This window comes from Cryptomeria japonica, chromosome 7, assembly GCF_030272615.1.
Source record: "Cryptomeria japonica chromosome 7, Sugi_1.0, whole genome shotgun sequence".
In the NCBI taxonomy this organism is placed as follows: Eukaryota; Viridiplantae; Streptophyta; class Pinopsida; order Cupressales; family Cupressaceae; genus Cryptomeria; species Cryptomeria japonica.
Genome location: NC_081411.1, coordinates 844,770,773 through 844,914,951, shown reverse-complemented (window position 1 = coordinate 844,914,951; position 144,179 = coordinate 844,770,773). Strand labels below are relative to the sequence as shown.

Genomic DNA, 144,179 nt, shown 5'->3' with positions numbered 1-144,179 from the left:
TTTTCAGTCATTTTGCTTTCTATTTTTAATCAGTTATTAAAAAACACCTAAAAGGATAAATTCTTCTAAAAAAAAAATAGTTAACTTGTTGTATTCGGTTTTTTATTTTTGCTAACGTTGCTTTAGCGCAAGCGCTCTGCCAATAGCGTGAGCACCTTAGAAAATCTCCCACTTCTTTTTAAAATTTGAATTTTCAAAATCCGTTGTTAACTGCTAACATTTTTTGTCTCTAGCGCGAGCGCAAGCATTTCGACGCGACCGACTGTAAAACAATGCGTTTGCTGGTATTACTCCTTGCCTGTTGTTTCCGAGTTTAAATTTTTTTATTTTCGTTTGTTGTCTGTCTATTTTTCCAGTATCTATGCTTTAGCGCTAGCGCTTTTGGTTTGGCGCTAGCGTCTACAGAATAGCGCGTGTTGTATCTGCAGAATTTTGTGTTACTGATCAGATTTTTGAGTCTTGCAAATTTTATCTGAGTGGTCCAAGGCTTGATTTAAGACTACTGTTATGTTTTTTTTTGCAGGACGTTGTATAAAAGACCATATTCCCACTAGATTAGTTCTTGTGTGCATTTTTCTTGTTAGATAACATTTGGATTTTGGGCTTAAAATTCACATTTGCTTGCTTTAGACTAGTTGCACACTTGGTTTTGTTTAAGGGAATTAACCACTTGTCTTTTGTGTCTTATTTTCCTCTTGTCTGCATGTTTTTTACCTTTTAGGGCCTGCCCTCCTGATTTCCTTGGCACGCTAGCACAAGCATTGGTGAGAGGGGATCGACCCAAGTGAGTATGAGTGAACCTAAGCATTCCAACTCACTATAATCAAATCGCCTTTTGAGATGAAAATCTTGGAGGACGGAGCTATTTGAGTTTACTCTCATATTGAGCACTTTGTAGGGCCCTTGAGGTCTAAATAATGCTTGCATGACTACTATTGTGTTTGGTACTTTGTTGGGCTATAGGCCTCAATTGCGCTTGCGCGACTACAAAGGATAGTCTTCAAATGAAAACCCTTACTAAGAACTCTAGGAATAAAAGCTGCCTAGTTCACCTCTGAAAGGTGGATAATCTTTATGAAAGGGAGATAGTAACTCCCCCAATAGACTTGCCATATCGTGCCCCCATTAGCATTTAGAGTTGGCTGATATGACGTTGAGGATCCATTGCGTGAGACTCAGCGACTGTATTCTGAATAGCTATTCAGTGTGTACCTGAGTCAACAAGAAAAGATTTTCCTCCTCAGCCGACTTCCCAGGATAACATGTTATGCTTGAAGTCTCTATTTGCATCAATGGCTAATGTGTTTTCTATATCTTCTTGCCAATAGTAGAATTAGTATAAAACACTACCCCTTCATATTTCACTTTGTCATTATCAAACCCTTATTTCTCTCATCTTCATCCATATCAAATCCATAATCCATTTTCATCCATGTAAACAATCATCAATCCTCAACCAATATCTCTATTCTATCATTAATCCAATCTGGGGTAACCTTCCCCTTCCTCTTCATACCATCAATCAATTATTCCATAATCATTTTCATTCCATCCTCAAGGACTTAGCACATCAACCTAATCAAATCTCAAAAAATCCCAATCAATCAATCAATATTCCTTTAATCTAGTCATCAATCATCAATCCTAATCCAAAGTTAACACTTTGTGAAAGTTTGATTTAGACCTTTATCTTTAATCAATCAATCAATTAGCATTTGTGCTTGGGAAATAATCTCCCCCAAGTACCTTTGCTTAATCATTTTGAGTTGATCAAAATCCTAATCCTTTTACCCTCTTTTGATTAGGCACGCAAGTCCACCCTAAGTAGAAGAAGGCTTAATCATTTGGATCCTTTGCCCTATTTTGCTTAGGCACGTAAGTCCACCCTAAGTAGAAGAAGGCTTAATCATTTGGATCCTTTGCCCTATTTTGCTTAGGCACGCAAGTCCACCCTAAGTAGAAGAAGGTTTGATCATTTGGATCCTTTCACGCCTCACTTAATACCTAATCCAAGGGCTAAGGTTTCATTTTAATCCAAATCAATCTTATCCTAACCTAAGGACCAATCCAATCTAATCAAATTCAACCCAATCCAAGCAAATCAAATCAAATCAATCCATTAATCCAATCTAAAGTTTCTAAGTCCCAGTCCTCATCTTCATCTAACATCATCTCATTACTTTTTTTCGATCAAGTCTATCCAATCCTAACTTATCCCCCCATTCTCGGCATTTTGAGGTCACATGGCTACCCAAAATCCACATCCAAGCTTCAAATCTTGGTATGAGAAAATGCTCATGGAAGTTCATGGATCACCCTATCAATCATCCACATCTAGCTCATACATCCCTCAAAATTATCCAATTTTTACCTATCCATGTCTCTCATCCCAGCCCATTTACCAAGTCAATCCCAGTTCATTTCGCATCTCTTATCCTTCTCGCTCTATTATAGCATATACACTATCCACAAAACTAGATGCCCGAAACAAGCATCATGTGTAGTCCCCCCATATTCTTGCACTCTACACTTGGGGGCAAGCTTCATCCATTCTATCCTACCATCTGCATTATCCATATCCATTATCCTCTACCTGCATCCTATCTAAGTCCATCCTCATTTCCTATCTTTGGTCTTGACTATCCTATCCATATCCTCCATCCCATATCCCTCATCTTATCCAAATCCATCCCTCATTCCTACCTTTGGTCTTGATATTGTCATTGGTCCCCCTCCATTTATCCTATATCCACAAACCAATCCCATCACATCATATGATATTCCCCATCTCATCCAATCCTATTCAATCATTTATCCCCCTCCCATTTTATCCAATCTATTTATGACCCCCGTCACATTGAGATTTTCCCATCTATCTGAGCTTATGTTGACTCACATGTAATCCAAACACCCACCCATACCATGTTAATCAAATCCAAGCAGCAATCCTCTCACATAGAGATCTTGCACATCATCTTGTCTCTTGCATCTATCAATCTATCTGTACCCTACCCATCGGGATGCATCCTTCCCATGTCTGGCAGTTTATCCAAATCCATCTTCCTACCCATCGGGATGTATCCTTTCAATGTCTAGCAGCTTAACCAAATCCATGTCCTACTCTTGGCAAGAGATATCAGTTGGTCATGTGCATGTTGTTTACATGATTGATCTTTTTGCTTTGATTTTTATCTTGTGTCCCAAGACTATACCTGTTTAGGGCTGCTCTGATCATCCTATATCTTGGCATGTCTTGGTTGGTGTATAATGGAGCATTGTTTTTGTGGTGTGGTGTGCTTGATGGTTTCTCTTGTATGATCCTATAGTCTTGCATTTACATTATCATTGATGTTTGCGAACCTGTGTACGTAGAGATACCTATTGTTTGAGAGTCTAGTCCACACCTCAGATATTCAAAACATCTTCATTCCTATAATCAATGGTGTAGATAATCTATGGCAATATCAAACACTAGGTTTTCTCTCCATATCTGCACAACAAGAAATCCTATCCACTTCATTTCGTTCATCCATCTTAGAGGCTCCAATTCATTTATTCCCTCTTTCATCATCTTCATTCTTTCATTATCTAGTCTTCTAATCCATTTCAAGAGCACACATGTGTTCTTTGAGCTCGCATGTCCTCTCAAGGGGGCATACCACTACTTCCTCATCATCCTTCCTCCTCGTCATTTTCCTCATCTTATGACTGGGGCATCATGCTACTGGTCCTTATCCTCATCATCCACTATGTTTTACTCTTCTTTGATATAACATCACTTCATGACGCTATATCAAAGAGGGGCAAAATGTAGACACCTAAAATTAATGTTTAATTAATTTAAGCTTGTCATCATAATTAACCAATTTAATTATGTTAATTCCCTTCTTCTTAAGGTTAATTAAATCAAATTTAATCAATCTTGTCACTATAGTCCAATAGTTAATTTATAAAATAAATTAATTATTTCCCTATTTTTCTAAAGTCAATCAAATCATTAAGTCTTCTAAATTCCTCTTAGTTAATTAATTCTAATTAATTAACTTAAATCATGTGATTCCTACAAATCACTTTTCCTAATCCCCACTCAGCCTAATTAATTCTTCTAGAAGCATGCTTATCATTACTTCCCCATTTTATAGTCCTCCACTTACGTAACATCAACATTGAGACTTTCAAGGAAATTCAAATTTCTTTGAATCCCCCCATGCATCCTTTATTTTGGAATTTTAAAATTTCTCTTTCCTCTCCCCAAGGAATTTTATATTCCTTTTTATTCTCCCCATGCACCTTGATCCATGTCTTCCCTCTCAAATCAATCTCAACCCTTCTTTCCAAAGTCAATATTGGCCCTCCATTGGCCTCCTCCAATCTATAAATTGGAGGATTATTTCCTTACAAAAGGGGGGGGATCTACTCCCTTGATAGAATTCTCATGTTGCTCATTTCTCCCTCTATCTTCCTCTATCATATCCTTATCATGTCTTCATGATCCTTCATCAAATCCAACTCTATTCATTTCCATCTAATCCAAATCCAAATCCTATCAAATCATTCAAAGCTTGTTGTGTGTGGAGAGAAATCCACATGCCAAAGAAGGAGCCAATCTAATCAAGTGAGGAAGGGGCGCATTCCTCATTTCATCCAAGGCTCAATCGGAGGAATAAGATAGACTCCTCTCTTGCAAGGTATAATCTAGTTAGCTTGTTGTTTTCATTTAGCTTTTATGCTTATTTGGATTTAACTAACCTGCTAACCTTGCATGAAAAGTTTCCCTTGGTTCAGTATACTCCAATTATCAATCCCCTAGAATTTGGTTTTTTTCTATTCTATTTTAATTATGCTATTGAAATCTTTTTCACGGTCCATGGTTCGTTGGGCACTCAGGCATATTTGTTGTTAGAGTAAAGTAATTAATTAACTTTACTCTCCTCTTAAGATTTCTCTTTATGCATACATTAGTCATTTAATAATTAATATTTAATTATTAAATGCTCTCACCTTAGGGTTAGGTTTTCCTTTCGGTGTTGATCTCCTTTATAAGGATTGATCTCTTGTATTATTGTCATTATTCTTGATTCATTTTTCTCTGATAATAAATCTTTCACTTTGTCAGAGCCAAAACCCTTGTATTCGTTCTCTCTCTTTCTCTATGACAGGTTTCTTGCATGCAGGTTTCTTTGGGTTCTGTGCATTTTTATTTCTCAAATCCTACATGGTATCAGAGCCATATCTGCTGCAGCTTGTTCAGACTTTTGAAAGATATTGAGATCTAGGTTTTGGTTGCATCAGATCTGTGTTTGTCTTCTTTTTTTTATTTTGGAATAGGGGGTATTTTTTTTCAGTGCACTTTGAGCCCAAACGGACCTCACCGTTGAGCTTGTAGCACCCAAAAACCCCTATTTTCATATAAAATTTGTCTGATTTGGACACAGTTGCTCCAGAAGGCAAAAAAAAAAATTGCCCCAAGGCCGTACGGCCCCAGGGCACGCAGTTCGAGGCATGAAAAATAAAAAAACATAAATAAATTTTTTTTAAAAACAACGTTTTTTTTACCAAAAAGGGCACAGCCTGTTTTAAACCTATGCGCCGCCGGTGTGCAGCCCGACGGTAACCACCGGCCGCGGCCAGGTAGCCACCGCCACGCCACCGGCGAAACCTGCCTCCCCCGAGTTGCCCGTGCGCCTCCTGCTCTCCACCAGAACTAGCGGCGCTGCCCCTACACCGCCCCCGCACCACCAGCCCCCTGCACCAACTCCTGGTCTCTCAGAGGACCAGGGGCCTATTTTTTTAAGCCCTTGAGGGCTCTAAGGGCCCATTTGGGTCTTTTTGGAGCTATTTTACAAAATCGGGCATAAATCGGGCGTCCGATCTCCGTTTTTTGAAAACGAATAGGTGTTGGAAAGATGACTCTGAGCCTGTTCTAATGGTGTATGATTTTTTTCATATTTCTCTAGTTTGATTACAATTTTTCATAGTCAATGTCTGATGAGCCTTTTTGCACTCCTAGGGGCATAACTTGCTCGTTTTTTGTTCCATTTTTCGAAAGCGAATAGGCATCGGAAAGGTGGTTCTGTGCTCTTTCTAGATCTGCAGTCTATTTCATCAGTAAATTCTTCAGGTGCTCATAATTTTGTCTCAACCCGTTACTGCTTTCTATCATTTTCAGGTTTTCAGTTTGTACTGGGGATTACTTTTTTGCATTGTGGGGGGGGCTGTTTTTTCTTGCTTTATGTTATTTACATCAGAAAACCAGAATCTACAAATACCAAAACAAAACAATCAAACCCCTTCTGCATCTTTTGTCTAGTTCTGAAAGACCACTTAATAATAATTCAAAAAAATTCAGAGTAGTTGAGGCACAGTTCACAAGATGGCAGACAGACCTATTGAATCTCTCACACCACATAATTACCACACTTGGAAGGGTCGCATGATGACTCTTCTCTAGTCTCGAGGGTTATGGTCCTATTTGGATGAGATTCAACCTCAGTTGACACGTCCCTTTAAGGTTATGCAGCACAGGAACAATATGGATCAGGCTATGGGATTGATGGCTTTACACATTTCCGACAGTCTCCAGTTTCATCTTGAGGGTTGTCTCACTCCTCGAGCCATTTGGACCAAGTTTGAAGGACTTTTTGGTACTATCAACGAGTTCAGAGCTTTGCAGCTTGAGGCAGAGTTAACTTCCTTGGTACCTGATTCGTTTCCCTCTATTGAGGACTTTCTGATGAAGTTCAAACAGCAAAGATCTATCTTGCAGGGTTGTGGTAAGACTAAGACTGATACAGAGTGCATTTTCCTGATCCTCTCCAAGCTTCGGGGTCCATTTCAGATCTTCTCTTCGACCTTCTATTCCACCATGGATGCCTTGGGTGCTCGACATGTCATGCCTTCTTTTGAGGTCTTTTGTGATCATCTGACTCGTGAGCAAGCTAATCTTAAGCAGTTGGATTCACTTTCAGGTTCACAGAACCAAGCATTGGTAGCCTAGTCCTCCAAAGGAAAATAGAAGCAGAAACTGAAGCCTAAGAAAGATTCAAAGGCTAGTGAGAATTCCTCCAAGCCACCACCTAAGTTTGATTCAAAACCACAGTCCAATTCTAAACAGGGCAAATCTTCAAAGTCTGGTGAGTCTTCCTCCAAGACTAAGAAGAAATCAGGTGATCCTTGCAGTTTTTGTGGCAAGGAAGGACATCCCGTTTCTAGGTGTTGGAAACGTTTAGAGGCTTTGGAGGAAGCCATGCAACAACATAATATCAATGCACCACAGCCTCCTTCACAGCCCACAGGGAAAGGTCATGCTCTTTTTGCATGAGCATTGTCCTCCGCATCCACTTGGATTCTAGATTCTGGTGCCTCTCACCATATGACACACACAGAAGATTTGGTCACTGCTCTTGCCCCTACAGGCACTAGACATATTGCAGTTGGTGACTCAGCACAACTTTCCGTTCAGGGTTCCGATACTGTTTCATTGGATGGTGGTTGTCTACAGGATGTACTTTTGGTTCTTGACATTTCGACAAACCTTCTATCCTTTTATCAGATTTGCCACTCTGGCTCTGGTAAGACAGTTGAGTTCTCACCTCATGATGTGGTTATTCGAGATCTTCATGATCCTGACTTGGTTGTGGCTACTGGGAGTGTGGATTCTGCATCTCACTTACATAGTTTTGATGGCTTTGAGAGTTCAGACACTGTTGGTTCCTCTCTCACAGCTCATGCAGATTCAGTGAGCAGGCTTTGGCATGAGCGTTTTGGCCATGTCAATTATAGATATCTATAGCAGATGAGTACACAGGCACTTGTGATTGGGCTTCCACAAATTTCTTGTACAGATGGTGTATGTCGTGGTTGTGTTCTTGGCAAACATCATCGAGATCCTTTTCCTAAGGGTCGAGTCTCTCGTGCTAGGGCAGCCCTAAAGTTGGTACACAGTGATCTTATGTCCTTTCCGACTCCTTCCTTTTCAGGGGCCCGTTATGTGCTCACTTTTATTGATGACTTCTCCAGACGTACACGAGTGTACTTTCTTAAGTACAAGTCTGATGTCTTTGACTCATTCAGAATTGTTAAGACATTTGTGGAGAAGCAATCTGGACTTTCTATCAGGAGGATACGCATAGATAATGGGGGGGAGTATGTAAATCAGGTTTTCATAGATTTTTGCACTGAGCATGGTTTACAACATCAGTTTACAGTTCCTTACACCCCTCAGCAGAATGGTGTTACTGAGCGAAAGAACAGAACCTTACGGGAGATGGCAAATTGTATGATACAGTCTCGAGCTATGAGTTCTTCATTTTGGGCTAAGGCAGTCAATTGTGCCAATTATATTCAGAATCAGATGCCTCATAAGGCATTGCGATATATGACTCCTGAGGAGGCTTGGACCCATGTCAAGCCTGATGTTTCTACATTTTGAGTTTTTGGTAGTGAGGCTTGGGCATTTATTCTTAATGCTCAGCGGAAATCCATGGAGAGGAAGAGCCGACCACTCATATTTGTTGGCTACTATGAGGATGTTAAGGCATACAGGTTGTTTGATCCTGATTCCAGAGAGGTCCTGTTTCAGCGGGATGTCCAGTTTGATGAGCTCTATCCTCAGATGGATTCTCCATCACCAACTTCTCCCTCATTGCCTACTCCTTCCTCTTCATCTCTTGAGGATTACTTATCTCTCGAGGATGATGTAGATGATGATCCACCATCTCCACCACCACCAGTTACTCCGTCTTTGCCGAGGTGGGCCCGTGATACTATTGAGGCAGCTGGTTCTTTGGCAGGTGATCCTTCCGATACTCGTCGCACTCGTGCTCAGAGATCTGGTTCTAGTCTTTTGAGTCATGCCATTTCAGATGATCCTCAAAAGTTTTCAGAGGCGACAGGACACCTTGAGTGGGATCGAGCCATGGATGAGGAGTATTCTTCTTTGATGAAGAATCATACTTGGGATCTTTGTCCTCTTCCTAAGGGAAGAAAGTTGGTTCGGTGCAAGTGGGTATATCGTACCAAGTATGCTGCAGATGGTTCTATTGATAAGTATAAGGCCTGTCTTGTTGCGAAGGGGTTCTCTCAGGTAGAGGGTATTGACTACTCTGAGACCTTTGCTCCTGTCACCAAGATGAATTCTATACGCCTGGTACTTTCACTTGTAGCTTCACAGGGATGGACAGTGTTTCAGATTGATGTGAAGAGTGCCTTCTTGCATGGAGACCTACATGAGGAGATCTATATGGAGTAGCCTCAGGGATTTGTGTAGGACACTTCTTTGGTTTGCAGACTTCGTCATTCATTGTATGGTCTCAAACAAGCCCCTAGGGCTTGGTATGAGAAGATGGACTCTTTCCTACTTTCCTCTCACTTCACACGCTGTCATTCTGATCACACAGTGTATATTCAGCGTCAAGAGGGTGATCTTTTGATTCTTGTGCTATATGTAGATGATCTCATCCTTACAGGTAGCTCATCCTCCATGATTCAGAATGTTCAAAGAGCTTTGATGGAGCAGTTTGAGATGACAGATCTTGGTCTCTTGCACTTCTTTCTGGGTCTACAGGTTATTTAGTCTTCGGATGGGATTTCCATATTTCAGGGAAAGTATGCTCTCGATATGCTTCAGCGATTTGGCATGCTTGATTGCAAGTCTGCCCCCACTCCATTTCAGTCAGGTGTTGTTTTGTCTTCCACTTGCTCTACTCCTTTAGTAGACCCCACTTTATACAGGCAGTTGGTTGGCAGTTTGTTGTACCTGACACATTCTCGTCCTGATCTTTCCTTTGCGGTTGGCCTTGTCTCTCGGTTCTCCCATGATCCTCATGAGAGCCATTGGCAAGCTGCCAAATGTATTTTGAGGTACATTCGGGGCACCACACATTATGGCATTCACTACACTTCAGGATCCCCTCACATCATTGGCTTCACTGACTCCGATTGGGCTGGTGATGTCAATGATCAGAAGTCTACTTCTGGCTTCGTTTTTTGCCTTAGTTATGGTCCTATTACATGGTCTTGCAAGAAGCAGTCTACTCTTGCCTTATCATCTATAGAGGCTGAGTACCGTGCAACAGTGTTAGCCAGTTAGGAGGTTTTATGGCTTCGGCAGTTGATGACAGAGTTTGGGTTTCCTTTAGATTGTCCCACTATTCTTTGGTGCGACAATCAGAGTGCCATTCACATTTCTCGCAACCCAGTGGAGCATCAGCGGACAAAGCACATTGAAATCCACATGCACTTCATCAGGTAGTTGATTCAGGATGGTTCTCTCATCTTGGAGTACATACCTACAAAGGAGCAGGTTGCAGACATCTTCAATAAACCTTTGGCATCTCCATGCTATCTTCAGTTGCGCTCCATGCTTGGGGTGAAGGAAGTTGTCCTTGGGGGGTCTCAGTGAGGCCTTCCTTCCTTCATGTTTTCTTTTCAGCATGTTTCTGTATCTCTTTTTTGGAGAGGAGTTTTTTCCCACTGGGTTTTCTCCTTTACTCCGCTTTATAGAGATTTTCTTGTATTCGGGTACCTGATCAGGCCTTGTTGCCGGGACCCTCTTTTGCATTGTAGTTCATTTGCTTTCTTCTGCATTATTTGTAGCTGCATTGTAGCTCATCTTAAGGGGGGGTGTTAGAGTAAAGTAATTAATTAACTTTACTCTCCTCTTAAGATTTCTCTTTATGCATACATTAGTCATTTAATAATTAATATTTAATTATTAAATGCTCTCACCTTAGGGTTAGGTTTTCCTTTCGGTGTTGATCTCCTTTATAAGGATTGATCTCTTGTATTATTGTCATTATTCTTGATTCATTTTTCTCTGATAATAAATCTTTCACTTTGTCAGAGCCAAAACCCTTGTATTCATTCTCTCTCTTTTTCTGTGACAGGTTTCTTGCATGCAGGTTTCTTTGGGTTCTGTGGATTTGTATTTCTCAAATCCTACATTTGTTGCTCCATGGACACTTTTTTTTATCTTGCCACAACCAAAATCACAAATATTCCAATCTAGATAAGACTCTATAATCTTCCCTTGATTTTTTTTCAATGAGGGTCTTATCAAAAATTTGATCAATCAAATGGGCTCCTTTGTCAAGTTTGATGCTGGGGAGGAGGTTTGAGCACACAGGTATCTCAAAGTTTGTGTTGCAGTTGACATCTCCAATTTTTTTTGTTCGTTCTATTTGAATAGATTCTCCCTTCAATTCCTAGAATTAATTTTTAAGCTATGAAGGGCTTCCATTTAGATGCTTTCGTTGTAGTAATTTGGGGCACAAAATTGAGGTGTGCACTGAACAATGTGCAACTGGTAATAGGGATGTCAGTCTAAAAAAATGGATCAAAAGGCCTAGTTTTCTAGATGTTGATTTCATTTGGAGAAAGCATGACAAGTTTATGGAACCTCGATCTATTTATGAGCCCGCTTCCGTTTTACCTCCAATTTATTCCTCTCTTGTGCTTCCTTTGGGGTCTTTCTTACCTCCTATTGCTCCCATACCTGATAAATTTTCAAATTCTCCATTAGAGGCAAAAGAGGATGGTTTTGAGTTTGAGGGCACTTTTCCCTTTATGGAGGATCTAGATGATATGAATTGAGATTTCTTTGATCATGATATTGTGGTAGCTCCTCCACAAAAACTTGTGATTTCTCATACCATGACCAATAAATCTAAACCATATTTTGGTGTCCCTGAGAGGTGAGGTAGGAAGTTAGAGGATGAAAAAAATTGTATTGAAGGCAAGGAAGTTGTCAAGGAGGGCTCTTAGTGGACTATGGATGCACTCCTTTCTCGCAAGAATAGAGTTTAGAATGGTCATGCTTATGAGTTGTTGTTGTTAGTTTTTGTTGTAGTTGTTTGTTCTGGTGGACATGCTTTCTTCTTTCATTCTTGGTAGTTATTCTGACCCTTTCTTTCTCTCTCTATCTTCTTCTTCTTTGTCTTCATCTCTGTCTTTGGCAGGCTTGATGTAATATTATTTTGTTATGTTTTAATAAAATGGATGTGGGCCCAAATCCCATTTGTAGCCTTCATTGCACTTTACCGAGAAAATAAAATAAAAATACATTAGTATTTAAAATAAAATTATGCAATTTTACACTTATTTAGTATTGACTGTATTCATGAAAATGACTAATCTATGAGTTTAAGCTATTTTCTTTATTGATTGTTAATTTTGTTATTTTTTCGTTTGGACATATTTTATCATTGATAAAGTTTTGACACTTTTTTTATGGAAACAAGTCGAAGTACATGGATGTCGACATTTGTGCCTTTATATAGTTTATTATATTAATCAATTATGCATATATCTAATCCACTAATAATAAAATATTATATATAATATACACATATTTATAATATATTGTGTTGCACCTTTTTCATGTGACAATATATTATACAATAAACACATTAGTATTTGGATAAAATTATGCAATTTTACACTTATTTAGTATTGATTGTGTTCATGATAATGACTAATCTATAAGTTTATGCATTTTTCTTTATTGATTGTTAACTTTGTTATTTTTCATTTCAAACTGTTTTATCAATAGTAAAATTTTGTCATTTTTTGATGGAAACAAATCAAAATACATTGATGTTGACATCTGTGTTGGAGTAAACATGCATTCAATCCATGAGTCGCCTTTGACTGAGCAACGATCCATCAAAATCACCCAAGGATCAATCTTGGCCCAAATGCACCTCAAAAGGTTTGAACCTTGGTGGGTGGTCTTGTATCGCATAGCATTATCCTCACCAATTGTGCTCAACCAATTGAACTATAACCCTTTGACATTTTCCAATAAATGATTTTTTCTTAAAAAACATTACTTTTACTAACTAAATGGACAAGAATGTGACACAATGAATCTCTTGTATTATATAGGGCAACTTTTCATAACTACTATAACCAATTGAAGGAAAATAAAAAATATACTCGAGTTTCATCCAAGCCTCTAAAAAAAGAGGTAATTGTAGGTTTTGAGGGAATTTGAGGGTGGAATCTTGTGAGGAGTTTGAGGGTAAAATTTTGTAGTGCGAGTGCTCTTGGGTAGTGATGAGGTTTCTTGGGATATCAAGATAGTATAATGATAGTTTCATCATATCAAGTAGTAGGGTTCTTTTTGGGGGGAGTCATTTTTTAGTGGGACTAGCATAGTGAGGAAAAGAGGGATGTATGGGTCCAAGCCTTCCTCTATTTCATGGGTCTAGATTAGTTCTCCTTTTCCTTTTCTTCCTATCTATGGTTCATTTTCATTTTAGTTTTGTCTATCCTATTTCAAAATTAAAAATCTAGACATAATAATCATGTTTAAAAGGTGCAAAGTTGTGATAAACATAAAAAAAAATCTCAAAATAGTTTAGATTTGGAAACATAGAGTTTTATGGCAAAAAATAGTGGTCTCAAAGGAAAGCATGCATCTTATTGTTTTAGGGTCAATGAAACTGGCATCAAGATGTTTTGAGCCCATAAATGGTTCCCAATTCTACTATTCAATTCTTTGTTAAAGAGGATTTATTGAGAGGGTTAGAGAATTACGAGGAATCATAATATTCAGTTAGAAAAGGGGAATATAAACACATACCCTAACTCTCAAATGGGGAGTGAAATTGAGCCTTGGAGTCTTGTCTTGCTAGGGTACCATCAAGTTAATGTGGTTGACACAAATTGAAAACTTGTTTATTGTGAATGCAAAGCAATATAGGGGGATTTTAAGGCATAAACGAATCCGAAATTTGAGATAGTTAAATAAAAAAACAACTTGCCATGATCTAACCTAAAAACACTAAAAACAATGTAGCCATCACTTTTTAAATGCTTCATCTAGTAGGCGGGTAAGCAAAGCAAGGTGATGATAAAGAGAAAAGGAAACAATTTTTTTCATTTCAAGAGGCTCCCAAGGAAAAACAAAGCAAAACCAAAACCATTGTAGCAGACAAAGTGGAAAGAGAGGAAGGGTCACTCTGTTGTTATGGTCATCATAGATTAATGTAAATGAGCTCATGAGCATGAAAGAGAAGATTAGATATTAGAAGCAAAGGGACAACATGAAGATGTCAAGCTAAATAAAATTGTTGAAGCTAGTGGGAACCTTGAAAGAGAAAACAAGTCACTCAAAAATCAAATAAGAAGCTTACAAAATAGCATGGAAAGAGGATAAGAGGATCTGAATAATATAAAGTATGAATTAGAACAAACAAAAGCAACAAAAAAAGAGAGAATAAACATTGAAAGAAAGTGACATAACATAGCTCAAAGATATCCAAATTTAAGCAGTTGCAAGCATGGAGAAAATAAAAAATAAACTAAGATATCAAATAGAAGAGGCCAACAAGTTGTAAGCGAGCCATCAATTGAGAAAAAAGAAATAATAGAGAAACAAATCAAGAGAAAAATAAAAGAAGAAAAAAGAAAGCAAGAAAAAGATATAAATATCATCATTAGAGGTTTGAATATTTGTCAAGGATAATTTGAACCAAACAAAGTGTTGGTTAACAGATTTGTCACTTCAATTTTATACTATTTTGCCCATGTCAATGATAATCTGATCAACAATTGAGTCACTTGCAATGGTATTTGCAAATGCTCTTTGCTTATTTTACAAGGTGCAACTACCTTGGAATGATATGCAGTGAATGAAAACACAAGGTATGCTTTTCACCAGAAAGCAGAAAAGGCAAACTAACACCTACCCATAACCATGAAAGTAGATGTAAAAAAATAATTTTAGAATGAAGTGAATGTAGACAAACAACACAAAGCTTACTTATCTCAAACTCACAAATGATATCCAGGGAAAGAAAGAACATCAGACCCTTTTCAATAGATGATTTAATCTAAATTTGAAGCTTCATATTTAAATACATACACAGTCTGAATAACAGAATGACATTGAAAGTAATTACAAAGAACCACAGTTCATTGCATTTAAAAGAAAAAATTAATAAATTCAAAGACTCAAAAATATCCTCTTTATTCCTTCAATGTCAAAATGTGAGTTCATAGACTCAACATCCATGTACAATAAAACTATGCAGAAAAGAAAACTATATTGCCCTTCCCCCTCTTTCTCCTTTCCATAATTTTGTTAATTACATATTTAAAGACTCTACAATCACCTTCTTAGTTTCTTTAACTGCTTCTTTTTAAAAGAATGAAATAACCCTTTCACATTCCCATGAAATTGCTTCTCTCAAAATGATTTAAAACATCTTAAAATATTTTAAATTATCATATATAAACTATAGAGAATTTGAGAAATTTTTTAATTTCTCTTGCAACTACTTTTGAGTAAATTCACTGCGGGTTAACCGGGCATCCTAGGGCCATGAAAGTTTGTGAGTAGTTATGATAATTAAAATAAAACGTGTATTTTTAACCATTTTTTAACAACTCACAAAATTGAGGTACTTCCTTTGTAAAATGGCCCTGCCAACTATATCGCTCCATAGAAAAAATATTAAAATAACATATCATGTGAGCTTGTATGACCATAAAATTAAAACTGGGGGCATTTGAGACCAAAATATTAGGTGGGTTTCTTTTAAATTTGAGAAATTTATTAAAAAAAATCAGATGCATTTTTAGACTTATGAATCAGTGATGTCAGGAAATCGAGAATTTTTGGAAGTTTGGAACTAGTTGGCAACCAAAATGAAGGAAAACTAAGAGGGGGAGGCCGGGGGGGGGGGGGGGTTGGGGGGGGTGAATCAATTTTCACCGGATTAAACAATTTAAGCACAATCTCAAATCTGATCAACTGCAGTAAGGACAAAGATAAACACAATAACGACAACACACATAACACCAAGATTTTTGATGTGGAAAACCTGGTTAAGGGAAAAACCACGGTGGGAACCTACCCACAATAAGATGATACTTTGCAGTAGTATGTGTAAATATTACAATGGGCAATGCACGTGCATTCAGGCACACTGCCTAGAGCTCACTTCTCAAAATATGATAACCTAGAAGGCTATAACCCTCTGGGAAGGTTCACTACCTTACAATAATATTTAGACTACAATCCAGTTAAGATGAATTGAAAAAATAGCATCTCCTAATGCCAGATGATAGTTCTGGTTAAGCATAATTATCTGCCCTACAAAACTCTCTGCTCAATACATCACACTAAAAGATGAATTCTCTTATTCACACATACACCACTCTTTGATAATGTAGACACAACCAACATCACTAAATTACATGAATATAACACCTGTTTATACAAATCATCAACCTTGACTACAAGGTCGGCTCAACCCTTAGCACTAATTACAAAATTACATCACATGATACATAAATCAACCATTGGACCAATACAATGTCATAGATGACATAGCATGGACCCAAATCAAATCCTCGAACACGCGAGGCCACCAGAAATCTTGCCAAGGTCAACCACAACACACTACACCACTGAAAATGTTTCATAACACAAAAAACGTCACTAGACCCATAAGATCTTCAATAACATGCACAATGATCAATGCGGACCAACAAAACAAATTGGACATGATTAGGAAACACCAACAAGCATGCTAGAACCATCCATAATAGCTGCACCAACACCACTTAATCAAATCTCCAACAAGCATGTTAGAACCATCTGTAATAGTTGCACCAACACCACTTAATCAAATCTTCATTGGTCAACATGCTAACCCTCAATAACACTCAACAACAACAACTGGGATAAGAAAGATAACTTGTGGAGCATCAAATCATGAACCATTTAAATTGAAGATACACACGAGCATCCCAAACACTTACCCAAAACCGCAACCAAAGATATGATCATACCGGAGCACAACAGATCAAACACCAACTTAACTCTCTGAGCACAACCAACTCAACTCATTGCAATCACTAGAACGCAAGAATATGTTGACATCAATGACAACAACATATCCTAGCAACAACAATATGGTCTTTTGCAGCTGTTTTGTCTTGTTTCTTTATTGCCTATCTTTCGTAATGTAAGCGGGTTTCGGGTCCCTTAAAACCTATTTTTTCTTAATCAAAAACATATCCTAGCAACAACAATATCCAACAATCTCCCTCTTTGACATTTATAGAAACATATGAATGTGAAAACATAATCAATGCAAATAAAGGAATCAACACCAACAATCTCCCCCTAAGATCATGCACACAAAGCTCCAAAGATAAGGCAATTCTTCACATGCTTCTCCCCCCCCTTTGACAACAATGTCAAAGAGATATACAAATCATCATTCTCTCTCCCTTAGAATAATCTCACCACAAACACAATCCTCTGAACCACACACTGACTACTTCGGCCGAGTAGCAACACCAACTCATCAATCCAGATAAGAAGATAAGACTGTGAAGTCCATCGGATTGATGCATCTCAATGCATCTAGTTCTCATCAGGAGGGGCAGAGACCCCTAACTTGTCTCTCAAATATACAAATGTATTTGCAGACAAAGGCTTAGTAAATATATTTGCAATCTGATCCTTTGTAGATACATACTCCAATTTGACTTCTTCATCACTAACTTTCTCCCTCAAGAAATGATATTTAATTGATATATGCTTTGTTTTAGAATGTAGTACCAGATTCTTGGAAATATTAATAGCACTTGAATTGTCACAATATATAACAATAGGCTCATCATAAACAACTCTAATGTCCTTCAACATCTGCTTCATCCAAACTACTTGGCTACAGTTTCTAGCAACAACAATGTATTCAACTTTTGTAGTAGATAGAGATATAGAATCTTGTTTCTTACTCACCCATGAAACCAACTTCTTCCCCAAAAAGAAATCTCCACCGATAGTGCTCTTTTGGTCATCATCACCTTCCCAATCAGCATCAGTATAAGCACATAACATGAAATCATCATTCTTCAGATACCACAAACCATAATCAACAGTCCCCTTCAAGTATTTGAATATCCTCTTCACAACAATAACATGACTTTCTTTAGGATCAACTTGAAATCTTGCACAAAGACAAACAACATGCATAATATCCAGTTTCGTTTGAGTCAAATACAACAATCCACCAACCATAGATCTGTACAAGGTTTGATTAACTTTCTGAGATTCATCATGCTTAGACAACTTGCATCCAATCACCATAGGAGTTCAACGTGTTTAGAATCATCTAACCCCCACTTCTTCAACAGTTCCTTCACATACTTCAATTGAGAAATGAAAATGCTTTTATCAGTCTGTGTAATATGCAATCCTAAGAAGAATTTCATCTTACCCAACATAGACATCTCAAACTCTTTTTGCATATCATCAGCAAAATTCATACTCAGATCATCGTCTCCTCCAAAAATAATGTCATCAACAAAAACTTCAACAATCAAAATGTCATCATTATCAATCTTAAAGTATAAATTACTGTCAACAGTACCTTTCCAAAATCCCAACTTCATCAAATACTTGTCCAATCTAGCATACCAGGCTCCAGGGGCTTGTTTAAGTCCATACAATGCTTTCTTCAATATGCATACCATGTCTCCTTCATTTGATAATGAAAATCCATCCGATTGCTCAATTAGACTTCCTCTTCCAAATCACCATTCAAAAAGGTTGACTTCACATCCATCTGATATACCTCGAAATTCTTGTAAGCATCATATATGCAAGCAGTAATCTAACAACATCAATTCTAGCTACCGGAGAAAAAGTCTCCTCATAATCAATTCGTTCCATCTAAGAACATCCCTTACATACCAATATTGCTTTGTTCCTAACCACTTCACCAGCTTCATTCAATTTATTCTGGAACACCCATTTAGTGCCAATCACGTTCTTATCTTTAGGTCTCGGAACAAGCTCCTATGTGTTATTCTTCTCAATTTGATTCAATTCTTCTTCTATAGCTCTTATCCAATTCTCATCTTTACACGCTTCAACAACATCTTTAGGTTCAATCTTGGAAATCAAACATATTTCTTTAACAACAATCCTTATCCTAGTCATCACACCTTTATTTTTATCACCAATAATCTGATTCTCTAAGTGATTCAATTTTACATACCTCAGAGTTTTCTGATTATTTTGATTCTCAAGCTCTTGAACTTCTTCACGAGTAGTAGCAATATTTGGATTAACTGTCTCTACGAGAGCATTCTGCTTTAAGATCTTAGTCTGCACAAGCTTTGAAACAACATCTTGATCATCAAACTCATATCCACATGCTTTGTTTTGTTTTCCATTACATTCATCAACCTTCACATTTGCACTTTCCACTATCTTCTTCAACCTCTTATTGTAACACCGGTAGGCCTTGTTCTTTGTAGAATAACCCAAGAAGATTTATTCATCACATCTTGCATCAAAATTTCCTATATATATCCTCATCTCTTTTGATATAACATTTGCTTCCAAAAATTCTGAAATATCTAACTGTAGGAACATGACCAAACCATAACTCATAAGGAGTCTTACCAGAATCACCTTTTATATGCACCCGATTGAATGTGTAAACAACAATTCTAACAACTTCTCTCCAAAAGGTCTGTGCAACATTTTCTTCAATCAACATAGTCCTAGTAGCATCCAAAATAGTTATGTTCTTCCTTTCAACAACTCCATTATGTTGTGGGGTTTTAGGAGAAGATAATTGTCTTCCAATTCCATTCCTCTCACAAAATGAATCAAACTCACCTGATGTGAATTATCCTCCTTTACCAGATCTTAGGCACTTCAACTTCAACCTTATTTCTGTCTCCACCTTAGCTTTGAATATCTTGAATTTCTCCAGTGCTTCTGATTTCTCCCTTAGAAAAGTAACCCACATCATTCTAGAGTAGTCATCAATCAATTACATGAAATATTTGTCACCCTGCATGCTTCACACTCTTGTAGGACCACACAAGTCAGTATGCACGAGATCCAACACTCCATTAGATGTATAGAACTTACTTTTGAATGAAATCCTTGTTTTCTTACCCATTTGACATTCTTTACACATCGGATTAGGAGGTTTTACAATTTTAGGCAAATCTCTAACAACTTGAGTAGAACTTATCTTGATCATGCAGTCAAAATTAACATGACACATCCTTCTATGCCACAACCAACTTTCATCTATTTGAGAAATCAAACAACTTTTCTCACCAGCATTCAAGTGAAAGATATTACCTTTAGTCTTTGTTCCTGATGCAATCTCTATACTAGAGGCATTCAAAATCTTGCATTTACCATTCTTGAATTTTAAATCATATCCCTTATCAACCATCTGTCCAACACTCAAAAGATTATGCTTCAAACCTTCAACATATAGGACATCATTAGTATTATGCTTACCATCAAAAGATCTACCACGAATCACACAAGCTTTATCATCTCCAAATCTTATTATACCACCATCATACCTCTCCATATTCACAAATTTATTTTTATCACCTGTCATATGATGTGAACAACCATTGTCAATTACCCATTCATCTTTCTCTTTAATCTTAGCACCCAAAGCTTTCTCCTCAATAATGAAGCTTGTAGAATTCATTGGTATCATATCATCTTCCTTGATAGCAATAAATACAAGTTCATCTTCTGAATTCCCATTCTCAGACTCTTCATCTGTCACACCTTCATCAGCAACATAATATCATCTCTTCTGATATCTGTACTTCCAGATAGGCTTATAGGCTTATCATACTTATCATGCTTCTCATATCTATCATACTTATCAAATCTATCATGTCTTTCATGCTTATCATATCTTGACATTCTTTCAAGACACCTAGAAGCAAAATGTCCTATCTTATTACAAGAGAAACATTTCAAAGGTAACTTTCCACCATACTTACTGGCTCCCTTAGGCAATCTCTGAGCAATAAGTGCTTCAAGCTCATCCAACTCCCTTTCATGTTCTTCCAACTCTCTCATATCTAGGAACCCTAGATGAGCTCTCTCCCAGATCATACTTTTGCTTCTTAGATACAGAGGCTTTAAATGCAGACTCAGATTTACCATGTGATTCTCCAAATTCCCTCAACTTAAATGCAACAAGCTTACAACCAACATATCTCTTGTTATAGTAGTCACAATGCATATCTCATCAATAGTAGCAACTTTAGACTTGTAAGTAGGGGGCAGAGATCTGAGCACCTTTGCAATAATCTCATCTTCCTCAAGAGTTCCACCGACACACCTGATGTTCATACCAAGTTCATTCACTTTAGCTATAAAGGTTGATATGTTCTCATCATCTCCCATCTTCAACGTCTCATACTTCCCTTTCAAACTTTCTCCAACTTTTCCCAGATCTCATGTGCAGTCTGTCTAGACCCATCACATTAGTCATCTCTAAATTGGTCAAGGCACCCAACAATGCTTCCTTAGCTCTTATGTTATGTTCTACATCCTTGATATCAACAACAGTAACTGGACCATTCAGAGGAACAGTGTAGGCATTCTTTGTAATCTTCCAATAATCATCTCCAAGACACTTCAAATGACACTCCATCTAATCCTTCCATATAGTGTAATTGTTTCTATAAAATCTCAGACTCTCTTTCTTGAAAACATAGGTTGTCATCCCGGATCTCCTCAAGTGGTCAAGCTTCTTTCGGAGGATCTAGCTCTAATACCAATTGTTGGCAACAATAATGAAGGAAAACTGAGAGGGGGGGTGAATCAATTTTCACCGGATTAAACAATTTAAGCACAATCTCAAATCTGATCAACTGTAGTAAGAACAAAGATGACACAATAACAACAACACACATAACACCAAGATTTTTGACATGGAAAACCTGGTTAAAAGAAAAACCACGGTGGGAACCTACCCACAATAAGATGATACTCTGTAGGAGTATGTGTAAATATTACAATGGGGAACGCACATGCATTTAGGCACACTACCTAGAGCTCACTGCTCAAAATATGATAACTCGAAAGGCTACAAACCTCAGGGAACGTTCACTACCTTACAATAATATTTGGACTACAATCTAATTAAGATGAACTAAAAGAATAACATCTCCTAATGCCAGATGACGGTTCCGGTTAAGGACAATTGTCTGCCCTACAACACTCTCTGCTCAATACACCACACCAAAAGATGAATTTTATTATTCACACATACACCACTCTCTGATAATGCAAACACAACCACCATCACCAAATTACATGAATATAACACCTATTTATACAAATCATCAACCTTGACTACAAGGTCAACTCAACCCTTAACACCTAATTACCAAATTACAAAATTACATCACACGATACATAAATCAACCACCAGACCAATACAATGTCATGGACAACATAACATGGACCCAAATCGAATCCTCGAACACTCAACACCACCAAAAATCTCGCCAATATCAACCGCAACATGCTACGCCACCAAAAATGTCGCATAACATGAAAAACATCACTAGACCCATAAGATCTTCAATAACGTGTACAATAATCAATGCAGACCACCAAAATAAATAGGACACAGTTAGGAAGCACCAACAAGCACGTTAGAACCATCCATAATAACTGCACCAACACCACTTAATCAAATCTTCATCGGTCAACATGCTAACACTCAAGAACACTCAACAACAACAACTAGGATAAGAAAGATAATTTGGAGAGCATCAAATCACGAACCATCTAAATTGTAGATACACATGAGCATCCCAAACACTCTCCCAAAACCGCAACCAAAGATATGATCGTAGCAGAGCACAACAGATCAAACACTAACTTAACTCTTTGCAACATAGCCAGCTCAACTCACTGCAATCACGAGAACACAAGAATATGTTGACATCAATGACAACAACATATCCTAGTAGCAACAATATCCAACAACTTTTTTCAGATACATTTTTAGACTTGTGAATTAGTGATGTCGGGAAATCGAGAATTTTTGGAAGTTTGGAACTTGTTGGCAATAACAATGAAGGAAAATTGAGAGCGGGGGGTGAATTACTTTTCACCGAATTAAACAACTATATCGCTCCATAGAGAAAATATTAAAATAACATATCATATGAGCTTGTATGACCATAAAATTAGATCTGGGGGCATTTGAGATCAAAATATTAGGTGGGTTACTTTTAGATTTGAGAAATTTACAACTTTTTTCGAATGCATTTTTAGACTTGTGAATTAGTGATGGCAGGAAATCAGGAATTTTTGGAAGTTTGGAACTATTGAGAAGTCGACCATTTTTGGAACTTTGGAAGTATCGAGAAGTCAATTTTTTTTGGAAGTTTGGAACTATCGGGAAGTTGGCCATTTTTGGAACTTTGGAAGTCAGGAAATCAAGAATTTTTGGAAGACTGGAACTAAAAAACTTGAAAAAAGGCCAACTATGAACTAGGACTTAAAAGTTAAAATTTGGCCAGGTTAAAAAATGGGCCAACACAAAGAAAGAAAAATAAAATATGAGAAATTGATAAAATTAAAAAAGAAAACTATGTGATGACAATAAGGAAAGAGTTAATATCTTTGGGTAAGCACAACCTCAAAGGCTTTTGGAGGGAGATACAACAAGGGAGAAAGCAAATAGAAAACAATGTCATGAATGCACATTGGTTAGAATATGAGAAGTTCCTTTATGAGAAAGTGCATGAGAAAGATAACCCTCCTATTATTAGTGCTTCGAAATAACTCTTTTAAGAGGAAGATATCAAGCAGGGTATAAGAAAATTGGTAAGTGGTAAAGATCAAGATGATGATGGGCTACAAGTTGAATTTATAAAGTGGGGAGTGAAGTTGTATGCTCCCCACATCGATAATTTTAAAAAAAAGTCACAAAAAGTGGTTTTTTGATAGAATGGACAACAAGTGAAGTGATTCCTTTACACAAAAGAGGACACACTAATAATCCATCTATTTATCATACTATTGTGATCAATCTTCTTTGTAGAAAGCTTTTTGGGAGCATGATAAAATGCAACATAAATAGTTGGGTATAAAGAGAGAGAAAAGAGTGAAAGGGAAATGGATTTAGACCAAAGCACTCCACCATTGACCATCCCATCACTCTTAGACACTTCATTGAGAAAATTTGGGACACACAAGGGAAATAAGCTTTTGGTTACTTCTTTGACTTCAAAAAAGCCTTTGACATGGTTCCTAGGGATAAAATTTGGAGCAAAATATTGGGATTCCTAATGAACTTAGAGCTACAGGTTAAAGCTAAAATCAAAACTAAGGAGGGGATGTCTAAATGTTATGGTAGTGATATTGGAGTTAAACAAGGGTGTCCTCTTTCCCTACTCTGTTTGGGTTACATATTAATAAGCTTGAAAAATGGCTAAACAAGACTAATGGGAAAGGTATTTATCTTGCAAGGTATGTAGTGAAGCTACTTTTATATGTGAACAATCCTATCCTAATTAAAAAAACTACACATGATTTGAGAGAACATTTGAAGGCATTAAAAACATTTTGTCAAGAGGTTGGGATGGAAATAAAGACCAATAAGACTAAAGTCATGATTTACTCATTGAAAAGAACAAAGCAATGAATTGATTTCATATTTGAAGGTTGCTCATTGGAGATAGTAGAAGAATACAAGTACTTGGGAATTGATTTTCACAATAGGCTCAGTTGGAAGACATGTAGATCAAAAAGGATTCAAGGAGGGTGGGGAACTTCTTAGCTCTTACAAAACAAGTGTAGGAAAATATATTATGGGATTGGAAAACCAAGAAAACCTTCTTCGATTTGTTGGTTACATGGATTGTCATTCATGGTTGTGAGATTTGGGGGAGTAGCATATCAAACCACAAGCAGCGGCAATTAAAAATGATTCAAAAGCATCTAATAATTAGTAGTCTCAAGGTGAAGCCAACAGTCCCTCATGAGATTCTTTTGGTAGAAATGAGAACATTTTCGATGGAGGCCTCAACAATATTCGTTTCCTAAGTTATTTAAAAATATTAAAACACGGATAAGCAACATTGGCTCAAAATTGTTGTTGAGGAGGAATTAAATCGTAGGAAGAAGACTTGGATGAAGTAGAACAACAAGTGGATGAACACATGAAACATTGGTTTGCAATATTTCCCCAACATTAATGAAGAGATAAAAAAGTTTGTGTTAGAAAACAATAGGACTGCCATGTGGACAAAATAGGGTGGTAAAAAACACATTATATCAAAGAGTTCAACCCCTTGGGGGAGCATGATGAAAAAGACTACACAAGGGCTACAATTAAGGGAAAGGCTAGACTTCTCATCATCTTAGATGTGAGATGGGTAGTCCCAAGAAAGAGTGGCAAGAAAGAACTTGTCTAAATTGTAGTAAAGGGGTGGTTGAAACTGAATGACACTTCATCATTAATTGTGCAACATACGAGGATATTCATATATAGTATGAAAACAATTTGCAAGTGAGAGATTTCAATGAACTATTTAAGGAGGCAAGAGATCCACAACAAAAAAGCCAACATTGAAAAGAATTTGGAAATTATCAAATATGCAACTCTTGATCCCCATAAATTGACAATCTCATGAACGCCATTAAAAATCATTCATTCAATTCAAATAAACAAACATGATACGTAGTGGCTATAGACTTTCTTATTTTAATGTAGAACCCTAATCTCAAAAGTATCAGAATGCTTGTGTTAATTTTATTATTTTTCCTTGTGCATAAAAGCTTCAAAACACATATTGCGTTTCGTGACATCTCTTGAACTCAAAGATTGCACAACTTTGAATTTTCTTGAATATAAACCCTCAAAAGCTAATCGTAGCTTTTGCAACATCTTTTGAATTCATGGACTGTACAACTTTGAGTGCCAAACAAGCCAATGTCTAAGCATGACAAAGTTGGTGTGTTCAAATTTCATTTCTCATGAATTAAGTGCAATTTTGAGTATTTGACTGCACACTAGAATTGAAAACCTAAGAAATTGTACCATTTGGAAGTGTCTTAGAGTAAAATATGAACAATTACAATCTATTTATTTTGAGCTTCCATTATCAATGATATTAGAATAAAAATTGTAAGAAAAGATTGTGTAACTTTTTTTAAATCGACACATATTTTTCTAAACATTAATTTAATTTTTTTTTCAATTTTCCTTACTATATATTCCAATTTACTTTAATTTATTTCTAAATGAGTGTAATTGTAGATGAACATTGTAGATTTATTCCATAAATAAATTGTACTAATTAGTTAAACACATCGGGAGTGTAGAGATGAGGTTAATGGAAGAACAATCCATTTGGAATTTAGGAGTGTAGAGATGAGGTTAATGGAAAAACACTCTTTTGGTGGACCCTTTTTTTTAGGGTGCCATTTACACCAAATTAGTTTTTTAAATATTAAAATATAATCTAAATTTAGAATGTGTACATCGCTTTTCCCTGCCTAGATTGCATTCGACATAGGTATGGGTTTATGGTTTTAGAGGTTGAAGTTGCTGTTTTTTTCTTTTTTGGTATTGCAGGTTGCATTTTTGATCTCCTCTAAATACTTAGTTCGATTTGTGTACAGACATGGAATTGATGTGAGGCAAAACTCTCCAATCTAGATTGGGAAAGAAGGCTACGAGGTCAACAGCACCCACTGGGCGAAAGGGTGCAATCGTTTGACTCAGTACGTGCAAGTCTGAAACAATGTCATTCTTGGATGCATTGGATGATTCTCTAGAATCTACAGCAGGTAGTTCTTCTGCCCCTCTAATATTTATTGCAGTCTATTTTTTTTTTTTAAACCATGTAATAATGTTTCAGATTGACTATAGATTAAGTATTCTTATTCATTTGTACACATTTTTATATGGCAGTTCCAACAATTGGTGCATTTCAACCCAAGGTGAAGCCTAGGGGCAAGAAACCTAATGTTGCAGCCAAATCCAAAGTCGCTGCCGTGGGCCAAAAAACTGCTGAACAACAGTCTGTCAAGGTTGCCCTACCTGAAACCAACTCTTCTGTGAAGGAAAACCATTTTAGTCCCGCTCAAGAAATTGATGCAAGTCACGATGTGGGTGCCTCTTCAATCTGTACAGAAGAGGACCCAGTCGAGGAAAAACCTATTTCAGATACATCAGTGCCTATCAACAATTTAAATGGAAAGATAAATGACCAACGGAAAGGCTGGAGGCAGAAATTAAAAGAAAAGAAAGCAGTTGACAACTCAAAAATGGTATCGGCATCAGTGGAACTTGCCACAGGAAATGATCAGGATGACCAACACAATGATAAATCAAAACAACAGAGACCGAAAATGAGGGGCAAAAAGACTTCTTGTGGCTCAAAAAAATCAATCGAGGAAAGCCCTACAGAAATACTTGATCCCTCAAATGTGGAGACAGGAGAAAACTGCATTGATTCAAATGTGGGAGTTGAATTAAATGATCTATCTGAAAAGAACAACGGTCGATCCAGGCGTCAGAAGCGGAAATCAACCCCTTTGACAAACTATTCGGACAATAACAATTTAAATACAGGCTCAGCCAATATTAGACAATCCTCAGAGGATCAGGAACTAACTGAAGATGTTACAGAAAAACAGACACGGAAAAAGAGGAAATCTTCCACAAATGGAAAGTCTTTAGAATCCACAAAAGTCAAATTTTCTCACAGCACTGTAAGACGGAGAAGGCGTGGTGAGCATATTTATTATTTGGCGGGCAATTGTTATATTTCTAAAATTCTTCTTTTAACCTGTGCCTCAGAGCAGTAGTATACTCTTTTTGAGTTATTGCTTAAACAGAAGTTCACTGAGCAAAATATGTTGATTTTTTACAGTGGAACAGCATCTGCTTGACACTCCTGAAGCTGATCTTGACACATCAAAAATGACCTTAACGGACTTAATCCGACTTGCAGAAGCTAAAGAAAGGAAACAGGTTCTATTTTCAAGCCTTACTAAGTTTTCTTTTTTGATGGCATCAATAACTATATAACAAATGAATTGCTTGTTTGTTTTCTCTCTTTCTTTATTTCCTTTTGAAACAACTCTGCTTCATTGAATATCTGAAGGTACATCATATTTGATTAAACCTGTCAGCATTCACTGTTAGAAACAAGTAGACCGGGCAGTTTATAATGGTTAGATTGTTATTATTTGATTTAACATCTGGTCAGATTTATTGTTTTATTAACCATCCGTTTTTGTTATACAGAAGAAGGAAGAATTGACAAAGAACAAGTTACAGTCAGTTGAAGCGGCTTCAAATTCCAATGCAAATGAACCTACTAAAGAACCAGAGGAAGACCAAGGGTGATGGAAATTATTTTCTGATATGTTTGATTTAGTTTTTTCTTTGTTTCATTGTTTTCCCCTGATGTCTATTCTACTTTGTTCAATATTGAAAAAAGGCAGCGAGATAATTTCTTCACTGTTTTTAATTTTCTCAGTCGTATGGCAAGAAATTCGTCAGATAATGAATGTTTTGGTATTAGATGACAAATCAAGGATGAAGAAAGTGGAGTAATTGCAAAAATGATCTCACGGAGTGGTCATTATTTTAAAGGCAAGCAGTGGGTCAAATCAAAGTTTTAAAACTCGGACTCGCCACGGACTCGGCAAACCAAAAATCTGGATTCGGACTCGGACTCATGAAAGACTCGCGAAAGACTCGGCAAAAAAAAAAACTGTAGTTTTACAAAAAAAACATAAAGAAATTAATGCATTTAGAGAACATAAGAGCGATAATTGAAACATTACACATGTCATATGATCTACAAACACGCATTTGAAATTTCATCATTCATACTCATAGTTTCAACTCTAAAATGTATAATAGCAGCATAAGTTTATAAATGTTTACAAAATTACATATAATGATATGTTGAACTCCAAATGTGAAAAACAACAATGAACAAACTAAAGAGAAGACTACATCTTCCTCTTTGTATTTCTCCTAATATAGCTCAATTTTTCTGATTTTATCTTCTTTCCTCTCCTCCTTCAAACCCTAAAAATCTGTTATAACCAAGCAAAAATGCCAAATGAGGGAAAAAAAAAACAAAACTGAGTTTTATTGCTTGAATGTTGTGTTTTCTGGGCTATGCGAGTCCATATGAAAGACTCGCGAGTCCGAGCAAAAGATGCGCGAGTCCGAGCAAAAGACTCGCGAGTCTTTCATATGGACTCGCCAAGACTCACCTCGCAAGTCGACTCGTGGCTCCCATGGACTTGCGAGTCCATGGTGAGTCCACGAGTCTTAAAACTATGGGTCAAATGTTAAAAAACATACGTAAACATGAAAAATAAACAAACGTTTTGAGTGGATGGGGCCTTTATAGACATATGGGATGACCAAATTATGAATATTGGCATGCAGCTCAATATCCACTAAACAGTGCATGCAAGTGGATTATAATAGATGCTTTTCATGCATAGAAGATATGCATGTGTAAAATGAACTGCTTGGCGCAGACAGGTGAAATGATATCATGGAAGGAAGAAAGGCACAACAGTTAACATCTTTAGTATCGGGAAGGACCACAGAACATTATGTAAGATACTGCGTAAAACATGAATAATTTGTAAGTGTGATTGTATCTGGTTACATATCACAACATTGTGCCAAAACTGTACTAAATCAAGGATGTTTTTCCAAATATTGTTAGTTCAACTTTAAACTTTTGTTGGGAAGATGTTCATTATACTGAACCATCCCTGGAAAAGGAGTTACAAATACTGATCAATGACTAGACAGGGTTATTATTGGGAAAAGAAAGAGAGAGAATGACAATGACAGGGTCTTATGATTATCACAAGAAGAATGCTGAAATGAAAACAATGATTTGAAACATGAAGATTGTGAGCAAATTGGTATTTATAAATACACAAAGTCTTCTAGGCTAGCGTGAAGACCATTATAAATACACCAACTTTGATGCCAAGTGGTTCAACCTTCAGTATCCCATTATAAGCTAGCTTCCTTCTAGGTTCTATAGGGTAGCCAATTCCTTCTATGATGATAGCTACCCCAGCAATCAACTCTTAGTCCTTATGATTGGTCCTATTATTTTGGAGATATTCTTATTTAGTAGTGGATTGAAGCCCTTTTTGTTGAAATGGTTGAATGGATCGGAATACTGAGAGGGGGGGTGAATCAATATTCCCACAATCACTAAAACTTTCTCACAATTTCTAAATCTTTTACTGATATACCAATTTCATCAATTAAGCTCATCAACATGAAATAGCAAATGCAAAATAAACAAATAACACAGCCACAAATGGAACACTGTATTTTATACGTGGAAAACCCAAATGGGAAAAAACCACAGAGAGTGTTAGCTCCTAAGATGATATAACTAGTTATATGGTGTTTACAAAGGGGTGGCTCGCTGCCAGATTACAAAAAGCGGCTCGCTGTCGGAATTCTCACTGCAATAGAAAATAGCGAACTGAGGAAAATTGCATCTCCTAATGCATGGGTCAATTCCAGATTAAGCTCAAATAACAATTCACAAAACTCACAGCAGATCCGGTAAAGGATTACTATTACACTATCCACAATCACTAGCAACAAATCCGGTAAGGGATTACTACACTACTCTGCTGAACCAATCACTTGCAGCACATCCGGTAAGGGATTATTGCAACACTGTCTGCATTCTAACTCTTATATACTCTTCCGCTCATACAACTGTTTTTCTTATTGCAACTGCTTCATTGTCCACAACTTTGTCATATGCATACTTCTTACTCTGCTATACACACTCTGCTTTCTATATCATACTCTTCACACACAATAATATGTTGCTCAGATCAACACGTTATCCAATAAATCCTTAACTGAAAACATGATAACAAAGTTGGCCTCCACATGATCTCCTACATGCTTGCTTCACTCATTTCATTTACCAATGCATACACCCGAAGCAGAACAGGGGTCTATTGGACCCATAAGCATAAAACTCCAAGCACAACAACTCCTAACTCCAAAACACAGATACCACAAATGCCAGAACAAAGTTCATGATAGATACAATAGATACACAGCTGATATGACTGATGCCACTGATATCGAACCTCACACAGTTGATACCGGAACATGATACAAACCAAAAATAAGCACAACTCAGGATTCCGGAGATGAGGATCTTCTGGAAATAACTCCAGTAGATCAACTATGCCTTATTGCTTCATATCTCATACGTTTTCCATTGATGCTCGACCAACAATACCAAAATTGCTTCAACAGCATACACCATCCAGTCCTAGCTAGATAACCAGGTTTGACATCAATGACAACAATGACAGTATTCACATAAGTCTAACACTTTTCATGAGTTTTGAACTTTGATAACAGTGGCTACTGTGCCTTTATCGATTTTTACTAAGCGGGAAGAGCAAAAGTGGATAGATCATGAAATATGTGCTCCCATATATCAAGGATAAGAAATTGGCTAAATGCCTAGATGGTTTGCTGGCCTTATTGACAATTTTAGAATGAAAAATGTGGTCTTCATTAGTATCACTATTTTATAAAATTAGAATTGAAGAAATATTGGGCTCTTTTCTAAAGACTGGGTATGTTTTTGAACAGACTAAAGAATGGACAAGACCATTGAACTTTACTATTTTCTACTTTTTAGAAAGCTAATTAAAATACTTAATATTGGATTTTTTAGAGTTGTATAAAATCCCTTAAAACACAGGTTTCATATGATTTTTTGCATGCCATAAATATTGATGTAAGACTTGTTCAGATTGAATTATTGACTTAAAGAAAACAACTATTGAAATGATAAACCTAAAAGCACCCAAGTAATGAAACATAGTGTTTGATGACTGTATTGTCAGAAGTTGAAATCTTTATATTTGGTAAAAATGGATTCCTGACGTACAATTTACCAGATACTAAAGGTAACAGAGGGAAGCTACCCATGAGACAACTATGAGGTACAATATTGCAGATTAGCATTCAACACATTATTTCAAACAGCATGGCATCGTATAAGTTCAACTTCTTAGACATTCATTTAATATCATTCTAATTGCTAACAAAACACAAGCAAAAAAGTGCATACTAGACTAGACAACCATGAATACCATTTTTTTTAATATTCTTTTAGCAGGATGGCAATACATCTCTAAATGAACATTCCTGATGTCATTATTATAATTATAATTGCAGAATGTTATTAAAACACTTCTAAATACAGAGGAGACGAGCACTTATTATATACTGAGGTTATGCCCTATTGACATGCTGAATGAAGCATTTAACTATATTCGATTTTCTAGGTCAATAGATAGCAATCTGCTTGGAAGGTAGGAAAACCATAAATCTTCTGATCTAAACAAGAAGCTTGAAGTGAGAAAATGTCATTCCATATGTTGAAAGAAAAGAGTTTCTGGAAAAGAAAAACAATGTAACTAGAGATAAGTAATTGGTGTTTCTTCTAATGAGACATTCTTCTAAATGGAAAAGTATTCTAAATGATTTAGTTTGTCGAAATGAGTTTTGTCTCTTCTGATGACCTTTTTTTTCTTTTACCACGATTATTGGCAATACAAATGTGCTTTCTTAGTTTTGTTTGCCATATTCCTGAAATCACTTTCATTACATAATTATGATTCGTTAATTCTTTAGCAATGCTGCAACAGTTTGTATCACATTAGCAAACTCTGGTTCTCTTTTTTATTTTCCAGGGCTATGCTTGCTCCTCAAGTTAAAGTTGTAAATGGTCAGATTGTTATCAATGAAGAGAGCCTTGTAGTTTCCCATCGTGATCTGAACGCAGATGATTTTCGTACATATCGAAGAGTGGAAGAAAGCACTTCCAAACTGAACTATCATACCTATATGAATCGAACACCTGCAGAAAGATGGTCCAAGTCTGACACTGAACTATTTTACAAGGTAGAAGGCATTATGGTTGGATCTGGGTATTACTTTCTTGTCCTTGTGATTAAAACTTTTTAGTTCATCACTCCTGTATGGAGTCTGAGCACAGAGAGAAAAAAAACCTGATGGGACTTAAATTCATGTATTTGCTTTTCTGGGTATTAAAAATATTTGCTCATTGTTGTCCTTAAACTGCCTCTGGTTCAGGCTATGCAACAATTTGGGACAGACTTTGGAATGATTAGGCAACTATTTCCTGGAAGAACACGCCGTCAAGTAAAAGCAAAATTTAAAACAGAAGAGAGGAAAAACCCATTACAGCTTGCTGACACATTACTTCATAGGACACAAGGTAAGTGTTGTAATTCACATATGATGATATAAGCTGTCATATGCCCAAGTGATGTATCTTCTTGTTATTGTGATTTTTTTCTCATCTTTTCTCCCTCGCTAAAACTCTTTTTTAAAATGTAGGGTGCTTGTGTTAATTTAAATGAAAGAGTTGTATGGATAATCTGTAGTTCTCTGTTATTCTTACCATTAAAATAATTTTTAACTGACCAGAAAACTAGCCAAGCTATTTATGCTTCAGCTATCTATATGTCATTGTGTTAAGAGACCTGCAGTCTCACACATTTACAAAGCAAACCAAAAGGACATGCTAGCGATGGGTATAATGATGTACCCTATGTTTGTTTCCTTGGTGTTTAGGAAAACCTGTCACAGATAGATAATATCCATCTAGGTCCTGAGTGGAATCATTACAATTGTATTTGCATTGGTTCATGAGAGAGAACATACTTTGCTTCAGATTTTTGATTTAAATCAAATCTAGGCCATGGTTAACCATCATAACTTTAACTGGGTCCTTTGGCAGATTTGTTCCTCCAGTTTTATTTAAGTTGGGATTTTAATATTAGCTTTTCATTTTCACTTGATATATGGTCTAACAAATCACACCAAAATTCCATTAAAACTGTGAAGAAAATAAATATTCAATAGACTGGCTATGTAGTCTATGTTTTTAACCAGTAAATCTAGTAAGATTAAATGCTTTTTCCTTAAAATTCGGCCTGGTGATTTCATGAATGCTACATTTGATTTTCTAATCTCTAGCCTGGGACATTCAACTTATTGTGATTACCTTTTCCATACTGCTCACAGAATGCTATTTTTATTAGATTGTGGGACTATTGTATGAGGCAAATTCAGGTTGCTGTGACTTTTGTTTATCTCTGTGTGGAATGTTTCTAAAACTTTGTGGGACCTATTGACTCAGCACGCATTCTTATATATTTTTTTCTGTGGGATGGACTGATTTCCATTCCCCATGGGTTTGGTGATTTGGTTATGAAATTTGCAGTCTATTACAAGCCCATGCAATATAATAACACTGAATATAATTGGCCAGGTCAGGAGCTTTTTTTACCTTTACATAATCCAAATGTTAAGAAATGACAAACTAAGCAGCAACTGACAATAATTGTAAGTAAACGAGATGGTAAACATGTTCACAGATTTAGAAGTAATAGATGGTCTTCAAATAAGTTCCTTGCTTGTAGGCATATCCCATAGGAAACCACAAGGATACGTTGATTGCAAAGGACATGTTTGTGTTAAATATTTTAACATAATTAGATCTTTTTTTGGTCAGTCCAAAGATTTTCTATATCACATAATAACATCATGATGTATCAATGACCAACATCAAAACATTATCCATCCTTACACATAAACCAGGATATAAGGCACATATTCTTAAGAAATGCCCAAATGAGTTCCACGCATAATGCCTATTCACAAAGATTGATCCGTGGCAATTGAGCACATAATTATAAGATTGGAAAGCTGAGCCATGTGGAATGAGTGAGGGACCTGTTGATGTGTTTTTTATGCACATGCGAACACAAAATAAAATACCAAGGTATCTTATCCTCTCTTGAATAAAGTCTTTCAAATGCTATGCTTTGCGATCAACTGAGATAACTCCAAGGTTCCTATTGTCGGTTCTCGACTTGTGGATAAGCTCAATTGGTTGATGTGATTGCTGTTACTCCAAGGGGCCTTACATCAAATATTTGAATGCTTGAATTTAGACTCTAATTACTTGCGTGGACAATAAAAAATGGGCAAAAGGGATAGGGTTCAAAGAGTCTAAATCTAATCCTAGGAATGCAAGAGACAATGAATGATTGAGTGAAATTCAACCAAGCTTTGCTTCGCCATCAATGAACAACTCTACAAAGCTAGTGCGATCTCCTAAGGTAGGTACATGATGTTCAAATTATTATCAACAACAAAGACATCATCAAGGCAATGCATATTCAAGTGTGAATAGCAATTGAAGTTAAGCTCATTGAGAATTCCAGTTGACCACACAAGGCAAACTTACAATCAGCAAATTGCTAGTGGTGTGGATAAACGAATTTCATCATTAATCATTCACAACTCCTTTCATTCATCTAATTATTCATCATCTAACATGAAGATCCAACAAGAAACCCTGCAGTTGTAAAGAAACAACACATTCCACCATAACTTCAATGAAAATGAAGTTTATTTACAACCTAGGCAACAATTTCTGCCTTCTCCTCATACTCTACTCTAGCTGCTATCTGCTATTAAACTATTCTTGAGCTACTAACTATTAATCTACTAATCGCTGTTAATTATTAGTATTAACCTTTACAAATGAGAAGTTTGAGCCTTATATAGAGAGCTCAACACAATTCAAAGGCTTAGATCGATTTGAGATCAATGACCGAGATTACAAGATGAAAACCCTAATTAGGGTTTGTTACAACAAACTTTTCTTAGCCAATGAAATAATTACAATAGTTGGACACATGTTTTCTTTAGAATGTTTGACCAATAGATAGTGAGGGTAGGTACATTGGAGTTTGTGCCTCCATGGATGAGTCAGGTAGATTGCATCTGGACATGCTGATGTGGAACCTTCTGATTGATGGAATGGTGACCAGGATGCCACCTCAACTTGCACTTGTGGACTGGATTCATCATCATGAATGAGTATTGAATAATATCTCTTGATACTCAACATTATCAAGCTTCAGCAGTGATGATGATGAAGGCGCGTTTCCAAATTATATCATGTTGTTCAAGATGATCTTCTAACTTTGATTAACTCTTCTGAAACTATCCTATTGAATGTTTCAATGCTGAAAGCCATGAAGGTGCAAGGTGTAGATGTTGACTTCCTCTTAGTTTTGAATCTTGATATTGCCTTGGAATGAACCTTTGATGTCACAGCTGCTTCTTCACTCCTTTGGAATTCTTTCTTTGTGATTCCCTTCATGCTGTTGATTCTTTCATCCACATCCTTGGATGTGTGGATCATGTTCTTGTCTAAGTGAATCCTTCCCACTCCCTTGAAGTGTCCCTTGTGAAGTTCTCTTTTAGCATCAAACATCAGGTCTGATAAATTTGTATTAGGTCTGATTTTAATGACCTAACTCAGGTCTGGCTGTAGGCAAACTTTCTGTCTGATCTGCCTCCTTAAATTGCTGTGAAATAATTTTGCTGATGTTGAAATGATCCTTCTCTTATACATGCTTAATCGCACCTTTTCACCTCCTTGGTATAGCTGACTTGCTTTTGAAATTTATTTTAAAGTTTCCATGGTTTTGAATTTTCAAAATACAATGCTACACGTTAGCCTTCATCTCCTTTTAGCTGGCATCAAATGTGATTAATCTTATTTTTAGATCAAACATTTCCTTTTGGTGTGTGGGCCCCTTTCATCCTAGGTGGCATTAAGACTTCTTTGATATTGAACCTCCTTTTATCCTTTATGCGTGGGTTTTGGAGTCAAAATAAGGTTTTTGGCCCCGATTTCCTCCTTGCTGGCGCTAAAGACTTACGTCTTCTTGTTTTGTATTTTAGTGGGCATTGATAGGAAGTTCGTTCCAAAGAGGGAGCACAGGAAGTGCACTTCACTCCAAAGAGGGAGCAAAGGAAGTGCAATTCGCTCCTAAGATGGGGCAATGGAAGTCATCTTCGCTCCAATTGAGGAGCAATGGAAATGCAGTTCAAATCACCATCCAGCCTGCTCTTAGCCACCTTTTCATCAACTTGCCACTCAATTCATACCTTAAGTTTCTTGTTCTTCATGCATGGAAGTGCATCAAATTACCTTCAAAGAATGCCTTGGAAGCTATGTTGCTCTCATGAGGGGACAATGGAAGTCAAATTCGCTCCAATCGAGGAGCAAAGAAAGTGCATTTCACTCTCTTGAAGGAGCAAAGGAAGTGTGCCAAAATCGTCATCTCTAGCAAATTTCATCAACTCCTCCATCCATTCGCTTGTTTATGCCATGCCAATGAGCAAGGTCAGCAAATTAGGAAGTTCACTCCTATCAAGGGGCAATGGAAATGAATTGAAATCGCCCTCTAGCAACATTCCATCAATTTCTCCATCAATTCTTCATCATTTAATCCTGGCTCCAAATCTCATGCCAATCATCCTTGTTAATGAGCAAAGGAAGGCAGGTCGGGGTTATGCATGGGCAAAGGAAGTTAGGCCGCTCCTGCCATGGGGCAATGGAAGGAAGTTCGCTCCTCCAAAGGAGCAATGGAAGTTTGCTCCTAGGAGAGAGCAATGGAAGTGCATCAAACTCTCCATCTCCAGCTTGCTCTTAGCCTTCCAACCACTAAGAAACCTCAAAAAGCACTTCTTCCATTCAAATTCTGCTTTCATGTGTATTGTCACATCTGTATTTGCAAACTCGATCAGCTTTTCTTCTCTCATTTGTACTATATGCCGGTGGTACTTTGGATTTCATTTGCAGAAGCAAGTCTATTTGATCAATATTGCTCACCTTATTTCACTCAGGTAGATCCGTGTTCTGTGCTTTATTGGCACAAAGTGGCATCTTTCACCTTTGTTTTGAACAAAACCTCTCTTTGCTTGTGAATTTCCACTTCCTTATTGTATTGTTGATTAATCCTTGTGATTGTATCAGTATATTAGTGAGGTCTTATTCTGCTTCATGTAAAGTAATCCTTGAATGCTACCTCAAACTTGATGTTGTCTTGAATGTGAGTTGCTTATCTTGAATTTGATCTTCTTGACTTCTCCACGTGACTGGTCCTCCATGCTTCCTTGAATGCTCATCTTTCCCAGCCTTCCATTTTCATACCAAACCTGAAAGACCAAGAAACGCCTTAGTTTAAAATTGTGAACAAAAACACTAGGTTAAGGAAATGTGAGATGATTCATTGGATTCGTTTCATGAAACTCTTTAACATCTGGAAATAGCACCAAGGGGTTCTGCACATGATAATTCAAATCTGCAAATGCACTTTCAGACCTACAAATGACATATCAGTTCTGGACCTGCACAAAATTAGGGAGGAAAACACCCAAATTTGAATATGAACAACCTGTTCGTCCTCATGAATTGCTTCCCTTCTTCCCTGATTTGGGCTAAATTTGATCTTCTTGAAGATTGCATTAATTTCTGCTTGAATTCATATGAGGACTGCATAAACTTGTTCCCAAAATCTGATGTAGGTTATAATTCATGTCTGCCAGATTATTCACTTAGATCTGCACCTCCTGAATTCTCCTTAGTATCTGATTACCTCAATTAAAATATGAATTCGCACCTTTATCTTGTCATTTACTTATGCTCATTTTATGATCTGATTTTGAATTTAAATCCCCCCAATGTTTTGTTTATGTGACACATCTTTTACTTCAAAGGCCAGCTTGTTTATTTGATTATTTCCTTAGTGCCACACCTTGCCTTTATATTTTATCGTGGATTTAAGGGGCTTGAGCATGTGCTGGGGATGGTGAGTTGGATGCTTTTAAAAAAAAAACCCTTAAAACTTTTTCTCCATCTCAGAATTTGCTGGGGCCCAAGCATGCTACGTGGTAGAGGGGGATGCAATTCTTTAAAAAAAAAGGTTTTAAAATCTTCACATTGAGGTTTGTGGTGGGGCCCAATAATATGTGGCGTGGTAGAAAGGGATTAAAGGCAATGAAGTGGATGGAAAGAAGTGGTAAGAAATAGCCACGAGGGTGGGATGGAAGGAATGTAAAGGGGGAGGATAAGAGGAGTGAGATGTAGGGAAATGAGGGGTGAGTGAAGGTAGATACGGGGGTTAGGTGGCAGGTTAGAAAATGTAGGAAATGGAAGGTGGGTTAGGATAGGATAGAGGTAGGGGTAGGGTGGAAAGGGAGTGTGTGTAATGTAGGAGATGGGGTAGGATAGAAGGTAATCTTAGGGGAATAGGGGGTAAAGGGTAAGGTAGTGTTGTGACGTATTCACAAATCACCCCATTGCAAATGGGGACCCCTCCTTTTTTGCTTTTTTTTGCTTTCTAGGTTAGTCTTCTTGGCTTAGTTGTTTAGGCTTTGTGCTATTGATCTTTGCATTGGAGAGTTTGTAGAGAGCTCATTGGGATAGGATGGTCTCTTTGGGCTAAAGTGAGTAAAATGAGTAGCAAGTGAATTTGGATTTCTTTTTTGAAACCCTCCCCCTGGTTAGGCCTAAGACTTGTTTCTAGGGTTGAGTCTTGATTGAGTTTGAGGAAGTCATTGTATCATGCTAGGAGTCTTGCCTTTTGAAACCTATGCCATTGAGTCTGGTCGAGGATGTGAATGAAGGTGTGAATCATTTGAGTCAGAGTGTTGTCAGGACCTCTCTTTTGCCTTTCAATCAAGCTAAACTCCCGCTTCAAAGCATCAACTAAGGAGAAATGAACTTAGATTTGACCTTCGACACTAATTCGAGCAAATTTTGATCAGACCATGAGAGCTAAACTCGAAAATTTGTCAAAGAGCCGAGAATTTGAACTTAATTGTCAAATTCTCTCCTGACCCTTCCAAGGGTACAGGAGCAAATTCTTCCTAAGCTCCCTTTTGCTCTCCTAATTTGGACAAAATCTCACTTTTAGGCTCGGATTAGAGGAAAATCAACTTGAATTCACCTTTGAAAGTGAATTTGAACACGCTTGAACTTGAAGATTTGATGAGGAAGAGGGGAATTTGAACCAAAAGATCAAATTTGCTCCTGACCCTTCCAAAGGTACAGGAGGGAATTTCCTTAGACCTACCTTCTTCCCTCTAATTTGGATCAATTTGGTGTTTTTAAGCTTTGATTTGAGGAGAGGGTGATCTTTCTAGGCCTTGTGAATGAGTTGAAACAAGTTTGAATATTAAAACATGAAGAATTTGAGCTCAAGAAGCAAAATTCACTCCTGACCCTTCAAAAGGTACATGAAAGGCTAATAGCTAAAGACTCTACCACTATCCTAGAAAGCAGGAAAAAGTGGGGGTCCCCATTTGAAATGGGGTGATGTGTGAAAACGTCACAACAGGACCATTAGCAACAAAATATTATTGTTAATTTGAGTTGTATTTTCCTTTTAGGATTGTAGATAATCTTTTGTAACTTGTGCTTTGTTTGCCATTACTTGCTATGGTTGTTTGTGGACATTGATATAATCTCTTTCCTTTCAGGTATGTAGAATCAAGGAGCTTGTTGTAAGTACCGTGGATAGTATTTATTGATTTTAAAGATGTAACCCCTAAGCAAATGAGCCTTCTAGCATTGGGTATGGTGCTTTATATTTATATTATTCAATAGATAAAGATTACCTCACTGATTCAAAATGGATGTCTTGTGTACAGGAAGTCTTTATTTATTTCTTGTCTTCTAAATATGTAAAAGAGATTATTTGGTAGGGCATTGTTTGGATCATAGTTCTTGGACACGCCAGGGCTCGGCGAGTCCAGAGCTAGGTGACCTTGGGCGAGTCCCAGGGGCCCAAACTCGGACTCGTCCGAGTCCTAGGCGAGTCTTGGCGAGCCTAGCGTTGTGACGTATTCACACATCGCCCCATTACAAATGGGGACCCCTACCTTTTGCTTTCTGGGGTTTGTTTTTCTAGGTCTTTTAGGGTTTTGTCTATTAGCCTTTGCATGCTGAGTGTTGCCAGAGGGATCACTAAGATAGCAGGCTCTGTTTTAGCTAAAGGTGAGTCAGTGGATGCTCCAGGTTAAGGTAATCTTTGAAAGTCTTCCTTAGGCCTAGTTTTGCTCTTGTTGCTAATAGTGTCTTGTTTGAGTTTCAGGAGGTCAATAAGCTTGGTGAGTGAATATCCTCTTTGAAGGTTTGAGTTAGGTCAAATTGGTGAGTGATGAAGTCTAGAATGTCATCTTGATCTTCAAATGTCCTGAAATTTGGCTAAGTTTGGAATGTCATCCTAATCCTGAAATTTGACTAAGTCTGGAAAATTGAAGAATCCTCCAAAAACTTGATTTTGCATTATAACTCCTGGAGGTCTGAAACCACTCTCAAACATCTTGACAGTATATATGGAATATAACTTAAAGCATAAGAAAGAAGAAAGACCAAAATGAATCTTGACAGAGAGACCAAAATGCCAAATTTTGCTCCTGACCCTTCCAAAGGGTCCAAAGCGAATTTCAATTTCACTCCTGACCCTTCCAAAGGGTCCAGAGCGAAATTCTCCATAAGACATTCTACTTTGACCCAAACTTAGAACTAACTCATTCCCAGGCATTATTGAGGGCAAAACACTTGTTTGGATGAAGAAATGTGGGAAATGAAGTCAAGATTTGAGCCTAAATGTAAATTTCGCTCCTGACCCTTCCAAAGGGTCCAGAGCGAAATTCTTGTAAGACCCTATTTTTCACAAAATCTTGAGCAAGATGTCAACTTGAAGAGAAAAGTCACATGATCATGATGGAAGGAAGCCTAACAAAGTATGTCCAAGGCATGAGAAGGAGAAAAGAAGTGTGAAATCAACCCAAAACTAGAATTTCGCTCCTGACCCTTCCAAAGGGTTCAGAGCGAAATTCTCCCCTAGACACTATTTTCTCCCTTTTTTGGACCAACATCCTTGTTCCTTGGACATGGTGGGGGTAGATTGATATGTTCTTGCCTCAGGAAGTGATTGAAAGCATTGAGAAATGAAGATTTTGACCTAAGACATGGATTTCGCTCCTGACCCTTCCAAAGGGTCCAGAGCGAAATCCACTTTTCCTCCACTTTGCTCTTTGATATGACCAAGTTTGTTGACTTCTAAGGTGTGATGGGAAGGCTTTGATGCATATTTGTCTTTGAGAGGAGGTTTGAGGTGATGAAGTGGTGGAAATCAACCTAGAAGGAGAATTTCGCTCCTGACCCTTCCAAAGGGTCCAGAGCGAAATCCTCAGTTTGACTCCCTATCTTGCCTAAAATGATGAAAACGACCTTGTCTTGAGCTAGTTTGATGGTGGATTCACTTAAATGTGGAGGAAGGAGCTTGAATTTGATTAAGTTTGAAGGCGAATTGGATGAAGGAAGTGGAAAACCAACCAAGAATGTGGATTTTGCTCCTGACCCTTCCAAAGGGTCCAGAGCGAAAATTCCCACAGACCTCATTTTCTTCCTTGTTTTGGCCAAGTTCTTAGTTTCTAAGGCATGTTGGAAGGTGGATTGACATGTTTTTGCCTTAGGGAGTGACTAAAAGTGAAAACGTGAAGGAATTGAGCTAAGACTAGAATTTCGCTCCTGACCCTTCCAAAGGGTCCAAAGCGAAATTCTTGAAGGACACCTATTTTCCCTTGGAGATGGTCAAATCCTTGGTTTTTATGGCATAGATAGGTGTGGAGTGACGTGTCCTTGCCTTTTGAGGTGGTTTGGAGTTGAAAGAATAAAGAAATGTGCTCAAAACTAGTATTTCGCTCCTGACCCTTCCAAAGGGTCCAGAGCGAAATTCCCTATAGGTCCTGTCCTTGGCCTAGGTCCAGAGCAAAATCCTTAGTTTGACCCCCTATCTTGCCTAAAATGATGAAAACGACCTTGTTTCGAGCTAAAAGGATGGCAGATGGATTTGATTATTGTGAGGAGAATTGAGTTTGATCAAGCTTGAAGGCAAAGAGAAGCAATGGAGTGTGAAATCAACCTTAGTCAAGAAGTTCGCTCTTGACCCTTCCAAAGGGTCAAGAGCGAAATCCTCAGTTTGACCCCCTATCTTGCCTAAAATGATGAAAACGACCTTGTCTTGAGCTAGTTTGATGGTGGACTCACTTAAATGTGGAGAAAGGAGCTTGAATTTGATCAAGCTTGAAGGAGAATTGGATGAAGGAAGTGGAAAACCAACCAAGAATGTGGATTTTGCTCTTGACCCTTCCAAAGGGTCCAGAGCGAAAATCCCCATAGACCTCATTTTCTTCCTTGTTTTGGCCAAGTTCTTAGTTTCTAAGGCATGTTGGAAGGTGGATTGACATGTTTTTGCCTTAGGGAGTGACTAAAAGTGCAAACGTGAAGGAATTGAGCTAAGACTAGAATTTCGCTCTTGACTTTTCCAAAGGGTCCAGAGCGAAATTCTTGAAGGACACCTATTTTCCCTTGGAGATGGTCAAATCCTTGGTTTTTATGGCATAGATAGGTGTGGAGTGACGTGTCCTTGCCTTTTGAGGTGGTTTGGAGTTGAAAGAATAAAGAAATGTGCTCAAAACTAGAATTTCGCTCCTGACCCTTCCAAAGGGTCCAGAGTGAAATTCCCTATAGGTCCTATCCTTGGCCTAGGTCCAGAGGAAAATCCTCAGTTTGACCCCCTATCTTGCCTAAAATGATGAAAACGACCTTGTTTTGAGCTAAAAGGATGGTAGATGGATTTGATTATTGTGAGGAGAATTGAGTTTGATCAAGCTTGAAGGCAAAGAGAAGCAATGGAGTGTGAAATCAACCTTAGTCAAGAAGTTCGCTCTTGACCCTTCCAAAGGCTCTAGAGCGAAATGCTTGGGAGACCTTATTTCCTCACTAAACCATGAAATAAACACCACTTTGAGAGCAAGTTGGCTTGATGGTGATAGAAGAAGGTTTGAGAAGTTAGATTCAAGGCAAAGAAAGGAGAAAGGAGGTGTGAAATGAGCTCAAAGACAAATTTCGCTCCTGACCCTTCCAAAGGGTCCAGAGCAAAATTCTTCAAACCACCTATTTTCTCCTTGAGTGAATCCAAAACTTTGATCCCTATGGCATGGTTGAAAGTGGAGTGGTGTATTTGCCTTGCAAGGAAGATTGGAGTTGAAAAGATGAAGAGTCAAGCCTAGAGGGTGGATTTTGCTCCTGACCCTTCCAAAGGGTCCAGAGTGAAATTCCCCAAAACCTCCCTTTTCTCTCAATTTTGTGCCAAGCCAAGTGTGGGTCAGGGTGAATTAGGATTGGAGATGTCCTTAAGCATGGCTTTGAGTTGCTAGTGATCACCAAATGTGAAGGATTTTGGCCTAGAAGGAGAATTTCGCTCTTGACCCTTCCAAAGGGTCTAGAACGAAATTCCTAAGATCACTTATTTCCCCTTCAAAACAAATCAAACGTTTGGTTCTTATGGCTAAGATAGGAATGGAGTAATGTTTTCTTGGCCTTTGAGGTGAATTGAAATGGAAGAATGAAGGAATAAGCTCAAGAGCAAGGATTTTGCTCCTGACCCTTCCAAAGGGTCCAAAGCGAAAATCCTAAAACCTATTCTATCTTCCAAAATTTGTGCCAAGCCAAGCCTAGACCAAGGTGAGAGAAGTTGGGAGATGCCCCTAGGATTGCCCTTGGATGGATTTTGACTACCAAAAGCAAAGATTTGAGCCAAGAATGCAAATTTCGCTCTTGACCCTTCCAAAGGGTCTAGAGCGAAATTCTAAATAGGTCTTGTCCCTGGCCATGGTTTTTTAGCGAAATTCTCCTTTCTAATCATTTTGAGGCCAAGCAAGTGTAGTCATGTTGAGAGATGAATCCAAAGATGATAGTCCAGGTATGGAAAGTGAAAGGGATAGACCTAGGTGAAGGAAAACAAGCAAGTCAGGAATTTCGCTCCTGACCCTTCCAAAGGGTCCAGAGCGAAATTCTCAATTTCACCTAATTTGCTCATGATGAAGGTCAAGTTGTGGATTCCTAGGCTTTGGTGAAGAGAAGGATAGCGTATGCTTGCCTTGGAAAGCATTTTGGAGTAGAGACATGATGGAATTTGTCCAAAAATGTAAATTTTGCTCCTAACCCTTTCAAAGGGTCCAGAGCGAAATTCCTAAGTGGTCTACTATTTTGCCTAGGTCCTTGAGCAAAACCTTATCCTTGGCAATTTGGAGGTGAATGACTTGATCTTGGTGAAATAATGTTGAAAATGAGGTCTGATTGAGCAACTTTGTCAAAATTCACTCTTGACCCTTCCAAAGGGTCTAGAGCGAAAATCTAATAGGGCCTTGTTGACGTGTATTTTGTACACTATCAAACACAGAATAAAATACCCAAGGGTACCTTATCCTCTCTTGAATAAAGCCTCTGATTGCTGAAGATATCGCAAAAAAGGATCAATCAGGATGACTCCAAGGTTCTTCGTTGTAGGATCTCTACGTGTGGATAAGCTCTCTGTGGTATGATGTGATTTACTGGAATCACAAGGGGACTTACATTTGATGATTGAACTTCTGATCTGCTTTGAATATTGCTGGAACACAGGATCTTACTAGCTTTGATTTGAAAAAAAAAAAAAAAGATGAGGGCGAGGAAAGGATCTAATCCTAACACTAAGAATGTAGGAACAATGAATGATCTTTGATGAAATTCTAACTAAGTCTTGTTTTGACATCACAGGAACATCTCCACAAGGTTAGTGCGATCTTCGAAGGAAAGCTTTATGATGTTCAAATCATCACTGCAGGCATAGACACCATCAGGTTGATGCATATCAATGAAGAAGCGACAATTGAAGTTAAGCTTAAGCTAAATGATTCCAGTTGACTACACAAGGCAAGTCTGCAATCAACAAACTGCTAGTAGTATGGATATACGAATTTCACCATCAATCAAGCACATTTCTTCCACTCATCTAATAACATGAAATCAAATATGAGAAGTATAAAGACCATGCAAATTGTCGAATCGACCCATAAATTTCACCATTTCTTCAATGAAGTTACAAGTCTTTTACAACATCTTGGCAACAATTTTCTTTGCCTTCTCTCTCTACTCTACTCTAATTGCTATTCTATCAACTAGCTAATCACCTTCTAACTACTCTCTATCTGTCTTCTAACTGCTTCCAACTATATCTCTCTTTACAAAATGAAGAGTCGGGGTTTATATAGTGCCCATAATACAATTCGATGGCTAAGATCAATTCGAGATCAATGGCCAAGATTCAATAATGAAAACCCTAATTAGGGTTTGTTACAACCATTACATAACATTTAATGCTTGACTAATGAAATAATTGTATTGCTTGGACACTGTCCTCTCTGGAAAATTCGACCAATGGATAGCTAGGGTAGGTACATTGAAGTTTGTGCTACCTTCTATGAGTTAGGTACATTGAATCTGGACATGGTGAGGTGGACCAATCCGACTGGAGAAGTGATGACTAGGAGGCCACCTCGTCTGACACTTGTAGCTTGGTAGATATTCAATTTGATGTTGTTGAGAAGCTGTCTTTAATTAACTCTTCTGAAATTATCTGCTTCTTCAATGAACCCTTGTTCTAACTCCTTTTGTCCTTGATGTGCAGGATGATTGATGTACCTCGCCTTGGAATGCTGGATTGGAAGAGGTTGCCCTTGTCGATGCTAGGCTGGATCGAAGAAGGTTGTCCTTGTCCTTGCTTGATCGTCCTTGATGAGAACCTGCTGACTTGTAGATCCTCCGGGCTTTGGAGTCGCCATCTTGATACCTACACAACATTTCAAAATTAGTAATATATCTTGAAATCTAAAAATTAAACTTTAAAAGGAAGATTCAAGATTTTAATTAGGAAACTTCATGATAAATCTTGAGTTATCATTTCCTAATTAACCATGGAATACTTAGACTTTTCTAAAAAATGTCTAAAAAAATCAAACCTTGAAGTTCAAAATTCAAAACTTCAACATTGGGACTAGGATGATCTCGCCATACCTCCACTTGAGAATTAATTCTAAAAACCGATGCAAAAATAAGGTGAATTTTGGCTAGGCGAAATGTAGATTGAAGTCCTTCCTTTAGCAAAATGCGCCTCCTTTAGTCTTCAACACTTGAGGAAAATTCGCTCCAAATAGGCCAGCTTTCGCACTTCTTCTTTGCTTCTCCAAATCGCACTTGAAACAATGAGTGAATGATTTGAATAATGAAAACATGCCCCAAATATATAGAGCGCTCACCTTTTCACCTCCCCTTAGGCCGACTTGATGAAAATAATAAAAATGATACCTCAAGCGCTCCCTTTTTTAATTTTAATTTAATAAATATTAATTTTAAATGCCTTAATAATAATAATAAAAAAAAAATCGATCTTCCAAGGCTTAAAATTAATTATTAAATGCTATGCGCTTTTATTAAATGCCAATTTAATTAATTCTTTTTTCAAATATTTCGAAATTGATGATTTTGGCATTTCATGCGATTTGGAGGATGTTAACGTTGGGACATTGCAAAAATAAAGAATGCACATGCTAAGCGCTTTGGTCCTTTGGTGAGGGACGGGAGCACTTTTGAAAAAGTGGCATGGTCCTTCAGTGAGGGACGGGAGCACTTTTTCATTTTTAGGCTAGGATTCTCAACTTTGAAGTCAAACCTTTGTTCACCACGCCTTAGAAGATTCTTCCCATCTCATACAATGTTGCCTTAGCATAATCTCGGAGGGAATTTGTTGCTTTTAAAAAAAAAGTGGGACGGTCCTTCAATGAGGGACGGGAGCACTTTTGAGTCCATTGCATGAATTCTTGATCATGTTAATCTTCAATTTACCCTCAAGGCGTAGAATATCACATTTCACTCCATCTTGAGCCTTGGTAATAAAAATATCATTTCAAAATGCAAGGTAAATGGTCATATTTGGAAAAAGTGGCACAGTCCTTCAGTGAGGGATGGGAGCACTTTTGCCAGTTGTCGTCAAAATTTGCAGCTCTCGCATCTCAATTCAACTTCAAGGCATTTTAAACACTTTTTCAAACTTGCGCCTTGGTCTCAATTCATCCAAAATTGGTGAGAAAGGCAAGATAACATGTTAAGTGCTCTGGTCCTTTGGTGAGGGACGGGAGCACTTTTAAAAAAGTGGGACGGTCCTTCAGTGAGGGACGGGAGCACTTTTGCAATTACAAGCCAATTCATCCTTTGCTAGTCTTCCAAATTATCTTCAATGGATGAATCTTGCCCTCCTTCATTCATTTCAATCACGCAACTTGCCTTGCCTTTGCTAGAAATCTGTATTTTTAGAAAAAGTGGGATGGTCCTTTAGTGAGGGACGGGAGCACTTTTAAAAAAGTGGGATGGTCCTTCGGTGAGGGACGGGAGCACTTTTCTCATCTTGGCGTACCCTTTTGTTCTTTAAATCTCTCAATTGTGTCCAAGGCATAAAACATCCTTCGTCCTTCCCATCCAAGTCAAGTTTTGCCATAAAATATCAAACAAATAGGAGAAACTTGAAAAAGTGGCACGGTCCTTCAGTGAGGGACGGGAGCACTTTTTGTCATTTGGGTTGATTTACTCTTTTGAGATCCGCTTAAGTTATATTCAATGGACAAAACATGCTTCCCTTAACCTCTTCAAATCATAAAATCACCTTAACCTTGCAAAGATAGTGCAAATTTGAAAAAAGTGGCACGGTCCTTCAGTGAGGGACGGGAGCACTTTTTGAAAAAGTGGGATGGTCCTTCGGTGAGGGACGGGAGCACTTTTTTCTTCTATCTTCAAAGTTCACCAATTTTGTGCCTTCAAAATCTTCAAAAGTATCAAGTCATGTCCAATTATCATTCCGGAAGACCCTGCACAAAACAAAATAGAAAAGTCAGTGACAAATATGCATAAAATAACTTTTGTGCTCTGGTCCCTTGGAGAGGGACAGGAGCACTTTCGTCCTTTCTGGCTAAAATATTCAAAATTTAGGTCTCCAATCATTTCACAAGGCAGAGTTAGGTCATCTTCAAGGCCAGGAATCAGTTAGCAAGCCCTCGCAAAACAAGAAATTGCACTTAGAATGAAATTCGCCCTGGGCCTCCAGTGAAGGGCAGGAGCACTTTCTTTGTTTCAGGCATCATCTTGCCTCCGAAATTTGATCAAAACTTACCTAGGCAAGAATATTACAATTTCATCTTCAAAATGCTAACACTTAAACAAAATTTGAAATTTCCCTAAAAAATTCCCGAATCTAGACCTAACCTGGGACATATCTAACTTCCTGACAGACTCACCTTATCGACTCAATCTCAATTCTCGGGAGGACGCTTAATAACTTTCAAAATTTGACTGGACTCAGCTTGAAAAATATCCAAAAGAAACCCCTAAGGTTTAGCCCTAGCCCAGACAGACAACTCACTCATTCAAAACCTTAAAAGCAGAGAGAAGAACAGGCAAAACAAAAGCGAAAAGAGGGGTTCCCCATTTGCAATGGGGCGATGTGTGAAAACGTCACAACATCTGTCCCTGGAGAGGATATTGAGCGAAACTTCATTTTAATGTCTTCTTGTTGATGATTTAAGGTAGGAAATGCTATGTTAGAATGAATTCATTATGTGTCCTTAATCACCTTTTGGTTGGTTTTGCAGATGGAAGAAGACCAGGCCAGGGCAAGGACGACCTCTTCCAGTCCATCATCATCAAGGACGTTCCACATGCAAAAAGGGAGGACTCAAGGTGCTTTGAAGCATTGGAAGACTAGGGGTGTTCAAGGAGTTCAAGTTAGCCTCAAGACCTCATTCTACCACAAGATGACAAAGAAAGGCTTTGCCAGCACTTCAGGGCGAGATATGCTATTGGAGAAGGAAGACTTGACAATAAGGAAGCCTTGTCAAGCAAAGGAAGTACATCATTCATCATATCAAAGATAGAGGATGATCAACCAAGTCACAAGCGTTAGATGAGGTGGCATCCCAGTCATCATTCCTTCGGTCGGATTGGTCCACCTCAGCATGTCCAGATTCAATGTATCTGACTCATCAGAGGCGGCACAAATTTCGGTGTACCTACCCCTGCTTCCTATTGATCCTCACTCCTGGAATGTAATTTTCCTATTGGCTAGAGAAGTTTGTTGCAACAAACCCTAATTAGGGTTCTTATCTTGTAATCCTAGCCATTGATTCTCAGTCCATCAGAGTTGTCAATCTGTAAAGGGCTGTCTATATAAAGCCCTGGCTCTTCATTTGTAAAGGTTAATAGTTAATAGCTAGTTAATAGTGAATAGTCAGAGAGTAGGAAATAGTTAGAGTAGAGTAGAAAGAGAAGGCAAAGATTGTTGCCAAGATATTGATGCAAAAGACTTGTAAACTTCATTGAAGAAATGGTGAATTCTATGGGTCGATTCAACAATTTGCATGGTCTCTATACTTCTCAAATTTGATTTCATGTTATTAGGTGAGTGGAAGAAATTTGTATTATCAACGGTGAAATTCGTATATCCATACTACTAGGGGTTTGTTGATTGCAGACTTGCCTTGCGTAGTCAACTGGAATCATTCAGCTTAAGCTTAACTTCAATTATCGCTCCTTCATTGATATGCATCAACCTGACGGTGTCCATGCTTGTAGCGGTGATCTAAACATCATAAAGCTTTCCTCAGAAGATCGCACTAATCTTGTGGAGATGATCCTAGGATGTCAAAGCAAGACTTAGTTAGAATTTCATCAAAGGTCATTCATTGCTCTTACGTTCTTAGTGTTAGAAATAGATCCCGTTCCAACCCTTATCCTTTTTTCCTTTATTCAAAATCAAGGGTTGGTGAAATTCCATGTTCCAGTAATATCCAAAGCAAATTAGACGTTCAGGTCGTCGAAAGTAAGTCCCCTTGTGATTCCAGCAAAATCACATCGTACCGCAAAGAGCTTATCCACACGTAGAGAACCTACATATCAGAACCTTGGAGTTACTCTGACTGATCCTTCGGTGAGATCTTCAACAGTCGGGAAGCTTTGTTCAAGAGAGGATAAGATACCTTGGTATTTTATTCTGTGTTCGCATGTGCACGAAAAACACATCAACACCTAGGAACTTGTGAACTCGGATAGGACCCGATGAGTCCGTATGCTTGGACTCGGCCAAACTCAATTTTTTTTTCCCTCACATCTAACACCTTGTGTGGATCACTAAGGCTATGGATCATGTCTTTAGTGACAAGGACCTTGATTGGGTTGACCAAGCAAATAGAGAGCCTGAGGTTGTAGCCATGGCCAAGGAGGAGGTTAGAGCAAGAGTAGACACATGCACAAATGATGTTGGTGAGGGTGGCATGGAGTCATGGACAAAGACTATTGCTGCTGAATCATCTAGGACCTACCTTAGATGCCTTTGTAGGAGGGATGCAGGCTCCTTTGAGCCATAGACTTGTAGTTATTGTTTTGATATTTGTGTGGAACATTTAATGTCATGGATTTTATATTCCATGAGTTTTGTATACATTTGACAATATTGATAAATATCTAAGTTTGCTATTTCTTTCAGCTACAATTTGCATTTATACTTATGTGATCAATGTATACTTGTGTATGTCATAGATGGAAGACTCGTGGGACTCGCCACGGATTCACGAATCCATTGGCAGGCCGAGTTGACTCGCCAAGGAGTCGCAAGCCGAGTCCTGGCGAGTCTTAACAAAAGACTTGCGAGTTTTTCACAAGGACTCGCGCGAGTCCTAAGTTGGGACTGGGGAGTCTAACTTAAAGACTCACGATGTAGAAAAACACGCCAAAAAATTATCTAATATTTTTTTCAGTCTCTTTCTCTTCATCAGAATATATACATGAAATATAACATTTAAGTACAAGTCACATTTCAATATGTCTTTTTCCTTTTTTATGCTTTAAGTTATATTTCATGTATATATTGGCAAGATGTTTGAGAGTGGTTTCAAATCTCTAGGAGTTATAATGCAAATTCTAGGTTTTAGAAGATCTTTTAAATTTTCAAACTCCTATTAGCATTCTCTCACTCTCTCTATCCCACTCACTTTATCTACCTCGAATTTTAGACCTTTCTATCTCCCTATCACTCTTCCTTTATCCCCTCTCTCTACCACTCTCTATCTCACTCTCTCCTCTCTCCCCCAAGATCTAGACCTATCTCTCTACCCCCCTCTCTCTCACCCTCAAACCCCAGCAAGTGGTGCTACCCTCAACCTAATTTTGGTGAGCTGGAGAAGCCAAATTGGACTCCTAGAACTAGACCCTCTAGTTCTATCTCTCCCTTTGTTTTCACTAGAGCTGGGAAGAGGAAGATTTAGTCTTCTCTTTAGTTTGCTCATTGTTGTTTTTCACATTTGGACATATCATTATATGTAATTTTGTAAACATTTTTTAAACTTATGCTGCTGTTATACATTTTAAAGTTTGAAACTATGAGTATGAATGATGAAATTTCTAATATTGAGTGTTTGGAGATCCTATGACATGTTTAATGTTTCAATTATAGCTCTTATGTTCTCTAAATGCATTAATTTCTTTCTTTTTTTTTTTTTTTGTAAAACTACGGTTTTTTTTTTCTGAGTCCTTGCCAAGTCCTTTTGTGAGTCCGTGGCGAGTCGGAGTCCGAGTCCAATTTTTGGGCTGCTGAGTCCATGGCGAGTCTGAGTTTTCCAACTTTGGTGTATGTGATCAAATTAGCATCTATTTGATGATGTTATTGTGCCTTTAAGGTTTATTAAATAAAGGGTGCATGAAACAAGTTTTAAATCCTTAAAAATCTCTAAATTTGTTGGGTTTTTCACTTTGCCGAGTCTCGAGTCCTAAGTCGAGTCAACCTTGCCGAGTCCGAGTCTTGTTTCTATGGTTTGGATTAACTAGACTCAATAGCTTGGTTACTTTATCTTAATTGCAAACTCAAGTAGGCAAAGGCAATAGGGTATTATAAAGAAAAATAGAAAATCACTTTGAAAAATTATGGAGGAATGTAATTTCACAATTCAAAGATTGAACGCATTAGAGATTCCTTTGGAAAAGTCCACAGAGAGGACAGTTTTTGAATAAACCATCATATCAAGGAATAATAGTGATCTGGATCCAAAGAAATATCTAGTGGACAATTCTTTAAGTTTAAATGCTAAAATTCACTTGTGATATGTAGAAGCAAATACTGAACAGCTATTGACTATGTAATAACGTTTAGAAATGAAACATGAGCAAGATGTAGAACTACAATCGATTATCTATTATACTGAACATTCTGTACATATCATTCTTTCAAAAGAGATGAATGCCTGTCTAGTCTCCTCTCTTGTTCCTATCTTGCTATATATGCATGTACACAGAAGTCTACATTGCTGCAGAAGTAAAATAACCATTATGGTGGATTAAAATGTTTTTCTTCCAGAGGTGACTTTTCACCTTCTATTGATTATAGTCAAGCTGTGTTAGGATGTAATTGACAAACCTGGACCTCAGGGCAATGTCTTGCACCCACAGGGGGTTTGCACCAGAACATGCAAGGGGAAACTCTCAGATCATATAGGGGCTTACACACCGCAGTGGATTGGTGCATGAATGTGAACAAGATTACTTACCATCCAGAGCCACTTGAATTGTTGTGGGATATATGGTGGATCACTGAGTAGGCCTTGACTTAGTAGAATATCAGTCTAGGTGGTACATGAGATCATCAAGCTTGGTTTGATGTTACTGCAAACCTTAAAATTGGGTTTGGCAAATACTGACAGTTAGATTCCAAGGTACTACTTGGGATCATCATCAAACAAACCTGTGATAGTGATTTATAGTTTTCTAATTCTAGATGAAACTATACGAGATGGTAATATCATCAACAGCTCATCATAGTTGCAACTTGCAATTGTAATGATTTGATGCAGTTGTAATCATATGATTAAACTAAATGTTAGGGCTATGTTCCTGGAGTAGCTTAAAATGGTAAATTTTCAAAAAAGTAGAAGTGATAGCATATAATTTGGTATGTATAGGGTGCATTAATTGTTGGTATGTGAAGTCAGTTTTCTAATCCAGCATTGATTAAGCAGTTGACAATTAGCACCATGGTAGTGAGTCATATGCACTGGCGTGGCAAATTTTTTTTTGGACTTACTATTTTTGGCCATACAACATGGCTCACACTTTCTATTTTTGGAAAGCCTTCTTTGAAGAGGATTCAACAACTTAGATGTTTTATGGTTCAATCAGTCTTGTTTTTTGATATAATTTTTTTCTGTACTGTCAATTTTTTCAATAGCCAGGTGACCCTAGTGATCCAAGGACCAAACCTGAGTGAAGGAGGTATCAGGTATATTCCACATTCCTCTAGCTAGCATAAGCCAGGGAAACTAGCAAAGCACTGAGTTGCTTGTTCACAGGTCCACATTTTTGCAGCCCTTTATGCATTACACTGCATTAGTATGTGTAGTTGACTCCTTCACTAGGCTCACACAAACCTATCAAAGAGTTTCCAGATTACAAACTCATCTATACTGTTTTGCCACAGTAGCTACTTTCTCTGTATTCAGGATTTTATATAATTTATATCAGTGTTCCACGGGCATTGGGGACGCGGGGATGGGTTTCCGGGACGGGGAGACAAAGGGCCTAAGTTTGGGGACGGCGGCGGGGTGGTGGTGCTGATATAGTTATACATATACTTATAGTACTTCAAAAACTAGCTTTGAAAAGATGTATAACAGTATAAGAATTACATTTCAAATGACATTTTAATTTTAATTATAACAGTATAAGAATTATGCTAGTTTTTAAATTTTAATTTTTTCATGGCATTCAATGTGGGGGCAATGGGAGACGTCTAGACATCTCCCCGCCCCTCGAGAAACTCCTAGGCATCTCCCAAGGAGGCGTGGAGACTTGGAGACGTCTCCACATCTCCTTGGGAGACGCGAAGATGTTTCCTTGTCTCCGGCGGAGCACTGGTGGCAGTGTTGGGTTTGTGGGAGACGTCATGTGTCCGTTTCCCTGTCTGGAAATGTCCCCATTTCCCTGTCTGGAAACATCCCCGTCTCCGAAACGCGGCCAAAATGGGGGGGAAACGGGTTTCCGTGGAACGCTGATTTATATACAGAAGCATTTCCTATAAGAATCTGTCATTGAATACTGATAATGAAAACCTGATCTGTAAAGAAAAGCATAAAAAATTGGGAGAAATTTAGATACTGATTGAGTTTTGTAAAGCTTGACTTTCTGCAGGGCATAACTCTTTTCCTCCAAAATCTTACCACAGCCATCTACACAACATTCCTCTTTCTCTGGCAATATTGATGACCTCCCGTATCAACTCCCCTAAACACTTATGTAAAGTACATTGAATTCTTCATTCATGGCCAAGTAAAAATCTTTTGCTGCCAAATTGTCAGAAATATCCCGCTCCTTCAAATAAACTGATTTTGCCTCAGGAAGAGGAGTGTTGTTTAGATCATAGCAGCAAAAGTCATTTGGGGAAAATTTGGCAAACCAAAAGTATATGTTTTTTGAAAAAATTGGATTAAAAAAAAACAAAAAATTGTAGAAAAAGAGAAAAAAACTACCTTTTTTTGAAATTTAAGGGCATTTTCATAGCATAGAGATATATATAGCAAATTAAATAGAGAGTTTAACCCATGAATTGTGGAAAACAGATTTTTGTTGTTTATATTTTCATATTACTGATTACACTACATTGCACAAAGCATACTTCATAGTGCTTAAATAATAAGTAGATGGTTACAATTGACAAAATGTCAATTACAATATAGTTTGTAGCTTTGTACAAATTCAACTTATATGTCAATTACTATATAGTTTATAGCTTTGTACAAATTCAACCTATAAACTAAGTACTAAGTTCCAAATAATCAAACATACTCAATGATTCTTGCTACTACAAATAGAGCTATGCTAGAGGGCTCCAACTCATGATGATGAAGTTTCGGGGTTAGAGATTCCCCTAAGTCCTTCAATCTCATGAGTATCCAAGTTGGCCTCCATTAGGATCTTAAAATCTTTAGGCTCAAGCAAGTCATTGTCAACAACAATCCACTTCGACTTTGTACCAATCTCATCAATGTCAATTGGCTAATCATCCTCATTACATGATTTTGTCCGTGTAGAAATTACTCTTGGCCTTACAAGTGAAAAACATAATGGAAACAATTTCAACTAACTGCAAGTATATTAAAAATCTAAGCTCGAGCTTTCTTTAGCCTCAAGTAGAGGTTGTGGTGAAGTTTGAACAAACACCAAGTCATTCAGCTGTTGTTGTGTTAGACGGTTGTGTTTCTTGGAATGCATGTGTTCAAAAACACTCACAAGTGATGACCTCCATGGATGACTCAAAAGGCATCTCACTATTAATCTAATATATTTGGTTTCGTGACCAAAAAATCCTACCATTATGTTGAAAAACACATTATATGGAGATGATATCATGGAAGAATATTTTAAAATTACATGTCCAAAAAATAGAGATACGGTCAAAAGTTTATAGAGTCTACCTGGTTTGAAGGTCTTCCTTCCTTCATTGCAGCCTTAGATAAAAGGAAACCCCTTGCTTGCTTGTACATTGGCAACATTGCCATAGCTGCCTGCATGTTCTTGAGGTAGGAAACATTTTCTCCATGCATATGAAGAAGGCCTACATGATCTTAGCATCATGATGTTTGAATGAAGAGTTATAAAACAACATTAAATTGAGATAGTATCCTGCAACATAGAGACAAAAGTGCATCTGTTGATCCCATCTTCTACAATTATAACATCATATACCTATCTTTGTTATTTTCCATCATACCCCTCATCACCTCCTTGGCCCTATCCATGGTCTCAACAAATATCCCATGGGGGATTTATCCCCATCCACTAGTCCCAAGACTTTTAATAGAGGCTCTAAAAATTCTAAAACTTGTTCAACTACATCCCAAAATCTAGTAGAATAAATGTAATTTGGCACTGCTATGCCATTTGCTTGATTTGTGAAGCCATTCTGTATCCACTTGTTTGAAAAAAACTTATGTTTCAAATTCATTTTTTGTTGGCAAAGAGTTTGTAGTGCAAGGAAGTGTGTTGCAAATCTTGTCACCCTTGGTCGAATTGACTACTTGCCCTTTGTGAAAGAGTGCATCATACACAAAACCTTTGTGTGATTATAGATAAATTTGGTAATTGTGCAAGCCTTTTGCAATACCTCCTTAACCTATTCAAGTTTTTTAATGTCCTCTAGGATTAGAACAAGGCAATGTATTGCGCATGGGGTTAAAAACATAGAGGGATATTTCTTTGTCAAAAACTCCCCAACAACAACACAAGCAACAACTTTGTTTGTAATAATTTCAACCACATTTTCCAGTGTTACATTTTTTAGCGTTACATGTTTTACCACTAGGTCATTCATCTCAAGCAATATAGTTGTAGATTTGATTGTATTTGATGCATCCACAAATTTTAAAAATATTGTGCCAATACCACGAGATGAGGAAGTTGATGAGGGTTCAGTTCCTTATATTTGTCCATCAATTTGACATTATGGTGCAACCACTATTTACCCACTCTAGTTGATGCTCATTAACAACATCATTAACATCCTACACTATATCATTGAGCATACCAACCTTCAATGTCTAATAAGATGGGGCTTGAAACCTAGGGCTTGCAATCGCAATAACATCCACCAGACTTTGCCAATATGGAGACCTAGCAACATGGAATGGCATGCTAGAATAGTACCAGAATTTTGCAATCGCCTTCTTTGCTTGTTCATGGATATTCTTCCTCCCTCTTGTACTCTTTAAAGTGGTTTGTGATCTTAGTGTAGTACAAGGTGCAAAGAAAGCATTAATGTTTCCTCCACCTGTGTTTGGGCCACGTGCGGTAGAAGAAGGTGTTGACTTGGATTCCCCAAAAAATTCCCAGGCTGATTCCTCCTAGCATATGTAGAATTAAAACCTATTTCAATCTGGTTCTTGCCTTTTTTGTCTTACCCTCAGGAATCGCTTGAAGAGCTTGTTTTGTCTTATATGTGACATTTGCAGGGCATCTTGGACAAGGAGTGGTGCTATTTCTCGGCTCCTTTTCCAAATGCCATTTGAAGCGACAAATACCACTAGTGATATCATTTTGACGTTAGTTGCATCTAATCTTTGTTGTACCCAAGATTGATGTGCAATGTGTCCACACAAAGTCTTTTTGACATGGCATTATGATCAAATCTGCAAAAGCATTTTAATTCAGTCTAGTTTGGCATCAAAGGCCACAAAAAAGTTTGGAGGCTTGAATACTTTTTTTCGGGAAAAATTGCAAATTTAATTTTAGTTCTCTTCCACATGGCATTTTGTTGTTGTGAGACAACCTATGTAGTTCAATCGTAACTAAATCAAAGCATATGGAGAATCATATTAGAGACACATCAACATACTTATAGTTTCTTTTCAAAGTATAAGAGTATTTAGAAGTGTTAAACCTGAAAATTTGATCTCTTTGAGTCATGAGAAGGTTGAGGATGGTGAAAGGCCTTCTAAGGAATGACCAAGAAAATTTGAAACTTGATGTGAAAATAATCTCTAAGAAGACATTTGTTTATGATTTGATAACTAAGAAATCACTATTGATACAATTGTTTGTAAGGATTTAAGTGAACTAGAGTAGTAATTAATAAACTCTAAGATGACTTTGTTTATGGTTTGATAACTAAGAAAGCGTGTTGATACAACCAACTATTAGATGTGACTAATTTATAAAAACTGACTGCAGCAAGAACAATGGAAACGACTTTTGACACCAAAAGTACTATGACACTAAAATAAACTGTGTGCAGAAGGAATGCCTCAATTCAACAGTTGTATAAGCATGGTTTCCAGGTTCTAATTTGAAGAGAGACAGATCATGGTTATATGTTTGCAAGTCACAAAATCAAATTATATTGAATGGGAGGTGAAGAAATGGAGACTCATCAAATATTACAAGATAAAAGGTGAAATGTTTGTGAAGTATTGTTTCAGTATCATTTTTCTCCAACTGTAAATAGCCCAAGTGGTTGATCGCATAGAAGCAATAGTCTGTGAAAAATCCTGATTATACCCGATTAATCCTGAATCCTGGAGCCAACCGATTTATTCCCTGAAAAAATCTTGATTATACCCAATTAATCCTGAATCCTGGAGCCAGTCGATTTATTCCCTGAAAAAATCCCGATTAAAAAATAAATCGTTGACCCAATTTTCAATGATTTTTTGCATTTAAATCATGGTAAAATTATGTTAAAAACCCCCAAAAATGGCAAAAAAAGTGAAAAAAATCGTTGTAAAAACTTGCAAAACCCTAGAAAACCTCATGAAATTACTGAATTGCTTAGAAATAGGGTTGATCCAAGATGAAATCAGAGTCAATGTGGAATCAATGTTGAAAAAGTTTGTCATTTTTTCCATTTTCAGGGGCTTCATCATTCCCCACACTTCACTTGTTCAAACCCATGAGCTCAACGACCCAACAAAGGCAAAAAATCCACGAGCTCAATGGCCCAGCAGGGGTTTGAACCTTGGTGGCTGCCTCACCAGTGGAGTGTTTCTACCATAACACTAAACGTCTGAAGACATATATAATATATATAGATATAGATATATGATTTATAATTTATAGTTGATATAGTTAATTTTTGCTCACACAAAGACATACAGTTCATTATGTGAGCAATATATCCAAAGTGCTCCACGATATAAATCTGAATGACAACAAACAAGCTTATATAGTTGTAATAAAAGAGCCTCCAACACACAATCATTAAAATTTGTCTCTAACTAAAATAGTAGTTGCAAGCTAGGTATTGCCAAAACCAATGGCTTGCTAATCTTTTACTTCAGCTAAACAAATTACCTTTTGTTGAATTCTACCCCATATAAAAGACTTACCAATTGCCATCAGGGAATATAAAGCATTGCAACTGTGGAATATGATTTGATAAGCTTTCTCAAATATTGAACTACCCCTAGAAAACTCCTTGCTTCAATCACAATGGAAGTCTTGGATCACTTCAAAATGGCTTCCACTTTTACTAAATTCCTAACAAGAGCTGGATCTATATCTGATAAATTTTGATCTCAGCTACTTCATAGACTTAGCTAATCTTTGATCTCAGACTTGGACAACTATTTGGTGTATTTGGTGACTGCCCTTTTAAAAAGTTAAATGAATATTTGCCTATGTAATCAGCAATGTGAATATAAACAACAAAAATCTATTTTCTGCAATTCATGGGTTAAAATCTATTTTATTTACTTCCTATATCTCTATGCTATGGAAATGCACTTAAGTTTTATAAAAAAGTAGTTTGTGTCTATTTTTCTACAATATTTTACGATTTTTTAAAATCCAATTTTTTACCCATTTAAAAAAAAATCCTTATACTTTTGGTTTATCAATTTTTTCCCCAAACAATTTTTGTTGCTATGATATAAAGCATTGCAATTGTGGAATATGATTTGATAAGCTTTCTAAAATATTGAATTAATCCTACAAAACTCCGGCGTCGTCTATGAGAGGGATTATTTGCACCTGCCCCATAGTGTAATTATAAGTCAACACTTATAATTACATTATGGGGTGAGTGCAAATAATCATCCCCATAACTAGAACCCAAAACTTCTTGCCTCAATCATAATGAAATTCTTGGATCACTTCAAAATGCCTTCCACTTATACTACTTGTCTGTTATTTTTTGATCTCAGTTACTTCATAGAGCTAGTTAATATTTGATCTCAGATTTAGACAACTGTTTGGTGTATTTGGTGACCGTCCTCTTAAAAATTTAATTGAATATTTTCCTATGTAATCAGCAATATGAATATAAACAACAAAAAATTATTTTCTACAATTCATGGGTTAAACTCTATTTTATTTTCTCTTTATATCTCTATGCTATGGAAATGCCCTTAAGTTATTTAAAAAAATAGTTTGTCTTTTTTTCTACAATTTTTAATGTTTTTTTAAATCTGATTTTTTCAAAAATCTTATACTTTTGATTTGCCTATTTTTTCCCTAAACGATTTTTGCTACTATGGTTGATCATAGTGGGGCAATTAATCTAATTTCAGTTGTCAATAGAATTAATGTGACAACTTGCTGGGGCTGCAATTGACTTGCTTAAAAGATTTGAATTTTTATCACACTACAAAAAGTGGACTAGATAATTAACATGAAAGTGTCAATTGATTTTATGAGTCCCCGTTGATGATAAACAGAGTTGGTGCTTTCAACTCTGCTTATTTAATAAATGCCTTTGGGTAAATGGAGTCAGAATAGTGTTTGCTAAGTCCATTCCTGTATCAAATATAGCATTCAAAAGGATTATTCACAATCAGTCGTTAAGTCATCAATTCTAGGTTAGATTATTTATAACATCATTTCCTTGGAGTTAAGGAAGAGTTTGAGAAGCAAACGGAGATGCTCAGTAAGCTTAGCCATGAGAGCCTGGTTCTTTTGAGTTCTTGTTACGATACAGACAAGGAAATGTTGTTGGTTTACGAGTACGTGCCTAATGGCTCTTTGACTTACTTCATGGTATGCATATCAGTCCAGTATCTTTTGGCACTTTCTGTAATATTTCAGTCATTTCTCTTACCAATTGGCTTCTTAGATTTATGGGTAAATAAGTATATATGTTCTTAGCTCAAACTCTAAATCATAACTCACTGATTGTTTAAGCTCTTTCTATGTTTTTTCTAAATGTATATTATCAATTATAAAATAATTTTAAATATATTAATAAAAAAGATAGGTGGAAAGAATCACATTTTGAAAGTCTAAATGGAACATCAATCTGGAATAAAAGAACATCACATAAAGCCGCTATATGATGAAAACAAAAGTACTGCAAAGAAGAAATAGATCCCAGTCATCTACCCTCCATTGCTAGGGCTCATAAGTCTAGTCTTGTTATTTCCCACCCTAGACTGCTTGAATGAATATACTAAGTTATCTGAATCAATACTAAGTCATTATACTACACGCTCAACAGATAATATTTTTAATAGCTAAACAAGCCCATACCATACTTTATTATCTAAACATCTTATTAGGCTAGTCTGATTTCCTACCCTAGTCCTTCTGAATCTATACTAGATCATTCGTGTATTCATGTTCTCAAGAAAACTGTTGTTGCTACAAATGCTACAAAAATAATCAGACTAAGAGGAAAAATGAAAATTTCTTCTTAAAAGACCAACTTTTACTAGTAATAGGCAGTCCAACTCTCACCTTTCTTCATGTCCAAACACGTTTCTTTATGTCCCAGCATGCAGTTGTTGTCGAAATATATAAAGAAAATCATGTGACTGCAAATATATAAAAAAAACTGCATTTTTAGGGTTCGTTTTTGGTGGGGGCATGGTGGATGCAATTTTTTGTGTGATGTTTTCACAATAAAATTATGATTTCAACTATTTTTTGGGTCAACACTATTTCGAAAAATCGTGATTTATCCTGGGTTTAAATTGACCTACCCGCTGATTTCTTAAAAATCTCAATTTTGCCATTTTTTGGCAATGTTTGCTTCCATGTTTTACATAGATGGCTGTGTTAAAATATCTGTTTTGTAAGTCATTTTTTATGATGCTAGGACTGTCCTGGGTATGCACAGGTTACATAAGTGGGCCTGTGACATGCCCTGAGCTTACGCAACACCCAACAGAATCTGAACATATGGTTGTAATTGGTAACATAGGAAACAGATAACAAATTACTAAGAGGGAGCAGATGTCCTCAAATCTAGTCTCACACCTATGTCATTTTGCAATAAATTCATCATTAATGGTCATTATCATCTCTGTTGTTCACCATGCATATATCTGTCCCTTCAAACCCAGCTGCTACATTTAGCCACTTTCTTTGCAAATTCAGACATTGTAGATTATAATATCTCAAAATGATTCTCAGTGTTCTTAAAAGACTAGTCAAACCTTCAATATTTGCTATCCAAGACTGAATTATAGTCATCTGAAATAAAACTTATGAATCAATCTCAATTTTAATATGTACAAAGCTTGCTCTACATGATCAAAGAAGAGCAAGTTGAATTACTGTTCCTTCTGCTTAGTATTATTTAAATGGCAATCTTTGTGATCAATGTAAAAAGGCCTCATCTGGGTTTAACTTCAGCATCTTTTGAACATGGATTTAATTTCCTAACATCATCTCAATCATCCATATCATCATCTCCCTTATTCCAATTGAAATTCCTATTTATGTCAACCGAGGCTTTAGTTCTAACATTGTGGAGTCTGTATACAATGAAAATCAAAGACTGGAAATGATAATGAACTTGAAAGCACAAAATGAAATGAAGACAAACCTAGTCTACGGAATGCATTGCAAGCCTCAAAGAGGACTAATGTGTTGCTTTACCTTTGGATGTGGATGCTAAATCTCTGCAGCATAACATTGATAAAATGATATGACTGATTTGAGAAAATGGACTTGCTTGATGTATGATTGATTCCTTGAAATGATGAGGAAAAGATTGAATGTATGAGTCAGGAGATGAGGATGAGAATGATTACCTGAGTTAACTAGAGAATTAGTAGTGTCAACTCAACTAGAAATAGAAATTTTTCAATTTGAAGACTTGAGAGGATGATAGAGAATTATTCATTTATTTGATGGATGAATTTGCACACAAACTTTCTATCTGCAGACCAAGCTGACTGAGGGAAGAGAAAGAAGTTTCTAAATGGAAGGAGAGTTAAATTGATGGAAGAAGATTAAGTTTCTAAACAGAGACCGAAGAGATGAAAATACAAGTTATGAAGTTAACTCATATTTAATTAAATAAGAAAATATTATTTAATTGAATGGATAAACAATAAATGGAAAATGAAAGTGATAATTAAATGATAAATGATAAGTGAATAATTAGGATGAATTAGGGTTATATTTAAAGGAATATTTTCAGTGTCTACTTTTTGTGACTACTTGAAGCAATGTTCGAAGTGGCATTGTTTCAAAGAAATGAAAAAGTAGCCAAGAAGAAAAATTAGAAGAGATGAAGATGATGAAGACATGCCCCAGGCCGATATGAAATGGAAAATTAGAAAAGATGAGATGATTGATGCCCCCTTGAGAGATTATCTTTGCATAATTTGCATGGGCGATCACTCAAAAGAAGAGAATATGAAGAAAATGTTAGATGAAAAAGGGAAAATGGAAGAATGAAAGATGGATGCAAGAAACTTGATTATGGATGAAATGATGATGATGTGTTATGTTGAATTTTTGAGATCAACAACCTTATTTAATATAGCAGTGGATGTTATGCTCTAGGGTATAAAAGACCAAGGTGACAATGTATCCAATCCATGAACTGACTCTCAAGCTAAAAAACAACAATAGGATGCCCCAACACTCACAAGGCATCTAGCACTCTTGATGGGTTTATGATGAGACAACCGGCAAACACAACACAAAAACAAAAGATCTTGCCCCAATGTATACCATTCAAAGCACTCCATGATATGAAATGATTGTGGTGACCTTGTGTAGGCACAATATGGACTAAAAGATAAAGCAAAAGCAAGATCGGAAGATAAACCAACATAAAAGACAAGCAACTATCAATAGACACACAACAATGCTATCTTATGCCAAGGTGTGGATAAGACTAAATAATGGATGTGGATCATGTTTGGTTTCGGGAAGGAAGCATTCCATATAAGACAAATGTTTGGTTAAGGTGAGCAAACATCCCATATAAGACAAGCTAAGGACTAAAAGGTGATTTTCATGATGGCAAATGATTGTTTTGATTGTATGTTATCGAGGTTGATGTACATTTCTAAACTTTTTCTAAAAAACATATATTTCAAGTTTAACAGGTTGAAAGCACATGCCTATGTTTGATGTCTGTTTGTGTTTGATTGATGGATGTGGAAAATACATGTAATGTATCGACTTTGGAAGTTATTCTAGTCACTAAGTGAGCCAAAAGGCATAGACCAAGATTTATTTCCTAAATAGGATTGTACCCACATGCCTCCATTGTATAAAAAGGTGTGGAATGGGATGGATGGAAGAATTAAAAGACATGGAATAAGGATGTGGAAGTTGATGAGGACCTACATGATGGCAGAGTTCGCTTTATTATTCATGGTGCCTGTGAGCATGTTTTCACCATGGTACATGTCCAAGGCGCTACCAAAGGTGGTCTTCGTTAGAGAATAATTTTTATCTTACTATTTTTTCGAATTTTTGCATTGTTCAAAATTTTATGAACGTCAAACATATTAGAATATTTAATTATATTTTAGTCACCTATATTTAGTTCCTTGTTTAATGGTCATTTAGCTTTTTAGTTAATTAACTTTTAAGCTTTATTAAGCATTTACCTTTTCTTTTTAGTTAATTAGCTTTTAAGCTTTATTTAGCGTTTAGCTTAGTAGTTCACTTTAAACGACTTGTTCTTAATTTAGAATGTCATTGTTGTAATCTCTTTATATACGCTTGTATATTGTTGAATAGATTATCCGATTATTGAATCATTAATTCAATTTATTTTTCATTGTATCAGAGCGGGTCGATGGGATTCTTTAAAGTTTGGCGAATTTTTTAATAAAAATTTATGGCCTTCTTTTTGGAATATTTTCCAGATTTTTTTTTATTGTTTTTTTATACAAAAACGATTTTGCTTTTTTGAAGGTTTTTTTGTGGGTTTCAAGGGTTTCTTGTTCGTGGGTGAATTTCTTTGTGTTGGGCAGCAGTTCATGTTTTTTTAAGGGTTCTGGAGATTTTCGGGCCTGCAACCTGGAGATTTTTTTTTTGCAGATTGAAAATTTTCCTAGGGTTTCTGCAATTTTCAACTAGGGTTTTGACCCTTCAGGTCAAGTCGAAATTTTATTCTGGTTACAGATTCTTGGTGGGTTTTTCGAGACCTCAACTGGGTCGTCGTCAGATTTTTTTGGGTGCATTGCTTTTTGTGCCTTGATTTTTGAGCCGTCAGATTTGCATTTTGATTTCAGATTCTTGGTGGTTTTTTCAAGAGATTTTTTGGGTTGGTCTCAAATTTTTCTAGGCGCCTCGTTTTCCATGTCTCAAATTTTGTGCCAACGAATTTGCCTTGGAATTTAAAAATAGTACAATTTCTGCTAATTATGTGGACGTCAGGAATTTTGGTGTCTATTTATGCTATATTAAGTTTGAAGAAATTTTTTAATTTCTGGGTTTCTTCCAAACCTTGAAATTTGCACCTTGGAATTCGTGCCAGAATTCTCCTCCAAAGGTTTCAGTTTTTTCAGCAGCTGCTTCTATTCAGATTTAAAAAAAAAAATCAGATTCTTTTGTCTCTTGCTTTCACTCAGTTGACCTTGATCAACGTCGGTTTCCGTGATGGCATCTTTGACCAGCATCATGTTGGAACACAGACAAAAGTTCAACAGCTGCCACAACACCTAGAAACAGTGCATGTTCACGATATCTGAATATCATTGCCTTGATCAGATTGATTTAGGCCAGACCTCGTCCTACAGGTCCCCAGGGTTTTCACATTTTTTTTCCTCAAAAATTGTTTGTAGGGTTTAGAATTTTTTCCTTAAAAATTGTTATCTGTCATCTGCAAAGCTTACTTCGGTTTTCTGATTTTTCGCCATAAAAAATCATGGGAGGGTTTTGCTTGATTTTTTTCTCAAAAATTAGGGTTTTACCACGTGATGTCTGGTAGTTTACCACGTGATGTTGTTTGGTGTTTTCCTGCATGATGTTTGATGTTTTACCGTGTGATGTTTGGTGTCTTACCACGTGGTGTTTTGGGTCTTTTCATGCGAAGTTTTAGGGTTTTGTTCGATTTTTTCCACAAAAATCGTTTTAAGGGTTTTTACCATTTTTTTCCACAAAAATGATGACTTGTATCTTCAGTTTTGGAGGGTTTGCCAATTTTTCCTCAAAATCATGGTTTCAGGTTTCAGTTTGGTTACCCAACATTAGGTTGGATGGATTTTGGTATTCTTGGTCATTAACACTTTTTAGATCCAGGGAGGGTCTCCATCGCAATAGAGTGTTCTTTTCATTTGTGATCAAAAGACCTGCAGTGTCTTCTGTAGGGTAGTTAGTAGATAGAATGACCATTAAGGGAGGGTATTAGAATATTTAATTATATTTTAGTGACCTATATTTAGTTCCTTGTTTAATGGTCATTTAGCTTTTTAGTTAATTAGCTTTTAAGCTTTATTTAGCATTTAGCTTTTTCTTTTTAGTTAATTAGCTTTTAAGCTTTATTTAGCGTTGAGCTTTTTAGTAGTTCACTTTAAACGACTTGTTCTTAATTTAGAACGTCGTCCTTGTAATCTCTTTATATACGCTTGTATATTGTTGAATAGATTATCCAATTATTGAATCATTCATTCAATTTATTTTTCAAAACATAATGCCTATTTGCCAAGATTTCATCATGTTTGATTTTTTTCATGGGCTTCAAAACATCACCATGATTTTTAGACCAGAAGAATGGCATATTTGAAAACCCTGTGTGTGACCTGCAACAAGGAAAAATCTTGTGTGATTTTTAGCAGATTTGATCACGATTTTCATTCAAACAGATTGCATTGTTTTTGCAAAAGATAAACCACACAAATCCTTGCACCAAAATGGTGCAATTTGCACCTTTTCTGATGACCCGACATGATTTTGCCAAGCATGCTATTTTCCTTAAAAAGTAGGCCATAATTCTTCTTTACAAAGCTACAATTGCCACATGATTTTGTAAATAGGCTGTGACTTTTACCGAGCAACTGGTAAATTTGCTTTGATACCATATTGCAAAAAAAATAAAACACAATATTTAATATTTTATTAATTAACAAGATACGTTTGCAAAGAGGTTCATCTGCTTATATAGAGATAGGAGAAGAAACCACCCAAAGGGATAAATATTACATGACACTAAAAACTAAAAAGCAAATCTAGAAAAAATGGAAATAAAACACTTGCCACTATGGTGGCTTTATTACAACTATAAGCCTTATCTTTTAATAATTTAATATTATTCTAATAATGATTTCAATAGGATAAAATATCCGCTTTAAGCTGCAATTAACACCATCACACCCTAACTGCTGAAGACTACAATAAAATGTTTCTTCAAATGGCCATGATGAGCTTGGGCAATTTTCTTTCTTTTCTCGTTACAGCTGAAGCAGATTACTTTTAAATAAAACAATTTTTCGTTTCCAGAAAATCACGAGTATAAATGCGTCTGAACACAAAATATACAGCGCATGGCAGAGAAAAAAAATCATCCAGATATAAATTCATGTGGATACATGATGATGCCACAATAGAACTATTTAGGAAAAACTATGCAGAGATCATGCGATAGTGTAGGAAATCATGCCCTCTGGCTGCACCCTCAAAACACACCTGTACTCAGTTCAAGGGAAAGCTGTTTCAGACAGGTTTCAAACAAAGAAATTGGGAGCTTTTATCTGCTTTCCATTTCCTTTTCTAGATCGGTTATCACTGTTGTAAGAGGCCAGGTAGACAGAATAACAGATATCACACAGACATCAGATTGGATGCAAACAAAAATAGTAATTTATATAATATGTGCTTATTCAATTGTCATGATCACAAACAGGCGTAAAAAGTCTCAGACCCAGCAGCCACCAGAGCACCCATTACAAGTACCTACCTGTTGGTGTCTGTTTTATCATCTACCAAACATTAGGATAGGATACCCGAAGGTATTCTATCCTCTCTTGAAAAATCACTATTGATTCCAAGGTCTATATGTGCGAACGAGCGACTTTAGTGGAATAGCTTCTTGGGTAGTGTATGCTGAAATTTCAAGGGGGACTTATGTTTGACAAGTATCTTGAACTGCTGAACTTAGATGGATTTGGCAATTTTAGGCTCTTCTTTTTTTTGGATTTTCGGGGATTTAGACGTTTAAAAGAAAGGAGAAAAGAGATAGGGTTAGGAAGGCTAATCTAATCCTACGAACACCGGAGACGGTGTCAATTGTGTGCTCTTGAGAAACCAAACCTTGCTTCGCCACACTAGGGACAACTACACAAAGCTGGTGCAATCTTCAGTGGGTTGTGCTTATGGTCGAGATATTGGGATGCACATGGGATGAGCTCAGATTGACTTTGCACGGTAAAATGGAAATCATCCATTTACCAAAAGTATGAGTGGAGATGCACAATCAATTGATACTTATCAGATCCTTCATTCGAATTAATAACAATGTAAGCAAATCTATATTAACTTTAACTAAGTGTTGAGGAGATTGAAACCATGCAAATCATTCAAACAATAGTGATTACAAAGCAGCGCACATGTAATATATTATCTGGAAATGACCTTAAGCAACAATATATCAAAAACCTCACACTCTCTAAATGAGAGGAGGCAACCTTATATAGTTTTTCGAAAATCAATGAATGGCCGAGATCGAAGAGTGATCAAGGGCCAAGATTGAAAGCTACAAACCCTAATTAGGGTTTCCCAAAACTAACTACCCTCAACCAATGAGAAGATTACATTTGGGGCACTTGTCCTTCTTGCTAAAAATGAACCCTCAATGAAAATAGAAGGTTGTTACATTGCGAAATGTGCCCTTCTAGAAGCTTCTGGATGAGTCAGGTTCATTGAACCTGGACATGCTGATTTGGAGCGATCTGATTGGTTGGAAGATGATGAAGCGCCACCTCAACGTGTTGGATGTTTTCCTTGAATTCTCCAATTTGTGTCAAGAAATCGTTTAAGTATGGAAATTTGATTCCTTCTTGTCGCCATTTGATTCTGCTTGGGAGCTTGTCTTTTTTTAATTTCTTAGGAGATGAAATCCTTCAACAAGCTGGAAATTTATTTAACTTTTCCATATTTTCACCAAGTCTGAGAACTTTTTTTTTTTCTTTCTTGATGCCTTGAGATTCTTTCAAGTGCCTCGAATTTGGAGAAGAAATCTCTTCGCGAAGTATTTCTCATACTTAGCCAAATTTTGGCCCTCTCTATGCTCAGACGAATGTTGCTTGTGGTCCGGTCTTCAATTCTGAATTTGGCTTGAAACTCCATTTGTGTTTTCTGTGACGATCCTGCCTTCAGCTGCCAATTTATGTTGCGTGGGAGGAGGGTAAAAGCTCTAGATAACCTCTTACAAATATGAAATGATGGGATCAAGCTGTTCAGACATTCCCTGTGATCATGTCCTCCTTCTCGATACCCTGACATTTGGAGAAGAATTTCTCCATGCCTTCATCATAATTGAGGAAATTGGAATTTTCTCTGTGAAACATTTCTCATACTTAGCCAAATTTTGGCTATCTTCATGCCCGGATGAACCTTGCCTGTGAACTTGTCCTCAATCTTTCGTTTGGCTCAAAATTGCAGTTGCGATCTCTATGATGATCCCGCTTCTATTTCCTCTTGCAACCTGTAAAACCAAAGGAAAATCAGTTAGAAATCTATCTTGGATTAAAGAAAAATCGAGGCTGCGTTTTGCTGAGTGTTGGAAAATTTTCATTTTTATTCTCATACTTAGCCATAAAAATCGAATTTTCACCTCAAAAACCCTCCATCTTAAGGCTGGTTGTGGTTACCACCAAGTGATCCATAAATCTGCATCATGGATTTGGTTTCACCTTCAAATGGGCAGAAGCAGGGCTAGAAATTCTCTCAAGAACACTCAGAAATTCAGTAAAGATTAAAAAATCTTTCCCGTATTGGTTGCCTTCCAAAAATCTGTGAAACTTTGGTCAAAAGCTTATCCAAATTCCAGAAATGTCAAAAAACTCTCTTCAGAGGATCTTCAAACTGAAATAATTTACTAAGCTCTCCTTAGTAACTTTGAACTTGTTGGTGTAGAAATGGAGTTTGTAATGAGGTATTTGTAAATGAAATTAACTCTTCAATTGGAAACCCTTAAAAATCTCCTACTCATACTTCTAATTCCATCTCTACTCTTTTTGGAAAGTGTTGTCATGTTTCCAAGTTTGAAGAAAATATCTTCCAAAATTTCCAATTTGGTTTATAAGTTGAAATATTTATTAATCTTCCAATATTCTCCTTTCAAAAACTTTCTATTTTGGATTCAGGTTCGAAAATATACACTAATCCTCAAATATTCCATTTAAAAACTTTCCGTTTTGGTTTTAGGCTTGAAATCCTTACTAATCTTCCAGTATTCTTCCTTTTTAAAAACTTTCTATTTTGGTCTTTGAATTCGAAATCTTGGAGGAGTTTTGTGACATCATGTTGATTTCGTTTGACTTTTCATGTGTAGGCGGACTTTTGGAAGCTCATCTTCATCTTCTTCAAGCTTTGGCGGACTTTCCTTACCTCTCCAAGGTATGGCAGAGTTTAGAGGAGGCATCCATATGGCATGGCAGACTTCCTTGAAGGCTCCCCTTGGCATAGGGCGGACTTTGGAGGTGGCACCAAGGATATGGCGGAGTTTAGACTTCCCTTCCCTTGGTCTTCCTAACCTATGGCAGACTTTGAAGGTTCTCCCTACCTTGGGCGGACTTTGGAGGCCTCTCCTCATGGGGGACTTTGGAGACCTCTCTTCATGGGGGACTTTGGAGACCTCTCCCCTTAGTCTTCCTAACCTATGGCGGACCTTGGAGTGTTGGCCACCCAGGTGCTAAGGTAGGGCGGAGTTTAGACTTGGTTCCCACATGGCGGAGTTTGGAGAGTCCCAAGACATGGTGGAGTTTGATGTATGTCTAGGATGGCGGACTTTGGTGGTTGCTCTTTATAGCCTTCCCAACATGTGTGGCGGACTTTAGACAAGGCTCCCACATGGCTATGGCGGACTTTGGTGTTACCTATTTCTAGAGCGGACTTTGGTGAGTCATCTAGCTTGGGCGGACTTCTAAGGACTCTCCTCATGGGCGGACTTTAGACAAGGCTCCTATGCACCCCACACACACATGGCGGACTTCTTGCACCTTTTGGGCGGACTTTAGATAAGGCTCCATGCAAGGCGGAGTTTGAAGGCATGTCTAGGATGGCGGACTTGGAGGGTCTTATCTTCATGGGCAGACTTTTCACTACCTCCTCAAGGTGGGACTTTAGGCATCTCTCAACATAGGGCAGAGTTTAGAGCTCTTTCTTCAAGGCGGACTTTTTGAAGGCTCTCAAGAGGGCGGACTATATATGAAATATAACATTTAAGTATAAGTGGTCTTATACTTTAAGTTATATTTCATATATATTGTCAAGATGTTTGAGAGTGGTTTTAGATCTCTAGGACTAATAATGTAAAATCTAGTTTTTGGAGGATTCTCCAATTTTCCAGACTTAGTCAAATTTCAGGATCAGGATGACATTCCAGACTTAGATGATTTCTTAGAAAAATTCAAAATTTCACAGCTTAATCAAATTTAACCGGATTAACTTGAAATTTGAAATCCATGCCTAGGTGGATCATCTAAGGCATCATGCCCCCTAAAATCTAGGGATTTGGCTTTTTAGGTCAAAACTTGGAATTTTTGAGTTCCGGTCGAAGCTGGTCAGTGGTGCAAGTGTAAACCCTAGGTTCGCATCCCGAAAAAGCAAAAAGAGGACTTTCTAAAAATAGAAAGAAAACTTTCTAAAAATAGCCATACCGGGGATTGGGCTAGAAATGCCAAAAATGAAACTTCCTAAAAAATAGGAAAAAGCAAAAAAGCAAACTTTCTAAAAATAGAAAGTTGTTCAAATTTGTCCAAATTGATTGCAATCTTCGTCCTTTGGCGTCCCTAAGCGCTTTGAAGGTGTTTGTACTTTGGAATCACATGATTTGCAAAAACTAACTTTCAATCGTCAGGGCTTGAACTGTTCAAAACTGAGCAAGGCTTGGTAAAACTGAAGCGAAAGGTCACGGGCGTTAACAAAAACCCTAGAAAGTAGGAAAAGAGAGGGTCCCCATTTGCAATGGGGCGATGTGTGAAAAAGGTCACAACACTACCTAAAAATTTATGCTAAGTTTATTAAACAATTTTAAAAGTTTTGTTAAAACACGCTTTGATGGACTAGCCTTAACAGATGTACTTTCATGATCCTCCTTTGTTTTTAGTTTTTACTATGGCTCCTCTTCCCTCTTTGTCATTTCTAAACCCAACCAACCCAGTAATTTAGCTGGATACTCCATAATCATTTCACTCTATTTGACTGCAACACTACCTTTTTTAAGCTACTAAGCTTCCTAGAGCTTTAAGCCTTCTGGGACTAATTCAACCTTGATTAATCCTAATTAATTTCAAGTTTTGCTTAGTTCATATCAATTGTTTAAAACCTTTATTCATTATTCTATGTTGAAACATTATCAGTGATATTGATAGTTAACTTTTTGCATTAAGTCATTTCCATGTTACTGTTAGATGGGATGCAATACTTGTAATTGCAAAAGTTCAGTTGGGCCGAAACTGGAATTCCCCCCCTTGACTATTAAAAGAGATAACCAGTCATCTCTAGTCATGTTAAAAGATGAACACTAATTTTCAGTCTAGGCAAGTTGGTTGCAAGTCTCACCATTTTTATAACCACTTTTATTTTATCTTTATAAATAATGGCAACAAGTTTTAGTCATGAGTAGGAAATCTGCAACAAGTTTGGCATTTTGCTTTTCTAATTGCACATTTTTTTGGCGGATACAAGTTTTCTATTTTCATTGCATCTGCTTTTGACAAGAATGCAAAGCTTCAAAGCAATTTTACTTTCTGCTTGTAACTTTCATTTGAATTTGTAGACTTGTGTATGATGTCTTGATTCTAATTCCAACCTGGAAGTGTGAAATATCAAGATCATAAAATATGTTTTGTGAACATAAATTTTTAATACATATTTGTCTCTTGGACAGATCACTCTCATTTTGAGATGCTGATTGATCGATTAAAGATATCCAGTGTGCCTGCAGAGAATATCAATCCAGAATGCAAAACATCTCCATCAACTGTCGTGGAAGACATAACATTAGAGGTAATGGAGAAAAGAAATCAGATTGTTTGTGAAGGCCAAAATAACTTCTTTAAGGAATGTAGGATATACCATAGGGATTCTAACGCTTATTTTGCCTGCCAAAATAGCTTTCTTAAATGAGTTTCTTTTTTTGCTTGTAATCCTTTTGATGAATTCATATGAAAAATGCCGCATTGATAAATAGTTACTGGTACTGCAACAATATATGTAAGCATGTTTTCAATGTTCTATGGTCTTTTGGGGATAGGGATGACAGGAGACTGGGGAATGTGTTTCAGGGACAGCAGTCTGGGGGAGCATTTTTTTGGGGATGGCAGGGGACAGTAGTATATATTTCATATAATCTATCAAATTCAATATTCAATCTAACATGTTCATTGGTTCAAGAATAGCAGCAACAGAAAACAGAAATTTCTAATAATGTTGTTCAGTGTTTTTCATTACAACAAAGTTCTAAAGGCTACACAATTATAAATGGAAGTGTAATGATAACATATGTTTCTTACCCTTTTCCTCATTTGAAAACCGTGTGACCACTTGGAACTACTGTATGCTAAGATGTGACATGCACGATTTCACTTTACAAACTGTATGCAATCATGGTTTTGTCCATTCTACAGCGGTATGCTCTCATTTTTTAATTGTCTGCTCTCCTACATATGTATGCAGTCATAGCTTTGCCCATTGATGAAACAATGTAAGGTAGCAACTGTATGTTGCCATTCAACAGGGGTATGTTTATAGTTGTATGCAGTTATTCAGTAACTGTCATTTTTTTTCCATAGTTGCATGGAGCCACACAATTTCGTATTGATGAAGAGGGTGATAAATGTGTGTTGTCATTATTGATTACACCTTCATTCTATAGTTGTATGTAGTCTTGCAACATGTGTATACTTTCATTCTATGCCATTATTTAGACATTCAAAAGTTGTACACTTGTGTTTTGTTAAAAAAATTGCAAACCACCTGAGGGATGTTTGTCCTTGGGACAAATGGAGGGTGTCTCAGAAATCCTCATTCGGCCCCTGTGGACGCTGTTCCAGCTATTTGTCCTAGGTTTCCCCAGTGATGAGATGGCTGTTAGTTTTTTTCATCTCCTGCTTGGCGGTTGTTCCCTTCAGCAATTTGTTTTCCGTCATCAGTTTCAGTGCAGCAATAAGTTTTTTTTTTTTTCTTATTTTCAGTGGAGTGTAGTTCTTCTATCTTTTAGGATGATAAAACTTGCTCTGTATTAAGGCTGGATTCTAAACTCTGTGAAAATTTGCTAATCTTATTTGAGAACAAGACATTTTTCTGCTTTAGTTTATTTCCTAGCCTAGGCTGTCCATTGAGATGGGGCTTTTTCATTGCAAACCATAGAGTACTCTTGTTCTATAAAAGAGACCTAGGGCACACCATTCAAAAACATAGAAAGTTTATATGGGGCTTTTTCATTGCAAACCATAGAGTACTCTTGTTCTATAAAAGAGACCTAGGGCACACCATTCAAAAACATAGAAAGTTTATATGGATATTCAGCTGTTGTAGTGTAATTCTTTTGAAGTTTTAATAGAAGACGGATATATCCAGGGTTCAGATTTGTGAGTATTTGGTGTTTAAGTTTTCGGTAGTATGTTTTTGCAGATTAGCATACTCAGATATGCTGTTCTAATCGGAGTTTTTCATTTTAAGCTACTATGTAGTTAGGGTTAATTTTGTGGGTGCAGAATCTGATTTTCTTGGTCTGAAAATTTAACATGGTATCAGAGAACACACTCTCAAATCATCCAGGTCCGTGTGTAGAGTGCTCTGTTACATTTTGAAAGGGAGTTGTTGAAGGATTTCAATGGATGTGACACCCTTGCTTCAACGATTGAAGCAATCTGGACTTATGATAGGTTGTAGGGTTGGACACCCTGAATTTTAGTGATTGGAGTGTCAATCTGCACTTGTGATAAAGTTGTAGATTTTAGTTTTTCCTTATCGGTCTGTTTGGCTTTAGTGTGTTTCAAAAGTTGCAAATATGAGTAGTCTTTGTCTTAGAGAGTGACTGTTTAGAGGGTGCTTCCAACTTTGCACCTTCGAAGTGCAGATTGTAGATGCTACTAGAGGAGGTTGATTTTTTGAGTTTTGTGGAGATGAAGGTTGCACCTCCTATCGACCTTGTTTAGTTAGCCGAAAATAACAAAAAGTTGGCAAAGGAAAAGTGAATCATCCTAGATTTAGTGAAGGACCATTTGATCCCTCACATTGCAGAGAAAAAGATAAGAAAAATGTATGATGCTTTGACAACACTGTAGTAGAATGTGAACATTTCTCACAAGATGATGCTAAAGAACAAGCTTAGTGCTGCACATGTGCATGGTACATACACAGTAACCAATTCGCCAAAGGTGGATGATGATGAGTTGGTACCAATAGCTTTAAATGGGTTTCCTCCATTTTAGGACCTGTTTATTTAGGGTGTTTGTGCTTGTGAAAAGCTTCCCACATTTGAGAAGCTTTGGGATGATTTTAACTAGGAGGAAACCAGCCTAGAAACTAATTTAGCTAGAGTGGAAGAGAGTTAGAGCTAGTCTTCATTGCGAAGATGAGGGAAGGTTGTAACAAAGGAGGACTTTGGATGAATTAGAAGGGGGAGAACCCAGGGGAAGAAATACTTGAGCCTTATCAGGTGTATAAAATGCCATGAGAATGGCCACTATGCTTCTCAGTGTCATTAGCAGAAGGCAAAGGTCAAGTAGCAGCAGTAATAAAAGCAATTTGCGAGGATTATATAAGCTTTAGTAGCAGATGGACTTTGATCCAAGCTTGAGACAACCTTCTCCATAGTGTTGTGCCTTTCCACTAACACCAATAAGAAGACTTTTGGTATACTTTAGGAGTAGAAGGCAAGTATGTAGATGGAGGTTGGTGATGATGCCACATATCTAGTTATAGGGATATCATTTGCTTTCATTTGCACGCCTTAAAGCAATATTCTTGAACTTCGTGATGTCTTATATGTTCTTGGTTTAACTAAGAACTTTGTTTTAGTATTGGCTGAGAGATTATAGGTGTGGTTGTGTTTGATGATAAATAAGTCATTATTAGTGATCATGACCATGATCTTGGTCAAGTTTTAGCTAGAGGTATGAGAGGGGGGTGGCCTTTATAGCTTGCTTGTTGATCCAATCAATCATGGAGCCCTAGTGCATGGTAGTGACCAATTGTGAAAGTTACAATACCAGCATACCTATATTTTAAAAAATCTAAGTAAAATACGCCAAGAGATATGCAATTATTAAAAACAACTAAGAAAAATATAAATAAAGAAAAAATAAGATTTATCAATTAGAAATGTGTATAAGAATACTTTTTAAAAATAGGAAATTAAAAATTAGAGAATTATTGAATTTATCATCATTCCCAGCTAATCATGTTGTTTGTTCTCAAGCAATCTAAACTTAAAGACTTTGATTGTAATGAGTTTGAAGCCAATAGATCCTTCACACTACTTCAAGGAAAATTAAAAAATGTAACACGCAACACGGATGAATGGAATCCATAAATCAGTGGTCCTTCATTTCAATATTTTAAATAATTCCTATATGAAACAATGCTTTAAAATATGTAGATAAACTATGAGGTGCAGATAAATCCAATGATAGATGATGTTTTTAACTGGATTTTTATTTTGGTTTAATGATTTGGAAGAAAAGAATTCCTGTGGACTGTCAAAACCTCATGCTCATAAGTCATTGAAAAAAGATAATTTGTTTTGGCATACTGGAAGTAGATTATCTAAATTCTCGCTAAATTTCACAATGAAAGTGAATACTTGTCACTAGCAATTTTTGGCTGAATTTCACAACATTAAAGGTAAATGTCAATCGACCTTTACAACACTAAAAGCAAAAATCAAGCTATACGCTATAACAAATGAAACAAATTTTGGACAATAGCTAAATATGAATGCAAACTTCAATGACATATCACAGCATTGAAAGCAAACTTCAGCCAAGTTTCAACTACATTTGATAACATTGAAGGCAAACTCTAGCCAAATTTTAAAATATTGAAAGTAAAATCCAAGTAATTTTACATCATTGAATACAAAATCCATTCAAAATTCACATCATCGAAAGAAAACTTCTGCCAAATGTCACATCATTGAAAGCATAATCCAACTAAATATCACAACACTCAAACCAAATTTATCTATAGATGGCTTCAAGCGAAATCCTTGCAATTTCACAACCAAACCTCCAACTTAATCAAGTTTACATATAAATGTGCATTTATAGTGAATTAAGAATCAAAATCTGTGAGCTTTAAAAGAAAAAAGAAAGTTTATTTTTACAACCAAACCTCCAACTTAATCAAGTTTACATATAAATGTGCATTCATAGTGAATCTATTATCCAAATCTGTGAGCAAAGTTTCTTTTGTTGATCGACATTGCATTGAACAAACAAAGATTGCTTTAAAATAGTTTTAAAGGAAAAAAACAAAGACCATTCTTATTTTCATGCATTTATAATACTAATATATTATTTTATAATATTTATTATAAAAATATTTATTTAAAATTTTAATAAATGTATTTTTTAAAGCATTTTTTTTAGTATGAATACAAAAACTTACTTTAACTATGTTGGATGTACATAAAATCCATTTTTAGAAAGGATATCATTATCCATTGAATGATGATTTATTATTTAATATTTTAAATATTTTTTATTTTTTTGGAAGGATATCTTTATCCATATCATACTTTTTAATAATAACATAGTTTATTTAATATTGACCAATATTTACAATTTAAAAATAAAAAAAATAATTTAAAATAAATAGACGACTAAAAGTAAAATTATTTATATATAAAAAGTAGACAGGCGTCAATTTAAATTGCATTTATCGGCAAAGGCTCTTCAATTTATTATGCGAGTGTAATACACCTCTCAATGTAACAAGAGACTTGGCCACTCATTATGGAGCATTACCTATCTTGAAGGACATGCTATAAGGATTGTCAAACTTAAAGATACAAAAGGTAGGACTTAAAGATATAGAAGATAGGAGTGTGCAAGGGTTGCACACTTGACAAGAATACCAAGATGGCTTTCCCTAGTAGTGAACACTGCAAGGACACTTGACCCAATAAATTCAATTGTGTGTGGACTTGTCTATGTAGCTTCATGGATAGTTGACATTTACCATATTCCATTTATTGATGATTCCTCTTTGAAAACCAATATTTACTTGATGAAGAACAAATATAAGGTCATTGTGAAGTTCCATGAGTTCAAAGCTCTTGTGATAAACTAGAGAAGTAGCAAGATTAATATTTTGAGGTCTAAAAATGGAGGTGAGTATACCTCCAAGGACTTTGATGCCATTTGTAGAGATGCGAGGATAAAGAGGGATCTGACTATGCCTTACAACCCTCAATGGAATTGGGTCGTAGAGAGAAAGAATACATTCATGATAGAGATCTCAAAGGCTATGATCCATGACCTAGATTTTCCCATGTCTTTTTTGGGCAGAGGCATGCAATTGTGCTATTTATATTATGAATAGGTGTAAAGGATAAGACTGCAAAGAAAGCTTTCACAAGAACGAAAATTGATGTATCTGATTTTTGGGTGTTTCAGAGAACTGTCGACATTCATGTGCTAGAGGAGAAGAAGATGAAGCTTGAATGATGTATTTGTGGGATGCAATGATTCCTTCAAGCCTTACAAGGTCTATGTTTCATCACAAGTGAAGACAGTAGTGGGCCATGATATGAAATTTGATAAGAATGCTTGCTTTTTCAAGTCTCAAGGGCCTCCCATTGCTATTGAGGAGGTTGAATAGATTGTTGTCCTGGGTGCTGATCTGCAGAATGCAACAATACCAAATTTAGTTTAGCCAAGTTCGAGTGCAAGAGCAAATACCTCATCGCCTTATAGTACAAACAAGAAGCCTAGATGCTTCATTTAAACTTTGCAAGAGGCATAGGAACAAGTAGAAGAATTGAAGACTTCTTTCTAGGTGAGTCATCCTCCTAAGAAGCTTCCAAGTTATGTTGCATTGGTGTCTTCCATGATTGAAGCAAAGACTACTAGTTTTGAGGAGTCAAATTTAGAGCAGGTGTGGTGAGATACCACGACAAATGATAATCGTTCTTATAGAAAATGATGTTAGGGAAGTTGTGCCAAACTCAATACTAATTTTCTTATTTTTAAAAAGATAAAGGGACAACTTAGTTGATGATTAGTTTTGTAGAGTTACTTTACATGTATAGATATTAGTTTTAATGTAACAAATTTATAAACTATTAAATTATATTTAAAAAAATGGTGTCTCCATGGACCCCCATCTCCGATTTTTCAAAAAGACATAATTGGTACTGGTACCAATCTCCTATACCAACACCAGTACTAGTCTCATGGCAACCTTGACTACTATTAATAGAATAATAAAACCAGGGTGCCTGAATGGAGGGGACATGGCATTGTTTTCCACTTCTACCTCCCATTTTTTTAGCCTCTCTCTCCAAATAAGCTATATCATTAGTACTAAACAATGGGCCTACATCCTCAATAATATAATCTAAAATGGAGATCAAAGTTATCAAGGTCAAACACCTCATGTTTTCTGCCTCTTTAGGTTCTTTGCATGTAATTGAAGGTTGTATTGCACAGAGTTTGTAAGGAAGCTAGGTGTGCGGAAACAAATTCCTATGCCAATCTTAAGGAGAATGATTGTAAGTAGAGAAACACATTCATAAACAGATAAATAATAATACCATAGCATAGTGATTTATGTGAGGAAACCCCTCTCGAGAGAAAAACCCCACACTCCAAAACTTTTTTAATGCATTACCAAAGTTGTGAATGATAATTCGATGTTGTAATTAATTAAGGAGAGGAATACTCCTTATATAGAAAATTAAAAGTTGATCTTTCCATAATGTTAATGATCGAGAATAGAAATGTGAAAGATAGAAGGGGAACTTCCTAAAACTAACTAAAGACGAAATACAAACAATCTTTTTTGAATACTAACTAAATGACTAAGATGACCATTATATCAATATTACAATATTATTTTAATACCCTCCCTTAATGGTCTTCCTACTAACTACCCTATAGGAGATGTGACATAATCTGTAGGTCATTTGGCTACAAATGCATAGAAGGCTGCCCCCTCTTCTCCTTAGAATGCTCTATGACATGAGCCTACTGTTGAGACCCTCCCCGGTTCTATAGAAATTTTGGATATGACCAAGTTTACCACAATCCTTATAACATGATGTTGGATTACAAAGCTATCCCTCCCACTATTAAGAGATTAGCTGCTCAAAACTTCACAAGTTTGAAAGAACATGATTTTGCCAGAAATTGTCAAAAGAAGCAGCACCCATGATTTTGTAAAAAAAAACAATTAAAACACTTTTGCAGAAGAACACCGTTTGTCCTAGAAACCCTAGGTGCGACCCAAAAATAAGCTGAAAGAAACCACGATTTTGTGGAAAAAATTGGCAAAACCTTCACTTTACGTAAAACCCCATGACTATGATTTTTAGGAAAAAATCATGCAAAACACTCCTTGATTTTTATGGAAAAAATCATGCAAAACCCTTCCATGATTTTTTTTGGAAAAAAATCAGAAAACCCTTTGGCAAAAGAAGAACCCACGAACAAAAAGACAACCGAGAAACCCTTCGTCACACGATAAAACACAAACATGTCATGTAGAAAAAAACCTATCGCGATCAAAAACCACACGGAAAAAACACAACCTGACGTAGAAAAAACAAAAGATTTGACATGGAAAACTTAGAACCCATGCAGAATCATAACTAGACGGAGATCCATTGGCAGTGAAAAAACTAGAAAAATGGGTTGTCGCGAGCTAGAAACCACAAAGGTTTGTAGATACATTGCGGCCTGTTTTGGAATAAAATAGAGACGTTGCAAAACACAGGATAAAACCCTTGCGTAAACAAGATAGAAACGTCTCGGTGCAAGCTCCACAATTTTGCAACTTAAAGAATACTAGTTGTGACCCTTGCAAACAAAATCACTTGGGTTTTTACTCACAAAAACCCTTTAGGAAATGCCCTAAAAAATCTTCAATAAATCTCGATTGATCAAAAACCCCTTTTGGAAATTTCTCACGAAAAATTTAGGAAAGAACCATGATTTTATTTAAAAAATTGTCAACTTCTGAAAAAACTTTTAGGTAACACCACCATATAAAAAAATCATAAAAAGCTTCTGGAAATAAGTTCCAGGTAAATACACACGATTTTTTTTTTTAAATTCATCAAAAAGACTTAACCCACTATAATATTATGAAATGATAATTCAATGTTGTAATTAATTAAGGAGAGGAATACTCCTCATAGAGAAAATTATAGGACGATTTTTCCATAACAGAAATGATTGAGAATAGAAACACAAAAAACATAAAGGAAACTTCCTAAAACTAATTAAAGATGCAAGCCATAAACAAAATTTTACTAAGATGAGCATTATATCAATATTGCAATATTCTTTTTGTAAGTTTTCAAAGGCAACAACGCATTTGCAATGCAAGAATGCAAATCTTTACAAGGGTATCCTTCCGACAGTTAAACTTGGAAGAATTTCGGTAGCATTCCAACAACACCTATGTACTTACAAATTCTCATACGTAATCAACTTTCTCAAATTCCAATTTATAGAGTTTTTAACAACTTGGAAACCATTTTTGCTTTACAAAACCATGAGCAAATATCCTTATTAAAAGCAATGGCACCCAATTTGGCCCAATTTCTAGTGCCCCCAGGAGAATTTCCCATATTGGCTAAAAATAGCCTATTCTCTTCAACTTTATAGCTATCATAATTGACCAATTTTATCCACCCAACATTTTTGTTTGTCTTTGGGATGATTCGAGTCTCAAAATAGGCACTCTATGACAAATAATATAGCCTTTCATAAGCTGCTTATGATTCCAAAGTAACTCCCCTTATTTTTGGCTTCTTATGCATCATAAGAATTCGTCATAAATTGTTATAGGATCTCCCAAAGGTAGTAACCCAAAATAGCCAAAATAAATTATCTTACATCACTCTACAAAGCGTCAACATATGGAATTAATTTGCTGGAAATTTCAAATAATTAAAATGAATAGAACACAAAATTGTATTCCTCTATTAGATATTAGGATAAAACATTACAAATACGTTCACTTCCTTCAATAAGATTTGGAGTGAAGATAAAACCCTAAAAATAATCTAAAATCATAAATAAACTAATCGAATTGTCTTAATTATCTCTAATACTCCCTCTTAAGACTTACCATACTAAAACAAACCAAACTAACATAGAGCACATCAAACTAAAAACACCTTGAACCATGAATTTGCCATTCTTCAAAGGCTTTACTTTGAAAACAGATCATACACCAAGTAGAATTCAATCAAGCTGCCTTGAACCATCATAAAGGTGTAGCTCCTGAGCTGAACTGCCAAGTTCTTGGATTACCACCTCCCTGAACTCTCGAATCACTAATGTCCCAAACTAATGGACAACGATCCATGCTGAGCTACAGTCACGGAGCTCCATCAATTTGTCTCATTACCCTCATAAGAGTATGATTCCCAAGATCCACAGATTCCCAAGCTAACTGGACAACCATCCATTTTGAGCTTTGTCTACGTTGGCTTTCTACCTATGTTCAAAGAACTAGATTCCTTTAAAATGCATAAAAAGAAATTTCTTTACCATTGTCAACATTAGGAGGGTCTTCAAAAATGGCTATATTAGCTCCTTTGAGCTTTCCTTTGAGAATATCATTTGCTCAAAGTCTACTATTCCAAGCTATATGCGCTATTTTCTTGCAATAATAGCATTTTGTCCCTCTTTTGTCCTTATCAGATCTTTTATTATTTGAGTATAATGCTACCTTAGTTTGAGGATCATCTTCTGTATCTCATGCAATAGTTCTCTTTCCATTAATCTTATCCAAATGTTTAGGAAATGAACAAATTACACAGCAAATCTGCAAATACACTGCATGGCAACAAATTACACAGCATATCTGCAAATACATTGCATGGCACCCTTATACCCCAAAATCAGATATAAAATTGATAAAATCAGTCACAATAACTATAAGAATTCAGCTAGGATAGCTGAAATCATACCTTCTAGACTTTTAGAAGAAAGTTGACGAAGAGTAAAGATGACATTGCTGAATTTTGAAGATTATTTGTTTAGTGAAATGGCTTTAGCGTCCTCATCATCAACTACAACATTGCCTTCTAGTTGTCAAAGAAGAGATCTCAGATTGTTCACAGGGCTTGACATAGTGACTTCAGTAGTCATATCAAACTTGAAAAGTTGAAGCTTTAAAGAAAATTTTGCATTGACTGCTATGGCTCCAAATAGTGTAATCAAATTCTCCCAAATTTCCTTAGATGGTTTTGTCCAATCTATATGATATAACTAGGAATAAGAGTGTAAGACAAATAATAGCTTTGGCTTTGTCATCTTTGCTCTCTCTTTCCAATATTTATTAGCATCTGTAGGGAGTTTTTCATTTCCATTTACTATTCCCCACAAGTTCTTGTGCATCAATTGTATCAGGATTTTTATTTTCCAGGTGTGAAAGTTGAAACCAAAATATTTATCCATAGGAATTTCCATTTTCAGAAAGCTTTAAAGGGCAAATAATAAAACTGAAAATTTTGAAAGAAATTATAAAAGGCCAAATAATAAAATTGGAAATTTTCAAACCCTAATATCTCCTTGCCAAAATTTTGAAATTTTTTAGGATTTTGGTTTGTATAAAAACGACACAGAAAATCCTTACCTCAGTTTTGAACTAGTGAACTACAAACCCTCGTATATATTTCCAGCTAACTTTGAAATCAATACCTGCAAAATATGTGAAAACCCTAGCCATTGTAGAATAATATGCAAAAACCCTCTTTTTCTAGTTGTTGCTGAAAACCCTAGCCATTGTGGAGTAATATGCAAAAACCCTATCCATTGTTGAAAACCTTGGTTGCTAGTTTTAGAAACCCTATGATTTCATTCTTAAATAAACTATGCCCTAGCCACTGCATGATTTTGAGGAAAATCAGTGTAATTTTTTGATGAAAAATGTAGTCACAGATTTTAAAAACCCTTACTTGTTGAACCTATACTTTTCGTGGAAAAATCAAGCAGCTAAAAAATACTTGTGTTTTTTAAAAGATTGCACAAAACAAGAAAATTGTCAGCTGCAAAATTATGTCTGCACATAAAGAAAACTTAACCATCCGCGCAACTTGCAAAAACAATTTCTCACGATTTTCTTGGACATGATTTTAACAAAAAATAATTGTGCGATTCAAAGGAAAAAAAACTCATGATTCCTAGCCATGAAAATTCAGAATTTAATAATTTATCCTTGCATGACTCATAAAACTTTGTGAAACTTGCTCAGATACCATGTTTCCAAAAACGAATAAAACACAAAATTGTATTTTTCTATTAGATATCATGATAAAACATTACAAATGCATTCACCTCCTTTTATAAGATTTGGAGTGAAGATAAAACCTTAAAACTAACCTAAAATTATAAATAAATTAATCTAATTTTACAAGTCGTAATTATCTTACAACACTTTACAAAGCATTGACACATGGGAAATGATGCAACAACAAAATCCCATGTTCCATTTCCAATTGAGGCTAATTTAAATAATAATAAATAGAAAATATGGAATTAATTTGCAGGAAACGTCAAATTATAAATAAAAAATCTAAGAACTTGCAAAGGTTGACACCTTAGTTCCCAAACATTCTCCCACTTGTTGAATTGTTTGCAAGAGCAAAGGATTAATATACCATCTGGAATCAATTTCAGGGGCTCAAAGATTCATAGACTCCAAACATCATTTGAAATTCTCTACATTCACTAGTTTGGTTAATGCATCAACAAAATTCATCAAAGTCTCTACCTTTTCCAGCTCTACCCTACTATCCTTGGCCAAATCTTTCACAAAATAATATTGAACACCTATACGCTTAGTCCTAGCATGAAAAATTGGGTTTAGATTGCACTCTAACATTCATAATGAACTATAACTACTCCCTCATTCAATTCAAGTTTTGAACATAATCTCTTAAGACGAATGGCTTCTTTATAGGTATGAGTTACTGCAATTTACTTTACCTTTGTAGTGGAAAAAGTGACTACATCATTTCACTTATTCAACTATTGCACCACAATTTAAATTAAACAAATAAGCACGAGTGGATCCTTTGCTATCAACATCTTCAGTCCAATCTGAGTCCATATAACCACAAATATCCAAGGAATGCCTCTCTTGTAACATGAAAACACAAGGAATATTCTGAGGCAGCCCACAAATATTTGAACTCTTTTAATTGCATCCCAATGAATATGTTTAGGATTAAACATAAGCTGGTTGAGAACTCCTAGTGTTTGGATAATTTATAGTTTAATATAGACCATAGCATACATTAAGCTTCCAATTACACTTTGGTAAGGCACTTTGCTCATGTTTTCCATCTCTAAAGGGGATTTAGGATATTGTGTAATAAATAACTTTGTTCCCATCGTTACAAAAACACACAATGGTCACTGATCTTGTATGTTAAACCTTTGTAAAATTGAAGTGACATACTCTAGCCAAGCCATAGATTTTTGTTTTCTCCATCTTTTTTGATCTCCATCCCAAGAATGTGTTTAGTAACACCTAGATCTTTCATTTCAAACTTTGTTGAGAGCTGAGATTTTAAAAAATCTTCCTCATTGCCAGTAAACAACATATCATCAACATATGAAGTAATAACTAGGAAACAATCACCATTAAATTTAAAATATTGTCATCAGATTTAGAATCAAAACTCAAATTCTGAAATGATAATTCATGATTTACCAAGAAAATGAAAATTCCTTAAATAGAGAGTACAAGCAATGTTTCTATAAAAGAAACAATCGAGAATGAAAGACAAGAAGGAAACTTCCTAAAACTAACTAGATGACCATTACACGCTAAGTATTATAATATTGCTTTAATACCCTCCCTTAATGGTCATTCTACTAGATACCCTACAAAAGACTTGACATAATTTGCAGGTCATTTGGCCTCGAATGCATAGAAGGCTGACTCCTCTCCAAAACGCTCTGCGACATTAGCCTGCTGTTGAGACCCTCCCTGGTTCAACTTCTGATGTTGATATTAATTAGGGAATGGCGGATTCCAATTGCCTTGGGCAACATTGGAATCCGCCCAAAAGGGCTGGCCCCTTTCCTCAAACGTATAGGGCAGAGCCCTATACCCCACGGCAACCTTAAAACCTTGCCTCACAAACTTAAACACTCAACATGTTGATAAATAGGGCCGACCCTATTCATAAGGCATTTAAGGAAAAATATAATTAAAGTTAATTATAAAGAAAGCCGACCTATCTAAAAGGTTGCACTCCTCATATAAGTAAATGTAAGAACTCATTGTTATTCACTCAATTCAATCAGCTCTTTCATTCATGCGAAATCTACATGCCTGCCTAAATGCGAACTTCAGGGAGACACATGACATCTGCACTTACAACAATTTACATCTGCCATTAGGAGGTGCGAAATCCATCATAAGGAGTCAGCGAATTCATTGAAGGTCTGCAATCTAGGTTATACACAACGAATTCCTTGAAGGTTTGCAATCTAGGGTAAGGGAGCAACAACATCCATCTCTCATATGACAGCAAGCGAATGTTGAAGGCTGACACCTCAATTTGCCATACCTCTTGTGACAACAACATCTGAACCTACAAATACATGAGATAAGTGTTGTAATGATTGCATAACTATAATCCATAATTAGATCTTAGGATCTTTTCTGGTTGGGTTTTTCCTCCTAAGAGGTTTTCCCAGGGTAACTGTGTCTTGTCTTTATTTCATTCTCTTTCTTTACTATGCTTAAATTTGAAACTATACATCTCTAATCTAATTAATCTAATCAGTAAACAAATTCTGATTTTCTGAGTTTTAGTTAATCTGAAAGTGTTAAAATTAACATGGTATCAGAGCTATAGGCTAGATCAACTTTCAGATTTTAGAATTTAGTACTCCTTTATTTCCAGATTGTTGTCGCATTTGCAGGTCAGGTCAATGGGGCTGAAAGTTGAAGGTAGGCTTGATGGGAATCTCAATTTTATTGCATGGAAGGTTCGAATCAAGTTGGCTCTAGAGGAAGAAGATATTCTCCAATTCATAGAAGCGAAAGAACTAACTGAACCTACGGATGCAGCTGAGCTAAAACAATTCAAAAAGGATGTTGTCAAGGCTAGGAAGATTCTCATTGATTCAGTCAAAGACCACCTAGTCACCTCTATTGCCTCATTTACTACTGCAAGGGAAATGTTCAGCCATCTACAAGGTACATATGAAGTTAACAATCTCAGTAGGGCAATTACTTTAAGACAACAACTACTTAATATCAAAATGGCAAAAGAAGATTCTGTTATTTCCTACTTTATGAGAATTTCAGAACTAAAGAATCAGCTAGGTTTAATTGGTCATAACATGGAAGACAAAGACCTTGTCATGATTGCCCTAAATGGTCTACCTCACTCATGGGAGTCATTTATCCAAACCATAAGTGGCAGAACTGAGTTACCTACCCTTGATCGCCTTAAGAATGATTGCATCCAAGAAGAGTCTCGCCTCATCACAAGAGGGCAAACCAAAAGTCCCTATGTAGATGATCAACACATGCTTGCAACCCAATGCAAGAAAGGGGGAAATTGAAAGAAGCCTTATCCAAAAAGAAATAGGGAATTCAAACCATTTAGTTCCCAACACCCTTGGAAGAAACCAAGAGATACCTTGCGTGTTCGATGCTTTAGATGTGACAAATTTGGTCACTATGCTAAAGAATGTCAGAATAACCCTACCCAAAGAGAAGCCAACCTAAATGAAGTCTCAAAACAAAATGATGACTTCTTATTCATCTTCGCTCTGTCTAGCAGTATTCCTACAGATAGTAATACATGGCTGATTGACAGTGGTGCTTCCAGACACATCATAGGCTACTGTGATCATCTTTCAGACTTAGTAGAAAAGGATACCAGCTTTCACGTGGTAATTGGTGATGACGCTCGTTATTCAGTAAGAGGTTCTGGCTCTACTTCTTTAAATTTAGACTCTGGTATTTCTCTGCATTTTAGTGATATCTTGTTTGTTCCTGGAATTAAAATAAACCTAATTTCCATTTCTGCTCTAGAAGATAAAGGTTATCAAATTGCATTTTCTGAGGGAAAAGTTCTTGCTTGACCTAAGAAATCTAGTTTTAAATCTGCTCGTATAATCGGTCATAGATATGATAGTCTTTATAAGCTCTCTACTAACCCTATTCAAGCTCTCATTAACGAGGCTCCTGAATCCTGTGAGCCATGGCATAGAAGACTTGGACACTTGCATTATCAAGCTCTTCCCTCTCTTGAAAAGTTAGTCAAAGGTATGCTCAAACTCAGTCAAATTCATGATAATACTTGCAAAGGTTGTGCTATAGGTAAAAATGTTAAAAGTCCTTTTCTTAAAAGTGAAAATAGAGCTAAAGACAAACTAGAACTTGTTCACTCTGATTTATGTGGTCCTATGTCTATAGCATCTCCTAGTGGATTTCTTTATTACGTAATCTTCATAGATGATTTCTCTAGGAAAACTTGGATCTACTTCTTGAAATCTAAAGAATCTGATGAAGTCTTAAGTAAATTTAAAGGGTTTAAGGTATTAATTGAAAACTCCTTTGGTAAAAGAATTAAATGTCTAAGATCTGACAGTGGAGGTGAGTACACCTTCGGTAGCTTTTATGATTTTTGTGTTGAGTCAGGAATTAAGAGGGAGTTTTGTGTTCCACACAATCCTCAACAAAATGGAGTTGCTGAAAGAAAGAATAGGACTATTGTTGAGGCTGCAAAGGCTATGATTCACGATCAAGATTTGCAGACCTTCCTATGGGCTGAGGCTTCTAGAACAACAATGTATATCCAGAATAGATGTCCTCACTATGTTCTAAAGAACATGACCCCTGAAGAAGCCTTCACAGGATCCAAACCAGACATCAGTCACCTTAGAATTTTTGGAAGTCCCGTTTATGTTCATGTGCCCCCAGAAAGAAAGGCATGCTAGTCGGCTACAGTGAATCCTCCAAGGCATTCAGGATATACATCCCGAGTCAAAGGTATGTTGAGGTAAGTAGGGATGTTACATTTGAAGAAGACATTGCTTTTAAGAAATCAAAAGGTTCTTGTGTTATTGATGAAGCTAATGACAATCAAGATATGAATGTTGATACTAACCCTGAGATTTAGAGGGAGCTGGTTGAACCTCCACCTCAAGAAGAACATAATGATCCTCCAGAGCCCATGAATCCCATTGATATTCCTAGTGACATTGTCGTTACCAAAAAAAGGCCTCTTTGGGTTAGAAACACCATTCAAGAAGCCGAAAGATTTGCTGCTCCTAGTGGCACCTTCCGTGAAACCAAGAGACCTCAAGTATTCTCCAACTACGTTGCATTGATGTGAAATCTCATTGAAATTGAACCTTGCAATGTTGAAGAAGCCTTGAATCATCATGCCTAGAAGCTTGCTATGGATGAAGAGTATTAGTCAATCATCAAGAATGATGTTTGGGATATTGTGCCCGGACCCAAAGGTAAATTTGTTGTTTCCTCTAAATGGTTATTTAAAATTAAACATAATGCTGATGGTAGTATTGAAAAATATAAGGCTAGATTTGTAGCTCGTGGTTTTTCTCAAAAAGAAGGCATAGACTATGAAGAAACTTTTGCTCCTGTTGCTAGATATACTTCTATTAGAACGATAATAGCTAGTGCTGCTGCTAGAGGTTGGAAACTACATCAGATGGATGTTAAGACTGCCTTCCTTAATGGTTTAATTGAGGAAGAGGTCTATATTGAACAACCTAAGGGTTATGAGATTCATGATAGATTAACTCATGTGTGCAGGTTGAAGAAAGCTCTGTATGGTTTTAAACAAGCTCTTCGTGCTTGGTATGAAAGAATGATAAATACTTGTTAAGTCTAGGTTTTTGTAAAAATGATGTTGACTCTAACATATACTTTAAGTTAGCCAATGATGAAATGCTAATTCTAGTTCTATATGTGGATGAATTATTTCTTACTGGTAAAGATGAACTTATTATTAGATGCAAGAAAGAACTAGCTTCAGAATTTGAAATGAAAGACTTAGGCCTAATGCATTATTTTCTAGGTCTAGAAGTATGGCAAAGATCTAACGAAATTTTTCTAAGTCAAGGAAAGTATACTATTGACATTTTGAAAAGGTTTAGAATGATGGATTGTAAACCTATGTCTACTCCTATGGAATCTAACTTAAAGAAATTAAGTGTTTCTGCAACTAACTCTGATTTTGCAGATCCATCAGAGTATCGACAGTTGATTGGATCACTGATGTATCTAGTTAACACTAGACTAGACATATGTTTTGTTGTGAATGTTCTTAGTCAGTTTATGAGCATGCCCAAACATGTTCATCTTGTTGCAGCCAAGCACATCCTAACGTACTTGCGAGGCACGGGTGGTTTTGGGCTGAAGTATCCACTTAACACTTAAATAACCTTGGAAGGTATTTCAGATGCAGACTGGGCTGGAAGCGTCAAAGACAAGAAAAGCACCTCCGGTATTTGTTTTAGCTTGGGATCTGCAGTGATCTCTTGGGCTTGCAGAAAACAATCCTCAATGGCATTGAGTACTGCTGAAGCTGAGTATATTGCAGCAAGTGTAGCCTCTAGAGAAGCAGTGTGGCTTTGTAAGCTTCTTGCTGGGCTGTTTGGTCAACCTTGGGATCCTACAGTTATTCACTGTGATAATCAGAGTTGTATCAAAATGTCTATCAATCCAGTGTTTCATGACAGGTCAAAACATGTGGAAACCAATTATCATTTCATTCGGATATGGTGCAAAGAGGTGCTATTCAGCTGAAGTATGTCAGCACAGATGAGAAGGTTGCAGATATTCTTACCAAGCCTCTATCCAAAGTGAAGTTTGTGTACTTCAAGGACAGATTTGGTATTGTAGAAAATGAAACCCTAATTGAGAGGCAGTCTCAATCTCAGTGATTCATTGTGTTGTATCAAACCACCTTCTGCGGGCATTGTAAGGTGGTATTGTAATCTTCTCAAGGAGAAGTGTAATTATTGACCATCCTCTGCGGGCAATGTAAGATGGTATTGTAATCTTCTCAAGGAGAAGTGTAATTGTTGACCATCCTCTGCGGGCAATGTAAGATGGTAGAAAAATCCTCTCCACCTTCTGCGGGCAATGTAAGGTGGATCCAGTCTATGCTTGTGTGCGAGCTGGAAGATTATATTATGTAATTCCATTCTTTGCTTGTGTGCAAGATGGAAGATTATAGTTATGTTTCTCCTCCCTAATTAAGAGGGAGTGTTGATATTAATTATGGAATGGCGGATTCCAATTGCCTTGGGCAACATTGGAATCTGCCCAAAAGGGCTGGCCCCTTTCCTCAAACGTATAGGACAGAGCCCTATACCCCACGACAACCTTAAAACCTTGCCTCACAAACTTAAACACTCAACATGTTGATAAATAGGGCCGACCCTATTCATAAGGCATTTAAGGAAAAATATAATTAAAGTTAATTATAAAGAAAGCCGACCTATCTAAAAGGTTGCACTCCTCATATAAGTAAATGTAAGAACTCATTGTTATTCACTCAATTCAATCAGCTCTTTCATTCATGCGAAATCTACATGCCTGCCTAAATGCGAACTTCAGGGAGACACATGACATCTGCACTTACAAAAATTTACATCTACCATTAGGAGGTGCGAAATCCATCATTAGGAGTCAGCGAATTCATTGAAGGTCTTCAATCTAGGTTATACATAGCGAATTCCTTGAAGGTTTGCAATCTAGGGTAAGGGAGCAGCAGCATCCATCTCTCATATGACAGCAAGCGAATGTTGAAGGCTGCCACCTCGATCTGCCATACCTCTTGTGACAACAACATCTGAACCTACAAATACATGAGATAAGTGTTGTAATGATTGCATAAATATAATCCATAATCAGATCTGAGGATCTTTTCTGGCTGAGTTTTTCCTCCTAGGAGGTTTTCCCAGGGTAACTGTGTCTTGTCTTTTTTTCATTCTCTTTCTTTACTATGCTTAAATCTGAAACTATAAATCTCTAATCTAATTAATCTAATCAATAAAAAAATTATGATTTTCTGAGTTTTAGTTAATCTGAAAGTGTTAAAATTAACACTGATCAGCCAACCACTTTTTGTAGAACTTCATATGACCAAGTTTACCAATCTTTGAGTGCCTTCCAACATAATATCGGGTAACAAAGCCATCCCTCTTGTTATCTAGAGACACGAATGCCAAGATAAAATGTAGCTTCTTAGAAAACTTAGATTTTTGTTGATAAAAAATTGGCAAAAAACTAGAACCTACGATTTTGTCCGAAAATTGTCAAAAAAAACTGTTGTAAAACATCATCAAACCCTCGATACAATGCTGAAACCACACATGATTTTGTAAAAAAGTCGGCAAAAACCTTCATTTTGTGGAAAAATTGTTAAAACCTTCTACAATTTCTCTCTAAAAAACCCTTCGTCGATTTCTCCCGAAAAGAAATCCGTTGATTTTAAATAAAAAATCGAACAAAAATCTTCTAAAAAAATCTTCACAATTTTTTTTAGGAAAGCCCACTTCAAAAAACTTCTAGAAATAAATTCCAGGTAATGAAACCATGAATTAAAACTAAGGCAAATAGTTACCTCTTTTGTGATACAATGAAATGATAATTTGGAATTTATAAAGGAGATGAAAACTCCTTAAATAGAGAGTACAAGCAATGTTTCTATAAAATAAATGATCAAGAACGAAAGACGAAAAGGAAACTTCCTAAAACTAACTAGATGACGAAAGACCAAAAGGAAACTTCTTAAAACTAACTAGATGACCATTACATGTTAAATATAACAATATTATTTTAATAAATTCAACACATATGTAGCAAACTTTTGGTACCACATTCTACGACTTTGTTTCAGGCCATATAGAGATATCTTTAATCTACAAACCAAACTACTTTTACCTTTAACAATGTAATGCTTTGGTTGTGTCATATAAATACCCTCCAAATCTCAATGAAGGAATGCCATCTTCACATATATTTGCTTGACCTCTAAGTCATATGTTGCAACAATAGACAACAAGAATCTAATGGATGTCATTTTTCTAACAAGAGAATATATTACTTAGTCAACGCCCTTAATCTGAGAGTAACCTCTTACAATGAACCATACTTTGTATTTCTCAGTATTGCTATTTGAACCAATCTTCTTGTTAAACACTCATTTGCAACCAACATATTTACATCCTTCAAGCAATGGTACTAGATCCCATGCATCATTATTTTTTAGTGGTGTTTTTTCATTCACAGTATCTTCTAGGACTCTACATCATTCATACCTAATGTCTCTTGTATAGAATTTGGTTCATCAATGCTAGTATTTAAAGCAAAAGGACATCTCCAATCATTAGGAGAATACCTTTTTGGTGGTTTTCTATGCTTCTTAGACCTTTGACCAAGCTAAGATGGAGTTTCTCCCTCTTCTAAGGATTTTGAGCCTAATGAGCATTCCTCTACTTTTTGTCTATTAGGGTCTCAATTCAACTTTTTTAGGCATAGAAGGAAGCTGAATTACATTTTTTTTTTTGTATTTTTTTTCCTGTTTGTTTAAACTACAAGACAACGGGATGCTTAGTTTCTCTAAAAATCACACTTCGATTGTATGATACCTTTTGTGCAACAAGATCCCAAAGTTTGTATCTTTTCACACCATAATTGTAATTGATGATAATATTCTTAACATTATTCTCCAACTTTGTTCACCTTTCCCTGAGACGTGCATATACTTCATAATAAAAAACTTCGATATGTCTCAATGAAGGCTTGTCAACCAACCATGCCTCCATGGGTGTTTTATCCACCAAGAGTTGATGAGGGAGGCTTCCTAATTAGGTAGCAAGCAGTGGTTATAGCCTTGGCTCAAAACCTTTTTTACAAGTCAGCTCCACTAGGCATACTCCTAGCCTTTTCCATCAGTGTTTTCTTCGATCTTTCTGTGATTCCATTCCATTGTGCAGAATATGGATTTGTCTTTTGTCTTTGTATAGTGCAATTCAAATTTGCAACTTAAGGTAATACTGGGGTTATGGAAGCTAATTATATCATATGGAGGATCTAAGGATGACAAATTTCCAAGGGTTAGTTTAGGAACCCTCACATTGAAGGATTTGGATAAAATTGACATTGCTTGAGGACAAGCAATTTTGGGAAGGGTGGAGTGTCATGCACCGCTTGAGACTAGGGCTTCACAAACACATCTCGTCACATCGGATATAAAGCATGAGCGATTGACTAAGTGAAAGAAGGGCTGATTCAAAGAAATAAATTATATTTGACTAGGATTAATTATGGCTGAGGTGTCAATTATTTAAAGCAACATTCACATGGTAATCATTTCTCTAAGAGCTGACCTGAGATGGGTTAAATCAAGTATTCAGATATAAAGAGGTATCACTCTACTCCAGTGGGGGATATAAAAGAAGAAGACAATCGAAGAAGAAAAAGAAGATTTGAAATATATACAGCAATTAATTATTAACAAAAGTCATGACTGTTTGAAAAGACACACTTTCCCAAAGGATGTCTCTCTTCATGTAGAGACATAAGGATATAAAGGTGATAGGAAATGAGGAGGGAACCAATCAGAATCGGCACTCATCCAAAAGATCAAGAAGTCAGCATCCAAGAGGAAAATCGAATCAGATTAGATCTGCCTGATTTACAACAGCAGACTGAAATCATATGCCCTGCAATACTCTTAAATTCTACAAGTATAGTGGTATCAGAGCATTATGATGGTTATTAATATACACATATTTGTACTCATATGTTTGATTCTTAACCCTTGAAGAAACAATTGGTTTTATGAATTACATATATCCAATATTGTTTAATATGATTGCAGGATTTACACAAGGTTTATTTTGACAATGACATTCTATTGATATTACATTCCTTATTTTAATTGAATTGTGATTCTAGGGCAAGATTCAGGGCAATCCTGAAAGGGGGCATTGCAAATGCCTCCATTCAGATGACAATTGTACCGCCACATGGATTTTAAGCCAAAGTCATCAAAGAATAATCAGAAATATCAATCTCATAGATACGGCCAATATGGTTTGGGGTTGGCAACGAATTGGGAATAAATTTACTTGAGCAGATTTAAGGATTTAGTGAAATGATTATGGTATGCGTGGTTAACATGTGATTGAAGGGGTCCTTAAGCTAAGGAGGCCTTAGTGAGATTGAGTTTGATAAGCTGCACCACTAATTTGCTGAGGTGCTATATTTGTTTAGATGAGGAACTTGGTTGATACCAGAATTTGCTGAAAGGTTGGCAGCCCCGTTGGCTTGCTTGAAGCAGTATGAGATAATGATCTCATCAAAGGCCTTATTGCTTTGCATTGCTTCCTCTAAAAGGCTCTACAAATTTTTGAAGATAATTGTTTTTGGACCATTTATCACTACTAGAGAATCTCCTTCTATTGCAATCATTTTTACACTTAATGATTTTGTGAGAGATAAACCATGAATTAATGCTTTATATTTTGCCATATTATTAGTGTGGATTCCCAAATATTTGCGTTCCTTGTGTAAAAAGATTCTTTTGTTATCTCTAATAACAAAGTCCGTTCCATCAATTTCAAGATTACCTCTCGATGTCCCATCAAAATTGATTTTAAAAAATCCATCCCAAACCTCATTTTTTCTAGCAATCTGTTTTTCTTTTAAACCATTAGCTGGGGTTTAACTGGTAATATTTAGTAAATATAAATTCTTATTATTTTTAAATATTAGGTTTTAATACTTATTTTGTATATATTTATTTCAACTTAAAATTTTAGGTCTTAATTTTTTCTTTTTCAATTGTTAATTTCTTGGTCCCTGAGTTGACATGGCTATCAAACTTGGCATCTTAGGGTCTATTGTTTGAACTGACCTAGCAATCCTGATAACTTTTGTCATTTGTTTCTCATCTTGACGATAGATCATTGAGCGTAATCTGAAATGTTGATGAAAAAATCAGAGCTATTTTTTTTAACAAGCTTCTCAACTGAAACTCATGGACTCTGAAAACTTGAATTTCTATTAATATGTAATGTTTATGAACTTAACGAATTTTAAGTCACAGAATTTCATTTATATTAATCTGATTCTAAAATGAAATGAATGAATGTTGGGAATGTTAAAGAAATTTGGGTCTCTAATTTGCCTTTATTTATTTAGTGCTGGTTCTGGCATATGCCCTAATTATCTAAACAAATGAACTTTATTATGTTCAATTGTTCTCTGGCAACTTTCATACCTTTTTACTATAGTCGAATTGGTCTTCTGATTTACTGTTGGCAGTAGCACAGATTTTGTCAAATCTTATTATTCAATCTCTCATAATGTCTTGTCAAGTGATTTTTATGTGAAACTAACTATTTTACACATTGAAAAAAAAGCAGACCTTAGATGAAGCTCAAGAAGAAAGGGGAAACAACACTAAAAATAATTCTTCACTTGATATATCAGAAGCACAAGAAATTGAGCAATGTGAGAAAAGGCCAGCGGAAGAAACGGATTCTACATTTCCTGTTGGCAGTTTTGAAGATATTTCAAACGTTGATGAAATAAATGAGAGTTATAAACATATGGAAGATTCGAATGTGGTCAAAGAAGCGTCTCCGAATAAAGAAAATGCCAGCAACGAACCAATTGCAAAACCTCCCAAGTCACTTTTTTCATATCAGGTCGGATCAACAAAGCCAAAATCACTTTTTGGTTACCAGATGTAAATTTTACTTAGGTATTGTTTGTCCATTATCTTTATTATTGGAATTCATGCACCCATTTGTTGGTGTAATCCATTATAAATAGCTGCCTTTGAAGGCATGCTGATAAAATGGAAGAAGGGGCTTCTTCCATTATTTCTTACTAGAAGTTGAAATGTAATTTTAATCCCCATCTAAGGTGTGGGTTTCATTTTATTGTTTAAGCCAGTCATTTGTCAGTCTTCTCAAGAAATCAGCGTAACTTTATAACACTCTACATGAATTGTAATGTTCATGAATTCGAATTCCCCTGATAAACTTGATGAGAACAACCAGATGATTCTATGGAAGCTCTAAATTATGGTTGCTTCAGATTTTATTTGGAATTGAATGGCAGTGGACATATTATTTTTAAAGCACTAAGCTGGAATAAATACTACAGTAGTAAGCTTAAATGCTGGTCATAATAAATCATAATCTGTAGCTGAATTTAGAAGTTTTGTGCAAGTTTGTGCGCGAACAGGGGCATCTGGGCTTCTTCAAGGCCAAACGAAAGAGCTATAAAAAATGACAACTGCTTTGCAAATTCATCCTAGGGAGTTAACTCTAGCATCTTTTCATATTTCTTGTGGGAGGGTTTGTAAAGGAATCAGGGGCAGCCACTCAAAGCCAATGACACTTGTGCAAGTACGGTCAAATTTTTGTGTAGACTTCAAGTCGATCAAATTGGAGTGTTTCTATAAATTTGGTGAACTTTTAACATTTCATATTTAAACATAAATTATATGCTTTAATCTAACCATCTGAATAAAAGTTCAATGTTTCGTTCTATTTTTTCTATCAAAAAAATTATATATCGAATGCATGTTGTCCCATTATATGTTTTCCACTGAACGTCTAGGAAAATTGTTTTGGGGGAACACCCATATTGCTGCACGTGGTGAATACCAAATTATGATTTATGGTTACCTTAGCGAGTCTGATTAATTATTCTTTCTGATGATTTTTAAAGCTGATATTGACTACAGTAGCTTGAAATTAAGGGCATGAGCACGAGTTTCTTAAATTTGCATAGAGCAGAGTTACCTAGAGATGGTGATTTAGAGTCAATTTTCGAGGAGTCTGGTGAACTAGGGATTGAACCGTGGAGTTGATTAGGATGCTAACTAGGATTGATTTCTAATTCATATTTTAATGATTGGATGTTACAAATTACATACTCCATAATTAATGATTAGCATAACATATATTGGCTATGAAAGTGTCAAACAAACTAGAGTTGGGGAATTTATTGAATTGGTTCTCCATTTGGTGTTAATCATATTTTAGGAATCATGTGCTTACAAAAAGATCATTTGCATTCTGGAATAGATATGGGTAGTCATGGTGACTTGAGCAATGTGGGCACAATGTAGTCTCTTGCTAGCAGTTGGTTGCTCAACTATTGGAAGATCATTGTATCCTCGTCAAACTTACCATAAAACATCTAACGATTCTCAAAACAAGAGGACTAAAGAAATATTGTAACAGTAATTGGGCATTCAAATGTTGAAGACTGTAATATTGACTTGTGCCTTTTTCCCATGGGTCACATTGAATTCCCAAAACACCATTTTTTCCCTATTTTGGTACCTTTTACCTACGATAAGGTGTACTTGTGTTACTAAATACCAACCTCATTTAGGGTAATTATTTTACTATTTCATTCAATCATCTCTTCATTGAAAGTTTTCCACTGTGTATGTGAGGCCTCACCTCGACTCAGTCTGACATTCAGTGGATTTTATATTTTAGACTATTACGGATATTTTATTTTGATGCATTTTGAGACTTAGAACTTATATGATTTCAGGATTTGGATAACATTGCTATGATTTGATGATTTACTTACATGCTTTATGAGATAGAACACTACATGATTATTAGATAGAATGATATTGCCATGATAGATGTCGTTATTGAATTTGCAGGACTTTACTCTGAATATAGAACTATGATGTATGTTTAGTTTATGTGAATTGGGATGAAAATTGCTTATGTGAAATTGTTTGATAAAAGATGTATTCAATCTGTGCAGATGAAAATTGTATGCAAGTAATGATGTGTATTGTTATATTATTGAATTATATTATATATGGATATTTGGAAGTACTAATGTGTGAATTGAGATGCGCAGGAAATTTACCATGTGACCATGGAAAATTACGGAGAATCAAACCTAGACTTATGTATGTTCGTAAGCTAGGGTTTGTCTATTTGGAGAGACAACACCCCGTTTGTGTTGTATTTTATTCGTAACAGTATATGCTGCATGAGTGTTAAGTGTTATTTAAATTTATTGTGTAAAAACCTCAAGAGACAATTTCATGTTTTATTTTTGTAAAAGTGTTTTATTTGTGTCACTTGACACGTGTGTATTTAAATTTAAATGTTTTATTTTGTCTCTTGGTGGGAAAGTGTTTAAGTATAGTTTTCTTAAATAAATTAATGTGTTGTCATAAATACTTTGGGAATATAATATTTGGAGTGGTCAACTTATGTTTGACCCGAAAATAAACTTCAGAGGGGCTTAAAATGAGTTAAATGAACACCTAGGGGTAGTTTAATAGGGTTTCCTAAAGCCCATAAGGTATACCTAGGGTTTAGGGGTAATTTTAGGCAAGTTTCTACTTTATAATGATCTTTTTAACGCTTTAAAAATTGGTTTTTTTGAGTTGAGCGAAAATTGAAAATTAGAAGTTTAATCTAATCAAGATTTTTCTTTTTGGAATGAGAGTTTTTTTGCATTTTTGCTTTCCTTCTTCTTTTTGGTTTTTTTTAGAATCCTATGAGAACTCAGAGAGTGAGCTTCTTAAGGAAGATTTTTGGGAATAGCAGGGTAATCACCCACTCTCCATTTTTGGAGACGGAAGAAAATTTGTAAAGAAAAAATGTTATGGAATAGAGAAAATTGAATAAGGGTAGAAAGAAAAAGATTTGTGGATTGGGTAGCTCTTCATCAAATATCATAATAACCTTTGGGCAGATTAAGGTTGGTTTCAATTTTTACTTTTAATGTTTGCTTCTTGTTTATGTCTGGAAGTTGTTGGTATAAGAAATCTGTGTTCTTGGAAGCTTGTGTTAGAAAATCTTTTGGTATTTTTGCTTTATGAATTGTTGTGTTTTGGGAGTTTTCTCAAGATCTCTTACTCTTGGGAGAGAAGAGGATCTTGAGGGTGGTAGCAGTGACAATCCTCGAGTGAGAGACTCTCTTTTGAGAGCGATCACAAGGGATCTTTGTGTAACCCTTGCTGCATGGCCTGTTTGTGCAATGGGGGTCATAAGGAGGGATATAAGGCTAGAATGCCTTTGGGGGGCATAAGGAATAAGGGGTTGAGATTCTTGATATTATTATTGTGCCATGAGGTGGCTTCTTGTTTATTTCATACTTGCAGTTCTCCTCAGGGTATTGGTCCACTACCACCTTTTGAAAATGTTCATCACCAAAGTGTGGTGCTGTGAAAGCCAAGTTGGGAATGTGTCTGGAAAATCTGTATGCATTGCTTTCTATGTGTTTGCCTGTTTGTTACCCGTCTAGGAATTGGTTCTCCGAGCTCGGGGGTGGCTACCAGTTAGCCTAGGCTGGGAGGTGAGCACTCCGTGGTCATATTCGTGTTTATCTATTATGCAGGAAAGACAGGAGAAAAAGAATAGGAACCATGAAAAAGACACTAAAGATTATTATTGAAGATTCTTAAATTCAGTTGCAGATGTTTGTTTAAAATTGTTATAGAAATATGCCTCATTCATAGAAAAGAGAAGCAAGTTGTAATTATTGAAAATAGACTTGAAGTTTTATTGTTGTGGCTATACAAATAAACATCCTGTAAATTGGTAGAATATCTTAGAGTTGTTTTAAAAAAAAAAAAAAAAAAAAGCTTGTTTTATTTCTACTTCCGGTTTTTAGAAAAAGAAAAGTTATTTAAAGTTGCATGCAAAAGCTTCTTGTATTATGGAAAAAAAAAGGGATAGATTTTATTTAAATTTTATCTATATTTTTACTTGTGGCAAAATAGAAATTTATTTATGATGAAATACCTTAAGTATTTTAAAGGAAAAAGATGTTTTATGTAAATATTTTATTAGAGGAAAAGAAAGAAATCAATGAATCTTCTTATTCTAGAGAAGTATATTGTAATTCTTATCATGTTTTTTCTAAATGGTAGTTTTAGTTAGTGTGATAAAAAAACTTATTTTATATATATATATATATATATATATATATATATATATATATATATATATATATATATATATATATATATATATTTCTGAATTATCTTAATGTTTTTCTCTTGTTATATTAGTTTAAAATTGATGCATGTAAATCATTTCTTTCCTTTTAAAAATATATATATAAGTATACATTTGAATATTTTCACCTTTCAACTATGTTTATAAATTTATATATATATATATATATATATATATTTAAAAAAAAAAAAAAAAGAAATTATTTTGGGTTCACGCGGACCCCACTGTGTGTACGCACAGTGGAGGGCCGCGCGGCGCCCACTGTGTGCACACACAGTGGAACCGCTTTCGGCTCCCACTGTGTGGACACACAGTGGACGGCCACGGCCGCCACTGTGTGGCCACACAGTGGGGAGCCGCTAGCGGCGCCCACTGTGCCCCACACAGTGGCGCACGACACTTCCCGCCTTCAAACGTCCGAGTGCTGCACAAAAAAATCATGGCCGCCAAGGGGGTTTCGGCCCAGCAAAATTTTCTGTTAAGAAAAAAAAATATGGGTTAAACCCTAGCCCGGGTGGGGTTAGGGCAGATTGGTTTTAAAAATAATATGTTAATTAGTTTTGATAATATATATGTGAGAAAATAGAACCCTAATTAGGGTTCGGGAAAATTATGGATTAATATTTAGAAAGTTAATGTGCTTTTGAATTAGAATTAAAATATTTAACATATATATATATATATTTTTTTTATCATGATTTCGATTAAGTATCTAATTATAAATATAAATATATATAAATATATATATATATAAATATATATATATATATATATATATATATATATATATATATATATATATATATATATATATATATATATAATTCTGGTTATAATTTGGAGCAAGTAATAAAGAGAAATTTAAAAAGGTTGATTAGACTACATAGTCATATTGGAGATTAAATTAATTTTTCCTCTCCTATTTCCTTTAGCTTGATTAATTTAATAAACTTAATGACTGAGTATCTCTTGGAGATAAAATTAAAACGGTTAGTTTTCCGCAATTAAAATTAAACAATTTATCGATGCTTAGTTCGTATCAGAATTAGCTCGAATTTAATAATGGAAATTTCTTTAACGCTTGTCGTGAGAGTGAACTTGTTAATTAATTTAATATGTTTTAAAAAAAAAATTGTTCCGTTTTTGCCCTAAATTTTGGGCATGACAGTGTAAGAGCCCTATTGCATATGGTGTTAGGATTTCTCTCCATTCTTTTCATATTTTTGTACACAAGTTTTGGCTCAAACCATATGCACGTGTGTTCTCTTCATTTATAGTTATTTCATTATATGGTTATCAAATTCTTCATTGTGTTAGATAGCATGAAATTCTCATCACCAATTTGAAAGAAATTCGTTCTACAATTTCAACAATACATTCCTTAACTCCATTTCACACTAGTTTTACAACCATTTTTTTTTCACTTATAGCAATCAAGTGATCCCATTCTTTCATCCTCACTTCTTCTCCATGCTCATTTATACCATAAACCCATTATCCAATGGTTGGTTTTATTTCCAAGGACCAAACAAGCATACTAGTGAAGGATAATTTATTTTTCAATCCTAATGCATTGGATTTAAAATGATGAAATAAGTTCATGAACTAGATGGCATGTTTGAAAATGTACCTAAATACTTAGTATGATATATAAATAAGATGTATAAAATTTATTTAAGACAATGAAATAAAGAAAGGTCAATTAGTGTATATGTGTATGCATGTACATATATATGCACTTAGGTACATACAAATGTATGCACTTCAATACCTTTCAAAGTTTTATATGTTTGTGTGTTTATATGTATACATACATACATACATACATACATGTGTGTGTACACATACACATACACACATACATTCATATATGTGTACATATATTTATATGTAGATACACAAACATGTAAAATGTATGCATATGTATACATATACATATACATATATGCATATGCATGTGTATACATATACATATACATATATGCATATGCATGTGCATATGCATATGTATACATATACATATACATGTACATGTGTATACATACATATATATATGTACATATTTATTTATAGACATATATGCATATATGTATGTATATATATGTATATGTATATAATAAGTTCACCAACTAGATGGAATGTTTGAAAATGTACCTAAATACTTAGTATGATATATAAATAAGATGCATAAAATATATTTAATATTAAATATGTAGAAGCAACAATAAAATAAAGAAAATAAAGAAAGATCAATAAGTGTACATGTGGGTGTATGTGTGTATGCATGTATGCAAGTATATATGTACATATATGCACTTAGGTACATACAATTGTGTACACTTCAATAGCTTTCAAAGCTATGTGTGTGCGTGTGTTTGCATGCATGTGTGTGCATGTGCATACGTGAGTGCCTGCGTGCGTGTGCATTCTTGCATGTGTAGCATGGAAAAATCTCTTGGTATATCATGAGTGCAAAATTTTCTTTCCACTATATTTAAGATTTCATTAGCATTGCTTATAGTTCTATAGGCGCATTGGTATTGTATCTCTTCAATGTTTAATAGTGCTAAAGTTATAGGGACTCAAAATGATGAATGCATTCTCCAACTTGTATCTCTTTATGACATTTGTCTCTTCAAATAGGTAAGTTCTTTCAATCTTTGAATGGAGCCTTTAAATCATGAATGTGAAACTTCACATTCAATGACACTAAAGGCTACTATGTCCAAGGGCTTTATCACACTAGTTGAAAGTTTTCATCTTCTCAATTCAACTAGTTGGCTTTGTTTCTTTACCTCTTGGCACACGATAACATCATATACTTTTAAATTACTTTTTTCGTAGAGTTATTTCACAACCAAAAAACATAAGTTAAAAGAGTAATTGTGTAATCTAATATGGTGACAAAATATAGAAAAATAATAATTCAAGTTTGTGTAATTATGATAATAAGTTCTAATCAACATAATACAATGATTTGTAATTTCTACCAAAGTTAATTTAGAATGCGGGGAATCAAACTATTCTACTTGAAATCCAAATGATAGGCAACCGTTGGAAGAATTGGAATTTTGTGATAAAGACAAGCAAAAAACATTGAAATGTTAAATGCAACATGACACAATAGACTTGGGAAAAGGTTAAAAAATCTAGCTGGTAGAGGTAGTTGCTCTCTACTAGAGTGTATTGCTGAAAATAAACAACTAGTACAAATAATTATGCAACCTTTATTTATCCTTCTCTACTACAAGCTTTTAGTTCTCAAAGAAATTACATTCAATCCTCCTCCCTTTTGCTCTAGACTCCCAAATGGTCCTTATAGTGTTGGAAGACTTCCCTCATATGTCTAGAGACTTCTACTTAGGACTCAAATGGATAGTTGCTAATTCACTTTCAAACACCAATGGCACTTCCAAACCTATCTTGGATGAAAATTTGCTAGTGACATTTTTAAAACCATCACTATTGATAGTTTCTACCCTTATTTTGGAAGCCATAACTTACATATGGAATCGAATGAGGTGTTGTGGTTTTTAAAACTACATTTTTTTTTTAGAGGAATATGAATATGTAGATATATTCAACTTATGCCATATAATAGTTTTTGGCTCTACAACATATTGAAGAGTCTTTTCCCTTAAAGGGTGAACTTTATTCTAGTTCAATACAAATCATAAACTCCTAATTAGAAATCTTTTGATCCCACAAATGATTCCTTATGGGACTCCGAATAATTTCCTTTATCTTTGAAACCATTACGTCCAAAAATGATTTGAACAAAATTCCCTAACATGAACTTCGTGATTCTTTGTTATTCTATTATGTGAAAAATTGGATGTGAACTATTTTTTCTATGTTGAGTGCAATTATCGATTTAATGCATTTAATGTGTTTTTACAATGCAATTAGTTAATCAACATGCTTAGGTATATAATTATTGATAGGATATTATTGTTACTTTCTAACAATGTTATTAAGATATATGTTTCAAGTTTATGGTGTATGATAACTATAAATACTAAGGAAGGCAAACTAGTTCCTAAGTATATTGACATCATCCAATTATATAGGAAATAAATAAATAAATAAAATTAATTAAAAAATAATAATTTGGTGTTTAATTATTTGATTTCATATATTTTCTAATACCTTTTCTAAAAATAAATAAGTGATTTAAATCTTTTGATTATTTTTAATTGGATGCCCTAGTTATAAATAGAATTTAGAAAGTTAAAAGTTATACTTATTCATTTTAGCAAAAGAAAAATGATTTCTTATTTTTAGTTGAGTTTTTAATTTTTAGAAGAATGCTAGTATTTTTATGATATTTTCTAATATCTGATTATTATATATATTCTTATTTCGTTTGAAAAATAGAAATTTTTTTTTATTATAATTAGGATTGTGCATTAAAAAAAAAAGGAGGTTCATTATTCATTACATTCAAATAGAAGGAAATTAAGAGAGGAATTACAAGTTGAAGATTTGAGTTTTGAGTGGGATTGTTTTTTATGGAATTCTATTCAAGGATTGTGTTGTAATTATATTTGGAATTCTTTATCAAGATTTATAAAAGATTTAACCTTGTTCATGAAATGTTTAAAAAAAAAAAAAATTAATTAAAGAATAAAAAATCTTTGTAAAATGGATGGTTGAATAAAAAATTCATAAGTAAATTTTAAATTTAGTAAAATTTGTATTTTATTTAATTTAGAAAAATAATTCATATTTGAGAATGTCTTAGAATGATAGGAAACAAGTTGATTTGATATGTCGTAAATATAAAAATTAGGTTTAGAAAAGAAAACTATAACTTCTTACATAGAAAGAAATATATGAAACATAAAAGAGATACAAAATATAATTGGTTTGGATTTAGAAATCCCTTAAATAATTAGAGGAATTCTTAAACTATAGGAATTTTTATAATATTTAATTGCAAACTATTTTCTATTTCAAACCTATTGTCTATGCTAGGGAAACATGAAAAATGGTAACCTAGAAAAGAGATTTTTCTCAATAAAAAAGAGTTTGATGGAATTAGACCTTTATGTATGATTCTATAATGTTTATGTGATTGTACTTAAATCTACAATGTTTATCTTGCAAAGTACATTTGATTTTATGACAAATTGAGTGAATTTAGAATTTGCCCAACGATATTTTAATTGTCTTCAAAAGTTGGCCTAATCTATTCTCTTCAAGTCTTTTTCATTCTTTATGGATCTCTTCTCCTTCATTTACTATATGGGAAATTTGGAAAGAAAGTAATCGAAGAATCTTTAAAGGGGAAAACTTATTATGGGAAAGCACTATCAATAGACTGGAAGCAACAATAGTGGAAGTGGTTAACAGTTGCCTTTCAAATCAACAAGGGAAAAAAATTAATTCTCTTGTTGGGACAACAAGATGAGATCAAATTGGTATGGGATAAAGATTCCTCCCTTTGTTGGGAAGGGGGAAGAGGAGACAATAAAACAAAGGTAGATGGCAGAATGGAGTCCTCCGAAAGTAGGGTGGTTTAAACTGAATTTTGATGGGGCCTCTAGAGGTAACCCAGGGGCATCAGTGGTAGGTTGTATTATTCACTCTTTAGATGGAAATGTCATAGCTAAAATAACTAAATCACTATCAAATGATACAAAAAATGTGGTAGAAATCCAAGAAGCTATTAAGGTCTTTTTATTATGTAGAGAAATTGGTCTCAATAAGATTCAAATTGAAGGAGATTCATCGATTATTATCAATGCTCTCATGATTGGTTCTACTCCAAATTGGAGACTTAATTCATTCCTAAGCAAAGATAATGATCTTATAAAAGCCTTCGAAGCTTTCACTATTAACCATGTTTATAGAGAAGCAAATGTAATGGCAGACCTTCTAGCTAATAGAGGAGTGGATGGTTATGAAGAGAGATTTCTGAAAACATAAATTGGTAAAGGTCAACGACTCTTTGTAGGAGTTCAAAATTCTTTTGAAATTCAAATTCTCATCGAATTTAAATCTAGATTATAATGGCTATATTATAAGGATTTCTATGCCTTGATTCTATGAAGTAGTAAGAGGCTTCTTTAAAAGGGTTAAGACTGCTAACTATAGTTAAGATGCCAGGTGAGACAAATTCAAAATAGGCTCTGGGAAAGAGAGATTGACTGTCAAGGAAAGATATGATCTATCGAATGTCACTTGTATATCTTTATGAGCTTGGGTTGCATTTAATTTGTGGTGGGTGGCTCTTCTAATCACACGGTTGCAATCTTTAGATGTTGTCTTTATTTATCTGACAGTTTTCCTATCTTTTCACTCCCCCCCTTTTTTACCGAAGGTTCTTTTTAAGAGGCCCTTCCTTTTGAAGTTTTAATCGCTAATTTGAATTGGAGAAGGTATTAATATAAGCCTAGGAAGATGGTGGATCTTTATCTTCTTGTTATAGCATTTATTAGACTTGATGAGAGACATCATAGTTGTCCTTTTCCTTGGTATTTGGGTTTAGCGTCTCTCTCAAGTTTCTGAGCTTTCCTTTTCCCTCCATCATTCTCATTTCCTATTGCGTCGCTTTGTTGTCTTGGGGTTGATTTTTTTGCTTCTTCAATTTTTTTAGTGTTTTGTAGGTTTAGCTCGACCTCTATTGGTATGGAATCCCCTATTCACCTTCTGTCTTCTCAGAGACAAATGGTGTCCATCGGAGAAATCAAAGAAAAAAGTGATGCAGGAGCAACCCCGACTCATTGCAATCTTGCATCAACCAAAAAAAAATTTTCCTTCATGTTTTGTTTTCTATTTGCAGTTGTAGTTTTCCTTTTTGTGTGTCACAGTTTTGGCTCACCGGATCCTGTGGAGTTGGATTGTACTTGAAAACTCGATCATCTTTCTTTCTTCCTGATCGCATCGCATTTGGATCATTTTCCGGCAAGATATCGCTACCGGTTTCCATGATAGTTTCCTGTTACTGGTTGCTCGGACCTATTCTAGTGATCTACCAGAACCCATTATCCTATTCTACCAGGCTTGTGAGACTGTATGTTGTAACCCGATTGTTACTGGTTAGATGTAATGAGTTTTCAAGCAATAAAATAATTTGTTTTTCATTGCCTCCATCATATCTTTGTGTTTCCGTTGTGTTTACTCTTGCTGACTGGTTCAGATTGATCTCCTTGAGGTCCCTCCTCACCGGTGACTGCTTCAAGTGGTATCAAAGTGAAGTTTCATTTTGGAGGTTGTGTGTCCTAAATTTTGTTGTAGGGTGGCGGATTGTGGATCCAACCTGCAGCTGCAGAGGACTAGCGTGAATGATGGTGCAAAGAGGAGCTAGGAATGGTGGAGCGCGTGGGAATGCAGACCCTACTGTGATGGAGATGTTGCGAGGAATAGTAGCCCGATTAGAAATCGTGGAGACAACCTAGAGAAGGGGTCGACATATTGAAGATGTAAGTGAAAGAAAACCTACTGGCGGTTGATCCGGATGAGGAAAGGTTTTTAAGGGTTTTGAGTAGGGTGAATACTAAACCTCAATTTACCCCACTAGAATATGATGGGAAGTTAGATTCAGATGAATTGGATCTCGGAGATGGAGAAGTATTTCAATTTTGAAAACACTGCAGAAGAGAGTAAGGTGAAATATGCCTGTACCTAGTTGAAAGATCAAGCATCTCTTTGGTGGGAGAATTTGCAAGTTGATAGACAAAGAAGAGGTAAAGAGAAGCTTAAGACATGGGATCGGATGATTGCTAAGTTGAAATCAAAGTTTGTGCCGACGAATTATCAAGTGGATTTATTCCAGAAATTGCAGAATTTGAGACAAGGAATCTAGTGTGAAGGAGTACACCGAAACATTTTACAAGTTGAATATCATATCCAAACATGTTGATGATGAAGCTGAACAAGTTGCAAGATATTTGAATGGATTGCAGATGTCTATACAAGATGAATTGGGTATGATCAAATTGGAGAGTGTTGAAGAGGCTTACCGGTATGCCCTAAAGGCATAAGAGAAGTTGAACAAAAGACATGAGCAAAGACATAGAGGTAGAGGTGAAAGGTTTATCAGAGGAAGATTTCAAGGAGGAAGAGGATATACCAAAGGAAGAGGAACCAATATAGATCAGAACAAGGACAAGGAAGTGAGTAAAGAAGGTAATTTATACCAGAAGGATGATAGAAATTTCTACTGGAGGAGAGAACCAAATGGTTACCGGAATGAGAACTTTGGAAGACAAGATAAGAGAACATTTAGAGGAACTTGCTTTAAATGTGGAGGAGAAGGACATCATGCATTCAAGTGTAAGAAGACAAAAACTACTGGAAGAGCAGCAGTGGTGGAAGAAAACCCCACCAGATCAGACAATAAACCGGAAGATGGAGAACTATTAATGATGAGGAGAGCTTTGTGTCATATCGGAGGATATGAAGAGCCCTTGCAGAGGAAGAATCTATTCAAGACCAGATGTAAGGTATCTAGTAAGTGTTATAAAGTTGTTATTGATAGTGGTAGTCCAAATAATCTTATTTCAGAAGAGATGGTGAATAAGTTGAAATTGGAGAGATTGAAACACCTTAAGCCTTATCAGGTAGCATGGATTCAGGATGAACATAAGTTGTTAGTAAGTGAACATTGTTTGGTGAAATTGAAAATTGGGAATTATCATGATGAAGTCTTGTGTGATATTATGCCTTTGGATATTTGTCATGATGAAGCCAACCTTGTTGCCTTTGGAGGAACCTTTGAAGAATGAAGTTTGTATGAATGCTAGAACCTATTTAGTAGATGGAAGGAAATTCATGGATGGACTGAGACATGAGGATGTGTGTTTTTCCTTAATTCCTAAGAGGACTGAGAGACTAGAACCAGAAGGAGAACACTTGGAAGAGATAAAATATTTGTTGACAGAATATGAGGACATCATTTCAGATAATGTACCTGATGGATTGCCACCTATGAGAAGTATTAGTCACTGCATGGACTTGGTTCCCTGAGCTAGTTTGCCTAACAAAGCTGCACATCAGTTGACACCGATAGAGAATGAAGAACTAAATAGACAAATGTAGGAGCTATTGAAGAAAGGTTTGATCAGGGAAAGTCTGAGCCCTTGTTCAGTATCAACATTATTAGCACCTAGGAAGAATAGAGAGTGGATGATGTGTACTGTTTCAAGAGCAATAAACAAGATCATAGTGAAATACCAGTTTCCTTTGCCTAGGATGGATGACATAATGGACTGTTTGAGTGGGGAAAAATACTTTACAAAGATATATTTGAAGAGAGGATATCATCAGATCAGGATCAAAGAAGGTGATGAGTGGAAGACAACATTTAAGACAAATGAAGGACTATATGAATGGTTGGTGATGCATTTTGGATTGACGAATGCACCGAGTACTTTCATGAGGTTGATGAATGAGGTATTGAAGAAATTCTTGGGTAAGTTTGTTATTGTGTATTTGGACGACATTCTGATTTTCAATAAGACAAAAGAGGAGCATTTGTTGCAGTTAAGACAAGTTTTGCAGCGATTGAGAGAAGACAAGTTGCTGATCAATATCAAGAAGTGTAATTTCATGAGGGATGAGTTAGTCTATTTGGGATTTGTGATATATGAGGATGGTTTGACGATGGACCCTAAGAAAGTGAAAGCAATTGTTGAATCGCCTACACTAGAAAGCATTGGAGAAGTAAGATCATTTCATGAATTGGCTAGTTTTTATCGGAAGTTTATCAAAAATTTCAGTTTAGTTTGTAACCCTATGATTGAGACCATGAGAGGAGATCAAAAGGAATCCAAGTGGATCACCAGAGAAAACAAAAGTTTTGAACTGTTGAAGCAGAAAGTGACTAAGCAGCATGTGTTAGATTTACCAGATTTCAATAAAGTATTTCAAGTGGAACAACAATAGGAGTAGTCTCCAGTCAAGAAGGAAGAGCAGTAGCCTATTTTAGTGAGAAATTGAATGATGCCCGAAGGAGATATTCAATGTATGATCAAGAGTTTTATGCCATAGTTCAAGCCTTGAAGAAGTGGAAACATTACTTGTTGCCTAAGGATTTTGTGTTGTATACGAATCATCAAGCTTTGCAATACTTGAACAATTAGAGTAAGTTGAATCAAAGACATATGAGATGGGTAGAATTATTGTAGAGTTACACCTTTGTGTTGAAGCATGGAAGTGGGAAATATAACAAAGTTGTTGGTGCATTGAGTAGGAGAAGAAATTTGCTGACAAAGATGAGAGTGACAATATTAGGATTTGAAGACCTTGTATGATAAAGACCTGGATTTTGTAGAACCTTGGAAAGCATGTAGAGGGTTGGATTATTTCATTCAAGATGAGATGTTATTCAGAGGAGTTCAGTTGTGCATACCTAAGAGTTCTATGAGAGAGAATCTGATAAAGGAGAAACACAGTGGAGGTTTAGCTGGACATTTTGGCATTGACAAGATAGTAGCATTGGTGAGTGAGCAGTACTTTTGGCCCCAGATTCATAAGGATGTTAAGAAATATGTGCAGAGTTGTAGATTTTGTCAGGTAGTAGTCAGAATGTGGGATTGTATAAACCTTTGACAATACCGATAAGACCTTGGGAGGATATAAGCATGGATTTTGTACTTGGATTGCCTAAGACAACGAGAGGAAATGATTCTATATTTGTGGTAGTGGATAGATTGTCGAAGATGGCTCATTTCATACCTTGTAAGAACACATTAGATGCATTGCATGTAGCAGACCTATTTTTCAAGGAAGTGGTGAGATTGCATGGATTACCTAAGAGCATAGTTTCAGACAGAGACATTAAGTTTGTTGGTTATTTTTGGAGAACACTTTGGAAAAAGATGAAGACAAATTTGAAGTTCAGTTCTACTTTTCATCCACAGACTAATGGATAGACAAAAGTTATTAACTGGAGTTTGGGAAATTCATTGAGATGTTTAGTGGGAGATAAAACCAGAAGTTGGGATTTGATTCTTGCACAAGAAGAGTTTGCTTACAACAATTCAGTGAATAGATTTACTAGAGAAACACCTTTTGAGATTGTTACCAGAGTGCATCCTAGAGGAATATCAGAGCTGAGAGACATTAGCAGTGAAGACTGGAGAAGTTCAGAAGAAGAATACTTTGCAGATCACATGGGAACATTGCATATTCAGGTTAAGCAGCATTTGGAAGACATGAACAACAAGTATAAGGAGAAGGCATATAAGAAGAGGAGACATAAGGAATTTGAAGTTGGCGATGAAGTGATGGTATATCTGAGAAAAGAGAGATTCCCAGTTGGAACTTATAACAAGTTGCAGATGAAGAAGTTTGGACCTTGCAGGATTTTGAGGAAGTTCAGTTCTAGAAATGCATTTGAAGTGGAGTTACCAGATAGTCTTAGTATTTAACCTATAATCAACATTGAAGATCTTCATGAGTACCATGAACTAGAATTTAGTAAGGACAGTGTTGCAGACTTGGAGGAAAATTTACCCTAGAAGGAACCGGATCAGATTGAAGAGATTTTAGACAATAGGATTGGGCGTAGTACCCAGAGCAGTGAGTATAAGGAATATCTTGTGAAGTGGAAGGACATACCAGTTGAAGATTCATCTTGGATTTCTCAGGCAGAGGTAGACTACCTTGGTTTCCCTCTGACCTCGACAAAGTGAGAGGCTCACTTTTTTCAATAACCTCGGATGTCTGATGCAGGAGCATCCCCGGTTCATTGTAATCTTGCATCAACCAAAAAAATCATTTTCCTTTCTGTTTTGTTTTTTGTTTGCAGTTTCAGTTTTCCTTTCCGCGTGTCTCATTTTTGGCTCACCGGATCCTGTGGAGTTGCATTCTACTTGAAGACTTGATCATCTTTCTTTCTTCCTGACCGCATCACATTTGGATCATTTTTCGACAAGATATTGCTATCGGTTTCCATGACAATTTCCTATTACCGGTTGCCTGAACCTATTATAGTAATCTACCAGAACCCATTCCGAAGCTTATGGAGCCTTGGGCATTGATTCTAATGTTCCTTGGCATGTGACCGACCTTTTCCCATGATCTACGTTTCATGATTTGGATTTTCCAAAGGAATCTCTTGGCGGAGGCCGACCTTGTTTATTTTGTACGTTAGGTCTTGTTCTTCGGGTTTTGACACCTTTTGGGCCGACTGGATCCTTTGGATCAATATATATATATATATATATATATATATATATATATATATATATATGTAATTACACATTAGAATACAATCAATTAGAATCAATCAGAGAATCAAGTAGCTAGACTGTGCATAGAAGATAGATCATAAGATTTGAGGTCCCGGTTGTGACCTATTCTACCAGGCATGTGAGCTGGTATGTTGTAACCTGGTTGTTACTGGTTGGATGTAATCAATTTTCAAGCAATAAAGCAATTTGTTCTACATTGCCTCCATCATATCTTTGTGTTTTCATTGTGTTTAGTCTTGCTGACTAGTCTGGATTGATCTCCTTGAGGTCCCTCCTCATCGGTGACTGCTTCAAAAAGGATGCAAGAAGTATTTTCAGAACATCATTTTGTTATTACTAGAGCGATCAAGATGATTTTGGGGGATATATTTCTAAGAACAAATCACAAATATATGGTTAATACAAAAATTCTTGCTGTCTTTTTGGCCACCCTTCTTCACTTTGAGTGCTGGAAAGTTTTTAAGTCTGACTTATTAGGGAGTCTTGATCAAGCTCCTAGGAATATAGATGACAAATTGACTCTCTCGTTGTCGATAGATTTTGGGGTGACCATCAAGAATGGTAAACAAGTGCCAAGATTCCCTATTCTTTACATTGAGGATGAGCGAGATTTCAAATACAGAAGGTTTACAGTAGAAAAGAATCCCAATTTCCTATGGGCTCTATTCAAGCTGATGAAGATTGAAGGTGATGATTGGATTGGAAAATTCCTTGATTTCCATGGTTACTTAGAATTTGCTTCAAAAGATTGTTTGTAGGTCTGGAAGGAAGAGATTAGTGTGATTTGGGTCAGTAGTAGAGATGTTCCTGAAGCAGAGATAGAATGCTTCCCTAATCCAAAATAAATTGATTGGGGCAAGCGTGTTCCTGCAATTCTCATGCGTCCTGGGCCTGAACCTCTTCTCAATCCAGGATCTCCTTCTTTGGCTGGTTGACTTCTTTCTTAGGCATCTCTTCATTTTTGGCCAAGTCTTTCATCACCTGCTCATTGACTTTCTAGTATAATAGTGGCTCATTAAGACTAGGTTAGGTTACTAATTTTCTTTCTCTTCATTTTCAATATAGCTAGAAATAGTTTGTAAGTTAGCAGAAAGACACTATTTTTTGAAAATTTTGGTTTATGCCCTTGTTGTTCTTTGGGGCCATACCATATATGTTTTAAACATGGGCATGTTATATCAGACAATTATAAACTTATATTATGTATTTACTATATTATTAATACAAATTATTGACTTCGGCCCTTTGTTGATCAAAATTTAAAAAGTTGAAATTGAAATCATTCATATTTTATTCCATGTATAATAACTTTTATTTTATAAATTAGGTTCTTTGAAAATTTTATGATAGAAGCATAGCCAAGTTGTAAAAATATTTCGGAAAAATAGTCATATCCAATATGTGGATTGTGAGAAATGATTGAATTAGTAATTATCTGTGTTGATATTATAAAAAATACGTTTTATTAGTTATTTCTATTAATACCAACAAGTTAATTAAAGAGAGAACATGAGAAATCGAATGGGTGATTCAATAAATGTTTTGGAACTTAAAGTCCTTGCCTTATATGTTTTTAATCTCAAATCTAATGTGTGGGTTTAGAATATACATTGGTCAATGGTTTGACTATGAAAAAGGAGAAAAAATAGTATATGTTACTAAATGTGTTATCCTTGTTTGAATGAGTTAGGATGTTTTCCTAATGTTTAAATGTGATTCCAAATTGAGCTAGTGTTTTATTATCATTGCTAAAAGTTAACCTTGTTTGATTTTGTGATGGTATGTGAATAAGTGTAATTGGAAGTGCATTCCATGCTTCTTTGTACCATGGGTCTGTTTAAGACTTTAGTACCCTAGTTACCTATAAGGTACCAAGATTAGATTGGACTAAGAGGATTTAAGTATCTTATGAGAAGTTTCATTCGACATCACTTTATCTACTTCAATCTTCAACAAATTTAACTATTACCATCCCATTAGCTAAGATTACATAAGAAGTCAACGTTAAATGTTCTTGCCATATACTCACAACACATGCTAAGATTTTTCTCAATGGAGCAAGGCTTAACAAGTGGTTTACCATGGATAGTGTTAAAAATATTATCATTGATTTCAAATGAGTATGGATGAGATTGTTGTCATTTATGTCAAAGGCGTATGGATGAGATTTTTTGATTAATTTTTAGTGATATCAAAGGTGTTATCATTAATCTATTGTTCCAAAAAAAAGGACACAAGCCATTAATCGTTGTCTATTACATCAAAAGTTGAGATTAATACTCATCTTACCATTCATACTCTTGCATGATCAAATTCTATTCTTATATTCCAAGATGTCTGACTATGCTCTTGCAAGATCAATTTAAATTCCTATATTTAATATTGACCGACCTCATTTAGCATGAATGCCAAGAATAAAATACATATCTTACTTATTTTTGGTTGACTTCATGATTATTTACAAAAGAAAAGAGCATATGTGTGTGTGTGTGAATTTAAATTCCTATATCTAATATTGACCGACCTCATTTTGCATGAATGCCAAGAATAAAATACATATCTTACTTAATTTTGGTTGACTTCATGATATATACAAAAGAAAAGAGCATGTGTGTGTGTGTGTGCATGTGCACGCACACACACACACACACACACACACACACACACACACACACATATACATATACATATACATATACATATGTGTGTGTGTGTGTACACACACACACACACACACACACACATATATATACACACATATAAATATATATATACACATACATATAAAGATTGTTGGCCTTGTATAAAAACAACCCATAGGTAGCTTAAAAAATAATCAGCAAAACAAGGGTGTTGACCTTATACAAACTCAGGTCAAACATGTCATTAACAATGGTTCACAAGACCGGTGTGTAAAACAAAGGCCAAATAGACCTTCAACATCACACTAGCACCCTACTCAAGAGTGGGAAAAAAAATCCACAATTTGAGGAAGAGTATTGGGGGGAGGGGGGGAGAATTACCTTCTTTCCTACAACAAACAACAATACAAGAAATACTATTGTTAGGAACATCATTACAAGTGGGATCAAGAGGGGAAATCCTATTAGAGGGTCTATCAACACTTAGAGTAGAAGGTTGTTGCAAAACAAGAGCAACATGAGTAAGAATCATAGGGCTTGAGGAAACCACACCAGTAACAAGAAAGAGACTAGGATCCAGGGGGACTAGGGAGGCCACAACAACATTAAGAGGCACTACCTCACCTTGGAAGGAGTCATCATCAACATGTGAATAGTCATTAGAATCAGAAGCCTTGACACTCAAATGATCACCATTAGTGTCTTTCTACCAAGTAGAAACACTTTTGTGTCCATGGCCTCTCCCCAACCATAAGAACCACATCCCTAGGGAGAGACATAGAGATGTCAATTGTGGATACACAACAATGGTTTTCATACACAACTAGGTACTCAAGCTAGAGACACAAGTTTCCATTGAGCAACTATCCAAATTTCATTCTTCTCACTCATTTATATATCAATCCGAGGACGTGTAACTTGAAATGGGACTGCAAAGTATATGCACTAAGAATATCCAAGGACAAGTCTATCCTACTTTTAGGCAATTGAAAGTGATTAAACAATCATTTACAAAAAAGGAAATTGATTGGAATCACAACTTCAAAGATAGTATTAATTTCTTCTAACAAAATACCAATTCTTCAACTTGTACAAAAATAACTATTATGTCCCATCATGGCTGTAGGAATAGTCACAGAGTTACAAATTGTGGTTCCAGGAACATACAAAGAGCAAGCGAATGAAACAAAATTAAGTAAATTGAAGATTAAAGTGCATAAAAGACAACCATACATAATCCTAACCACGTGGGCCCCCTTGGATGAAGCTCCTAAGATGAGAACTACAACAAAAATTAACTAATTAAGCCCACAACCATATCAAAATGCTATATTGACTCAGAAAATAGATACTTTCTTTATTCAGAAATCAACTAGACAACATAACATTACTCAATATAAGATCAATAACCAACTAACATAGGAATGCATAAAGGATTTATAACATTCATCCCTAACAACAAATCCCATAACATTCGCTCCACTTCCCACTATCTAGGTGGAAGCTTTATTTAAAACTCATAAATTCTAGGAAAGCTAAGATAATTAGGACTCTTGTCCTTCTTTGAACATTTGTAGATTTTCCCTATATCCTCTCTAACATCCTTCATGACAACTAACAATCTTTATTAACGGATTAGGATTAGTCTACAAACTCCTTAATGAGCAGGGACAGTAGTGACCAAGTCCACAACAGATCTTTGAACTCTTCTTGCCTTGATGTCCATCCTTTGTCCACGTTACCCTATTTCTATAAAAGACCCTATTCCTTCATAAAGATTGTTTCATGCAACTGCCACACAATGGTTAGAGCGAGCATTCTATCCACACATCATGACCATTCATTTTGAACACATTCACTAGTCACACATAAAAATAGTAAATACTTATAATTGCATTTATAAAGTTCATAGTTCATCAAAATAAAGGTTTCAACTATAGGTAATAAGACTTATCAAAACAAGCATATAAGGTCGGTTAAAGTATGTTCATGAAGTCCATCAATAAATATAAAAACCCTTAAAGGTGGAAAACTGTCTATAAAATAAACATAAATCTATGACTCATCATCAATGTTGATTAAAATGCAAGCAAAAGTACAATGGTCCATGAAGGAAGTGGTATCATCAAATTTGAAGAACTGGTTGATAGAGTTTCCAATGGCCTCATAACAAGAATGCTCCAAAAAATGAAGAGGAAGATTAGGAAGACAAACTCACACTAGACACACAATGAGTGGTGTTGGCATTCTACACTCTTATGAGAATAGTTGATGTTGTCATTGATGGCAACCATCTGGCAAGCAACTGGCATTCAGATGGTAAGCCACTGACAGTTACCGGCACTGACAACAAACTTCTACATACACCGATAGGCACTTCACCGACAACGACAACAATGCATACGGACACCCCAGCCGACAGGGAATAAACTTTTGTTTATTGTATTTTTATGTAATTATCTTTTGTAAAGCTGACATGGTACATTGTAAAAGACTCATATATGTATGAGATCTTGTAAGTCAAATATATGAGTGAATGAATGTAAGGTATAGAGGAGAGAGCAAATTTTGTATAAGGATTTGGTTATAGACTGAGCTTAAACCGGTACTGAACTTGGCATAGTTGATGCTGATTTGAAGCAGTACATTGTATTGGATTTCATAATCCACTTTTGTAGTCAGTGTGACTCTTATTGAACAGTGAGCTCTAGGCAATTGGCCTTCCTGCATGTGCATGCCCCTCATTGTAAGTAATATTTATTCATTGCCCAGTGAGTGAATATTGTAGGTCACAAATCCCACCAAGGTTTTTCCCACACAGGGTTTCCTCATTAAATATCTTGTGTTATGGTGTGTTCTCTATGTTGTCTCTGTTATTCTTATTTACTACACAAATTCTTATTAACCGATACACTGTTTTGGGATGCAAAGTTCTTAATAAGTTTAAATATTCTATTAACCGATTAGACATTGATTCACCCCCCCTCTCAGTGTCTTAGGGAATGTCATTAATCCTAACAATTGGTATCAAAGCCCGGTCCTCTATTTTCAAAAGCCTAACAACTTGAGTAAGATTCTGACACCGGTATAGATGGAGAACTTGAGAAAACAATTGGAAGGAGCTCTTATAGACTATGATGTAGATAAATTGAAAAATATCAAACTTGAAGATGATCCGAGGACTGCACAGGAATTCAGGAGAATCTTACTATAGCTCAAAATAAAAGAAAAGAACTTCATGAGAAGATGCAGAAAGATGATGATGAAAAGGAAACTCTTAATGAACTTGTGAACAAGTTGAGAATAGAGAATATTAATATGAAGAATGAAATGCAACATATGACTATGAGGTTATGTAAAGATATTGAAGATAGGAAGAAGAATGAAGAAGACTTGACTAGGAGACTCAATGATGATGGAAATGAAAATCTAAGACTTAGTCATGAAAATGATATGCTGAAGACAGATCTAATTCACATGCAACATGATATAACTAAGCTTATGAGATAAAAGGGAATTCTGGAAAATGAGTTGGCTACTGCAAATCAACACAAAGAGAAATTCAAGAAAAGTTCAGAGGAACTTCATGATATGCTGAAAAATCAGAAACCTAATGGAGATACTAATGGACTTGGATTTGAAGTTGGAGAAAGTTCTGGTACTGCAAACAATCATGAGCACAGTAAACCGGTAAGACAACCTAGTGCTTATAAATTTAATGGGAAATGCTTTAACTGTAACAAGTATGGTCATAGAGAAAATCAATGTAGATTCAGAAACAATTAGAACATTAATGCACCCACCGACCAATGTTCCAAATGCAACAAAGTTGGTCATAATTCAAAAAACTACAAAAGGAATGTGAGATGCTATGTTTGTGGAAGATTTGGGCACTTATCAAATCAATGCAGAACACAAACCGACCTAGGATATGGAAAGGCTATTCAGAAGAATAATGTAACTTGTTATTCTTGTAACAAGATTGGACATATTGCAAAATTCTGTAGAAGTAAGACTTCACCGGTAAACAATAAAGGATCCAATTTGAAAGGCAAAGAAAAGGTAGATGAGGTAAAGAAAGAATTTTCAAAACAATGGATTAGAAAGAGAGATCTGAATGTTGATGAAACTATCTCTATACCGGTAGAACAAAGTAATACTCCACTGGCAGGAGATTCTTCATCCAACTGAGAAGTAACCCATTTTGGAGGTATTGCAGAAAGTTGAAAATCATGCAGAGTACCCTCGGTTGATGGTGAGAAGATAGATTTCTTCCTTACTGGCAGATGTGTTAAGTTTTCACTTAACCGACGAGCATTTAATGCAGTTGTTGAGAGAAATTTCATTTTAAATAAGCTTATTTCCCTCTTTTTCGACACATCGAACATTCAAATTAGCAGAGAGTGCGAAAACTAAGCGAAGTCATTCAAAGCAAGGTGCGAAGTGATTTCTTTCAAGCATTCAAAATATTTTCAGGCAGCTAAAGGTATTTTTCAATGGCTTCTTCTTCTGCTCCCAAATTTGTTCAGAACCCTACTATTGTGGAAAGTGTGAAACACCCTAGGCCCGTGTTTAAAATAATTCTCGAAGTAGCTAAGTAAGATGATTCCATAGGGGCATTTTCAAAAATTCCTAAAAGTATAGCATTTGTTGAAGACCCTAGGATTTATATTCATTGCAACATTGAAGAATTAGGTTATGAGGAATTGATGAAAATGTTTAAAATGGTAATTTGTGATTAAAATGGTACTGTTAAACCTGAACACAAGATTGTAGAAACTTTAGGTTTTGTTGAGATATTGAATATCCCTGAATTTCTGAAGAAAGTAGTCAAGATTGTTCTAAGTAGAGCACATGGAGAATTCTTATGGCTGGATTCTATTTGAAAAATAATCGAACCAGCAATTAGGGTAGTAACTGGTTTACCCTAAACTGACAAAAGACCTGATAAAACTAAGAAGATTCCCAACAACACAGTGATAAGCCTAACTGGCACAACATCTAACAGTAGATCACTAAGAGTGAATGATATTAAGGACATCAATGTGATATTTGTGAGTATGGTGTTAGGATACAAGACTACACATGCCAACATGCTAAATTCAGTTTCTAGTCTCTGTATACACAGTGCTTATGAGATGGTTAATGACAATGCAATGATTGATGTATGTGAATGGCTGAAAGATGAACTTATTGACAACCTGAAAAAGATCAAAGGTGACAAGAAAGGCACATTCCATTTTGGAAACCTTTTGGTATGTTTAATGTTGTATTTCTCTAAGGAGATTCCCGGTACAGGACCCAAAGAATTTGGTTATGATATACCAGTAGGAAAAAAAAATACAGGAAGCTTTCACCAGCATGGGAACTGCAAAGGACAATAACATAGTTGATACTTTAAAACTTTCCAAGCTAAGATGAGAGCTGCAGAAAGATTACCACAGAGTATAGTAGACAAGTATGACAAAGAAATCTATTTTGTTATCAAGAAAGATGAGACATGGATGGAAGTTGTACTCCCTATGACTGTATGGGTAACTAAAATGGGATATGAGGTAGATCTAAACATTCTTGAGACATATGCTAAAGCATTACTAGATGCACCTAGAGAACCATCAGAACAAGTTTTTTGGCAGTGCAGAAACTATTGAAGGTGATGTAAAAACATTGAAGCAAAGGAAGAGAAGAGAAAAATAAATTAGAGATGCTTCGAAGAAAGTAAAGGAAATCAAAGAAAATGTAATGAACTTTACTAGGATATCGGCTAGTGAGCTTGAAGGACTGCAACTAGAGGCACACATTTCAAGGGTTGGCACATCTTCTGGAACTGACAGTGACAAGGCAAAAAAGTTCAAAAGAGTAGAAAGGAGGAAGAGAAAACCTTCACCGGTACCCTCTCCTTCACCTAAGAGAACAAGGACCTTGAGGAAGAAACAATAGGCAGTAAGGGAACTGGCAAAGAAACTAACTCCTAAAAAGAAACAGAAACCGGTCACACCTTCATTGGATGATTTGTTGAATGAAATAACTAATGATGGAAATTTGGCTAATGTGAGCAAACTATATAATTCATTTAATGATTTTGACAAGGAAAGCATTGAGAATAGTATTATCTTATACTTGGAAATATATAAGAAATTCTTAATTGAAGTTGTGGATGATTTACCAAATGAATTGTATAGAAGATTGGATGCAAAAAGGATAGCAGTGATGGAATTAGATAAGAAACTAAAAGTTGAAAAACTTCTAGCTATTCATCCTGTGAATTCAAAAGAGGAAATTGATGAATTAATTTGTGAAGCTAATAGATCGGTTTTTTCCAATGGGCACCGACAGGTAAGTTTAATGGTAGGAAGAGTAAATGAGATTGCAGAAGAGACTGCTGATAAATGGGATATATTTTTTGTGAAAAAAGAAAAACAAGAGGAAAGGAACCGACCAACAAAGACATTCAAAGTATATCAGAAGGATAAGGATAAGGGAAAAGGTAAAGTTGGTGGAATTTCGAACATGAAGATTACTGATAATATACCACCACCACCCTTGGATACTGCACTGGTACATACTGATGATACACAAGATATTGATACAAATCTTGAATCTGAGATACTATTCACCATGAATGTGGATACTCAAAAAGTGAATATTGTTGTGGATAAGGACAGTGCAGAGGTTAAGAATGATAATGTTGACAGTGGCAACATAGCTGAGAAACCGATAGAGATTGTTGAGGTTGAGATTCCAACCCAAACAGAGCAACCATCAGTTACAGGAAAACCTACTGAAGAAAAAGATGCTGGCACAAGGCCATCGAAGACAGAGATACCGACAACAAAACTTACTGAAAAACCTACAGAGGAAGAGGTACATACCGAGGCACAAAAACCGAAAATCAATGAGAAACCTAAACAATCAGACAAACATTTACTGATTGAAATGCAAACTCAGACTGATCCACCAGAGGTAAACACAAACAAAATGGTTACTAATGATGGAAGCATAGAGGTAATAAAGGTCATTGGTCAGACATCTGACACTTCATCAAGTGAATTCAGACCTACAAATGTTACTGAAGTACTTTTAGATTCAATCAAGAAGATAACAGATTGCAATGCATTGCCCTACAAGGCAATTGATAACACTTTACCAGTTCTGAAGTTGATTGCACCAAATTGTAACACTGATCACATCAAGGATTCTATAGGAAAATTGGACACACTATCAAAATTTATTACTGATAATGTAATAACCATTGACAAGGTGAATGGGGACACCTTCCGAGAGAAAGTTGAAAAGGAGAAGGATAAATTCTTTGAAGACACAATAAAGAAGTGCACAAAACACATGAATACACTATTACTGACACTGAACTCTACAATTTTGGAATACAAGGAGCTTTATAGGGAAACATGCAAACCCCATCTTTTGACAAAGGACTTAGAAAAGGAGATCAACAGAGTACCAAAAGAAATAGATGACATAGCTGATAACATAATTGGTTCATCTAAACCTGTATCAGTTATTGAGCAGGAAATAGCAGGTTTTGAGGAAAAATTGGAGAAACTTGAGAAAGAGAAGGCAAGGATTAGGTCTAATGCCAGAGAGCTTAAATACAAACTTGGTCCTAAGTTGGACAATCTTATCTCTCTGAGAAATAAAATATTTAAGGCATTACTTCAAGGAGAGTGATCACCAAAAGAACACATGCACTATCTCATCGACAAGATCCAACAGGCTGAGGCAACCCTGACCGACAACAAAAGATTCGTGCAAAGTCTAAATTTGGTTTTGGCAGACATCTTTCAGATTGTAACCAACCGATTACAAACTTTGAGGTGAAATTTTGCACTCATTTGACTATTTTTGACAATCTTTGTCATTGATGTCAAAGGGGGAGTAGTGGAGAGAAAAATACTTCTTCAGAGAAGATCATTTGCTCAGGGGGAGCACATCTTTTTGGAAACTTTTTGGACTTCAATTTTTGGAATAGTTTTTGGATTTTTCTCATGAGTGTTGCCATCAATGCCAAAAGGGGAGATTTTTGGAATTCTACACTCTTATAAGAATAGTTGATGTTGTCATTGATGGCAACCATTTGGAAACCAACTGGAATTCATCTGGTAAGCCACCGACAGTTACCGGCACCGGCAACAGACTTCTACATACACCGACAGGCACTTCACTGGCAACGACAACAATGCATACCGACACCCCAGCCGATAGGGAATAAACTTTTGTTTATTGTATTTTTATGTAATTATCTTTTGTAAAGCCGACATGGTACATTGTAAAAGACTCATATATGTATGAGATCTTGTAAGTCAAATGTATGAGCAAATGAATGTAATGTATAGAGGAGAGAGCAAATTTTGTATAAGGATTTGGTTATAGACTGAGCTTAAACCGGTACTAAACCTGGCATAGTTGATGCTGATTTGAAGTAGTACATTGTATTGGGTTTCATAATCCACTTTTGTAGTCAGTGTAGCTCTTATTGAGCAGTGAGCTCTAGGCAATTGGCCTTCCTGCATGTGCAGGCCCCTCATTGTAAGTAATATTTATTCATTAGCCAGTGAGTGAATATTGTGGGTCACAAATCCCACCGAGGTTTTTCCCACGTCGGGTTTCCTCGTTAAATATCTTGTGTTATGGTGTGTTATCTATGCTGTCTCTGTTATTCTTATTTACTACATTAATTCTTATTAACCGGTACACTGTTTTGGGATGCAAAGTTCTTAATAAGTTTAAATATTCTATTAACTAGTTAGACACTGATTCACCCCTTCTCTCAGTGTCTTTGGGACTGTCATTAATCCTAACAAGTGGTTCAATAAGAGGGTTAAAAGAAGTTGTCTAGGGTTTGACTGGGAGACAGTTAACTCCCCAAACCCATAGCTTACTCAACACCAAGTCATGAGCATCAAAAGAAGCAAAGGAAACAATAAAAAACCCTTAACATAATGGAAAAGCTTAATACTACTAGTAGCCAAAGGCTTCCAAGAATCACTCACCCAACAATGTAGATCTGGGAGGGAAGGCCAAAACCTAGTAAATCTACACACCAACCCACAACATTGGTAGAAAGCAACATTTTCAACCACATCTTGGCCACAAAATGCAAGAGGGAGGTCTTGGCACAAGGAAAAGGGAAAGATTTCCCCTTGGGAGGATAAGCAAGAACAAATTTAGCAACATGAGCAAAGATCCACCCACCAGTAGCATAAAAAGGTCTAGGAGGGAGGAACCCAAAACCCGCAATAGCCCTAGAAGGACCACCATCATCTACAACAACACCTGACCTATCTACAACTAAGGGGGCATGTGAAGGATAGGATTGGGGAGGCACACTTTTGGTCAGAGAAAACCCAAACACCGGCGAAGCCCCATGACAAGCTGAGGTTGACATGGCAACAAATCCAAAATGCATGGAGGCAAGGGCTTTGGGAGCAAAAGTGATCAGCTGGTTAAATATTGTCATTGAGGACCATGAGTGGTCTCATTTTGAAACCTATATATCTGTTATGTATATACATATATAGACATTTATATATGTATGTATACATATATATACATTTATATAGATGTATGTGTGTGTGTATAAGATGTGGTAGTGATTAACATTAAAGGAATGCAATGAATTATCATCAAGACTAAAAGCAACAATAATATATCCAAAAGGCAACACTAAAACTAAAAAGATGACAATGACTATGATCACTTAATGACAATAATATCTATTAGTAAGAGGAAATGATAACTACTAAAAGGAAACAATTACATTGTAAAAGGTTGCAATCAACTTGAAGGGACAATAGTTTATTATAAGGAAGAGTGACGATTGAATTGAAAGGACACTAGTCTTTCAAAGGATGTCTCTCTTCATAAGAGACATAAGGTATAAATAGTGGTTGTAGATTGTGAGAAGAAGAATTGTGGACATTTGAAGATAAATCATATATACACCAACAATTTTTTGAGGAGAAACATAGTGAGATGTGTGAACAATCAAAGAAGGATTTACTATTCAAGAGATAAGTGGTGAGATGAAAGTTTTATCATACACAGAAAATTTGATTTCATGAAAGAAAAAAGTGATCTTTCAAATATAAGAAGATGATTAGTGAAGGAAATCAAGTTTATATCATTGATTGAAGGAGTCAATCCAAGAATGTGAAATCTTTAAGTTAGAGGTTGGAACCTCATATTCAGTAGGTTGGTGCCTACAAATTAATTTTGGGGATTGGTGTCTTCGATAGGTTGGTACCTATGAATTTTGTAAAAGAGTTCTACATAAGATTTAATTTGTCATAGTTTTCTCCCATAAGGGTTTCCATGTAAATCATTCATTCTTCTTGTGTTGCATAATTGTTAGATTTTGTAAGATTGATATTGTTATGGTTGTTAGGTTTTGAAAAAGTAAAAGATTTTATTATACCGATTCACCTCCCATCTTAGTATAAGCTTGTGCTCATCAAATAGTGCCCCATAAATCACTATTGTCAAGAGATCTCTATTGAAGATATGTTACCAACTTATGATGTATACTAATATTCACCAAATGTTAACATACTTTTCTAGGGGACATTGTAATATTGTGAGGGAATTGGCTACTTAATATGGTATGGGACATTAGGATTTTGTGTTGTTTTCCATATATACTTGTTTTGTCAGTGGTTATCTTTTTTACTTGTTTTATCTATGTTAGGCTTGTGTATTTGATTTATGTAGGTATAGATTGTTAGTTGTTGTATACTACTAATTTTGTGTGTTAATATCTTTGAATTTTTATATTCCTCTCTCTCTCTCTCTCACACACACACACGTATAATTTGGTTTATGTGTTATGTTAAGACTAGGATACATTTAGTATGGGATGTATGTTATCCTACCTAAGCATGTGTTATTAGAAATATATATGTTGTCAGTTGAAGAGATATTTTTATAGTATTGGATGCAAGTGGATATTCATTTAGGTTTTTATATGATCTTGAATGTCTTGTACTCAGTAGAGCCTAGCAAATTTATAAGGCCTCATGAAAGCTAGGGATTTTTAGAGCATTTTTAATATTGGTTGCCTTGGAATAGTTATTTAGCATGTGCATGTTTTTTATTAGGAAAAAATAGGTTTTGAGGGGACCCAAAAGCCCTTACAAAAGAGAACTAGGGACTGCAACCCAATAGATAAGGTTGTCCAGATAAGTAGACATTAAACACCAACAACCCAAACCACCACAAGAAAATAGGATAACAAGAAACTATCCCCAAGGATTTATAGGCACCCTGTACCAGGGGAAAAGACAACACGACTTAACCAAACAAGGAGAGCCCTTAAAAAATGCTAGTATACACCAAGGAAAATAGAGGGTTTTAATTGGATCCCTCAACTAGAAGAGGACAATCACCACATTACTTCTTCCCTTTATGGGATTGAAGGGTCATATCAAAAGTACTCGCAGATTTAGATTTTTTCCTTTTCATCGATATCCACCCTTCTTCCACCTTCGCAACGGAATCCATCCAAGAAGTCGGGTGCAAACGACTCGAGAAAGAGCCAGGCAAGCCCAAAGGACCAACAACATCCAAAGAGCTAGCCACATCAACTTCCTCCCTATCAGCAACGGGAAGGACAACCACATCAGAAGAGACACCAGCCAGCGACCCACAAGCCCCAACAACCTCCAAAGGTTGGGAAGAGTCAGAACCACCCCATCCGCTAGAGGAACTGTAGTAGCAATCGAGCTATCATGAGTAACCACCTAGGAGAAACTTCGTTGTGAAGATTTCTTGACAACATAATAATGTTGAGATGAAGCATTGTTCCGCGAAGACACAAAATGTTTCTTAGTAACACCAAGATAAAATTTAGCAGTAACCTGACCCATTTTAAAGCACTTTCTACACTTAAAGGGAATCCCTTCATAGTCCAAAGGCTGAATCCAATGGCCCTTAGAAGACATAAGCTTAATCTCTGCAGTAAAACCCTTAGACACATCAATGTCCACCAAAATGCGAGCATAGATAGAAAGGCAAATATTAAAAGAATCAGCGTCGAACATCAAAAAGTTCCCAAGAGCCCCACCCACTTCCTCCATAAGAGAATCCACCCAAAGATGAGTGGGAGGTTAGGGAGCCTAACCCAAATAGGCATCTTGTTGAAAGTTTCAGAAGAGGTATTGAAATCTTTGTGCCAAGGCTTCACCATTGACACAAAATGATCATCCCAACTGAAGAAATGATCACACAGAATATAGTTTATGTCCTCAACATTGTCAAATTTTGCTATGAAAAAACCTTTAGCCAAAGGAAATATATGAACTGTACCAGACAAGATGGGATCCCAGTGCTTGCAAATCCATGCATGAAGATCAGGAAGGTTGGGCCAAAAACCTCTAAATCTACAAATAATACCATGAGCTGAAAAAATAGAGGTAGTGTGATCAATCTTAGCCTCAGTATCCTCCTCTAGAGAAATGACAATGGACTTGCATACAGGATAAGACTCGACCACATGAGCAAATTTCTTTGCAACCCCAGCTTTGGAGCAGTTACCCCAGCTTTGGAGCAGTTACCCCTAGGAGGCGGAGCAGACACAACACCCACACCCAAAGAGGGAAGAGCCTACACAGAAGGCGGCGAACGAGCACCCGAAGTGGAAGGAGAAGCCAACGGGGAAGAAAATCCCCCATTCACAATGCCAATAGACAAAGGGGATTCAAAAATCCCCAGCGAGTGGGAAACACCTCTGACAATAAACTTTGAGAAAAAATGGGTGGATTTCAACTATTGCGAAGATGTGTTGAGAATTTGATTTTGTGTTTTGGATCCATGGTTTCTTATGTATGATTATGAATCAATATAAAATGAATAAATCAAGATAACAACAAGTGTTGAACATACTGCACTATTAGATTATGTATGCATACTTGTTTTCCTTAATTGATGGATGGGGAGGAAAGTAATCAATGGTAGGTTCAAACCATTGATCAACAATACAACGTTGCAAGCTTGGAGTCCTTTAGATTTATTTATTTATCTTTTACATTTTTTATGATCACTTTATATATGTTACAATTGATGATATGACCTATGGTATCTAATATCATTTATGAGGGTTGTAGTACTTAACCCCTTGTATATATCAATTGTGTTTATTCGTATTTAAAGGTTATTATTATTATATTTTATTGATGGTAATTAATATACACTATGATGTTATATTGTTTACATATTTTGCATAGTGTTGTAATGTTGAAGTTTGTAGCAAAAATTCCTAGTTGCACTTTTTAGAGGTTTTTTTAATATAAAATAAAGTGGGTTGTCAAAGGGCCCAAACCATTGTATAAAGGAATAGAAAACATGAAAATTGAACAAGTACCATGAGATATTAGACAAACCAACCAACCCAACAAAGTGAATCTGAGTGAGATACAATTGTAGCCAAGTTTACAAGCACATTAACAACTAAAAATAAGGAAACAATAGGTTAGCTCGAGATCCAACCTAGACAATGCCAAACCTAGCCCTAGTATGAGATTTGGAGATAGATTTGGGAAGACCTTTATTTCACCTTTGTACAAAAATGCAATAATTATTCTCACCCAAGCCCACAAAATAATGAGAAGGGGAATCCTCCATAAAGGGCTCATCTATGTGTGGTAGGAACCAAGGAATGTTGAGGTGAAGAATCCAAATTCCAAATGAAAACCTCATGATTAGATTGATTTAGATTTTGTTGATTAATAGATTTGTCACTTCAGTTTTATACTCTTTTGCCCATGTCAATGACAATTTGACCAACAGTTGAAGCACTTGCAATGGTATTTGCAAATGCTCTCTTCTTATTTTACAAGGTGCAACTACCTTCAAATGATATGCAATGAATGAAAAAATAGGGTATGCTTTTCATTAGAAAGTAGAAAAGGCAAACTAACACCTACCCATAACCATGAAAGTAGATGCAAAAGATTGATTTTAGAATGAAGTGAATATAGACAAACAACACAAAGTTTACTTATCCCACACTCACAAATGATATCCCGGGAAAGAAAGAACAACATACCCCTTTTCAATAGATGATTTAATCTAAACTCAAAGTTTCAGAATTGTTGGTTAACAGATTTGTCCCCAACAATGATATGTGTATTTGACTCTATAATCCTTTCTAAGGATCAAATCAATAACCAACAATTGGGTAAACTTAAAACAGTTTCCCTCTGAATTAAATTATAACTCTATTTTTATGATATTCAATGAATTATTTAAACGAAAAATAAACTTGCAAGCATACTTTTTGCTAGAAAGTACTAAATGCAAACTACCAATCATACATAGACATGTTATGAATGTGATTTTTCATGAAATCGATCTCAGTAAACAAAGCACATAGACTCTGTCTAACTTCTGATAAAATTAATTAAAATGAGCTTATAAACCAACCAACTCCACTTGGATATATGATGAATTTCCAAAGCAATGAACAACTATCACACTGAAAGATAAATCCACACAAAAAATTATTTTCATCAACCCAAACACACAGATTTAAGCTTGTGATAATCATCCATTCATTCTATTCATAGATAAAAAGTCTCTCAAAACATCATATAACTACTAAGTCTATAAGCTCCAAAAACTCTTGGACCTTTTCAAAGTCATTTTAAAACATATAGCCAACATAGGCTAACTGTATTTTTGAAACACAGAGTTACTTAAGTCTACCCTAAAGTGAGATTCAATTTTTGCATAACTAAAACTAATTTAAACCATATCCAAGGAAACTAAACAAGAAACTGAAATCAAATGGCACAATCAAGGTCGTTGTTGTTTTGTGGAACCTGCTGGTTGGTTCTGGCCCGTGGCAGTGACGCGTCAAGTCTTCCATTCTAGATGAGCTACAGAGAAACTTTGGATGACCGCATAATTGGGAAGCCAAATATGGATAATTCATTTCTTCCATACTTCCTTATCCCTCTTAACATGCACCACCTTTTTCACATGATTTTCTAGTTGATCAATGCAGAGGGTTAATAGGGATTCTATTTTTGCTACTCTAGAGAAGTCCTTTGTTGTTAAAGTTTTCACTTCTTTCACATAATCAATCTTTTCTTTGCAAGATTGGATTATGATATCGATGGCCTCTACGATTTTACCGTCATCCTTCAAACATTTGACATCAATATATTTCAAATCATTTTGCATTGACAGAGTAAGTTCTGTCAGTTCATTCAACAACTTAACAGACTCTTAATGTCCTTGTCTCACAAGTGAGTTTCTCCATTCTATGCTCTTTTTACATACATATAGTATGTTATCATCCAAGTCAGGCACAACCTTTTCTGCTAAAAACTTGGTCATACCATATTTTTGAACTTCTCTCATTTGAGAAACCACTGCCATGCATTTACTTTCTTCCTTCTTCCAAGAAGACATTTATGTTTCCAGCTCTTTGATCACCACTGCAGTATCCTCATACACTTTATTTAAATCACTAATATACCCTATACTTTCCTGAATTACCCCTTCCAACCAATCAAGAAACACCTCAGTTACCATTGTACTTCTTTGAATTTGATCTAGCATCTTTTGATTGATAGGGGATTTGGGATCAAAGGACTTAGGCAACTGAGACAGGGGTTGAGGACTAGGATTATGAATGGCCTCAATGTATTAAACCATTAACCTTAATGTTTGCTTCAACTCCTTCTTATCTTTCTCATCTTTCAAAGTCCTGGTGATTATCTTTTTGGTAGAGGCCTCTAGATGTCGCACATCCACAACTCTTGAAGTGGCTCCAAGGTTAACCTTTTCAATAGTGAAATCTTTGATTGTGGGGTCTTCCACTTCTTTATCCGTTAATGGATAAGCCACCTCTACAACCCAATTCCTTGTGTCTGGGTTGAAGTCCACCCTTGAAGTAGTTTTTAGCTTCTTGGATTTGGGGGTTTTACCTAAACATTTGCTTACCATGTCCTCCATGGGCAGAGATATTGGTTAAACATTCCTCTTCTTACTAATAGTACTAAGAGAGGCCTCCAACCATAGAGGGGTACTGGTTGCATCGATTTTTGCTAGAGGAGTCTGGGTAGGTGTCATGCTTAGCACCACCATAGTTCTTGTAGGACTCAACACCTCTTCTGGTTGTTTGTCTGTGCCAATGTTCTCTACAATAGATACTTCCTGATTTTGATCATCCATTGTATCTTTGACCTCTTGAATGGTATCTAAGTCAATAATCACCTTCTTGTCCGGGCTCCTTTTTCTTTTACTCTTACTCCTGGATCGAGTGGTGTGGACATGTACTTGGTTCACAGAAGATTTCTTTGACCTCTTGATACCTGCATCTTCAATTTTGACCTTAGTGGCACTTGCATCACAAGATTGAACAAGTTCATTAGATTGAATAATAGAGGCCTATGAAGGAGGATTACCGGTTGTGTTTGTTGATGTCTCTGAATCATGGATCATCGCCCTTCCAAACCTCTGATCCCTTAACCATTTTTTTGTTCTTCTTATCACAGGAAAGGTTTTGATCCATGGTCTTCTTCATCTTTGTCCCAATCAATATATGGAATAAGACACCCTTGTACCTTCTCACCATATTGTGGATCTAACACATCCTTTCCTTCATCTGTGATCCCAAAACTATTCATTTCCAAATTGAGAGTGATAATTTGGTTCACAGTGAGCCTGGACCACATCCTTCTTCAAAATTCAAACTCATCACAACAATCTTCTCAAAAATCCTCCAACTGAGGGACATGAGAAAACTTTGCCTTAAGGTTCAAATGAGCTTGTGCATAACCTTTACTATCAAATTTAGGGCAAGCTGACTTTTTCTTTGCTATCAATTTCTTGTCAATATGAGCCAATTGCCTACAAAGTTCAATCAACACAAAGCGGTCTAGGGCGTACCATGGCAAATGAAATGGTTCACCTACAAAACCACCCACTCTAGTAAATGTGAATCTAGGAAACTGAATAAAATAGCTACCATAAGTACTAACTAGCTACAGGGCTTCTTCTAACATCCTTCTGTTAACATTCCCTTGCAATTCATGGACCAATCTATTTGTAAAAACATCATTCACCCTTCTGAAATTCTCATGACATCTCTACATTTGCAAATTAGGGTGATACTCATAGATTTTCATTCCTTCAACCAGTGGTTCATGGTACAATCCCTACCATTATCTTGTACATTCTATGTAGTAGAAAAGGTAAGAGGACATATATAAATTTTTATTCTCAAGACAATTACTCAGAACTTCATGTAATCTTTTAACAATAATTTCGGCCCAGTCCAAGTACCACTCTCCCTCCAAAAGCACCTGGATGAAAAAGTACATCCAATCTTCCTAGAAAAAAGCTTGTTGGTTACCCTTCACTCTATGTAACAGAATCACAATGTCCCTAACCTCCTTCATAAGGTGTTCCTTGGTCAATGACCTGGGTAGCCTTGAACCACCCTTTTATATTTTCAAAAGCCAATTTCTGGCAATCACACTCCTATATTGGGCCTTCTTCTCAGAAAAGAAACCGTAAGACATGGTTATGGTCCAGTTTGCATAAGGCTCCTTTGGAGGAATTTTCATTACATCCATTATGGTTTCCTTGTTGATGTTCAATAATATGCTTCCATCTGAAGACCTAATACATATATGATCCAGGTCATACTTATTCATGCATTCAAAAACCAATTTCGGGCATTGTACAACCGGGGATAAGTGGTAGCCTCTATAAGCCCACTATCAACTATTTTCTCCATCAGAGGAGAACCTGCAAGATTTCTAGCCCTTTCTAAAAAGTCATCTAGACTAGCATGAGCCAGGAAAGTATCTCCAAATTTTAGGCAAGGAACATATGAGACCAGAGGTTGACCCTAAGCTTGAACATACAAGCCTCATGGCGGTGACCTGAACAGATACAAAGTGAAACAATGTACCCAGCTAAAAAAAACAGGAAAGTCAGCAAAGAAATAACAAGTTTTAGGACTCACCTTTCATGCAAACTGAATCCCTGCTAGCTCTGAAGAAAAGAACTCATACCTCCATCACCATATTACTCTTACCAATTTTATCTTTTCAGTCACAAAATGACTCATCCGAAGTCTATTAAAAGGTCCAAGAATTTGGCCACTTGATTGCCATTCTTCAAACATCAAATTCACTCGTGCTGGGTTAATGTCGAAAAGACATAATTGTGACTTTTGCATGATTACAAGTCACTCCACACAAAGCCTTTACTATGTAATGATTACCTTTCATTTATAAAACTTTTTTAAACAAAAATTGAATTTCTGCAATGCCCAGAATATTCTTCTTTTCCATAATCATTCCCCTCCATTCATTACCCACCTTTATATTTGCTTGCACCATGAACTTTGAACTTTTGAACCGAAATGAAAGGTTCAAAGATTTGAATTTTCCCACTGCCGAGTTTTTTTTTACACAATTCAAACTTATTTTAACAAGGACTCGACACATACACACACGGGTGAACTTTGAACCAATGAACTATTGAACTTATACACAAGTTCAAGCAGAAGGTTCAAAGAGAACACTTCGGTATACAAAAGCTAAAATGAGAGGCTTTATAACAAAACAACAATGACTTAAGAAAATCTTAATCAGGATAGAATTAATTTACTCTATTTTTGCTTGGAAAGAGGATTGTAGGAAAAATTTAACACGTGCCAAAAATAGGGGTAACAAGAATTAAATATATACACATTCCGATATAACATAATGACATTCAAAGTAATTACAAAGAAGCAAAATTCATTGCAATTAAAAGAAAACATTAATAAATTCAAAGACTCAAAAATATCCTCTTTATTCCTTCAATGTCAAATGGTGAGTTCATAGACTCAACATCCCTGTACAATAAATGTAGAAAAGAAAACTATACTGCCCTTCCCCCTTTCCTCATTTCCATAATTTTGTTAATTACATATTTAAAGACTCTCCATCCTTTTTAGTTTCTTTAACCACTTCTTTTTTAAATAATAAAACAACCCTCTCACATTCCCATGAAATTGCTGCTCTCAAAATGATTTATAACATCTTAAAATGTTTTAAATTATCGTATATAAACTATAGAGAAATTGTGAAATTCTTAATTTCTCTAGCAGCTACTTTTGAGTAAATTGACTGCAGGTTAACCGGGCATCCTGGGGTCATGAAAATTTGTGAGCAGTTATGATAATTAAAATAAAACATAATTTTTTAACCATTTTTGAACGGCTCACAAAATTGAGGTACTTCATTTGTAAACTGGCCTTGCAACTATATCGCTCCATAAAGAAAATGTTAAATATAATATGAGCTTGTATGGCCATAAAATTAAAATAGGGGGCATTTGAGACCAAAATATTAGGTGGGTTGGTTGTAGATTTGAGAAATTTGCAACTTTTTCAGAGGCATTTTTAGACTTTTGAATCAGTGATGTCGAGAAATCAGGAATTTTTGGAACTTTGGAACTATCAGGAAGTCAACCACTTTTGGAACTTTGGAAGTCGGGAAGTCAAGAATTTTTGGAAGTTTGTGTTGGGATTAAGGTGTCTCAACCTTTGCAAATCCTAACATTGGCTAATGCATTTATTTATTAATTTATTATTTTATTTATTGCCTACAAATGTCTACTCATCTAGTGGGATCCACAGGCTTGGTGGCTTCCTACTTGGCAATGACTGTATGACACATATGTTGCACATGTGGAGGTAGGCATCCCACGTGAGGATCTTGACAAGTGTCGGCCTATGACAACTTTTATGACAGAATGGACAAGTGGCAGGAGATACCTTTTGCATGGAGAGGGTTATGACGAGTTGTAAGAAAATAAGCTAAAATTAGTTATTTATGACAGATTCTCTTACAACTATAAGCGGTGTAAGTTATGACAACTGTAAGATGTGTAAGAGCATCTATCATACCTCGAAATAGTAAATTTTGAGTGCCCAACTTAGGAGGTTTGAATGGGGAGTCATTTGGAGATGTACATGTGTCATTTGAATGCTTTTTGGTGACCGAAAAATAGGGCCAAATGTTATGCATGACCCCATCTTGATGCTTCATCTAGAAGCTTCCTCTTGAGTTTTATTTTTCTATAAAAGGTAGTCTTGAGGAGTGTTAGATATGTAATGTTTGTAGGTGAAGTGTTATGTTGCTAGAATTAATCCAGGTTGTGGGTTGTAGTTATAGACTCCTGTTGAAGAAGCTAAGTGATGACATTGTATTGTAAGATTTTGATTACTGGAATAAAATGAACTATGCTTTTGGAGTGTGGGGTTTTCTACCCTAAAGGGTTTTCCCCATGATATATCTTGTGTTATTTGAGTTTATCTTTATGTGTGTTTTTTTGCTACCTATGAATGTTTTTCTATTTTCTGTAATATAAGATTTGTAAAATTTTTTTGTAGAATCTCCCCCACTAGATTATTGTTAGGAAGCATTTTCCGCACCTTAGCTTCCTTTCAGTTGGTATTAGAGCCTGGCCAATTTTGGTTTCATTGTTGGGTAGCTGGTTCTTTGTACTGATCTCAGTTTGACTGGGAGCTTTTGCAGAGTATTTTCAAATATTGTTGTAGGAAGAAGATGGCAATCACATCCACAAAAGTTGATATGGAGAAGTTTAATGACAACAAATTCGAATTGTGGAAGTTGAAAATGGAGGATATGCTCGTGGATCAAGATCTATGGGCGACAATATCTAGAACAAAACCTCAAAATATAATGCAAGATGTTTGGGATACAATGGATTGGAAAGCTAAGGGCCATATAAGGCTCTGTTTGGAAGACTCTATATTATTAAATGTCCATGAAGAGAAGACTGTCGAAGATCTTTGGAAGAATCTTGGAGATGTTTATCAAGCTAAATCCTTGATAAACAATCTTTTTCTGAGAAATAAAATGTATCTTTGACGATGGAAGATGGAGTATCTATTGCTGATCATCTCAATACATTCAACGTGATTATTTATCAATTAATTTATGTTGGTGACAAGATTGGGGAGGCAAATCGTTGCATGCTTTTGTTATGTTCTTTGCCTAATTCTTGGGACCACCTTGTTATGGCTATTGGGAGTAAAACCACCACGTTCAAGATGGATGAAGTGGTATCATCATTGCTTTCTAAAGAGATGCGAAGGAAGACTTCTGAGACAACTAAGGAGGCCCTTGCAATTCATGGTAGATCAAAAGAGAAAGGCAAGAAGAAGGACAAGAAAGATGAAAAAGGCAGATCCAAATCTCGTGGGAGATCTAAGTCTCCTGGAAAGTCCAAGGCAAAGTGTTGGAACTGCGGAAAAACCGATCATTTCCGTAAAGAATGTAAGGAGGAGAAAAAGAAGAAGAAGAAGAGACCCTCTGATTTAGATTCAAACAAATCCTGTAAGGATGATGGTGAAGCATTTGTTGCAGCCTTGGCAACACATGCATCAAAAGATGCGTGGCTAATCAATTCAGGTGCATCTTTTCACATGACCTCACATCGGAGTTGGTTTTTGAAGTATGAAGAATATGACGGTGGAAAGGTGTATCTCAATGATGACTCTTATCTGAAGGTTATTGGTCATGGAAGAGTCAAGATTAGATTCCCCGATGGAAGAGTGAAGGGGATCGATGGTGTAATGCACATCCCGGGTTTGGCACGAAATCTTCTCTCTGTAACTAAGTTGAGTGATGCAGGTGTGCAATTTTTTTTCTTGCAAGGTGGATGTAAGATGACCAGAGGTTCTATGGTGCTAGCTAAGGGTGTTTGGATAGGCACATTGTATAAGTTGGATGCATGCAGTGTATAATGCAATAGTTCTTCTATGTAGTCCAATAAGAGGGCTCTAGATTCTTCATCCTCATTGTTAGATCGAGTTTTGAAGAGGACTATTTCTTCTACATCTGATGGTCATTCTTTTTGGGTACCTAAGGGTGCCAATGCTATGGAGATGCAACTACTAGCAAAGAAGACAATGTTATGGAACCAAAGACTTGGCCACATTGGTGAGAAGGGTCTCAAAACCCTGAAAATTAAATAACTTGTAGAGGGGCTTGAAGATTTTAATCTTGAGTTTGATTTCTGGAAACACTGCATCGATGGTAAACAAAATCGTGTTCAGTTTTACTCTAGTTCTCACAAATCTTCTAGGTTGTTGGACTTGATACATTCTGATGTTTTTGGTCCTATTAATGTTCCTTCAATTTCAAAATCTGTGTATTTCATTTCATTCATTGATGACTATAGTAGAAGGACATTTGTTTATTTTTTGAGAAGTAAATTTGAATTCTTTAGTCGGTTTAAAGAGTTTAAGGCTCTTATTGAAAATCGGACTAGTAGAAATATTAAGTGTTTGAGGACTGACAATAGTGGTGAGTTTTGCTCAACAGATTTTGATAGATTCTGTAAGGATCATGGGATCAAGAGGCATAAGACAACTCCATAAACCCCTCAAAAGTATGGAGTTGCAGAGAGGATGAATAGGACATTGATTGAGAGGGCTAGGAGTATGCTTAGTGGTGTTGGCGTCGAACAAAAGTTTTGGGCTGAAGCAGTAGCCACTACCTACTATCTGGTAAATAGATCTCCTATATCAACACTTGTTGATAAAACACCTATGGAGGTGTGGTCAGAAAAGAAGCCCTCGATGAGACATCTCAAAGTATTTGGTTGTGAAGCAAATTCTCATTTTGTAAATGAAAAGAGATCTAAGTTGGAGAACAAGGCAATGAAGTGTATCTTTATCGGCTATGGTGTCGTTGTAAAATGGTACAAGCTTTGGGATCTAGTGTCAGAGAAGGTTATCTATAGAAGAAGTGTTATTTTTAGAGAGTTGAAAACTTCCACTATTGAGCTACAACTAGAAAAAGAAGAGAAACAAAATAAGGAGGTAATTCAGATTCCTTCTACCCCTGAGAAAGAAGAACTATGAGCTCCTAGTGTACCTGATGATGAGGAGAGTTATAGAAGATCTGAAAGTTCTGAAGAAGATGAAGAACCTCAACCTCAGCCTTTGAGGAGGTCTACTCGTGATAGGAAGCAACCTAATAGATATGGGTATTCACTAGATAGGTTTGGATATTCATTGTTAGATTCTAGTTGTATATTTGCTTTCATAGCTAACACTGATGAGCCTAATACTGTTAGAGAGGCTATGGGTATGCATGATACAGATTCCTGGATGGAAGCCATGAATGATGAGATGGCATCTTTGAAGAAGAACAATACTTGGGAGCTGGTACCTTTTCCTCAAGGATGTAATCTCGTGGAATGCAAATGGGTGTTCAAGTAAAATTTGGGTCTTGATGGTAGCGTTGAGAATCATAAAGCACAGTTGGTCATGAGGGGTATTCCCAGGTTGACGGAATATATTATGGTGAGATTTTCTCTCATGTTGCAAAGCTGACATCCATTAGGTTCTTGTTATCACTTGCTATAGTTCATGATTGGTAAATCGAGCAAATGGATGTGAAGATAAAATTCCTTCATGGTGATTTGGAGGAAGAGATTTATATATCACAACCAGAGCATTTTGTAGTGAAAGGTAAAGAAAATATGATTTGCAAGTTGAAAAAGTCTTTGTATGGTTTGAAACAATCTCCTAGGATTTGGTACCAAAATTTTGATACCTATGTGTTGAGTTTGGGATTTTAGAGGTCTAATTCCAATCATTGTGTTTACTTTAAAACTGATAATGGTCGCATTCTCATTATTGCATTATATGTGGATGATATGATACTGTTTGGGAATGGATATTTGATTTCTAACTTAAAGTCTCAACTGTCAGCACAGTTTGAGATGAAAAGATTTAGGTGCAGCTAGGTACATTCTAGGGATGGAGATCAGAAGAGACAGATCTAATAGAAAGCTTTGGTTAAGCCAGAGTAAGTATGTGAATTCAGTGTTGGAGAGATTCAGCATGACATCTTGTAGATCCATGATAGTTCCTGTTGCATTGGGAACAAAATTATTTGTTGAGGATTGTCCAAAATCTCCTTCTGAGGTGGAGGACATGGCTAGTGTACCTTATGTGAGTGCAGTTGGCAGTCTCATGTATGCTACGATCTGTACAAGACCAGACATTGCCCAAGCAATGGGAGTCCTAAGTCGATATATGGCTAATCCTCGATGGGTGCATTGGGATGTAGTTAAAAGAGTGTTCAGATATTTGAAGGGTTCTTAGTATTCCTTGTGTTATCATGGTTATCCTACTAGACCTAGACATTCTGTAAGTATTCGTGGATGTGTGGATTTAGATTGGGTAGGTGACATTGACAATAGAAGATCCACCAGTGGTTATATTTTCACTATGAATGGTGGTTCTATTAGTTGGATGAGTAAGCGACAAGCTGTAGTCGCTTTTTCCACGACAAAAGAAAAGTATATGATAGCTACTCATGATTGTAAGGAAGCCATTTGGCTTAGACAGTTGATATTGGGTTTGATGCAGGATTGATTACTATCTGTTGTGACAGTCAGAGTTCTATTTTCTTAGCAAAGAATCTAACTTTCCATGTTAGAGCGAAGCATATTGATGTTCAGTTTCATTTTGTTCAAGATATGGTAGAGGATGTGAAGGTAAAATTGGAGAAGGCTGACACTTTGACGAATGTTGTAGATGCATTGAGGAAACCAATGAGCATAGAGAATTTCATATGGTGTTCCATTTCTATGGGCCTCTCGGCCCCGTGCAGTTGATTTATGGGTTATTTGAAAGGTCTTCGACAAGTGGGAGAATGTTGGGATTAAGGTGTCTCAACCTTTAAAAATTATAACATTGGCTAATGCATTTATTTATTACCTACAAATGTCTACTCATCTAGTGGGATCCACAGGCTTGGTGGCATCCTAGTTGGCAATAACTATATGACACATATGCACATGTGGAGGTAGGCATCCCACGTGAGGATCTTGACAAGTGTCGGCCTATGACATATTTTATGACAAAATGGACAAGTGGTAGGAGATACCTTTTGCATGGAGAGGGTTATGGTGAGTTGTAAGAGAATAAGCTAAAATTAGTCATTTATGATAGATTCTTTTACAACTATAAGCGTTGTAAGTTATGGCAGCTGTAAGATGCGTAAGAGCATTTGTCATACCTCGAAATAGTAAATTTTGAGTGCCCAACTTAGGAGGTTTGAATGAGGAGTCATTTGGAGATGTACATGTGTCATTTGCATGTTTTTTGGTGGCCAAAAAATAGGGCCAAATGTTATGCACTACCCCATCTTGATGCTTCATCTAGAAGCTTCCTCTTGAGTTGTATTTCTCTATAAAAGGCAGTCTTGAGGAGTGTTAGATATCTAATGTTTGCAGGTGAAGTGTTATGTTGCTGGAATTAATCCAAGTTATGGGTTGTAGTTATAGACTCTTGTTGAAGAAGCTAAGTGTTGGCATTGTATTGTAAGATTTTGATTACTGGAATACAAAGTACTGTGCTTTTGGAGTGTGGGGTTTTTTACCCAAAAGGGTTTTCCCCATGATATATCTTGTGTTCTTTGAGTTCATCTTTATGCATGTTTATTTGCTACCTATGAATGTGTTTCTATTTTCTATAATAGAATATTTGTAAAGAAAATTTATAGAATCTCCTCCACTAGATTATTGTTAGGAAGAATTTTTCGCACCTTAGCTTCCTTTCAGCTTGGAACTATTGGGAAGTCAACCATTTTTGGAACTTTGGAATTCGAGAAATTGGGAATTTTTGGAACTTTGGAACTATCGGGAAGTCAACTATTTTTGGAACTTTGGAACTAAAAAAAACTTGAAAAGGCCGACTATGAACTAGGACTTAAATTTTTTAATCTGGCCAGGTTAAAAATTGGGCCAACAGATTCAAAGATAAAGGCATAAGAAGCTTGATAACCAAAGAAGAAGGCAAATGGGACTCAACAATGAGAGTTGATGGGAAATAGGTTGATACTCTCTAGTGTTGCACAAATCACATGGTAAACAACACCTTGAAAATAAACATCATCTTGAGAGAAAACATTAAATAGAGAGTTAGAGGCATGGATTATCAAGTGATATTCAAGGGTATTATTCCACCCAATTGTCGATCCTTGTGTTGGGAGAGTAGACAATCACAAGCTAGGTGGTTGATGATAAAGCATAATTTGCATTTGTGGGGGAGACCCTCATAGTCAAGTGGTTCTTTTCAAGTCCCATCCCCCACTCTAAAAAAATACATCCCCATGAATGGGCTTGGAGATATTAATGTCCACAAGAATACAAGAAAAAGCCAAGTGACCCATGCAAGAGATGGCGAAGTCTATTTTTAAAGGTTATTACAAATTTTTTTTAAGATTACATAAATAAGATCTAATTTGTAGGTTAAATAAATATCTTTGTGGTTGAAAGAATCTCCTAAAATATGGAACCAAAAGTTTATTACTATTTTTTTAAAGTTGAGACTTATTTTTTATTAAGGTAACCAAATATTTTGAACAAGCTCAGACCCTTGTACAAAAGAAAAAACAAGAAAGAAGAAATTATCTTAATCCTATACCAAAGCTACCAAAAGTTGGATGAAACAAACCCAAACATGCCATAAATAGCTAAGAAATGGCACAAGAAAGAGAAACAAGAATAGATACAACCAAGCTACCAAAAAATACTAAAAATTAAATGAAAGAGAGAGAAGGGACCACCAATGTCCCACTTACAATCCCAAGTTGGAAGCAAATTGACCTTCACCCATAACTTGAGTATGAGTTTGTGAAGAGGAGGGAAACATACATTTCTTTTAGTTACAAAAAATAGTACAAGAAATACTATCATCCAAATTCCCGTTGCAAGGGGAAACAAGAGGTGAGACCCCCATGGAGATCTCAACAACACACAAAGAGGGAGAAAGGAATTCATCCCCCTCATGAGAAATCTAGAGTTGAGTTTAATCAACATGCAAATTAGGTTGTGGGCACAGAGAAGGAGGATCCAAAATTGGGTCCATAGAGAATGATAAGGCCACACCAAAATCTAGAGGCTTGACATTGTTGGCATGTTGGCATAATTGATGGAGATGATGGTGTACTAGTAAAGGATTGTTGGTGATGATATATTAAAGGACTGTTGGTGATGATATATTGATGGAGTGTTGGTGACAATATATTGATGGACTGTTGGTGATGATATATTGATGGACTGTTGGTGATAATATATTGATGGACTGTTGGTGATGATATAACTATGATATGATGATCAGTTATTTGTGTTGTCATTGATGGAAACCATATTGTCCATGTTTTTTTAAGCTTGGTATGTCATCTAAGTCTACTGGTTAAGTCTAATCAATAATGGATTGAGTTGGAAAGCAAAACTGTCAAGTGACAGTGAACCGGTAAGCAGGATCAGAGAAGGAGATGATTGCGGTAGTGATCTATGTTGAGTCAGGTGTTGCGGTTTGGAATGTGTGCTTATGAAATCATAATGAGTCTATAAATTGAACCACATCATGTTTGGAGAACCAAATTTCATGTTTGTAATTGACTATTGTATAAACAGCTACG

At 36.0% G+C, this 144,179-nt stretch overlaps 1 protein-coding gene across 3 annotated transcripts; it reads left to right on the top strand.

Annotated features, from left to right (window-relative positions):
* Positions 1-26,242: 26,242 nt before the first annotated feature.
* Positions 26,243-97,999, top strand: LOC131032356 (transcription factor TFIIIB component B''). 3 transcript variants are annotated; one of them, XM_057963301.2, is made up of 9 exons: positions 26,243-26,349; positions 26,456-26,623; positions 26,748-27,569; positions 27,712-27,812; positions 28,089-28,186; positions 32,582-32,792; positions 32,985-33,129; positions 73,496-73,614; positions 97,239-97,999. In XM_057963301.2, exons 2-9 carry the CDS (start codon positions 26,578-26,580, stop codon positions 97,566-97,568), a joined length of 1,872 nt encoding a protein of 623 aa, XP_057819284.1. In that variant the 5' UTR covers positions 26,243-26,349; positions 26,456-26,577; the 3' UTR covers positions 97,569-97,999. The 3 variants fall into 3 exon arrangements, with proteins under 3 accessions (XP_057819284.1, XP_057819285.1, XP_057819286.1); XM_057963302.2 differs by lacking the exon at positions 26,243-26,349 and adding an exon at positions 87,735-88,011 and having other exon boundaries at positions 26,357-26,623; positions 97,239-97,381; XM_057963303.2 differs by lacking the exon at positions 26,243-26,349 and having other exon boundaries at positions 26,359-26,623; positions 97,306-97,999.
* Positions 98,000-144,179: the final 46,180 nt, after the last annotated feature.

What these genes read in the sequence shown, in the direction of transcription:
- LOC131032356 (XM_057963301.2), top strand. Translation starts at nt 26,578, where the DNA reads ATGTCATTCTTGGATGCATTGGATGATTCTCTAGAATCTACAGCAG. An exon ending in TGTAAGACGGAGAAGGCGTG is followed by an intron (nt 27,570 to 27,711) that starts GTGAGCATATTT and finishes GATTTTTTACAG; the next exon opens with TGGAACAGCATCTGCTTGAC. An exon ending in AAGCTAAAGAAAGGAAACAG is followed by an intron (nt 27,813 to 28,088) that starts GTTCTATTTTCA and finishes TTTGTTATACAG; the next exon opens with AAGAAGGAAGAATTGACAAA.